The sequence below is a fragment of the Rhipicephalus microplus genome, chromosome X, assembly GCF_043290135.1.
Source record: "Rhipicephalus microplus isolate Deutch F79 chromosome X, USDA_Rmic, whole genome shotgun sequence".
NCBI classification, from domain to species: Eukaryota; Metazoa; Arthropoda; class Arachnida; order Ixodida; family Ixodidae; genus Rhipicephalus; species Rhipicephalus microplus.
In genome coordinates this window covers 399,108,777-399,252,955 of record NC_134710.1, presented here as the reverse complement: position 1 = coordinate 399,252,955, position 144,179 = coordinate 399,108,777, and the positions used below count along the sequence as shown (strand labels likewise).

The window sequence follows — 144,179 nt, the reverse complement described above, 5'->3', positions numbered from 1 at the left end:
GTTAGGAGCCATTTCTTCTGGCCTGGTCTTTCTACCTTTGTGGCTAATTATGTCGCTTCTTGTGCACTGTGTCAACGCCGGAAACGACCAACTTCTGCTCCTGCTGGATTATTACAAACCATTCCATGTCCTGATACACCTTTTGTCGTTGTCGGAATAGACCTCATCGGACCACTTCCCGTAACGCCAGCGGGCCACCGCTGGATCGTCACAGCTGTCGACCACCTCACATGATAAGCGGAGACCGCTCCTCTACGCACTAGCTCCGCCTCAGACGTTGCCACCTTCTTTTTAGAAGCCATTGTGTTCCCTCATGGTGCACCTCGCACGTTGTTGAGTGACCGGGGCAAGGCCTTCATGTCGACAATTCTTGACGAAATTCTAAAAACTTGTGGCACAGTTCATGAGACTACATCCGCTTACCACCCGCAGACAAATGGCCTGACAGAGCGATTCCACCGGACTCTAATCGACATGATATCCATGTACATCAGATGGAACCACAATAACTGAGACAAAATCTTGCCGTTCGTAGCGTTTGCACACAACACCGCTGTTCAACGAACCACCGGGTATTCACCTTTCTTCCTCGTCTATGGTCGTGCGCCGACATTAACTATTGACGCGTCATTCTTCAAGGTAACGACAAAAACGTCCATGACTACGCCAGAAAATTTCGTCTCCAGGCTCACTGACGCACGGCAATGTGCTCAACTCAACACGGAGGCCAGTCAACTAGACCGCAAGCAACGATATGACAGCTTTCGTCGAGATATCACCTTCCGTCCTGGAGATGAAGTACTACTTTGGACGCCTGTTCGTACAGCCGGATTGTGTGAAAAGTTTCAGTCACGCTTTCTTGGACCTTACGTTGTTAGTGAACGAACATCTCCTGTCAATTACCTTGTCACACCCGTCGAGGGTGCCTCGGACCGTCGTTACCGTGCATCCGAGATAGTTCACGTTTCACGCCTTAAACCTTTTGTTCGCCTTACCTTTCCCGTCTAAGTCTCGGCCGGGTCGGCCGATCAAGTGCGCGGGGAAAATAGGTGTGAGCATCACTACTCGTTCCATCTTTTCATCTGTACATACTCATCATCACCACTCCAGTTTAGGGTGTGGGGCACATACTCGAGACAATAAAGAAGAGTCTTGAGGGTACTGGACGCCATCTTACAATATATATATATATATATATATATATATATTAATATATATATATATATATATATATATATATATATATATATATATATATATATATATATATATATATATATATATATATCTTTGATGCAGTAATCTTGAATTTTTCATTTTATTTGAAATGTATATACAAGTCATACATTGCATGTGTTGATTACAAATACAGAAGGAGGTCTCAAAGTTGCAAAACTGTTAGTGAGACCTCCTAAAAAATCACTCATTAGAGTTACAACGCAATAGTAAACAGTGGTAGGGATACAAAAATGAGAGCGCATAATTGTACAGATAAGTACAATATAGCGAGAAAAGGTACACAAAACGCGCAGATAAGCACAAAAAAACTAATAAGAAATAATGTAACATTCACTCAGTATAAAAGCAAGTATTATGACGGTAAAGAAAATAAATTGAGATATATAAAATACAAATAAGCACGATGCATACAAAGATGCAGATGAGCACAAAAGAACAAAAAAATGTAATAACATACTTCGTAAATTGAAAAGCATTATGAGTTAAGTAAGAGCGAATGCAAGCTTTTTTGAAACATTACAAGAGATCTACTTTTTATCTCAAAAAGTAAAGATTTCCACAAGAATTCAGACAAAAATTTTACGGTAAATTTGCCATAATTAGTCCTGGGCCGAGTAAAAGGAAGTAGTTAGCCTTTGCAAAACGAGTATATCACACCTGAGGAGATTGAATTGAGTGTAGTAACGGAATGAGAAGTTTTTCATTGACATATTTGTAGATAAGAGTGCCGAGAAAATACTTGGCCAGCTTCTGAACTGATAAAATTTTATGTGAATGAGCAAGGATGATGCATTGGACATGAAGCTACTGAACGTTATTATTCTCAATGCTTGGTTTTGAAGATGTTGGATGGGTGATAAATGAGTGGCATACGTGCTTGTTCATGTTGAAATCCAATGGATTATAATGCTGTTAAAGAAAGCGTTGTACAGTGACAACATTATCTCAAAACGAAAAGAGGGGCGAACTTTTAATAAGATTCGAATGGCATATGCGGCTTTGCGCGTGAGCTGTAGAACATGGGAATTAAATTTTAAATGCTCGTCAAGTTTGACCCCGAGAAACATTGTACTAAATTTAAAGCGGATTTGAGAGTCACTTACGTAGACAGAGAGGTTTCTAGGTGAAATTTGATTTGGTGACAAAAATACCACAAATTATGACTTCTTACATTAATTTTTATTTTATTCTTATTGAACCATTCAATGATGTTTTTCCCGTCAGTGATTAATTTAAACAGGGTTGAGTCTACCTCTTCATGTGCAAATAATACAGTGGTGTCGTCCGCATAGAGAATGCAGGCCGAATGACAAAGGCAATGAGGAAGATCATTGATGTAAATTAAATATAAATGTTGGCCCGAGATCAAACCCTGCGGAACACCGATGTTCATGACTTTAGGGCTGGAAAAGGTACCGGAGATATATACCAACTGTTTATGATCACGCAGATAGCTACAAATCAGTTCAACTGGAATGCCAGATACAGCAATAGACCGTAATTTCTGAAATGAAATGATCTGGGAAATAGAGTCAAATGCTTTTAAAGGTCATGAAAGACATCCCCAATCACACAACCGTTCTCAATAGCAGATTTAATTTGTTCGGTTAGGAATATCATGGCAAGTTAAGTTCACTAACCGCGACTGAAACCAAACTGCTTATTAGAAAGAATATGAAACTTGTCTAAATAACTTCTTGAAAGCTTTTCGATGACTTTACTGAAAAATGAGATAATTGATATAGGTCGGTAATTAGAGAATAAACGCTTGTTGCCTTTTTTAAAGACATGTATAATTTTTGCTTTTTCAGAGCTGTTGAGAAAAGCCCAGTCTCAAATACAAGATTTATATTGTAATATAAAATATCACAGATCAAATGAGCTATCAGTTTTATGTCAGCAGCAGAGAACTTATCGTGACCAGCGCTTGTACTCCCAATACTATTGATAACGCTGAACGATTGTTCAGGTTACATTGGATAAAGAAAAATTCAATGTAGTAATCATGAGGAAGTGTATTCGAGGGATGCTGTCGACTGAGGAATAGCAATGCCGAATGAGTCATTGAAAAAGTTCACAATATTAGATGCGTTTTTGATCACACGATTTTCTGAGTGACTTAAGGTTATGTCTGAATGTACCATGGTCTTGCCAAGATAATATTTTACAGTTTTCCACTGCTTCTTAACGTCATTTCTGGCTCACTTTATTTTATCTTCGAAGTATTTTACTTTAGTTGCCTTAAGTAACATAGCTAATGTGTTTGAGTATTCTTTGTAAAGCTTTTGAAGATTGACATTGAAAGGGGACTTTTTCGTCTTTTTGTATAAATTATCTTTTTGCCGCAGACATTTCATTAGGTGACATGTTAACTACGAACTAATTGGGACAAGGTACTTTTTTCTGCTTATTACTACTGTAGAAGTGGCCATGACTCCATTTGAAATGATAGAGGAAAAATGTTGATAGGCTACTTCGGCATTTTCGCACTTTTTAACTGACAACCAATCACGCTGCTCAATGATGTTAATGAATGAAGCAGTATTTATTTTATTCTTGAAGCTTCGAGTTGTTTTAGTATTACTGAAAATACCTATGCTTGCATGAATAGGATAATTATCTGCGACAGGCAGCTGGACGACGGCTGCTTCAGGTGGACTATAAAGTTACACAAAATGTAATCTATATTAGTGCCATTACCATGAAGTGGAACACGAGTGGGTGCAGTTATGACGAACTCATAGCCATTCCACCAAAGCAGAAAATGTATTCTCAAACCTTTGCGTTGGTGTTATCAAGGAGATTGATGTTCATGTCTCCATAAATAATCACACGCTTCCCTTCCAAAGACATATTATTCAACACCTCTCTTAAAACTAGGCAAACCTCCACGACAGGTGACGAAGGCAAGCGATAGATGCAGGAAACAACTGAATCCTTACTATCTTCCGAAAAATGTGTTTCATGAATTTCGATCCACGTGGATTCACCACCAGTTATATTTAGTGTCAAGTCCAGTCGCCAGTGATAGTTAAAGCCTGATGATATAAAAATAGCTGCCCTATTATGTGCATCGTCACTTCGATGACAGTATTCAGAGGAATAGGAAGGAAAGTTGAACAGGTTCTCTTCATAATCTCTAAGCCACGTCTCACTGATGCAGATTATAGAAAACTGGTGACACAGGGCTGATAACAATGTGGTAATATTATGATATTTTTTCTTGTACTTCGAGCGTTAAAGTGAACAAACATCCTGCATGTTTCAGACATCCATGATGAGAGTTCAAACAGTGAAATATACGTTATCCTGCGATTGGACAGACGCTACAAATGCAAAAGTAAACTATATCTGGGAGATAATGGAGAGCTTCAGTTCTGATTTTATGCAAAGCACTCTGGTATCAGTAGATTTCCTTTATTTTATCTGACAGTTATCAAACCAATAAAACGCCCATTGTTTTATTTTTTTTGAGAACAAGTGCTTTAGCAAAGAGCTCCTTGTTATCCGATGAGAGGTGGTCATTAACAAAGACAGCATCAGTACCCTCCTCAGAAAACCTTTCTATGACTAAATTCTCTATATAACGAAGTATTTCTCACAATGTCAAGTCTGTAAATCACCGTGTATCAAAATCCTAGTGCAATGAAACTTGTTATGTATGTAGGGCAACGTAAATAAGTTGCAGTGTTGCCTCAGGCCAACGACGAAGGTGATTATATGAAAATTCTGCTTCTGCCCCTGTTCATAACGTTGAGTGGCTTTTATCCAATGTAACCTTAGCACTCGCGTTTGAATTTCTTTTGTTTTCAGACGTGACGATTGGCTTTGCTTTTTGCTAGTGCAGCATAAAGCCGCTGTTGTCCTTTCCCAGTTTCAAGATTACTGAATTTTACATACATCCGTATTATACAACTATTATTTTGGTGCTTCTCCAGCACAAACCGACCCCTTGGCGAATACAAGTTGCTCAACAGGTCAATTAGGTTATCAAGATTGCAGTTAGCGACCGAAATAACATTCTTACCGACCTCGATATATGGAGGTGTAACCACCTTACTCTCCGTGTTCTCGGTTCAGAAATTTGCGGTGGCAGTGGGAGAACCAATCCGTACAGTTGCCGGCAGTGAACGGCGAGCGAAGTAAGCTTATCTTTGCTACCAACAATGTTGGAACATGCGATTTTTGTCAAGCAATTTGATCTTCCAGATAATTTTTTGCTCGATCCCACTCTTAAGATCAGCAAGTCACTGTCCTTGCTGACAAAGCTGTGCGCCACGAGACTCCATATTGTACGCAGCTGCTCAAATGCTTTTCAATCGACTTGTGATCGCTCATTTGAGAATTAGACGTTTGTATTTTCCTTATTCGAAGTACAGAAGACGTTCTATCTTATTTATTCATCTAGAGAGCTGAAGTATTCGTTCCCGACACTGATATATATAGGGACAGCATTAGATGCCTTATAAAACTCCATAATTGGCAATCAGCGTCAGCGGCGTCAAATCTAGTAATGTAAAAAACATATTTACGCGATGACGTCACCATCAGACGCTATCATAACCAGATCATCATGACCAGATCGCCCAGATCACAAAATATTGTGACGTCACATCATGACGTCCTCGCATGGTATTGTTACCTGAAGAAATATAGACCGCGGTCACAGAGGCAGTGCAAAAAGATCACAGAGGTACAGAAAGCTTGCAATGTCTCCGATCGTCGAGGCAGTGCAATCCATTACCAGCCCAAATCTTTCAGAAGGGCAGGAAGAAGGGTCTGTGCATTGGATTAGGGAAAAAATAAGGTGTCTTTCGTTTTCAGCTCATATTAGGCGACTACATAATGGACCATGTGTTCTTTTCATTTGAATCAAAATGCTAGATTTGATATGTGGCGTTTAACGTCCCAAAACCACCAGATGAAGAGAGGCGCTGTAGTGGAGGGCTCCGGAAATTTTGACCACCTGGTGTACTTTGACGTGCACCCAAATCTTGGCACACGGGCCTACAATATTTCCGCCTCCATGGAAATTGTAGCCGCCGCAGCCGGGATAATCAAATTGCTAAAATGCGATATATATATATATATATATATATATATATATATATATATATATATATATATATATATATATATATATATATATATATATATATATATATATATATATATATATATATATGTAGTCAAGAGTTTGAATGCATTTGCAAGTATTCGGATTCTTCTGTATTTCCGTCATTCAGCGCGTGTTTGTTATAAAACTCAGACCGGCAATGCTCAAAGAGCGCGCCACGCCATTTCGCAGCATGTCGTACCACAACAAAGACTAGTCGGCTGCACCCTTGTGATTCCAGCATAACGAATATTCAACGTGGTTAGTTCAGATTCCAACTACGAGCGAGCGCTACATGTGCGTTTTGTTGCCTGACGCAGGTCTCAAGGGCAACCCTGCTTCAAGGGCAACCCTGTCAAGAGCAGCCCTGCCAATGATGGCAGGGCTGAATGGTCTCCACCCCACCATGGCTCAATATGGAGGACTGGATGCGAGGGACTTGTTGTTTCCACCTTATAAGGCCATGTCCGACCACACGTGCCAGATCATCGACCACCTTTCGGCATTGGACGGCGTCCTCTTCAACTCCGAACTAATCTGCGGGAAATGCCGACGCATAGCGGGCATGCATCACTGACGAGCTTGGCAGAAGAGGGCCTGTGCATACCGCACGACGCGGAGATGACGTTCAAACAAGCGGTCGCCGTCGTTCGTCGGCTGCTCTAGGTGCACTCGTGCATTCACCACGTCCACATTCACCGCGGCCTTTTCGCCACGTACGCACCGCTCATTTGCGACGCCCTCAAGTGTAACCTATTGACTAAGGTATTAAATGTATATTTCAGAGAGACCATCTTCTACCGGGGCCTCGACCTCGGCTTCGAAGCCATGCAATTTCTGTATGAATCGGAACGTTCGGAACAGCAGTGTTACTACGAATTGTCGATAATTCTTCCCGACTGCTCGTCGCCGACTACCATGGCGGTGGCCGAGTTGCAATGGAACTGTAGAATGGCCACTGCGTTCTTGGCAGCCCTGAAGGAAAAGCTCACGATCAAGAAGCTGTCGGTATATGGTTCTGCGATATGTGAAGCCGAGCACTTGGCACGACATTTGCAGTGACGCCATTACGTTTGCAGTGACGTAGCACTATATGAAATGTAATTAAAACAAACGGTGCACACACCCTGAAAAGTTGGCTTCACCCCAGTGCGCAGGTGAGAGTGTGTTGTGTTGTCGTTGTCTGGACAGCAACGAATGTCGATGAATTGACAGTTTTTCCAGACATACCCGTGCCAGATAGCTCGCCCCATTTCGCACAAAATATTTGGCCGTCGTAAACACACCCTTAGTGTATAAAAAGAAGCGTATTTGTTTTTGTTTGCTGGTTTTTAGTTTCAGCACTGCCGTATCGGTTTGGATGTTAGAGAAGCATGCTGCTTTCAGGGTTTCGTGTTCACCAATAGGGTGGCGCCGGCCGTTTGGGGTATTGGCTGGTGTCGTTTAATTGATTGATTGATTGAACGTGGGCTTTAACGTCCCAAAACCACCATATGATTATTAGAGACGGCGTAGTGGAGGACTCCACAAATTTAGACCACCTGGGGTTCTTTAACGTGCAACCAAGTTTGAGCACACGGGCCTATGACATTTCCGCCTCCATCGGAAATGCAGCCGCCGCAGCCGGGATTTGAGCCCGCGACCTGTGGGTCAGCAGCCCAGTCTGCTGCTGATGCCATTTAGAGTTCTCGGTACTGTTAAGGGTGGACAAACAGACAAACGGACAGACGGACAGACAGACAGACAGACAGACAGACAGACAGACAGACAGACAGACAGACAGACAGACCCAAATTTTTGCGTCGATGGTCCCCAATGAAGAATCGTCTTTAAAAATCATAGCATATCCACAGAATGAATGATGATGAGTGAGGCAAAGCATCCATCAGCCCGTCGGTGCTTACGTCCGTCCATTCGTTCTTGCATCCATCCGTTTGCACGACCATGCGTGCGTCCATCCATGCGTCCGTCCGTGAGTCCGTACATTCATATGTCTGTCTGTCTGATCGTGCGTCTATCTGTCCGCACGTCCGTGCGTATATCCATCCGTCCATTCGTCTGCTAGACTGTCTGTCCGTCCGTCCATGCGTTCATCTAGTGAACACTCCAAGTACCACTATCTCCCAACTCGCATCCCCTGTGGCACATAACCGCTCTAGAGCGGGTATGTGCCACCGGTGGCTACGCACTACTACATACATACAAAGGATGGACAGACCCACGCCTTAAGGATCTTCGCTCCTAAAAAACCTAATGCCAATGACACAGTGGGGCTCGAACCAGGGTCTTCTGTGTGCCAGCCCAGTATTCTATCACTGAGCAACGCCGGTGCTTGTGACTTATCAGCAAACTTACTTTAGAAACTTCCCTAGGCAGGCCTGATGTCGGGAAAGAAATTGCGTTAATATGACTTATAAAGCGTTTTAAAACAGCGAAAGAGCACCCACTGGTCGCACATCGCGAATAGCCTAACGAGTGGGCCGTCCAATGCTCCAACCCATTACAAAAGCTTGTCTTGTTCCTCTAATAAATGAGGCACATACCCACTTCAGCCATAATTCGTTATGATCGTCAGCCACTGCATGGACAATTCGGTGGACAAACAGACAAACGGACAGACGGACAGACAGACAGACAGACAGACAGACAGACAGACAGACAGACAGACCCAAATTTTTGCGTCGATGGTCCCCAATGAAGAATCGTCTTTAAAAATCATAGCATATCCACAGAATGAATGATGATGAGTGAGGCAAAGCATCCATCAGCCCGTCGGTGCTTACGTCCGTCCATTCGTTCTTGCATCCATCCGTTTGCACGACCATGCGTGCGTCCATCCATGCGTCCGTCCGTGAGTCCGTACATTCATATGTCTGTCTGTCTGATCGTGCGTCTATCTGTCCGCACGTCCGTGCGTATATCCATCCGTCCATTCGTCTGCTAGACTGTCTGTCCGTCCGTCCATGCGTTCATCTAGTGAACACTCCAAGTACCACTATCTCCCAACTCGCATCCCCTGTGGCACATAACCGCTCTAGAGCGGGTATGTGCCACCGGTGGCTACGCACTACTACATACATACAAAGGATGGACAGACCCACGCCTTAAGGATCTTCGCTCCTAAAAAACCTAATGCCAATGACACAGTGGGGCTCGAACCAGGGTCTTCTGTGTGCCAGCCCAGTATTCTATCACTGAGCAACGCCGGTGCTTGTGACTTATCAGCAAACTTACTTTAGAAACTTCCCTAGGCAGGCCTGATGTCGGGAAAGAAATTGCGTTAATATGACTTATAAAGCGTTTTAAAACAGCGAAAGAGCACCCACTGGTCGCACATCGCGAATAGCCTAACGAGTGGGCCGTCCAATGCTCCAACCCATTACAAAAGCTTGTCTTGTTCCTCTAATAAATGAGGCACATACCCACTTCAGCCATAATTCGTTATGATCGTCAGCCACTGCATGGACAATTCGCACAAAATTTCTTGCGAGTGTTTAGCGAATACCACGCTTCTCAGAAGAATGACGAAATATAGCATAGCAAATGACAGGCTACTACCCAAGATATTATTATTGCCCTAGTGGAGATCAAGCAAGTGTGATTGCAGTAGTTACCCATGACTGTTTTGAAAAGGCTCTGAAAGGTCGCTTTTCTAGCTTTCGCTGTGACTGCTGCACCTTCCGCGCAGGCCTGGCATTTTTTGGGGGGGTAAATAGAATTTTGTGAGAATATTTACGGTTGCGTGACGGACGAGTAATTGTAAGGTTGTTGTTCACAGCATTCCACCGTATTCGGACATCATTGCTACGGCCTCTGTCACTTTACGTTTAGCGTAGGATAATTGTGAGAATGTTGAAATATCAAAAACACAGTAAATACGATCACAATGACAACTGCCCCTTGATATTATTTGAATTACGTGCCTAAAACGCTAGAGGACTCCAGCTTCCGAGACACCGAAGGGACCTTCCGGTGGCTTCACAAGCGCCCTCATGGGAGAGCGAGGATGCGTCGTCCAGCCTTTTTAATGGAGGTCAGTGCTTCACCAGGTAACTATGCTGATGAGTGGGTCGGGACAACGGGCCCCTCCAAGGACGCACCATTTGGTATAAGTGGTGAATTTCAGTTTGCGTCGGACATGAAACGTTCCGAATCGACCGAGTCGTTTCAAAGGATTTCCGACTACACACAAGCCTGCCGCCCACGTAACTAGTAACTTGGTTTGCACGGTGTCTGAGAATTAATGTTCGTACACTAACAACATTACGACCACCTTCCTGTGTTCGTTCTTCAAGTCGGGGCTGTGCTGCGACAACGGTGCATGTAACATACACACTCGCGTGGGCCTCTCATATTACATCCACAAACTGTTCAAGGCAGTATGAAGGGGTAAAGCGGTAATCTTACTTTCAGTTTTATGTCTTCGAAACTGTGCTATAACTTCTCCTGAAATTTTGCGGGCTTGATAAGGAAGATAAGGGCCTTCAGTATTATAAATTTTGACCATGCAGATTTCCTTACCTTCATCTGGAATATCACCAAATTCAGACGAGCACACAAAACTCATCGTGTCCTTTTCCGAAATCCCGAAAGCGGTATGACCTCGATATTTGGAACACTTATTCATCAAAATACCTGTATTATTTCAAAAATATAAAAACAGGCTCCTATATTTATCTCACAAGAGAAAAAATATTGTCCTCGCTTGACACGCGTGCCATGAGGGACACTTTCCAAATACCATTTTTTTCTTCATTGCAACTAAGAAAGTTTTTTAAAGTTCGAAGATCGGGCTATTAGAAGAAATTTAGGTATAATCTAACGAAATTTGAGCGCGATCGATCGGATCAGTGTAAATAGGTCAGATCGGCTAGAAAAGAAACAAAGTTTGAGAAATTGTCAAAAAACTGATTTTGAGAAAAGCGCTCTTTTGTATTTAAAATCACCCGCGGAACGTGCTCACAGCAAACAGTCATAATTACATGAAATATACATTTTGGTGGAAATCGAGTGAGGAACTTTTTCTACTCTTCCAAAGCGGCGGATTCGACACCAAGTCGCAAGCACCCCGTACCCTAGAATGGTGCCAACGTGGCCGTGCCAACGGACGCAGGTGGCGTCAGTCGAGCCTCTTGTACGTAGTACTACATAGGCCATTTTAGCAAAGAGGCTGCCATTTTTTCCGCCGCTGCACGCACCGTCTAGCGTCTGCGATGTTTCGCCACCGTGTGTGTGGGGGGGGGGGGGGGATCTGCGGTGGTCTATGCAGTGTGTGCGTTTAATTTATTAACAATAAGTGCCTCAAGGGTCCATACTGGGGCCAGTATTGTTCCTGGCTTATATAAATGATGTAGTCTATATACCTCATCCCCCTGATCTTTCTATGTACACTGACGTTACCAATGTGTTCGTTACATCAGACAATTTTTATCACTTGAAGTAAGCACAAATAGCAATTTAAGTCATCTTTGGAATTGGTTAAAGCAGAATGAACGGCACTTGATCGCGAGGAAAAAAACATATGTAATATTCCGGTCTCTAAACTAACCTATCGGTATCATAACTGTCAAGTTTGAAAGAAATCGCATTGAACACGTTCAGAAACGAAAATTTCTTGGCAGTTGGTTTTAGGAGGAATTAAATTGAAACATACATGTCAATCATTTATTACCACACTTGCACGAATAAGCAGTTGTTTCTCTAGAACAATGCACTTAATTCCACTAAGGTTAAAATTAAGTATGCACAACGCGATTTTCCATTCTAAAATGACTGTGGGATGCTAGTTTGGGGAAGAACATCGCAAACAAATTACCAAAAGCTTATAATCATACTAAAGAAAATACTGCGTTGTTTCAATAAATACCAGGAAACATGCAGGACTTGTGAACTGTTTCATTATTTATCAGACATTCCATGCTCAAGGGTGGAGCAATTATATTTTTTAAATTGCTGCAGCTGATAAAAAGGACAAGTTATACGAAAAATGTTGTTCCGAAACATTACACTACCATTTGCGAGAACAAAAGAAGCGAGCACCTAAAACAAGAAGCAATTATGAAAAACAGTGTTGCGTACCAAACAACTCACGTGATAAATGCCCTAGCAAATAAATTTAACTTCAAGGCATAGAAAATCAGCCTTTAAGAAACGAACAAAAAACTTCCTACTAACCACTAGTACACAATATCAAAAGTAATAACTGGAGTTTCAGCCTCGACCAATCCTGAAACCAATCATTAACTTATATTTTGATTGTAGACAGACACATGGGTGCGTCTATGTGCACTTTGTGTTTCATGGTGTTTGAGTTTTTTTGTGAATTTCACTTGGTTATGTATCTCCACGTGTAGTACGTTTAATTTTGCAAATCTGATATGTAAACATTTTATTTTTGTTCTTGGTTGAAAATTGCATGTAAACTTGCTAGCAACTTGAATCCAATTTCTATGTAACCAATGTATTGATTTTTGTGTGTTTCTGTCTGTCCTCATATCGAAGTTAGCACGAACTGCGGAGGGACAAGGGCTTATGTCAGGCTGATTGCTTTTAGCCTTCGCCCCTGCAGTGAGCTCTGTAATGTGCTCACTGTAAACAATGTACTCTTACTTTTACTAATACACAGGCTACTGTTCTTCGCGGTACAGCGTAAAAAGACAGCAATGCTAGGTACTAGCAAGTAATAGCTAAGCTGTCAGCTTCGAAATGGTTGAAACAGAAAGAAGCGGCAACCTACGAGACCTCCTTGCAGTGATTCCGACGATAGACAGGAGATGAGCAGAATTTCAACGCATTCCTTAAGCAGCCCATGTAAATAGGTATACTTTGGTTAATAGGTTTTGTTATAGCTGGCCTTGTGATGGTTTTGGGAGTATGTACCAGCCTTGAATTTTTGGACATCTGTTAAAGCAACAGGCGAAATATAAGTAGAGATGAACGAATACGTATGGCATTGTCCAGCTGCACTTTATGTTCGCGCATAAGTGTTTACAATCAATTTTTGGTTCCTTTTGCGCAATTATTTAGGTTCAAAACAACTCTATCATCACTAACAGATCATCTGATTTACTTCAAAACGTCGCATCATGAAGTTTATGGAACAAAGCATGGTGGGTGTGTTGATTAATGTCGTAGAAGGAGTCAAAAGCTTTCGTTGTGCAGAATAACAAACGGATGTACGATGAATGAGCTTAAACTTCCTTGTAGAAACAATGCAAAAAAAATGAAAGTAAATGTCTTGCTGATCTAGAAGCACAGCATAGCGTAATTCCACTTCGGCGCTAGCAGCCGCCACTGTCGATACACCGAAAGTGCAGTCTGTTTTTGGTAACATTGCTGTTTTTGTTGTTATTTTATAAAGGCATCACGACGAGTTCACGTGTTCAGGCCAGAATATGGCTTTAATAATAGTGGGACGATTTTTCATGACAGTCAGGCTGCTGCAAAAAAAGTGTGGTTGTCATAAAACGGCCTCTGCTGTTATTGTCACAAAACTGGCAAGCTGAGAAAGGACGTGCAGGTAAAAAAAATGCCAAGGGCACGTTCCTCCTCAAAAGAACATTTATGTCATGCGGGCCTTTCTGCCTAGCAGTTTGGACAGTGCTCAGTCGATCATCTCGAAATCGCACGTGCTTAGACTTCGGTGGCCGCAGGCATTGTAACTCGTTTGCTGTTGTATATAGACCGTTTTCACTGAGAAGAGGAGCATAGCCTCAAACCGGTGCATTTTCGTCACTCTCTCTCCACCGGACGTTCCGCCACCACCGCTGGTGCTTAGGGATTGCGCTGTTTTGCACACGCGGCGCATAAAAGGTCAATGTGTTTTCTTCTTTTTCCTTATTCCTTTGATGCGCTTAAGGAGCTGTGCTACCGAAAATTGAAATATCGAACGAGAGCATGTCGACAAGCTGCCAGGGCGCTGTGGTTTGGCTGGTATAACTACCACCGACATCACTAAAGGCTGGCAGCCGAGACACGCGAGGTGCACCTTCCTTCTAAATGAATTTACTTGGGTAACAGGCCTCCATTTCAGTCAAATATTTTATTATATGCTGTGTTTGCTCTTGTGGCCGTGTCTTCATTACAGCAGTTTGTGATTGTGGTGGGGTGCTGGCACATTTCATCATGTGCAACAAAAAAGCATTGTCAAAGCTGACAGTTAATGTGACATCTTATCTTGACATTGAAGTGAAAGCTACGCAGACGAGGCTTACGCCAATTCGTGTTGCTACGTAACTAGTACACCAGCTTGCCGGTGATCTCCGTTTTGTTCGCTCGCACAGTTGACGTGTTTAGAAAATTATATACACAAAAACGTTTGAATGGCATAAACATTTCAATTGTTCAGTGTATCTTTAGTACTATATTACGAGTATAATTTTTATCAGAGAACAAACAGCGAGTTTCTGGTAGCCCCCTTAACTTCTACGTCATGGACGCCACGTTTATTTAAAAAAACGCGTTGGCTCGAAAGGATATGCCTTCTAAGGAATGAAAAAAAAAGAGAAGGTATTTTCACAAAGTTAACAATAACTGTATTTTACCTATGACTTACCGCAACTGTATGAGTTTCATAACAAATGAAGCAGTGATTATTTTTGCAACGCCGCTTCGCCGTGGTGGTCTAGTGGCTAAGGTACTCGGCTGCGGACCCGCAGGTCGTGGGATGAAATCCCGGATGTGGCGGCTGCATTTCAGATGGAGGCGGAAATGTTGTAGAACCGCGTACTCAGATTTGTGTGCACGTTAAAGAACCCCAGGTGATCAAAATTTCCGGAGCCTTCCACTACGGCGTCTCTCATAATGATATGGTGGTTTTGGGACGCTAAAGTCCACAAATCAGTCATTTTTGCAATGCTAATGACAAAATTATCAGCTAAGCGCGATCTGCTTTTTGTCGTGGTAGCAGACAGGCGCTTTCGTTATGTAACTTCCACAGCGTGTTACCTTCCGCCAGGGAGGAGTGTTCTGGTGGAGAGTTTGTCGGCCACTCTGTATCCGCCAATGGAATTCACCAGGAGGCACCGCGAGGGATCACTGGTTTTAATCTATGTACAGGTGTGTCACGGCATTTTTTCTTGTGATATATATATATATATATATATATATATATATATATATATATATATATATATATATATATATATATATATATATATATATATATATATATATATATATATATATATATATATATATATATATATATATATATATATATATATATATATATATATATATATAGAGTGTTTTCAATAAAGTGTACTCTGATAGCCAAGTAGTTCCTACGCTTGCATTATTTGACCGTGAGTACTCGGGTTCGATTGCCCACTCACTACGAAATTTTAAGGACGATAGTCTTTCTGGAATACTTCAACGCAGAAATTTTTGTCTGTCTGTCCGTCTGTCTAACGCTTCAGCCACATGCTTAAATTTTAAGCTTGTACTCAATGCCAACCTATCTAAATTTGGTACATGTTTTTGTACTGGTGAAATACCACACAAACAGCAAATATAACACACATTTGAGGCGCAGCATGAATACGACAGTGCTAGGTAGTTTGTATTTTTATAAATAAAATGCATAGATACGCAAATAAAAAGACGGCACTCTTTATTACGCTACGCTGACCATGCGATGCTATCAACGACATAGCAGTTTTTCCCTATACGCTTCGCTAAAACGGCACGGTGCTGTCACCTACCAGTAGCTAGAAATGAATTTAAAAAAAATATTCATTTCTTCACATTACTGCCTGATAACGCCTAATCTCTCGCCGCACTCAGAAATTCCGCAAAACCAAAGACTTGAAAGACAGAAACTTCCGCCCCCTGGGCCAAACCTCAGTAAGGAATCACAGGTAGCGTGGCGTCACCTACAGTTCCTGTCCTAGCATTCATGATCTATACATACTGTCTGAGATAGATCCCGACACACACGCGCCACAGTGCAGGTTCTGCGCCAGTAAAACAGCCACCCTTTACCGATGATTTGGGAATGTCCACAAAACCTCCATTTGCAACCCAGGACACAACACAACATGCAAGAGTCTGAAGGATCCCAAGGCCCAAGGGTGCAGCTCGGATCCGATGACCTAAGAGGCGCTCGTGAAACGTGTGAGCACGGCGGCCCGAGCTAATGGGATCCCCGACTTAGGATCCCACTCACCGATCTGCTCTAATAAACGGGTTATTCTTTCTATCTCTCCAGACAGGGGACTATCATTTTTTGACGTCCTTTGCAAGAAAGCATGCAAATACGCGACCAATATTTTGTTTTATTTGTCTCTTCTGTTCCTCCAACCCAAATTTATTTTCCTCTCCTACTTTGATTCCTCCAAAACGTTGGTAGGCAACGAGAGATGCCATATAAGATAGAGGCCGTTCATTGTGATGACAGTTGTTTTATTAACGCCACAAGAGGATTTCGGTGAGCTCCACTGTTAAAAACAAGAACTGAGCCAGGTGCGCGACCCTCTCGCCTTCCGAAAGAACAATTCCAGTTGTTGAATAGAAGGGGGCAATTTCATTAACTAGATACGTTTAAATCCGTTTATTTCAGACCAAAGTGACGAATCTGCCGGAGTACTTAGTGAATTGTAACCCCATCCCCCCACTTTAGAAGAAATAATCAAACGCAGAGTGTTCATTTTGGTGAAACGACAAAGACGACGAAGACGATTGAAATTCACCAATGTTTCATGTTCCCTGCTCAGATATACTCATTTTGCGATGTTTTGCTTTACTTTTTATAAAATATTTTTTCAGTCTAAAGTTACTTTCTGTTTGTTAAACCATAAGCCATTTATTTAAAGATACTGCCGCCCGGTTTTTGGCCGATCCCCTCTTTGTGGGTGTGGACCAGAATAACAAGAATCATCATCATCATCATAAGCTGAGATTCATCTCACGAGGCACAGGACTAAGCAGAAGAAGAAGAAGAAGAAGAACAAGTGATCGGTTGAGGACGGCGACGCTCCGCTTCTGGTAGGTGAGCGGAAATTTTGCTCTGTATGCAATTTGGCGGGCTCTCAACGTCACTGTATGCTTGTGTGCATTGTTTTTGATTGGTTTTAAACCATAATCCCAGTAGGATGGTCAATCTTGTTGGATTTATCGACAAGCTGGCGTAGCCATACTCCCAGAATGCCAAGGCGCAGTGATAAGTTTGCTTACCGCTTGAGCGGTCTCTTCGTTGTCCAAGTTACACAGAATGCGTTACGTCGTGTTTAACATGGCGTAGCTGCTAAAGCACGCCACTTCAGTTTATCAGATCGACTCTGTATAATTTACAGCAAGAACTTGCTTACTGATAATAAAACATCAAGGCAGCTTCTACTGGCTTTATTGTTCTCTTCTTATGCTTTTTCGCCCGTAGCTGTAACAGTATTGCAGCTATTTCTTTGAAGATTGCCTTAAATAATGAAAATTTGACATTTTTGAATAAGTGTAGAGTTATACAGCGGAAAAGACGTCAAAATACAAGTAAAGCGCTTAGGTTTTCCGGCGCATTGAGTAAACAGGCTGTTAAGGTATTAAATTATAGACCAGTGCACGTTGAAAACTAAAGGTGGTCGAGATTTCTGTAGTCCGTCACCTCGGGGTGTTTCGTAATTATTTTGTGGTCTTGAACCGCAAAAAGCAAGGATATCAAACACAGGGAGCTGAACCACTAGAACACTCGAATTCGTAGATAAAAGACTGTTTATTATTGTAAAGGGCTGGTTCATGCACGTACACGACAGTGAATATCGAAGTGCATTGCGTATAAAATGCCCCCATAGCCCTCATGCTGGTCTGTTGTTATTTTGGTTGCGCGAAACTCTGTGAATGCATGTGACAGGACCGTCCTTTCTCAGAGTATGCACAATGTAGACAATGGGCATGCCGTCTTCTGCGGACGTTCAACCGGAGCACGCCTGACTGCGGACATTGTCTTGCAGTTGTAGATCTCAGCGTTGTGTTGGCCTGAAGTGTCATATCAAATACTTCTTCCTCTGGGCCGATGATAATAATAATAATAATAATAATAATAATAGTAATAATAATAATAATAATAATAATAATAATAATAATAAATATGAAAGGTGGTTTACTATAGCAGTTAGATAATGCTTAGAAGTAAAGGTGTTCCTGCAACAATGAGGAGGTCATATTTTCACTTTCCTGAGGATGCATAAAGAGGTGACTTTACAGCCAAGCCAGGCCTGGGATAGTGTGAAAAATAGAGGCTGGTTAGGCTTGAACGTGAAGACTAAAATAAGCCGTAAATCTTCAGTAGCGGAGAATTCTTGACCACGTGGATTGCTGCGCTTCTCAAGCAGATAATTTCAGTTTTGAAGAAAAAATTCAGCCAGCTTCGCTTGGCGGGAACTTACAAAACAACGAAGCTGATGACGAGCAGTGTCGTTGAATGAAGCCGGTTGAATCAAGTGGCCATAATGTGGCATGAAGTTGTTGATAAAAGTGTGAGGAGTGGTTGATAGAAGTGTGAGGAGTGGCAGGAGATTTAGTGGGCGTAGTTCTGAGTTATGAGAGTAGACGGAGTGGTTGTAAGAGTGACGCACAAGATTTACCACCTCTCTGCAGGTAAATGCCACTACGAGCTACGACGTCAGCCGGACCCCAAGTTTTGAACACGATGAGCTTCGCTGCTATAGGTGAGCAACTTTCGCATGTCACGTGGCATAAGAGAGGCACTTGCCGCGACATTTTAAATACTGATATGAAGGCCCATGCTTGGCAAGTACAAACGTTTAATTGCGAGCAGCTGCGTGAATGTGCAAATTAGGTGGATCCAATATATCCCGTGCTCTTGATATATCGTATTGATATAGCATCGAACAGCAAGTGGGGTTCTGCTCCGTGAAGTATGCACATACGGGCATAGCTTCGGGCTGTCCAGAGGGATTCCCATGCAGCAGAGGTCTCGGCTGGACCGTCCCGTCGTGGGAGCGGCCTCCCGTGTGCTACGGTACATGCCTTCGGACTTCTATCAGTGCAGTTTTACCAAGCCGTACGAAATCATTCGCTAGTGAGATCACTTCACAATTCCAAATCACAACGTGTTTTGGAATTGTGTCGCCAAAAGCCAAGAGTTTGAATGCATTTGCAAGTATTCGTATTCTTCTGTCGCAGCATAGCTTGTAGCTTGTAGCAATTCCTCCGTTCAGTGCCTGTATTCTTATGAAACTTAGACTGGCTATGCTCAAAGAGCGCGCCACACCATTTCGCAGCCCATCGGTCGTACCACAATAATGGCTAGTCGACTGCACCATTCTTATTTCAGCATAACGAATATTCAGCGCGGTTAGTTCAGATTCCAACTACATGCGAGCACTACATGTGTCGTTTTGTTGCCTGACGCAGGTCTCAAGCGCAACCCTGCCTCAAGGGTAACCCTGTCAAGAGCAGCCCTGCCCATAATAGTACGGCTGAATGGCTTCCACCCCGCCTTGGCTCAATATGGAGGACTGGACGCGAGGGACTTGTTTTCATCTTATAAGGCCATGTCCAACCACGCGCGCCAGATTGTCAACCACCTTTCGGCAATGAACGAGGTCCTCTTCTACACCGAACTGGAACTGCGGGAACTGCCGACGCTTAGCGGGCATGCATCACTGACGAGCTTGGCAGAAGAGGGCATGTGCAAACCACACGACATTGGAGATGACGTTCAAACAAGTGGTCGCCGTCGTTCATCTGCTGCTCGAGGTTGGCTAAATAACGAGTTGGCTAAAAAAGCAGGTGCCTTCTAAGGAATGAATAAAAATGAGAATGTATATTCGCAAAGTTAACAAAAACTGTAGTTTACCTACGACTTCCCGCGACTGTTTGAAGTTCATAACAAGTGAAGCAAAAATATTTTTGCAACGCCACCCCACCACGGTGGTGTAGTGGCTAAGGTACTCGGCTGCGGACCCGCAGGTCGTGCGATCAAAACCCGGCTGTGGCGGCTGCATTTCCGATGGAGGCGGAAATGTTGTAGAACCGCGTACTCAGATTCGTGTGCACGTTAAAGAACCCCAGGTGTTCGAAATTTCCGGAGCCTTCCACTACGGCGTCTCTCATAATCATATGGTGGTTTTGGGCCGTTAAACTCAGCAAATCAGTCATTTTTGCAATGCTAATGACAAAATTATCAGCTAAGCACGATCCGTTTTTTGTCGTGGTAGCAGGCAGGCGCTTTCGTTATGTAGCTTCCACAGCGTGTTACCTTCCGCCAGGGAGCAGTGTTCTGGCGGAGAGTTTGTCGGCCACTCTGTATCCGCCATTGTAATTCACCAGGAAGCACCGTGAGCGATCACTGGTTTTAATCTATGTACAGGTGTGTCACGGCGTTTTTTCTTGTAATATATACATATTTATACATACATACATATATATATATATATATATATATATATATATATATATATATATATATACATATATACATATATATATATATATATATATATATATATATATATATATATATATATATATTTATATATATATATATATATATATATATATATATATATATATATATATATATATATATATATATATATATATATATATATATATATATATATATATATATATACGCAGGACATGATAGTGAAGGTATAAATTCGTCGAGAGTGTTTTCAATAAAGTGTACTCTGATAGCCAAGTAGTTCCTACGCTTGCATTATTTGACCGTGAGTACTCGGGTTCGAATTTCCCTTCACTATGAAATTTTAAGGACGATAGTCTTTCTGGAATACTTCAACGCAGAAATTTTTGTGTGTCTGTCCCTCTGTCTAACGATTCAGCCACCCGGAGAAAGTTTAAGCCTCTACTCAACGTCCACCTATCTAAATATGGTATCTACTTTTGTACTGGTGAAATATCACTCAAACAGCAAATATAACGCATATTTGAGACGCAGCATCAATACGTCAGAACTAGGTATTTTGTATTTTTATAATCAAAATGCATAGATACGCAATTAAAAAGACGGCACTGTTTATTATGCTACCCTGACCATGCGATGCTATCAACAACATAGTAGTTTTTCCCTATACGCTTCGCTGAAACGGAACGGTGCTGTCACCTACCACTCTCTCTGTTCTAAAAAAAATTCATTTCTCCACATTACTGCCTGATAACGCCTAATCTCTCGCCGCACTCAGAAATTCCGCAAAACCAAAGACTTGAAAGACAGAAACTTCTGCCCCCTGGGCCAAACCTCAGTAAGGAATCACAGGTAGCGTGGCGTCACCTACAGTTCCTGTCCTAGAATTCATGATCTATACATACTGTCTGAGATAGATCCCGACACACACGCGCCACAGTGCAGGTTCTGCGCCAGTAAAACAGCCACCCTTTACCGATGATTTGGGAATGTCCACAAACCCTCCATTTGCAACCCAGGACACAACACAACATGCAAGAGTCTGAAGGATCCCAAGGCCCAAGGGTGCAGCTCGGATCCGATGACCTAAGAGGCGCTCGTGAAACGTGTGAGCACGGCGGCCCGAGCTAATGGGATCCCCGACTTAGGATCCCACTCACCGATCTGCTCTAATAAACGGGTTATTCTTTCTATCTCTCCAGACAGGGGACTATCATTTTTTGACGTCCTTTGCAAGAAAGCATGCAAATACGCGACCAATATTTTGTTTTATTTGTCTCTTCTGTTCCTCCAACCCAAATCTATTTTCCTCTCCTACTTTGATTCCTCCAAAACGTTGGTAGGCAACGAGAGATGCCATATAAGATAGAGGCCGTTCATTGTGATGACAGTTGTTTTATTAACGCCACAAGAGGATTTCGGTGAGCTCCACTGTTAAAAACAAGAACTGAGCCAGGTGCGCGACCCTCTCGCCTTCCGAAAGAACAATTCCAGTTGTTGAATAGAAGGGGGCAATTTCATTAACTAGATACGTTTAAATCCGTTTATTTCAGACCAAAGTGACGAATCTGTCGGAGTACTTAGTGAATTGTTACCCCCCCCCCCCCACTTTAGAAGAAATAATCAAACGCAGAGTGTTCATTTTGCTGAAACGACAAAGACGACGAAGACGATTGAAATTCACCAATGTTTCATGTTCCCTGCTCATATATACTCATTTTTCGATGTTTTGCTTTACTTTTTATATATTATTTTTTCAGTCTTAAATTACTTTGTGTTTGTTAAACCATAAGCCATTTATTTAAAGATACTGCCGCCCAGTTTTTGGCCGATCCCCTCTTTGTGGGTGTGGACCAGAATAACAAGAATCATCATCATCATCATAAGCTGAGATTCATCTCACGAGGCACAGGACTAAGCAGAAGAAGAAGAAGAAGAAGAAGAAGAACAGGTGATCGGTTGAGGACGGCGACGCTCCGCTTCTGGTAGGTGAGCGGAAATTTTGCTCTGTATGCAATTTGGCGGGCTCTCAACGTCACTGTATGCTTGTGTGCATTGTTTTTGATTGGTTTTAAACCATAATCTCAGTAGGATGGTCAATCTTGTTGGATTGATTGACAAGCTGGCGTAGCCATACTCGCAGAATGCCAAGGCGCAGTGATAAGTTTGCTTACCGCTTGAGCGGGCTCTTCGTTGTCCAAGTTACACAGAATTCATTACGTCGTGTTTAACATGGCGTAGCTGCTAAAGCACGCCACTTCAATTTATCAGATTGACTCTGTATAATTTACAGCAAGAACTTGCTTACTGATAATAAAACATCAAGGCAGCTTCTACTGGCTTTATTGTTCTCTCCTTATGCTTTTTCGCCCGTAGCTGTAACAGTATTGCAGCTATTTCTTTGAAGATTGCCTTAAATAATGAAAATTTGACATTTTTGAATAAATTGTGAGTTGTACAGCGGGAAAGACGTCAAAATACAAGTAAAGTGCTTAGGTTTTCCGGCGCATTGAGTAAACAGGCTGTTAAGGTTTTAAATTATAGACCAGTGCACGTTGAAAACTAAAGGTGGTCGAGATTTCTGTAGTCCGTCACCTCGGGGTGTTTCGTAATTATTTTGTGGTCTTGAACCGCAAAAAGCAAGGATATCAAACACAGGGAGCTGAACCACTAGAACACTCGGATTCGTAGATAAAAGACTTTTTATTATTGTAAAGGGCTGGTTCATGCACGTACACGACAGTGAATATCAAAGTGCATTGCGTATAAAATGCCCCCATAGCCCTCATGCTGGTCTGTTGTTATTTTGGTTGCGCGAAACTCTGTGAATGCATGTAACAGGACCGTCTTTTCTCAGAGTATGCACAATGTAGACAATGGGCATGCCGTCTTCTGCGGAGTTGAACCGGAGCACGCCTGACTGCGGACATTGTCTTGCAGTTGTAGATCTCAGCGTTGTGTTGGCCTGAAGTGTCTTATCAAATAATTCTTCCTCTGGGCCGATGATAATAATAATATTAATAATATTATTATTAATAATAATAATAAACATGAAAGGTTTACTATAGCAGTTAGATAACGCTTAGAAGTAAAGGTGTTCCTGCAACGATGAGGTGGTCATATTTTCACTTTCCTGAGGACGCATAAAGTGGTGACTTTGCAGCCAAGCCAGAACGGGAATAGTGTGATAAAATAAAGGCTGGTTAGGCTTGAACGTGAAGACTAAAATAAGCCGTAAATCTTCAGTAGCGGAGGATTCTTGACTACGTGGCTTGCTGCGCTTCTCAAGAAGACAATTTCAGTTTCGAAAAAAAAAAATTCAGCCAGCTTCGCTTGGCGGGCACTTACAAAACAGTGAAGCTGATGACGAGCAATGGCGTTGAATGAAGCGGGTTGAATCAAGTGGGAATAGTGTGGCAGGATGTGGTTGATAGAAGTGTGAGGAGTGGCAGGAAATTTAGTGGGGGTAGTTCTGAATTTGGAGAGTAGACGGAGTGGTTGTAAGAGTGGCGCATAAGATTTACCCGCTCTCTGCAGGTAAATGCCACTACGAGCTACGACGTCAGCCGGACCCCAAGTTTTGAACAAGACGAGCTCCGCTGCTAGAGGTGAGCAACTTTCGTATGTCGTGGGGCATAAAAGAGGCACTTTCTGTGCCATTTAAAAACGTGATATGAAGGCCCTTGCTTGGCAAGTACAAACGCTTAATTGCGAGCAGCCGCGCGAATGTACCAATTAGGTGGATTCAATATATTATGTGCTCTCGATATATCATATTGATATACCATCCACCAGCAAGTGGGGCTCTACTGTGTGGAGTACGGACATACAGAAATATCTTTGGGCTGTCCAGAAGGATTTCCATGCAGCGGAGGTCTCGCCCGGACAGTCCCGTCGTGGGAGCGGCCTGCCGTGTGCTACGGTACACGCCTTCGGACTTCTATCAGTACAGTTTTACCAAGCCATAAGAAATCGTTCGCTAGTGAGATCGCTTCACGTTTCCAACGCACAACGTGTTTTCCGACGTCCCCTGTCAACTACAAATTATTTTTTTAATATATATATATATATATATATATATATATATATATATATATATATATATATATATATATATATATATATATATATATATATATATATATATATATATATATATATATTGTAACGAACAAATACAGTGCCGGAAGCTGAAACAGCTATTTATTAATGGCGAACTTGTGCCCGTCAACTAAATACACAAAGGTTGTGAGCTCACTGGTCAAAACTTCGTCAACTTCTCTTGCGTCTCGCCTTGAGCTGCTCCTCGAAAAACCGCCAGCGTTCCTTGTCCAGCGCGTGATGTGGTGACACCTGCAGCCAGCGTTGCATGGCGCGTTTATAGCTTGGCGCGTACCACCAGCGTTCCTTGTCCAGCGCGTGATGTGGTGACACGTGCAGCCAGCGTTGCATGGCGCGTTTATAGCTTGGCGCGTTTGGCTTGTCCGTTGGTGTGGCAGAATTCAAAGTAACAGGAAGCGGCGCAGGACTTCGGCAGGTGCCTAACAACATGCGGCATTAGTCCCCCTCCTGAAACGCATCGTCCCGATGCGTACGCTGACGTCGAACAGTTTTGTAAAGGAGTATTTATCTGATGTTTGCGCACATTTATCAGTTGTTTCGTTCAGTGCCTTTCGTAGTACGGTTTCATTCGTACTACATGTACGACTTCTGGGCGATTCCTGCGTGGGGTTGAGCACACTTGCCCTTCAGGAATTACTTCGTAGTTTAGCGTGCCTAACTGGCGAAGTACTTTGTAAGGGCCGAAATAGCGCCGCATCAGTTTTTCCGATAGGCCAGGTGCGCGTATAGGCGTCCACACCCACACTTTGTCTCCGGGGTTGTACTGTACGTCTCTCCGCTTCAGATTATAGCGACTTGCATCGTAGCGTTGTTGCAAAATGATACGATGTCTTGCCAATTGCCGCGCCTCTTCTGCCCTTTCTATGTAGTCGCTGATGTGTGGGTCACTCTCATTCGAATCGTTGACAGGTAACATCGCGTCTAAGGTCGTTGTGACCGTCCGATCATAAACAAGTTGAAATGGCGTGAAGTGTGTCGTTTCTTGTACTGCGGTATTATACGCAAATGTTGCATAAGGCAAAATACTGTCCCATGTCTGGTGCTCAACGTCCACATACATCGAGATCATGTCGGCGAGAGTTCTATTGAGCCTTTCGGTTAATCCGTTTGTTTGCGGATGGTAAGCTGTAGTCCTTCTATGATCGGTGTGGGTGAGCTTCATAACAGACTGCATCAAACGGGCAGTAAATGCTGTTCCTTTGTCAGTAATGACAACCTGTGGTGCGCCATGTCGTAGTACAATCTGAGTGACGAAAAACTGGGCTACTTCGTTCACCGTTCCTTTCGCGAGAGATGATGTCTCAGCATATCGAGTGATGTAGTCTGTTGCTACAACAATCCAGCGCTTTCCCGATGAAGAGAGAGGAAATGGACCAAGCAAATCCATTCCCACTTGCTGAAATGGCCCTTTTGGTGGCTCTATTGGTTGCAACAGACCCGCTGGTTTCGATGGTGGTATTTTACGTCTCTGGCAATCGCGGCATGACTTAACATAATGGTGCGCCGAATCCCTTAATTTCGGCCAATAATACTTCCGGCGAATTCTGGCCAAAGTGCGGCTACTACCCATATGGCCAGCCGATGGGTCGTCATGACACGCTTCTAAGATTTCTGCTCGCAGTGATGATGGTACAAAAAGCAGAAACGTCTCACCGGTGTTTACGAACCTGCGCTTGTATAGGACGTCGTTCCGGAGAACATAGGATGTCAAACCGCGGACGAAAACTTGTGGTACCTCAATTTGGTGACCCTCCAAGTATTGGATACGCGGGCGTAGTTCCGGGTCCTCTCGCTGAAGACGAGCCATCTCCGACACATTCAGAACTCCAAGAAATGGGATGTCTTGTTCTTGGTCAGATGATGGAGACTCAACAGGTGCGCGAGACAGGCAATCCGCGTCATTGTGCTTGAGACCAGACTTGTAGACCACAGTGATGTCGTGTTCCTGCAGACGCAGGCTCCATCTAGCAAGTCTTCCTGAAGGGTCCTTGATGTTTGCCAGCCAACACAATGAATGATGATCACTGATTGCTCGAAACGGTCTGCCGTAGAGGTATGGGCGAAACTTGCTGATGGCCCATATAACTGCGAGACATTCTTTCTCTGTCGCTGAGTAATTAGACTCAGCATTTGATAGAGTGCGGCTCGCGTAAGCAATGACCTTTTCTTCTCCATTCTGCCACTGAACGAGGATGGCACCGAGGCCAACGTTACTCGCGTCGGTATGTATGTCTGTATCAGCCTCTTCGTCAAAATGGGCAAGTATTGGAGGAGACTGCAAACGGCGTCGCAACTCTGAGAAAGCCGCTTCTTGTTCGTCCCGCCAAGAGAATGGTACACTTTCTTTCGTTAGCCGTGTCAAAGGCTCAGCGACCTTAGCAAAGTTTTCAACAAAGCGTCTGTATTAGGCACATAGCCCCAGGAATTGTCTGACGGCCTTTTTGTCTTCCGGTTTCGGAAAATTTTCAACTGCTGCAATCTTTTCCGGGTCTGGGCGGACGCCTTCCGCACTAACTATGTGCCCGAGGAACCGAAGCTGACGAAATCCAAAGTGACACTTTTGCGGTTTGATGGTCAGTGCTGCCACCCGAATGGCATCCAGTACTATTCTCAGTCGGTGGATGTGCTGCTCGAAGGTGGAAGAAAAAACCACTACATCGTCGAGGTAGACGAGACACGATTGCCACTTGAGTCCGGAGAGCACAGTGTCCATCATCCTCTGGAAGGTAGCGGGAGCAGAGCAAAAACCGAAAGGGAGCACTTTGAACTCGTATAGTCCGTCTGGGGTCACAAACGCCGTCTTCTCGCGATCTCGTTCGTCCACCTCGATCTGCCAATATCCACTTTTTAAGTCCAATGATGAAAAGAAGTGAGCATTGCGTAACTTATCCAAGGCATCATCGATCCGTGGAAGTGGGTAAACATCACGCTTTGTGACTTGGTTCAGCTTTCTGTAGTCAACGCAAAACCGCAGAGTGTTGTCCTTCTTTTTGACTAGCACTACCGGTGATGCCCACGGACTGTTGGATGGCTGGATTACATCATCGTTGAGCATTTCCTGCACTTGGTTCTTGATGGCTTCCCTTTCTTTTGGCGCTACTCGGTATGGGCGCTGATGCACAGGTCTCACGTGTTCTTCGACCCCGATACGGTGCTTTGCAACGGGAGTACGTCCGACTTTCGACGAGGTGGAGAAGCACTCGGCGAACTCTCTGAGGAGGTCAGCAATCTGTTGCTTCTGAGATGACGAGAGCCCTCTGTCCATGTCTGCTGACTGGAGTACGTTATCCACTGTCTCTGAAGCTTTATCAAGAGTGCAAACATCTGAGACTTGCACGTACTCATGCAGCGATGCTACGGATGTTCTCTTTGCAACATGCTGCAGCTCATTTCGAAAGTTAGTTAATAGGACATACGCACATCCATCACGAAGGCTCACCAGGCCTCTTGCCACGCATAGTCCTTTTTCTAGTAGCAGTCCGATGTTTCCGTCAGCTAATCCGTCACAGTCACGAAGAACTTCACTCCTCACAAGAACGGTCACACTGGAAAGTGGCGGCACGGTTACATCTTCGTCCGCAATGCGGAGAGGTAGAACGATTGGTTTCTCCGCATGACAGAAGGCGATGGAATTTTCCGTCGAAAACGAAACCTGGGACTCTTGCAAGTCAATGACTGCATTGTTTGTTTGCAAAAAGTCCATGCCTATAATCAGTTCCCGGAAGCACTCAGGAAGCACAATAAAGCTGCCGACATACACAAATTCTCTTATTCCTATCCTTGCGGTGCATAACCCGACGGGACTAACTAAGTGCCCTCCAGCGGTACGTATCTGAGGTCCGGTCCACTCAGTCATCACCTTCTTAAGCTTCATTGCGAGAGCATTACTGACAACGGAATAGTCTGCACCAGTGTCTATTAGCGCAACGGCCTCAACGTCGTCGATCGTGACGAATATCTCGGAGGTAACGTCGCTACTACTGCACTTGACCGTCGTTGCGTAACTGTCACCGTCCTGTCGGGCTAACAATGGAGGGTCTTCAGTTGTCAGTATATCAGCGGTCTCACCTCCAGAGGTCGCTGGCTCTAGTTTTCCCGCCGCGGGCTAGGTGAACGTGATCTTCGGAGATTTAATGACGGACGAGGACTCGGCGACCGATAGCGCATTGGTGCTGTCGAACGCGAATCCCGTTGTTGCGTGTCTTGAGGTGAATAGCGTGAAGACAAGTATTCTTCGATTTCGTAGGACCGTTCACCGTTCCGTGGGCATAGTGCATTGACTGGAAAACCACGCAGTCCCGCTCGACGATACTGGCACGCCCGGTAAAGGTGACCTGCTTCTCCGCAGTGGTAGCAAAGGGGCCGCCGGTCTACAGTGCGCCATACATCGCTCTTACGTGATCTTGCTTCCGGGATTGGTAGCGGCGTACTCGGAGAAAACGTCGGAGGCATCACAGCAGTCGCAGCCGTCCGATTCATGCGTCCGAGGTCCTGTCGTACAGCTTTCGCGTACGACAACCGAGGCGGAGGCTCCGGTTGTGCGCGCTGTAGTACCTGAGGTTGTGGTTGTAGAACCGCTTGCCGCACTTCTTCGCGCACAACGTCGGCAAGTGAAGACATCGCTGGATGAGCTTGAGTCACGTGTATAATCTGCAGTTCTTCCCTTACGACAGCCCTCACGATTTCACGCAAGAGATCAATGTTACTCGTGAGGGTTGTCGACGCCGCGCTAAAGGATGAGACGCTTACGTCGCTGTTGTATTGACGCGCGCGCTGCTGCAGGGTCTTTTCTATCATGGTCGCCTCTGATCTGAACTCAGCAAGAGAGCGCGGTGGATTACGCACCAGGCCTGCAAAAAGCTCCTTTTTCACTCCATGCATTAGGTGCCGCAACTTCTTTTCCTCAGCCACGTTCTGGTCGGCCCGGCGGAACAGTCGAGACATGTATTCAATGTACATGGCGACGCTCTCGTTGTTCCGTTGGTTTCGCGTCTGAAGAGCGGCATCTGCCTTTTTTTGCGGTCCGTGTTTGGGTACGTAGCAAGAAACTCTCTTCGAAAGTCGTCCCACGATAATAAGGACACTTCGTGGTTTTCGAACCACGTACGTGCAGAATCTTGCAGTGCCACGTAGACGTAGCGAAGTTTCCGGTCTTCGTTCCAACCGTTCACTCTGGCAACGCATTCGAAACCGTCGAGCCAGTCCTCGGAATCCTCGAAAATATCACCGTGAAATACCTCTGGTATGCGGGGCGGGTCCATGACGATATGCGATGGAAATGAAGTCGCTTGGGTGGCCATTTCAGGAGCTCCGGAACTTACGTCCTCCGCTTGTTTCGAAGAATCGAAGACGGCACCAAACTCGGGCCGCTCACCTCGTAGGCGACGACTCGTTCGTTGGTGTACGGGAGTCAACAGCGCTGGCTCCAACCTTCGGGGTTCTGGGCTATGTTCCCTATGCAGAGATGGGCTTGGAATCATACCCCGCACCTCCACCAGTTTGTAACGAACAAATACAGTGCCGGAAGCTTAAACAGCTATTCATTAATGGCGAACTTGTGCCCGTCAACTAAATACACAAAGGTTGTGAGCTCACTGGTCAAAACCTCGTCAACTTCTCTTGCGTCTCGCCTTGAGCTGCTCCTCGAAAAACCGCCAGCGTTCCTTGTCCAGCGCGTGATGTGGTGACACCTGCAGCCAGCGTTGCATGGCGCGTTTATAGCTTGGCGCGTACCGCCAGCGTTCCTTGTCCAGCGCGTGATGTGGTGACACGTGCAGCCAGCTTTGCATGGCGCGTTTATAGCTTGGCGCGTTTGGCTTGTCCGTTGGTGTGGCAGAATTCAAAGCAACAGGAAGCGGCGCAGGACTTCGGCAGGTGCCTAACAACATGCGGTAATATATATATATATATATATATATATATATATATATATATATATATATATATATATATATATATATATATATATATATATATATATATATATATATATAGTTAAACTTTGATGCAGTGAACTTGAACTTTTTATTTTATTTGAAATTGAAATACAAGTCTTACATCGCATGTGTCTATTATAAACACAGAAGGAGGTATCAAAGTTGCAAAACTGTGAGTGAGACCTCCTAAAAAAACACTCATTAGAGTTCCGACGCAATAGTAAAGAGTGGTGGGGATACAAACATTAGAGCGCATAAATCTACAGATAAGTACTATATAGCGACAAAAGATGTACGTAGTGCGCAGATAAGCATAAAGAAACTAATAATAAATGAAATAACATTCACTCAGTACAAAAAGCAAGCATTATGATGGTCAGGGAAATAAATTGAGATATATAAAATACAAATGAGCACGATGCATACAAAAATGCAGATAAGCGCAAAAGAACAAAAAAATGCAATAACACACTTTGTATATTAGTAAGCAGTATGAGTTTATAAGAACGAATGCAAGCTTTCTTGAAACCTTACAAGAGATCTATTTTTTATCTCCAAAGGTAAAGATTTCAACACGAATACAGACAAAAATTTTACGGTAAACTTGCCATAATTGGTCCTGGGCTTGGGTAAAAGGAAGTAGTTAGCCTTTGCAAAACGAGTATATCACACCTGAGGAGATTGAATTGAGTGTAGTAGAGGAATTGGAAGTTTTTCATTGACATATTTGTAGATAAGAATGCCGAGAAAATATTTGGCCAGCCTCTGAACTGATAAAACTTTATGTGAACAAGCAAGAATGATGCATTGCACATGAAGGTACTGAACGTTATTATTTTCAATGCTTGGTTCTGAAGTTTTTCGATGGGTGATAAATGAGTGGTATACGTGCTTGTTCATAGAGAAATCCAATAGATTATGTTGCTGTGAAAGAAAGCATTGTACAGTGATAAGAATACCTCAAAACGAAAAAAAGGCGAACTTTCAGCAAGATTCGAATGGCATATGCGGCTTTCCGCGTAAGCTGTAAAACATTGGAAATAAATTTGAAATGCTCGTCATGTTTCACCCTGAGAAACATTGTACTAAATGTAGAGCGGATAATAGAGTCGCTTACGTAGACAGAGAGGTTTTTAGGTATAATTTGATTTGGTGACAAAAATGCAACAAACTTTGACTTCTGAGCATTTATTTTTAGTTGACTCATAATTAACCATTCAACGATGTTTTTCAGGTCAGTGTTTAATTTAAACAGGATTGAGTCTACCTCTTCATGTGCAGGTAATACAGTGGTGTCGTCCGCATAGAGAATGCAAAGCGAATGAGCGAGGCAATGAGGAAGATCACTGATGTAAATAAAAATAAAAGTGGGCTGAAAATCGAACCCTGCGGAACACCGATGTTGATGAATTTAGGGCTGAATAAGGTACCGGAGATATATATAAAATGTTTACGATCACGCAGATAGCTACAAATCAATTCTAGTGGGATGCCAGATACTCCAATAGACGGTAATTTCTGAAATGAGATGACGTGGGAAATAGAGTCAAATGCTTTTAAAGGTCGTTAAAGACATCACCAACACAACAGTTGTCAATAGCAGATTTAATTTGGGTCGGTTAGGGATATCATGGTAAGTTCAGCTGACTAATCGGGACTGAAACCAAACTGCTTATTAGAAAGAATATGAAACTTTTCTAAATAACTTCTTAAAAGCTTTTCGATGACTTTACTGAAAAATGAGATAATTGATATGGGTAGGTAATTCGAGAATAAACGCTTGTCGCCTATTTTAAAGACGGGAATAATTTTTGCTTTTTCAGGGCTGTTGGGAAAACCCCAGTCTCAAATACAAGATTTATATTGTAATATAAAATATCACTGATCAAATGAGCTATCAGTATTAGGTCAGCAGAAGAGAACTTCTCGCAACCAGCACTTGTATTCCTAATACTATTGATAACGATGAACACTTCTTCAGGTGACATTAGATACAGAAAAATTGGATGTAGTAACCGTGAGGAAGTGTATTGATGCTGTCGACTGAGGAACATCAATGCCGAATGAGTCATTGAAAGAGTTCACAATATTAGATGGGTTTTCGATCACACGATTTTTTGAGGGAATTAAGGTTATGTATGAATGTACCGTGGTCCTGCCAAGCAAATATTTTACAGTTTTTTACTGCTCCGTAACGTCATTCCCGGCTCGCTTTATTTTATCATCGAAGTATTTTACTTTAGTGGCCTTAAGTAACATAGACAAAGTGCTTGAGTATTCTTTTTAAAGCTTTTGAAGATTGACATTGAAAGGGGACTTTTTCGTCTTTTTGTATAAATTATCATTTTTCCGCAGACATTCTATTAGGTGACATGTCAACCACGAATTATTTGGGACGAGGTACTTTTTTCTGCTTATTACTACTGTAGAAGCGGCCATGACTGTATTTGAGATGATAGAGGAAAAATGTTGATAGGCTACTTCAGCAATTTGGAACTTTTGAACTGACAACCAATCACGCTGCTCAATGATGTTAATGGATTCAGCAGTATTTAGTTTATTCTTGAATCTTCGAGTTGTTTTAATAATACTGGAAATGCCTATGCTTGCATAAATAGGATAATGGTCTGTGACAGGTAGCTCAATGACAGCTGCTTCAGGTGGACTAATGAAGTTGCACAAAATGCGATCTATATTAGTGCCATTATCATGAAGTGGAACACGAGTGGGTGCAGTTATGACGAACTTATAGTCATTCCATCGAAGCAGGAAGTGTATTCTGAGACCTTTGCGTTGGTGTTATCAAGGAGATTCATGTTCATATCTCCTAAAATAGTCACACACTTCCCTTCCCATGACATAATATTCAACACCTCTCCTAAAGCTAGGCAAACCTCCACGACAGGTGACGACGGCAAGCGATAGATGGAGGAAACAATTAAATTCTTACTGTCTTCTGAAAAACGTGGTTCATGAAGTTCGATCCACGCGGATTCGCCACCAGGAATATTTAGTGTCAAGTCCAGTCGCCTGTGATAGTGAAAGCCTGATCATATCAAAATAGCTGCTCCATTATGTGCACAACCACTTCGATGACAGTATTCAGAGGAAGAGGAAGGAAAGTTAAACAGCTTCCCTTCATATTGACGCAAGGTAAACGCAGTATTCTAACTACGCGCGCTAGTTTGTGCGCCCCCCAAGAGACCAGTGGATTGATGAAGAAACAAGAAAAGGCCGTGACAGCGCACGCCTCCTCAGGACGGGATTTTAATGAAAAAGAAGTAGTGCACTGCTCGAGGGTTTCTCGGAGATTGATCCTCTTTTGCTGATCGCCTGTTGGAAACGCCGCTACATTTTTCTTTACTTTTCGGGCACAAGTTAGCCCCAATAAACAGGTATTCGTACACCATTTGGATTGTACGTAACAGTTCTGGTGGAGGAGCCGGGTAATGATCCCAAACCCTGTTGGACTTTGAGGAAGCAGCCCGGAACCACGAGCAGTCGAACCAACTGAGCTCACGCCAGTTCATCAGCGCTCCAGCCGTCGTCTACGTGGTGAGCCGCCGGAATTTGACCCTGCCACCAGAGCCCAGAGTGTCTCGAGCTGTCTCCGGTGAGAGTACTGAAATGTCATCTCCAACCGCTGCTGCACACGTCGTTTCGTCTCCAGTCACTGCCACTCACGTCGTTGTCGACGAGCCACGGACGCCGCACCCTTTTCATGGCGATCCTCATGAAGACGCCGAGGATTGGCTGGAGGGTTTTAAGCGCGGCGCCAACTGCAACGGATGGACCGAAGAACGGAAGCTCCGCCGAGTTTATTTTGCATTGCAGGACAGCGCACGAACGTGGTTCGAAAACCATAAAGGTACCATTCGATCGTGGGATGATTTCCGACGGGAGCTACTGGCAACATACCCGAGTACAGACCGCAAGGAAAGAGCTGAAGCTGCCTAACAAGCAAGAAACCAGCGCAACAATGAAAGCGTCGCTATGTATGTGGAAGACATGTGCTGGTTATTTCGCTGGTCTAATAAAAATATGAGCGAGAACAAGAAACGTCGGCACCTGATGCGTGGGGTGAAGCAGGAGATTTTTGCTGGTTTGCTCCGATGCCCTCTGCGGAACGTCGCTGAATTTCGCACCGAGGCGACAGTGGTTGAAAAGACTCTGCAACAGCAAGCGAGGCACTACAATCGAGATGTTAACGTCGCATCTGAGGACGCGGTGTCAGCAGGCTTCGGGAATGGCATCGATGTATTACGAGAGCTCATTCAATCGGTGGTTCGAGAAGAGCTCCAGAAGCTAAACGGCAACCCCTCAACGGTCTCGTCATTTGCGGAAGTTGTTCGAGAGGAGGTGAGACAGGCAGTCCGTGAGCAGCAGCCACAAGCCCAGCCGGTTCAAGTGTCGGTTCCGGTGCAGCCCGCAGTCTCGTACGCCGAGGTGCTGAGAGGCGCACCTGTACCCCATTTCGTCGCCCCTGGACATCCTTTCGCCGCCCCTGGACCTTATTTCGCCGCAGCAAGCACGCATTTGTCGAAACCTCGATTTACGCCGTCCCCAGCTGAGACTAGGATCCGAAAAGGTGATATATGGCGCACTCCTGATCTAATTCCGCTTTGTTATCACTGGGGAAAAGCTGGCCATCTTTACCGGATGTGTGAATATCGCTGAGCTGGACTTCGGGGTTTTCCCAAAAACGCTGCCTGTCCACGAAATGGGGAGCGACCTTTTGAAAATGAGGAGTACTTGTCAACGCGTCAAGGTGCTCACTCCTCGCAGCAGCATCAGTCTCGGTCGACAGCACCACTGAGGTATTGGTCACCAAGTCCACGCCCATCTTCAAACTCTCCGAGGCAACTTCCACAAAGCCCGCTTTGGGAAAACTAGAATCGGCGACCTGGGGAGGTAAGGCCACTGCCGACGCAAGAAAACAATCTCCAAAGCCGATTTCAAAATGTGATGATGAACACGAGACTATGTGCGGAAACGGTAACGTCGCTTGTGATTGGTCGGTAATTATATACGGCTACGAAACGAATCCTTTGGTAGACACAGGCTCAGACTATTCCGTCATGAGCAGGGGACTGGCCAGAACGTTGAAAAAAAAGTGCTGACCTCTTGGATAGGACCACAAGTGCGAACCACCGGGGGACACCTTATCAATCCGGCAGGCGTGTGTCCCTCTAGAGTTGGTATACGCGGCTTCACCTACGTCGCCAGCTTCATTGTCCTGTCGGAGTGTTCAAGAGATGCAATTATCGGAATGGACTTTTTGCAGGCCAATGGCGCAGTGATAAACTTGCAGGAAACGTGCGTCTCGTTCTCGGCACAACACGCTATCGCGATATTCGAGAGTGAAAAACGATTCGATGCGCTCCAGATTGCTGGTGATGATGTAACAGTACCTGCAAGATCCATCATCGTTGTCACCGTAAAAAAGCGATGTGTACAACGAATATGAAGGAATGGCAGAAAGCAATACTGGGCTATTGATCGAGAAAGGGATCTGTGCAGCAAGAGGTATTGTACGACTGCGTGAAGGGTGTACGAGTGTCTTTTTGACAAATTTCCGAAATGAGGTGCAGCATCTTGCGAAGGGAACTGTTGTTGGTCACTTGCACGATTACGTTCCGATTACGGATTCGAATTCTTCCGAGACTGCATCACTACACCCTGACGGTATAGATTCCATACTCGCATCTATCCACTTCGAAGCAGCCCTATCACCGAACCAATAACAAAAAATCGAGAGCCTTATACGGGAGTACGCCTCATGTTTTTCCACGTCATCGAAAGTGGAAAGAACATCTATCACCAAACACCGCATCATAATCGATTAATCTGTTAGACCTATTTGCCAGCACCCGTACTGATTGTCACCCAAAGAGAGAGAAGTCATCAGAGGCCAAGTTGAAGAAATGCTCAGGGACGACGTAATTCAATCATCGGCCAGTCCATGGGCCTCACCTGTAGTACTGGTAAAGAAAAAGGACCAGACCTTGCACTTCTGCATTGACTACCGAAAATTGAGCCTCGTCACAAAGCGGGATGTCTATCCCCTTCCAAGGATCGATGACACCCTTGACAGACTACGAGACGCGAAATTATTCTCCTCTCTAGACCTCAAGAGCGGATACTGGCAGATAGAGGTGGACGAACGAGATTACGAGAAAACTACTTTCGTGACCCCAGATGGGTTATACGAGTTCAAGGTACTCCCACTTGGCCTGTGTTTCGCACCCACCACATTTCAGCGGATGATGGATACTGTGCTGTCCGGGTTAAAATGGCAGTCCTGCCTTGTTTATCTCGATGACGTCGTGATTTTTTCGGCCACCTTCGATGAGCATGTGGAACGACTACGGACTGTGCTCGAAGCGATTAGTTCAGCAGGGCTGACGATAAAACGCCAAAAGTGCCATTTTGGTTTTCATGAACTGCTTTCCCTCGGTCATGTGGTTAGCTCTGAAGGCATTCAACCTGACCCCGAAAAGACAGCAGCTATAGAAAAGTTTCCTAGACCGACGGACAAAAGGGCTGTGAGACGATTCTTAGGACTTTGTGCCTATTACAGAAGATTCATCAAAGATTTTTCAAAGATTGCGGAACCACTAGCCCGACTGATGAAAGAAGACACGCCATTCGCCTGGACAAGCGAGCAAGAAGACGCGTTCAATGAGCTACGACAGCGACTCCTAAACTACCCCGTCCTGGCACATTTCCACGAAAAAGCCGAAACAGAGATTCACACAGACGCAAGAAATTCGGGACTAGGCGCCATCCTTGTGCAGCTGCAAAACGGAGAGGAAAGAGTGGTTGCATATGCTAGTTGCACTCTTTCGAGAGGTGAAATAAATTATTTGGCGACGGAAAAAGAATGTCTGGCGGTAATATGGGCTATAGAGAAATTCCGACCGTACTTATATGGTGCAGCATTTCTAGCAGTGAGCGACCATCACTCGCTGTGCTGGCTGGCAGGCCTAAAGGACCCTTCTGGGCGACTTGCTAGATGGAGCCTCAGGTTGAAAGAATACGACATAACAGTCGTATACAAGTTGGGTCGCAAGCACAGCGATGCTAATTGCCTGTCACGCGCACCAATGGAATCTGCACCGGTGGAAGATGGAGACGACTTTCCGTTTCTTGGGGCCGTCAGAACCACAGACATGACTGAATATCGACGATCTGACGCGGAGTTGCTTAAACTGCTCAAGCATCTGGAAGGGCAACCCGTGCGTGTTTCTCGAGTTTTCGTCCGGGGATTGTCCTCGTACCTCATGCGAAACAACGTTTTATACAAGAGAAACTTCGAGCACAGCAGGGACAAATTCCTACTCGTCGTTCCTTCGGCCTTGCGACCCAAAATCCTGGAAGCCTGCCACGATGACCCAGCAGCAGGACACCTCGGAGTGAGTAGAACATTGGCTTGCATCCGCACTAAGTACTACTGGCCAAAGTTACTGGATGCTGTGCAGCATTATGTAAGGATATGTAGAGATTGCCAGAGACGCAAAACGCCTCCCTTGAAACCTGCAGAATTTCTCCAACCAATCGAACCACCTGAATCTCCGTTTGAAGAAGTAGAAATGGATCCACTTGGTCCATTTCCTACGTCATCAATGGGCAACTGATGGATAGTAGTGGCGACAGACAACTTAACCCGTTATGCCGAGACAGCTCTCTCCCCAGGGGCACGGCTATAGAAGTCGCTAACGTTTTCGTCACTAACATTGTACTACGGCATGGTGCCCCAAAGGTGGTTATCACGGATCGAGGAACTGCATTCACAGCCAATCTGACAGAGTCCATTATGAAACTTACCCACACTTGTCAAACAACGGCTTACCACCCCCAATATAATGGGCTAACCGAGCGACTAAACAGAACTGTAACCAATATCTTGTCCATTTACGTTGACTTGGAGCACCGTACGTGGGACAAGATACTGCCGTACGCCACTTTCGCTTACAATACTGCTGTGCAGGAGACTACTAAAGTGACGCCATTCTAGCTAGTCGAAGGTCGAATAGTTACCACACCATTAGATGCAATGCTGCCTGTAGGCGACAATACAGAGCATACGCCTGACATCAGCGAATTCATTCAGCGAGCCGATGAAGCACGGCAGCTGGCGTGACATCACATAAAACAACAACGAGTGGATGCAAACCGTTACAACCTTCGTCGGAGAGGAGCCGACTACGCACCAGGCGACCGAGTTTGGAATTGGACTCCCGTGCGGACGTTTGGCCTTTCCGAAAAGCTCATGCGCCGCTATTTCGGCCCTTACCGAGTCCTTCGTCGCGTCCGCTCCTTGAACTACGAGGTGTCACCGGAAGGACAAGTGAGCTCATCAAGATGCCGAAGGAGCACAGAAATCGTGCATGCAGTCAGAATGAAGCCATACTATGACAAACAATGAACATCGAACTATACACACCCGATCATGAGGAATACCTATTTCTCCAATGGAAACCACGCATTCAGACCATCTTAGCAACACTGCTTTTACGCATCGGGACGATGCGTTTTTGGAGGAGGGATAATGACGCAAGGCAAACGCAGTATTAAACTATGCGCGCTAGTTCGTGCACCCCCCAAGAGACCAGTGGCTTGTTGATGAAACAAGAAAAGTCCGTGACGGGGCGTGCCTCCTCAGGACGGGATTTTGATAAAAAAAGAAGTGGTGTACCGCTCGATGGTTTCTCGGAGATTGATCCCTTTTTGCTGATCGCCTGTTGGAAATGCCGCTAAATTTTTCTTTACTTATCGCAAGTTAGCCCTAATAAACAGTCATTCGTACACCATTTGGATTGTACGTAACAATATTCTCTAAGCCACTGTTCACTGATGCAGATGATAGAAAACTGGTGACCCATGGCTGATAACAATGTGGTAATATTATGATATTTTTTCTTGACCTTCGTGTGTTGAAGTGAACAAACGTCTTGCATGTTTAAGACAGCCATGATGAGAGTTCAAACGGTGAAATATACGTTAACCTGCGTTTGGACAGACGCTACAAATGCAAAAGTAAACTATATCTAGGAGATAATGGAGAGCTCGAGTTCTGATTTTATGCAAAACACCCTGGTATCAGTACATTTCCTTGCTTTTATCTGACAGTTATCAGTCCAAAGAAACGCCCACTGTTTCTCTTTTTTGAAAACAAGTGCTTTAGCAAAGAGCATCTTGTTATCCGACGAGAGGTGATCATTAACAAAGACAGCATCCGGGTCCTCCCCAGAAAACCCTTCTATAACTAAATTCTCTATATAACGAAGTATTTCACTTCTCACAATATCAAGTCTGTAAATCACCGTGTATTCTAATCTCAGTGCAATGAAACGTGTTATGCATATAGTACAATGTAATTAAGTTGCAGTGTGGCCTCTAGCAAATGGCGACAGTGATATTATGAAAACTCTGCTGCTGCCACTGTTCATAACTTTAAGTCGCTTTTATCCAATGTAACCATAGCACTCGTGTTTGCATTTCTTTTGTTTTCAGACGTGACTATTGGCTTTACTTTTCGCTAGTGCAGCACAAAGCTGCGGTTATCCTTTCTCAGGTTCAAGATTACTAAACTTTTTGTACGGCCTTAATATTACTTGAAGAAATATGGACCGGTCAATGAGGCAGTGCAACAAGATTGCAGAGGTACAGAAAGCTTACAGTGTCTCCGATCGTCGAGGCAGTGCAAGCCATTACCTGCACAAAGCTTTCAGAAAAGGATGAGGGAGGGTCTGTGCATAGGCTTAGGAGAAAAGAAAGTGTCTTTCGTTTTCGACTCGTAATAGGCGAATGCATATTGGAACATGTGTTTTTTTCGTTTGAATCATATTATAGAGTGCGAGATATATATACATACATATATATATATATATATATATATATATATATATATATATATATATATATATATATATATATATATATATATATATAAGGGAAAGAAGTGTATATCTAAGGGCTCGTTTTTCCGTGTTTTAACACAATATTAATGAGATCTAACAGACAGTAATGCCAAGGAATGTGCAGGGGAAGTTATTAGGACCAATGGAATGTAAATAACAAGAAAGAAGAAAGAAAAGTGGATTAAAAAATAACCAGCCGTGAGCAGGAATTGAACCTACGACCTTCAAATAACGCGTTCGATGCTCTAACCACTGAGCTATCACAGCTTTATATATATATATATATATATATATATATATATATATATATATATATATATATATATATATATATATATATATATATATATATATATATCTTAATAGGTAAAAACCGCACAGCGTAACCACGAGATTGAAGTAACCAGAAGAATAGGAATGGGGTGGAGCACATTCGGCAAGCACTCTCAAATTATGACAGGTAGATTGCCACTATCCCTCAAGAGGAAGGTATATAACAGCTGTATCTGGCCGGTACTTAGCTACGGAGCAGAAACCTGGAGAATTACTAAGAGGGTTCAGCTTAAATTGAGGACGACGCAGCGAGCAATGGAAAGAAAAATGGTAGGTGTAACCTTAAAAGACAAGAAGAGAGCAGAGTGGATTAGGGGACAAACGGGGGTTAAGGATATCATAGTTGAAATAAAGAAGAGGAAATGGGCATGGGCCGGGCATATAGCGCGTAGACAGGATAACCGCTGGTCATTAAGGGTAACTAACTGGATTCACAGAGAAGAAAAGCGGGTTAGGGGGAGACAGAAGGTTAGGTGGGCAGATGAGATCAAGAAGTTTGCGGGTATAAATTGGCAGAGGCAAGCACAGGACCGGGTAACTGGCGGAACATGGGAGAGGCCTTTGTCCTGCAGTGGACGTACTCAGGCTGATGATGATGATGATATATATATATATATATATATATATATATATATATATATATAATATATATATATATATATATGGAGCCGAGAGTTTGAATGCATTTGCAAGTATTCGGATTCTTCTGTCACAGGAGAGCTTGTAGCTTGTAGCAATTCCTCTATTCAGTGCCTGTTTTCTTATCAAACTAAAACCGGCTATGCTGAAAGAGCGCGCCACGCCATTTCGCAGCCCGTCGTACCACAACAAAGGCTAGTTGACTGCACCATTGTGATTTCAGCATAACGAATATTCAACGTGGTTAGTTCAGATTCCAACTACGAACGAGTGCTACATGTGCGTTTTGTTGCCTGACGCAGGCCTCAAGGGCAACCCTGCCTCAAGGGCAGCCCTGTCAAGAGCAGCCCTGCCAATAATGGCAGGGCTGAATGGTTTCTACCCCACCATGGCTCAATATGGAGGACTAGACGCCTGGGATTTGTTTCCACCTTATAAGGCCATGTCCGACCACGCGCGCCAGATCGTCGACCACCTTTCGGCATTGAACGAGGTTCTCTTCTGCGCCGAACTGGAACTGCGGGAACTGCCGACGCTTAGCGGGCATGCATCACTGAAGAGCTTGGCAGAAGAGGGCATGTGCAAAGCGCATGACATTGGAGATGACGTTCAAACAAGCGGTCGCCGTCGTTCATCAGCTGCTCGAAGTTGGCTAAAAAACGAGTTGGCTAAAAAAAAAATGCCCGCAGCTTCCCTCGGGGGAACACTGAGGAGGATGCGGACCATATAATTAGTTAACGGGGTGTTAAAGTGCGACTTACTTGGGTCGATGGCTAAATTGGTTAACGCGGTTGTGAAATGGGGTGTTAAATTGCGACTTACTTGGGTCGATGGCTAAATTGGTTAACGTGGTTGTAGGAGGGGGTGTTAAATGAGTGAACACGTACACACGTATGCGAAAGGGCGGCGCTGGTCGAAGGGACGTCGATCATTGTGTTTGTAGATTCGTTGGAATTCATTTCACCGCGACCTTGGACGTCGACGCGCCGTACAAACCAACCGACGAGCGGCAACTGAGCGAGCGAGCGCCGACCTTGAGTATATATACAGCACGACGGCGCATGCACTGTCAGCTGTTGAATGTTCTCGAAGCGCGACGCCACATGCGCGTCCACTGGAGAATCAGGAGAATTGTAGATGTCGAACGCGGTGTGTAGAGGAGGAAGGGTGCATAGATGGTGGAGGAGTGAAGCGCGCGCGGTGTGTAGAGGAGGAAGGGATGCACAGATGGTGGAAGAGTGGGCGACGGCGCGACGGCGCATGCGCGCGCGTCAGCTGTCGAATGTTCGAGAAGCGGTGCGGACGGCGCGGACGGCGCGGACGGCGCGGACGGCGCACTACAAGGCGCGAGTATAAGATGCTCCGCATCTAAAAGGATGTGCTTTCTAAAGGAATGAAAAAAAAATGAGAATATATTTTCGCAAAGTTACCAAAAACTGTATTTTACCTACGACTTCCCGCGACTGTTTGAGTTTCATAACAAATGAAGCAAAGAATTTTTTGCAACGCCGCCCCACCATGGTGGTCTAGTGGCTAAGGTACTCGGCTGCGGACCCGCAGGTCGCGGGATCAAATCGCGGCTGTGGCGGCTGCAATTCCGATGGAGGCGGAAATGTTGTAGAACCGCGTCCTCAGATTTGTGTGCACGTTAAAGAACCCCGGTGTTCAAAATTTCCGGAGCCTTCCACTACGGCGTCTCTCATAATCATTTGGTGGTTTTGGGACGTTAAACTCCACAAATCAGTCATTTTTGAAACGCTAATGACAAAATTATCAGCTAAGCACGATCTGTTTTCTTGTCGTAGTAGCAGGCAGGCGCTTTCGTTATATAACTTCCACAGCGTGTTACCTTCCGCCAGGGTGGAGTGTTCTGGTGGAGAGTTTGTCGGGCACTCTGTATCCGCCAATGGAATTCACCAGGAGGCACCGCGAGGGATCACTGGTTTGATTCCGAGTACAGGTGTGTCACGCCATTTTTTTCTTGTTATATATATATATATATATATATATATATATATATATATATATATATATATATATATATATATATATAAGGTATGGGATATGGCACAAAGGGAGCGTTGTCAACAAGGATAAATATATTTATTTTCCAACAGTTTCGGGACTGTTTCGGGTATATATATATATATATATATATATATATATATATATATATATATATATATATATATATATATATATATATATATATATATATATATATAAGGTATGTGATATGGCACAACGGGAGCGTTGTCAACAAGGATAAATATATTTATTTTCCAACAGTTTCGGGAGGGGTCCTCCCTTCTTCAGGGGATGAGTTATACTGAAAGGAGAACCCCTCCCGAAACTGTTGGGAAATTTATCCCTGTTGACAACGCTCCCGTTGGGCGATATCCCGTAACTTCTAGAAGACTAACTGGCCCATGAAATTATTACTCCCATTTATATATATATATATATATATATATATATATATATATATATATATATATATATATATATATATATATATATATATATATATATATATATATATATATACATACATATATATATATATGTACTCTGATAGCCAAGTAGTTCCTACGCTTGCGTTTCTTTGACCGTGAGTACTCGTGTTGGAATTCCCCTTCACTACGAAATTTTAAGGACGATAGTCTTTCTGGAATACTTCAGCGCAGAAATTTTTGTGTGTCTGTCCCTCTGTTTAACGATTCAGCCACACGGAAAGAGTTTAAGCTCGTACTCAACGTCCACCTATCTGCTTTTGTACTGGTGAAATATCACTGAAACAGCAAATATAACGCATATTTGAGGCGCAACATCAATACGTCAGTACTAGGTAGTTTGTATTTTTATAATCAAAATGCATAGACACGCAATTAAAAAGACAGCACTCTTTATTATGCTACGCTGACCATGCGATGCTATCAACAACATAGTAGTTTTTCCCTCTACGCTTCGCTGAAACGGCAAGGTGCTGTCACCTACCAGTAGCTTTCCTTTCTAAAAAATTCAATTCTTTACATTACTGCGAGATAACGCCAAATCTCACGCAGCACTCAGAAATTCCGCAACACCAAAGACCTGAAAGACAGAAACTTCCGCCCCCTGGGCCAAACCTCAGTAAGGAATCACAGGTAACGCGGCGTCACCTACAGTTCCTGTCCTAGGATTCATGATCTATACATGCCGTCTAAGATAGATCCCGACACACACGCGCCAAAGTGCAGGTTCTGCGCCAGTAAAACAGCCACCCTTTATCAGATGATTTGGGAATGTCCACACAACCTCCATTTGCAACCCAGGACACAACACAACATACAAGAGTGTGAAGGATCCCAAGGCCCATGGTGCAGCTTGGATCCGATGACCTAAGAGGCGCTGTGAAACGTGTGAGAACGGCGGCCCGAGCTATTGGGATCCCGGACTAAGATCCCACTCATCGATCTGCTCTAATCAACGGGTTTTTCTTTCTATCTCTCCAGACAGGGGACTATCATATTTTTACGTCCTTTGCAGGAAAGCATGCAAATACGCAACCAATATTTTGTTTTACTTGTCTCTTCTGTTCCTCCAACCCACTTCTATTTTCCTCTCCTCCTACTTTGATTCCTCCAAAGCGTTGCTAGGAGACAAGAGATGTCGTATTAAATAGAGGCCGATCATTGTGATGACAGTTGTTTTATTAACGCAACAAGAGGGTTTTGGTGAGCTCCACTGTTAAAAACCAAGAACTGAGCAAGGTGCGCGACACTTTCGCCTTCCGAAAGAACAATTCGAGTTGTTGAATAGAACGGGGCAATTTGATTAAGTAGATACGTTTAAGTCCGTTTTATTCAGACCAAAGTGACGAATCTGCCGGATTATTTACTGAATTGTAACCCCCCCCCCCCACCCCACTTTAGAAGAAATTATCAAACGCAGAGTGTTCATTTTGGTAAAACGACAAAGACAACGAAGAAGATTGAAATTCACCGATGTGTCATGTTCCCTGCTCAGATATACCCATTTTTCAATTTTTGGCTTTACTTTCTATGTAATATCTTTTCACTCCATAATTACTTTGTTTTTTTAAAACCATAAGTCATTAATTTAAAGATACTGCCGCCCGGTTCTTGGCCAATCCCCTCTTTGTGGGTGTGGGCCAGAATAACAAGGATCATCATCATCATCATTATCATAAACTGAGATTCTTCTCACGAGGCACCGGGCTAAGCAGAAGAAGAAGAAGAAGAAGAGGCCATCGGTCGAAGACGGCGACGCTCCGCTTCTGGTGGGTGAGCCGAAATTTTGCTCTGTATGCAATTTTGCGGGCTCTCAACGTCACTTTACGCTTGTGTGTGCATTGTTTTTTGATTGGTTTTAAACCGTAATCCCGGTAGGATGGTCAATCTTGTTGGATTGATCGACAAGCTGGCGTAGCAATACTCGCAGAATGCCGAGGCACAGTGATGAGTTTGCTTAACGCTAGAGTGGGCTCTTCGTTGTTCAAGTAACACAGAATGCGTTACGTCGGGTTTAACATGGCGTAGCTGCTCATGTGCGCCACGTCTGTTTATCGCATCGATTCTGTATAATTTACAGCAAGAACTTGCTTACTGAAAATAAAACATCGAGGCAGCTTCTACTGGCTTTATTGTTCTCTTGTTATGCTTTTTCGCCCCTAGCTGTAACAGTATTGCAGCTTTTTCTTTGAAGATTGTCTTAAATAATGAAAATTTGACGTTTTGAAATAAATGCTGAGTTACACAGCGGGAAAGACGTCAAAAGACAATTAAAGCGCTTAGGTTTTCCGGCGAATCGAGTAAACAGGCTGTTAAGATATTAAATTATAGACCAGTACACGTTAAAAACTACAGGTGGTCGAGATTTCTGTTGTCCGTCACCCGCGGTGTCTCGTAATTATTTGGTGGTCTTGAATTGCCAAAAAGCAAGGATATCAAACACAGGGAGCTGAACCACTACAACACTTGGTTCCTAACTAAAAGACTTTTTATTATTGTAAAGGGCTGGTTCATGCACGTATATGCCAGTGAATATCTAAGTGCATTGCGTATAAAATGCCCTTATAGACCTCATGCTGGTCTGTTCTAACTTTTGTTGCGCGAGACCTATGAATGCATGTACCAACACCACCTTTTCTCAGAGCATGCAAAAAATAGACAATGGGCATGCCATATTCTGCTGACGTTGAACCGGAGCACGCCTGACTGCGGACATTTGTCTTGCGGTTGTAGATCTCAGCGTTGTGTCGGCCTGAAGTTTCATATCAAATACTTCTTCCTCTGGGCCCGTGATAACAATATTACCAATAATAATAATATAATAATAATAATAATAATAATAATAGGTTGTTTAACTATAGCAGTTAGATAATGCTTAGAAGGAAAGGTGTTGCTGCAACGATGAGATGGTCATATTTTCAATTTCCTCTGGACGCATAAAGTGGTGACGTTGCAGCCAAGCCAGAACGCGAATAGTGTGATAAAGTAAAGGCTGGTTAGGCTTGAACGTGAAGACTAAACTAAGCCGGAAATCTTCAGTAGCGGAGGATTCTTGACCACGTGGTTTGCTGCGCTTCTCAAGCAGACAATTTCAGTTTTGAAGAAACAATTCAGCCAGCTTCGCTTGGCTGGCACTTACAAAACAGTGAAGCTGATGACGAGCAGTGGCGTTGAATGAAGCGGGTTGAATCAACTGGGAATAGTGTGGCATGATGTGGTTGATAGAAGTGTGAGGAGTGGCAGGAAATTTAGTGGGGGTAGTTCTGAGTTGTGAGAGTAGGCGGAGTGGTTGTAAGAGTGGCGCATAAGATTTACCCGTTCTCTGCAGGTAAATGCCACTACGAGCTACGACGTCAGCCGGACCGCAAGTTTTGAACAAGACGAGCTCTGCTGCTAGAGGTGAGCAACTTTCGCATGTGGCGGGGCATAAGAGAGGCACTTTCCGGGCCTTAAAAAACTGATATGAAGGCCCATGCTTGGCAAGTTCAAACGCTTAATTGCGAGCAGCCGCGTGAATGTGCAAATCTGGTGGATCCAATATATCACGTGCTCTCGATATATCGTATTGATATAGCATCGACCAGCAACTGGGGCTCTGCTGTGTGGAGTACGGACATACGGGCATAGCTTTGGGCTGTCCAGAGGGATTTCCATGAATCGGAGGTCTCTCCCGGACAGTCCCGTCGTGGGAGTGTCCGGGCGAGACCTCCGCTATATATATATATATATATATATATATATATATATATATATATATATATATATATATATATATATACATAGTTAAACTTTGATGCAGTAAACTTGACCTTTTTATTTTATCAAAATATAAAATACAAGTCATACATTGCTTGTGCTGATTAGAAATACAGAAGGAAGACTTAAAGTTGCAAAACTGTGAGTGAGACTTGTTAAAAAATCACTCATTAGAGTTACAACACAATAGTAAATAATGGTGGGGATACAAATATTAGAGCGCAAAAAGGTACAGATAAGTAGAATATAGCGAAAAAAGATGTACGAAATTCGCAGATAAGCAAAAAAAAACTAATTAGAAATGGAATAACATTCACTCATTGTAAAAGCAAGCATTATGACGGTAAGGAAAATAAATAGAGATATAAAACATACAAATAAGCACGATGCATACAAAAATGCAGATAAGCATAAAAGAACAAAAAAGTCTAATAACGTACTTTGTACATTAGTAAGCATTATGAATTTAGTAAGAGCGAATGCAAGCTGTTTTGAAACAATACAAGAGATCTACTTTTTATCTCCAAAAGTAAAGTTTTCAACAAGAATACAGACAAATATTTTACAGTAAATTTGTCATAATTGGTCCTGGGCTTGAGTGAAAGGAAGTAGTTAGCTTTTGCAAAACGAGTATATCACACCTGAGGAGATTTATTTGAGTGTAGTAAAGGAATGGGAAGTTTTTCATTGATATATTTGAAGATAAGAAGGACGAGAAAATACTTGGCCAGCTTCTGAACTGATAAAATTTTATGTGAACGAGCAAGGATGATGCATTGCACATGAAGCCACTGAACGTTATTATTCCCAATGCTTGGTTTTGAAGATGTTGGATTGGTGAGAAATGAGTGGCATACGTGCTTGTTCTTGTTGAAATCCAATAGATTATGTTGCTGTGAAAGAAAGCGTTGTACAGTGACAACAGTAATTTAAAACAAAAAAGGGGCGAACTTTTAGCAAGATTCGATTGTCATATGCGGCTTTCCGCGTAAGATATAGAACATGCGAATTAAATTTTAAATGCTCGTCAAGTTTGACCCCGAGAAACATTTTATAAAAGTAGAGCGGATTTGGTAGTCGCTTACGTAGACAGAGAGGTTTCAAGGTATAATTCAATTTGGTGACAATAATGCCACAAATTTTGACTTCTTAGGATTTATTTTTAGTTTATTCCTATTGAACCATTCTATCATGTTTTTCAGGTCAGTGTTTAATTTCAACAGGATTTAGTCTACCTCTTCATGTGCCGTCAATACAGTGGTGTCGTCGGCATAGAGATTGCAGGACGAATAAGCGAGGGAAGGAGGAAGATCATTGATGTAAATTAAAAATAAAAGTAGGCCCAAAATCGAACCCTGCGGAACACCGATGTTGATGAAATTATGGCTGAATAATGTACCGGACATATATACCAACTGTTGAAGATCACGCAGATAGCTACGAATCAGTTCTAGTGGGATGACTGACACACCAATAGACTGTAATTTATGAAATAAACTGACTTGGGAAATAGAGTCAAATGCATTTAAAGGTCATTAAACACATCACCAACACAACAGTTGTCAATAGCAGATTTAATTTAGTCGGTTAGAGATATCATGGCAAGTTCAGTTGACTAAAGGGGACTAAAACCAAACTGCTTATTAGAAAGAATGTCAAGTTTGTCTAAATAACTCCATAAAAGCTTTTCGATGACTTTACTGAAAATTGAGATAATTGATATGGGTTGGTAATTCGAGAATAAAGGCTTGTCGCCTATTTTAAAGGCGGGAATAATTTTTGCTTTTTCTGGGCTGTTGGGAAAACCACAGTCTGAAATACAAGTCTTATATTGTAATATAATATATCACAGATAAAATGAGCTATCAGTTTTATGTCAGCAGCAGAAAACTTATCGCGACCAGCGCTTGTATTCTAATATTATTGATAACGCTGAACACTTCTTCAGGGGACATTGGATAAAGAAAAAATTAAATGTAGTAATCGTGAGGAAGTATATTCTAAGGATGCTGTCGACTCAGGAATATCAATGCCAAATGAGTCATTGAAAGAGTTCACAATATAAGATGGGTATTCGATCACACGATTCTCTGTGTGAATTAAGGTTATGTGTGAATGTACCATAGTCCTGCCAAGCACATATTTCACAGCTTTTCACTGCTTTTTAACGTCATTTCCGGCTCGCTTTTTTTTATCTTCGTAGTATTTTACTTTAGTGGACCCTAGTAACATAGCTAATATGCTTGAGTATTCTTTAGAAAGCTTTTGAAGATTGACAATGAAAGGAGACTTTTTCGTCTTTTTTTATAAATTAACCTTATTACGCAGACTTTCTATTAGGTGACATGTCAACCACGAATTAATTGAGACAAGGTACTTTTTTCTGCTTATTACTACTGTAGAAGCGGCCATGACTGCATTTGAAGTGATAGTGGAAAAATGTTGATAGGCTACGTCGGCATTTTCGCACTTTTTAACTGACAACCAATCGCGCTCCTCAATGATGTTAATAAATGAAGTAGTAATCAGTTTATTCCTGAAGCTTCGAGTTGTTTTAATATTACTGGAAATGCCTATGCTTGCATAAATAGGATAATGGCCTGTGCATGGCACCTCGATGACGGCTGCTTCAGGTGGACTAGTGAAGTTACACAAAATGGGATCTATATTTGTGCCTTTACCATGAAGTGTAACACGAGTGGGTGCAGTTATGGCGAACTCATAATCATTCCACCGAAGCAGGAAGTGTATTTTGAAACCTTTGCGTTGGTGTTATCAAGGAGATTGATGTTCATATCTCCTAAAATAATCACACACTTCCCTTCCATTGACATAATATTCAACACCTCTCCTAAAGATAGGCAAATCTCCACGACAGGTGACGACGTCAAGCGATAGATGCAGGAAACAACAAAATTCTTACTAACTTCCGAAAAATGTGGTTCATGAAGTTCGATCCACGCGGATTCGCCACCAGGAATATTTAGTGTCAAGTCCAGTCACCTGTGATAGTGAAAGGCTGATCATATAAAATTAGCTTCTCCATTATGTGCATAGTCACTTCGATGACAGTATTCAGAGGAAGAGGAAAGGAAGTTAAACAGGTTCTCTTCATATTCTCTAAGCCACTGTTCACTGATGCAGATGATAGGAAAGTAGTGACCCATGGCTGATAACAATGTGGTAATATTATGGTATTTTTTCTTGTACTTCAAGTGTTAAAGTGAACAAATGTCCTCTTGTTTCAGACAGCCATGATAAGAGTTCAAACGGTGAAATATACGTTATCCTGTGTTTGGACAGACGCTACAAATGCAAAAGTAAAATATATCTAGGAGATAATGGAGAGCTCGAGTTCTGATTTTATGCGAAACACTCTGGTATCAGTTCATTGCCTTGCTTTTATTTGACAATTATCAAACCAAAGAAACGCCCAATGTTTCTCTTTTTTGAGAACAAGTGCTTTAGCAAAGACCAACTTGTTATCCGACGAGTGGTGATCATTAACAAAGACAGCATCCGGGCCCTCTACAGAAAACCTTCTATAACTAAATTCTCTGTATAACGTAGTCGTTCGCTTCTCCCAATGTCAAGTCTATAAATCAACATGTATTCTAATCTCAGTGCAATGAAACGTGTTATGCATATAGTACAACGTAATCAAGCAGTGCTGCCTCTGGGAAATGGCGACGGTGATAATATGGAAACTCTGCTGCAGCCATTGTTCATAATTTTGAGTCGCTTTTATCCAATGTAACCATAGCACTCGTGTTTGCATTTCTTTTGTTTCAGACGTGAGTATTGGCTTTACTTTTCGCTAAAGCAGCATAAAGTGGCGGTTATCCTTTCTCAGGTTCAAGATTTCTAAACTTTTTGTAAGGCCTTAATATTACTTGAAGAAATATGGACCGGTCAATGAGGCAGTGCAACTAGATGGCAGAGGTAAAGAAAGATGACAGTGTCTCCGATCGTCGAGGCAGTGCAAGCCATTACCTGCACAAAGCTTTCAGAAGGGGATGAGGGAGGGTCTGTGCATCGGCTTAGGAGAAAAGAAGGTGTCTTTGGATTGCGAATCGTAATAGGCGAATGCATAATGGACCACGTGTTTATTTTTCGCTTGAATCAAAATGCTAGAGTGCCAGGGAAATATCTATATATATATATATATATATATATATATATATATGGAGCTAAGTGTTTGCATGCATTTGCAAGAATTCGGAATTTTCTGTCGCAGCATAGCTTGTAGCTTGTAGCAATTCCTCCGTTCAGTGCCTGTATTCCTATGAAACTTAGACCGGCTATGCTCAAAGAGCGCGCCACACCATTTCGCAGCCCATCGGTCGTACCACAATAATGGCTAGTCGACTGCACCATTGTGATTTCAGCATAACGAATATTCAACGCGGTTAGTTCAGATTCCAACTACATGCGAGCACTACATGTGTCGTTTTGTTGCCTGACGCAGGTCTCAAGCGCAACCCTGCCTCAAGGGTAACCCTGTCAAGAGCAGCCCTGCCCATAATGGTAGGGCTGAATGGCTTCCACCCCGCCTTGGTTCAATATGGAGGACTGGACGCGAGGGACTTGTTTCCACCTTATAAGGCCACCTTATAAGGCCATGTCCAACCACGCGCGCCAGATTGTCGACCACCTTTCGGCAATGAACGAGGTCCTCTTCTACGCCGAACTGGAACTGCGAGAACTGCCGACGCTTAGCGGGCATGCATCACTGACGAGCTTGGCAGAAGAGGGCATGTGCAAAGCGCAAGACATTGGAGATGACGTTCAAACAAGTGGTCGCCGTCGTTCATCTGCTGCTCGTGGTTGGCTAAATAACGAGTTGGCTAAAAAAGCAGGTGCCTTCTAAGGAATGAAAAAAAATGAGAATATATTTTCGCAAAGTTAACAAAAACTGTATTTTACCTAGGACTTCCCGCGTCTGTTTGAAGTTCATAACAAATGAAGAAAAAATTTTTGCAACGCCGCCCCACCACGGTGGTCTAGCGGCTAAGGTTCTCGGCTGCGGACCCGCCGGTCGTGGGATCAAATCCCGGCTGTGGCGGCTGCATTTCCGATGGAGGCGGAAATGTTGTAGAACCACGTACTCAGATTTGTGTGCACGTTAAATAACCCCAGGTGTTCGAAATTTCCGGAGCCTTCCACTGCGGCGTCTCTCATAATTATATGGTGGTTTTGAGCCGTTAAACTCTGCAAATCAGTCATTTTTGCAACGCTATTGACAAAATTATCAGCTAAGCACGATCTGTTTTTTTGTCGTGGTAGCAGGCAGGCGCTTTCGTTATGTAGCTTCCACAGCGTGTTACCTTCCGCCAGGGAGGAGTGTTCTAGCGGAGAGTTTGTCGGCCACTCTGTATCCGCCAATGGAATTCACCAGGAGGCACCGTGAGCGATCACTGGTTTGAATCTATGTACAGGTGTGTCACGGCATTTTTTCTTGTGATATATATATATATATATATATATATATATATATATATATATGAATATATATATATATATATATATATATATATATATATATATATATATATATTTATATATATATATATATATATATATATATATATATTCGCAGGACATGATAGTGAAGGCATAAATTTGTCGAGAGTGTTTTCAATAAAGTGTACTCTGATAGCCAAGTAGTTCCTACGCTTGCGTTACTTTGACCGTGAGTACTCGGTTTCGAATTTCCCTTCACTACGAAATTTCAAGTTCGATAGTTCTTCTGGAATACTTCAACACAGAAACTTTTGTGTGTCTGCCCCTCTGTCTAATGATTCAGCCACCCGGAGAAAGTTTAAGCTCGTACTCAACGCCCACCTATCTAAATATGGTATCTTCTTTTGTGCTGGTGAAATATCACTGAAACAGCAAATATAACGCATATTTGAGGCGCAACATCAATACGTCAGTACTAGGTAGTTTGTATTTTTATAATCAAAATGCATAGACACGCAATTAAAAAGACGGCACTCTTTATTATGCTACGCTGACCATGCGATGCTATCAACAACATAGTAGTTTTTCCCTATACGCTTCGCTGAAACGGCAAGGTGCTGTCACCTACCAGTAGCTTTCCTTTCTAAAAAATTCAATTCTTTACATTACTGCGAGATAACGCCAAATCTCACGCAGCACTCAGAAATTCCGCAACACCAAAGACCTGAAAGACAGAAACTTCCGCCCCCTGGGCCAAACCTCAGTAAGGAATCACAGGTAACGCGGCGTCACCTACAGTTCCTGTCCTAGGATTCATGATCTATACATGCCGTCTAAGATAGATCCCGACACACACGCGCCAAAGTGCAGGTTCTGTGCCAGTAAAGCAGCCACCCTTTATCAGATGATTTGGGAATGTCCACACAACCTCCATTTGCAACCCAGGACACAACACAACATGCAAGAGTGTGAAGGATCCCAAGGCCCATGGTGCAGCTTGGATCCGATGACCTAAGAGGCGCTGTGAAACGTGTGAGAACGGCGGCCCGAGCTATTGGGATCCCGGACTAATATCCCACTCATCGATCTGCTCTAATAAACGGGTTTTTCTTTCTATCTCTCCAGACACGGGACTATCATATTTTGACGTCCTTTGCAGGAAAGCATGCAAATACGCAACCAATATTTTGTTTTATTTGTCTCTTCTGTTCCTCCAACCCACTTCTATTTTCCTCTCCTCCTACTTTGATTCCTCCAAAGCGTTGCTAGGAGACAAGAGATGTCGTATTAAATAGAGGCCGATCATTGTGATGACAGTTGTTTTATTAACGCAACAAGAGGGTTTTGGTGAGCTCCACTGTTAAAAACCAAGAACTGAGCAAGGTGCGCGGCACTTTCGCCTTCCGAAAGAACAATTCGAGTTGTTGAATAGAACGGGGCAATTTGATTAAGTAGATACGTTTAAATCCGTTTTATTCAGACCAAAGTGACGAATCTGCCGGATTATTTACTGAATTGTAACCCCCCCCCACCCCACTTTAGAAGAAATTATCAAACGCAGAGTGTTCATTTTGGTAAAACGACAAAGACGACGAAGAAGATTGAAATTCACAGATGTGTCATGTTCCCTGCTCAGATATACCCATTTTTCAATTTTTGGCTTTACTTTCTATATAATATCTTTTCACTCCATAATTACTTTGTTTTTTTAAAACCATAAGTCATTAATTTAAAGATACTGCCGCCCGGTTCTTGGCCAATCCCCTCTTTGTGGGTGTGGGCCAGAATAACAAGGATCATCATCATCATCATTATCATAAACTGAGATTCTTCTCACGAGGCACCGGGCTAAGCAGAAGAAGAAGAAGAAGAAGAAGAGGCCATCGGTCGAAGACGGCGACGCTCCGCTTCTGGTTGGTGAGCCGAAATTTTGCTCTGTATGCAATTTTGCGGGCTCTCACCGTCACTTTACGCTTGTGTGTGCATTGTTTTTTGATTGGTTTTAAACCGTAATCCCGGTAGGATGGTCAATCTTGTTGGATTGATCGACAAGCTGGCGTAGCCATACTCGCAGAATGCCGAGGCACAGTGATGAGTTTGCTTAACGCTAGAGTGGGCTCTTCGTTGTTCAAGTAACACAGAATGCGTTACGTCGGGTTTAACATGGCGTAGCTGCTCATGTGCGCCACGTCTGTTTATCGCATCGATTCTGTATAATTTACAGCAAGAACTTGCTTACTGAAAATAAAACATCGAGGCAGCTTCTACTGGCTTTATTGTTCTCTTGTTATGCTTTTTCGCCCCTAGCTGTAACAGTATTGCAGCTTTTTCTTTGAAGATTGTCTTAAATAATGAAAATTGGACGTTTTGAAATAAATGCTGAGTTACACAGCGGGAAAGACGTCAAAAGACAATTAAAGCGCTTAGGTTTTCCGGCGAATCGAGTAAACAGGCTGTTAAGATATTAAATTATAGACCAGTACACGTTAAAAACTACAGGTGGTCGAGATTTCTGTTGTCCGTCACCCGCGGTGTCTCGTAATTATTTGGTGGTCTTGAATTGCCAAAAAGCAAGGATATCAAACAATCAAACACAGGGAGCTGAACCACTACAACACTTGGTTCCTAACTAAAAGACTTTTTATTATTGTAAAGGGCTGGTTCATGCACGTACATGTCAGTGAATATCTAAGTGCATTGCGTATAAAATGCCCTTATAGCCCTCATGCTGGTCTGTTATAACTTTTGTTGCGCGAGACCTATGAATGCATGTACCAACACCACCTTTTCTCAGAGCATGCAAAAAATAGACAATGGGCATGCCATATTCTGCTGACGTTGAACCGGAGCACGCCTGACTGCGGACATTTGTCTTGCGGTTGTAGATCTCAGCGTTGTGTCGGCCTGAAGTTTCATATCAAATACTTCTTCCTCTGGGCCCGTGATAACAATATTACCAGTAATAATAATATAATAATAATAATAATAATAATAATAGGTTGTTTAACTATAGCAGTTAGATAATGCTTAGAAGGAAAGGTGTTGCTGCAACGATGAGATGGTCATATTTTCAATTTCCTCTGGACGCATAAAGTGGTGACGTTGCAGCCAAGCCAGAACGCGAATAGTGTGATAAAGTAAAGGCTGGTTAGGCTTGAACGTGAAGACTAAACTAAGCCGGAAATCTTTAGTAGCAGAGGATTCTTGACCACGTGGTTCGCTGCGCTTCTCAAGCAGACAATTTCAGTTTTGAAGAAACAATTCAGCCAGCTTCGCTTGGCTGGCACTTACAAAACAGTGAAGCTGATGACGAGCAGTGGCGTTGAAGGAAGCGGGTTGAATCAACTGGGAATAGTGTGGCATGATGTGGTTGATAGAAGTGTGAGGAGTGGCAGGAAATTTAGTGGGGGTAGTTCTGAGTTGTGAGAGTAGGCGGAGTGGTTGTAAGAGTGGCGCATAAGATTTACCCGTTCTCTGCAGGTAAATGCCACTACGAGCTACGACGTCAGCCGGACCGCAAGTTTTGAACAAGACGAGCTCTGCTGCTAGAGGTGAGCAACTTTCGCATGTGGCGGGGCATAAGAGAGGCACTTTCCGGGCCTTAAAAAACTGATATGAAGGCCCATGCTTGGCAAGTTCAAACGCTTAATTGCGAGCAGCCGCGTGAATGTGCAAATCTGGTGGATCCAATATATCACGTGCTCTCGATATATCGTATTGATATAGCATCGACCAGCAACTGGGGCTCTGCTGTGTGGAGTACGGACATACGGGCATAGCTTTGGGCTGTCCAGAGGGATTTCTATGAATCGGAGATCTCTCCCGGACAGTCCCGTCGTGGGAGTGTCCGGGCGAGACCTCCGCTATATATATATATATATATATAGTTAAACTTTGATGCAGTAAACTTTACCTTTTTATTTTATCAAAATATAAAATACAAGTCATACATTGCATGTGCTGATTAAAAATACAGAAGGAAGACTTAAAGTTGCAAAACTGTGAGTGAGACTTGTTAAAAAATCACTCATTAGAGTTACAACACAATAGTAAATAATGGTGGGGATACAAATATTAGAGCGCAAAAAGGTACAGATAAGTAGAATATAGCGAAAAAAGATGTACGAAATTCGCAGATAAGCAAAAAAAAACTAATAAGAAATGGAATAACATTCACTCATTGTAAAAGCAAGCATTATGACGGTAAGAAAAATAAATAGAGATATAAAACATACAAATAAGCACGATGCATACAAAAATGCAGATAAGCATAAAAGAACAAAAAAGTCTAATAACATACTTTGTATATTAGTAAGCATTATGAATTTAGTAAGAGCGAATGCAAGCTGTTTTGAAACAATACAAGAGATCTACTTTTTATCTCCAAAAGTAAAGTTTTCAACAAGAATACAGACAAATATTTTACAGTAAATTTGTCATAATTGGTCCTGGGCTTGAGTGAAAGGAAGTAGTTAGCTTTTGCAAAACGAGTATATCACACCTGAGGAGATTTATTTGAGTGTAGTAAAGGAATGGGAAGTTTTTCATTGATATATTTGAAGATAAGAAGGACGAGAAAATACTTGGCCAGCTTCTGAACTGATAAAATTTTATGTGAACGAGCAAGGATGATGCATTGCACATGAAGCCACTGAACGTTATTATTCCCAATGCTTGGTTTTGAAGATGTTGGATTGGTGAGAAATGAGTGGCATACGTGCTTGTTCTTGTTGAAATCCAATAGATTATGTTGCTGTGAAAGAAAGCGTTGTACAGTGACAACAGTAATTTAAAACAAAAAAGGGGCGAACTTTTAGCAAGATTCGAATGGCATATGCGGCTTTCCGCGTAAGATATAGAACATGCGAATTAAATTTTAAATGCTCGTCAAGTTTGACCCCGAGAAACATTTTATAAAAGTAGAGCGGATTTGGTAGTCGCTTACGTAGACAGAGAGGTTTCAAGGTATAATTCAATTTGGTGACAATAATGCCACAAATTTTGACTTCTTAGGATTTATTTTTAGTTTATTCCTATTGAACCATTCTATCATGTTTTTCAGGTCAGTGTTTAATTTCAACAGGATTTAGTCTACCTCTTCATGTGCCGTCAATACAGTGGTGTCGTCGGCATAGAGATTGCAGGACGAATAAGCGAGGGAAGGAGGAAGATCATTGATGTAAATTAAAAATAAAAGTAGGCCCAAAATCGAACCCTGCGGAACACCGATGTTGATGAAATTATGGCTGAATAATGTACCGGACATATATACCAACTGTTGAAGATCACGCAGATAGCTACGAATCAGTTCTAGTGGGATGACTGACACACCAATAGACTGTAATTTATGAAATAAACTGACTTGGGAAATAGAGTCAAATGCATTTAAAGGTCATTAAACACATCACCAACACAACAGTTGTCAATAGCAGATTTAATTTAGTCGGTTAGAGATATCATGGCAAGTTCAGTTGACTAAAGGGGACTAAAACCAAACTGCTTATTAGAAAGAATGTCAAGTTTGTCTAAATAACTCCATAAAAGCTTTTCGATGACTTTACTGAAAATTGAGATAATTGATATGGGTTGGTAATTCGAGAATAAAGGCTTGTCGCCTATTTTAAAGGCGGGAATAATTTTTGCTTTTTCTGGGCTGTTGGGAAAACCACAGTCTGAAATACAAGTCTTATATTGTAATATAATATATCACAGATAAAATGAGCTATCAGTTTTATGTCAGCAGCAGAAAACTTATCGCGACCAGCGCTTGTATTCTAATATTATTGATAACGCTGAACACTTCTTCAGGGGACATTGGATAAAGAAAAAATTAAATGTAGTAATCGTGAGGAAGTATATTCTAAGGATGCTGTCGACTCAGGAATATCAATGCCGAATGAGTCATTGAAAGAGTTCACAATATAAGATGGGTATTCGATCACACGATTCTCTGTGTGAATTAAGGTTATGTGTGATTGTACCATAGTCCTGCCAAGCACATATTTCACAGCTTTTCACTGCTTTTTAACGTCATTTCCGGCTCGCTTTTTTTTATCTTCGTAGTATTTTACTTTAGTGGACCCTAGTAACATAGCTAATGTGCTTGAGTATTCTTTAGAAAGCTTTTGAAGATTGACAATGAAAGGGGACTTTTTCGTCTTTTTTTATAAATTAACCTTATTACGCAGACTTTCTATTAGGTGACATGTCAACCACGAATTAATTGAGACAAGGTACTTTTTTCTGCTTATTACTACTGTAGAAGCGGCCATGACTGCATTTGAAATGATAGAGGAAAAATGTTGATAGGCTACGTCGGCATTTTCGCACTTTTTAACTGACAACCAATCACGCTCCTCAATGATGTTAATAAATGAAGTAGTAATCAGTTTATTCCTGAAGCTTCGAGTTGTTTTAATATTACTGGAAATGCCTATGCTTGCATAAATAGGATAATGGCCTGTGCATGGCACCTCGATGACGGCTGCTTCAGGTGGACTAGTGAAGTTACACAAAAGGGATCTATATTTGTGCCTTTACCATGAAGTGTAACACGAGTGGGTGCAGTTATGGCGAACTCATAATCATTCCACCGAAGCAGGAAGTGTATTTTGAAACATTTGCGTTGGTGTTATCAAGGAGATTGATGTTCATATCTCCTAAAATAATCACACGCTTCCCTTCCATTGACATAATATTCAACACCTCTCCTAAAGATAGGCAAATCTCCACGACAGGTGACGACGTCAAGCGATAGATGCAGGAAACAACAAAATTCTTACTAACTTCCGAAAAATGTGGTTCATGAAGTTCGATCCACGCGGATTCGCCACCAGGAATATTTAGTGTCAAGTCCAGTCACCTGTGATAGTGAAAGGCTGATCATATAAAATTAGCTTCTCCATTATGTGCATAGTCACTTCGATGACAGTATTCAGAGGAAGAGGAAAGGAAGTTAAACAGGTTTTCTTCATATTCTCTAAGCCACTGTTCACTGATGCAGATGATAGGAAAGTAGTGATCCATGGCTGATAACAATGTGGTAATATTATGGTATTTTTTCTTGTACTTCAAGTGTTAAAGTGAACAAATGTCCTCTTGTTTCAGACAGCCATGATAAGAGTTCAAACGGTGAAATATACGTTATCCTGTGTTTGGACAGACGCTACAAATGCAAAAGTAAAATATATCTAGGAGATAATGGAGAGCTCGAGTTCTCATTTTATGCGAAACACTCTGGTATCAGTTCATTGCCTTGCTTTTATTTGACAATTATCAAACCAAAGAAACGCCCAATGTTTCTCTTTTTTGAGAACAAGTGCTTTAGCAAAGACCAACTTGTTATCCGACGAGTGGTGATCATTAACAAAGACAGCATCCGGGCCCTCTACAGAAAACCTTTCTATAACTAAATTCTCTTTATAACGTAGTCGTTCGCTTCTCCCAATGTCAAGTCTATAAATCAACATGTATTCTAATCTCAGTGCAATGAAACGTGTTATGCATATAGTACAACGTAATCAAGCAGTGCTGCCTCTGGGAAATGGCGACGGTGATAATATGGAAACTCTGCTGCAGCCATTGTTCATAATTTTGAGTCGCTTTTATCCAATGTAACCATAGCACTCGTGTTTGCATTTCTTTTGTTTCAGACGTGAGTATTGGCTTTACTTTTCGCTAAAGCAGCATAAAGTGGCGGTTATCCTTTCTCAGGTTCAAGATTTCTAAACTTTTTGTAAGGCCTTAATATTACTTGAAGAAATATGGACCGGTCAATGAGGCAGTGCAACTAGATGGCAGAGGTAAAGAAAGATGACAGTGTCTCCGATCGTCGAGGCAGTGCAAGCCATTACCTGCACAAAGCTTTCAGAAGGGGATGAGGGAGGGTCTGTGCATCGGCTTAGGAGAAAAGAAGGTGTCTTTGGATTGCGAATCGTAATAGGCGAATGCATAATGGACCACGTGTTTATTTTTCGCTTGAATCAAAATGCTAGAGTGCCAGGGAAATATCTATATATATATATATATATATATATATATATATATATATATATATATATATATATATATATGGAGCTAAGTGTTTGCATGCATTTGCAAGAATTCGGAATCTTCTGTCGCAGCATAGCTTGTAGCTTGTAGCAATTCCTCCGTTCAGTGCCTGTATTCCTATGAAACTTAGACCGGCTATGCTCAAAGAGCGCGCCACACCATTTCGCAGCCCATCGGTCGTACCACAATAATGGCTAGTCGACTGCACCATTGTGATTTCAGCATAACGAATATTCAACGCGGTTAGTTCAGATTCCAACTACATGCGAGCACTACATGTGTCGTTTTGTTGCCTGACGCAGGTCTCAAGCGCAACCCTGCCTCAAGGGTAACCCTGTCAAGAGCAGCCCTGCCCATAATGGTAGGGCTGAATGGCTTCCACCCCGCTTTGGCTCAATATGGAGGACTGGACGCGAGGGACTTGTTTCCACCTTATAAGGCCATGTCCAACCACGCGCGCCAGATTGTCGACCACCTTTCGGCATTGAACGAGGTCCTCTTCTACGCCGAACTGGAACTGCGAGAACTGCCGACGCTTAGCGGGCATGCATCACTGACGAGCTTGGCAGAAGAGGGCATGTGCAAAGCGCAAGACATTGGAGATGACGTTCAAACAAGTGGTCGCCGTCGTTCATCTGCTGCTCGTGGTTGGCTAAATAACGAGTTGGCTAAAAAAGCAGGTGCCTTCTAAGGAATGAAAAAAAATGAGAATATATTTTCGCAAAGTTAACAAAAACTGTATTTTACCTAGGACTTCCCGCGTCTGTTTGAAGTTCATAACAAATGAAGAAAAAATTTTTGCAACGCCGCCCCACCACGGTGGTCTAGCGGCTAAGGTTCTAGGCTGCGGACCCGCCGGTCGTGGGATCAAATCCCGGCTGTGGCGGCTGCATTTCCGATGGAGGCGGAAATGTTGTAGAACCACGTACTCAGATTTGTGTGCACGTTAAAGAACCCCAGGTGTTCGAAATTTCCGGAGCCTTCCACTGCGGCGTCTCTCATAATTGTATGGTGGTTTTGAGCCGTTAAACTCTGCAAATCAGTCATTTTTGCAACGCTATTGACAAAATTATCAGCTAAGCACGATCTGTTTTTTTGTCGTGGTAGCAGGGAGGCGCTTTCGTTATGTAGCTTCCACAGCGTGTTACCTTCCGCCAGGGAGGAGTGTTCTAGCGGAGAGTTTGTCGGCCACTCTGTATCCGCCAATGGAATTCACCAGGAGGCACCGTGAGCGATCACTGGTTTGAATCTATGTACAGGTGTGTCACGGCATTTTTTCTTGTGATATATATATATATAAGAATAAATAAATATATATATATATGTGTATATATATATATATATATATATATATATATATATATATATATATATATATATATATATATATATATATATATATATATTCGCAGGACATGATAGTGAAGGCATAAATTTGTCGAGAGTGTTTTCAATAAAGTGTACTCTGATAGCCAAGTAGTTCCTACGCTTGCGTTACTTTGACCGTGAGTACTCGGTTTCGAATTTCCCTTCACTACGAAATTTCAAGGCCGATAGTTCTTCTGGAATACTTCAACACAGAAATTTTTGTGTGTCTGTCTCTCTGTCTAACGATTCAGCTACCCGGAGAAAGTTTAAGCTCGTACTCAACGCCCACCTATCTAAATATGGTATCTGCTTTTGTGCTGGTGAAATATCACTGAAACAGCAAATATAACGCATATTTGAGACGCAGCATCAATACGTCAGAACTAGGTATTTTGTATTTTTATAATCAAAATGCATAGATACGCAATTCAAAAGACGGCACTCTTTATTATGCTACGCTGACCATGCGATGCTATCAACAACATAGCAGTTTTTTCCTATATGCTTCGCTGAAACGGCATGATGCTGTCACCTACCAGTAGCTATCCGTTCTAAAAAAAATTTCATTTCTTCACATTACTGCCAGATAACGCCAAATCTCACGCAGCACTCAGAAACTCCGCAACAACAAAGACTTGAAAAACAGAAACTTCCGCCCCCTGGGGCAAACCTCAGTAATGAATCACAGGTAGCGCGGCGTCACCTACAGTTCCTGTCCTATAGGATTCATGATCTATACATACTGTCTAAGATAGTTCCCGAAACACACGCGCCACAAAGCAGGTTCTGCGCCAGTAAAACAGCCACCCTTTACCAAATGATTTGGGAATGTCCACACAACCTCCATTTGCAACCCAGGACGCAACACAACATGCAAGAGTCTGAAGCATCCCAAGGCCCAAGGGTCCAGCTCGGATCCGATGACCTAAGAGGCGCTGTGAAACGTGTGAGGACGGCGGCCTGAGCCAATGGGATCCACGACTAAGGATCCCACTCACCGATCTGCTCTAATGAATGGGTTATTCTTTCTATCTCTACAGACCGGAGACTATCGTATTTCGACGTCCTTTGAAGGAAAGCGTGCAAATACGCGGCCAATAATTCGTTTTATTTGTCTCCTGTTTTTCTCAAACCCACTTCTCTTTTCCTCTCCTCCTACTTTGATTTCTCCAAAGCGTTGCTGGGAGACGAGAGATGTCATATAATATAGAGGCCGTTCATTGTGATGACAGTTGTTTTATTAACGCAACAAGAGGGTTTTGGTAAACTCTACTGTTAAAAAACCAAGAACTGAGCCGGGTGCGCGACACTCTCGCCTTCCGAAAGATTAATTCGAGTTGTTGAATAGAAGGGGGCAATTTCATTAACAAGATACGTTTAAATCCGTTTATTTCAGACCAAAGTGACGAATCTGCCGGAGTACTTAGTGAATTGTTACCCCCCCCCCACTTTAGAAGAAATAATCAAACGCAGAGTGTTCATTTTGGTGAAACGACAAAGACGACGAAGACAATTGAAATTCACCGATGTTTCATGTTCCCTGGTCAGATAAACTCATTATTTGATTTTTGGCTTTATTTTTTACATAATAATTTATCAGTCCAAAATTACTTTGTGTTTGTAAAACCATAAGCGATTTAATTAAAGATCCTGCCGCCCGGTTTTTGGCTGATACCTCTTTGTGGGTGTGGGCCAGAATAACAAGGATCATCATCATCATCATCACCATAAGCTGAGATTCTTCTCACGAGGCACCGGACTAAGCAGAAGAAGAAGAAGAAAAATAACAGGCCATCGGTTGAGGACGGCGACGCTCCGCTTCTGGTAGGTGAGTGGAAATTTATGCTCTGTATGCAATTTGGCGGGCTCTCAACGTCACTGTATGCTTGTGTGTGCATTGTTTTTGATTGGCTTGAAACGATAATCCCGGTGGGACTGTCAATATTGTTGGATTGATCGACTAGCTGGCGTAGCCATACTCGCAGAATGCCGAGGTGCAGTGATAAGTTTGCTTACCGCTTGAGCGGGCTCTTCGTTGTCCAAGTAACACAGAATGCGTTACGTCGTGTTTAACATGGCGTAGCTGCTAAAACACGCCACTTCTGTTTATAGGATGAACTCTGTGTAATTTACAGCAAGAACTTGCTTACTGATAACTTAACATCGAGGCAGCTTCTTCTGGCTTTATTGTTCTCTCCTTATGCTTTTTCGCCCATTGCTGTAACAGTATTGCATCTATTTCTTTGAAGATTGTCTTGAATAATGAAATTTGACATTTCGAAAAAAAATGCTGATTTTTACAGCGGAAAAGACGTCAAAAGACAAGTAAAGCGCTTAGGTTTTCCGGTGTATTGAATAAACAGGCTGTTAAGGTATTAAATTTTAGAGCAGTGCACGTTGAAAACTACAGGCGGCCGAGATTTCTGTAGTCCGTCACCTCGGGGTGTTTCGTAATTATTTGGTGGTCTTGAAACGCCAAAAATCAAGGATATCAAACACAGGGAGCTGAACCACTACAACACTTGGTTCCTAACTAAAAGACTTTTTATTATTGTAAAGGGCTGGTTCATGCACGTACATGCCAGTGAATATCTAAGTGCATTGCGTATAAAATGCCCTTATAGCCCTCATGCTGGTCTGTTATAACTTTTGTTGCGCGAGACCTATGAATGCATGTACCAACACCACCTTTTCTCAGAGCATGCAAAAAATAGACAATGGGCATGCCATATTCTGCTGACGTTGAACCGGAGCACGCCTGACTGCGGACATTTGTCTTGCGGTTGTAGATCTCAGCGTTGTGTCGGCCTGAAGTTTCATATCAAATACTTCTTCCTCTGGGCCCGTGATAACAATATTACCAATAATAATAATATAATAATAATAATAATAATAATAGGTTGTTTAACTATAGCAGTTAGATAATGCTTAGAAGGAAAGGTGTTGCTGCAACGATGAGATGGTCATATTTTCAATTTCCTCTGGACGCATAAAGTGGTGACGTTGCAGCCAAGCCAGAACGCGAATAGTGTGATAAAGTAAAGGCTGGTTAGGCTTGAACGTGAAGACTAAACTAAGCCGGAAATCTTCAGTAGCGGAGGATTCTTGACCACGTGGTTTGCTGCGCTTCTCAAGCAGACAATTTCAGTTTTGAAGAAACAATTCAGCCAGCTTCGCTTGGCTGGCACTTACAAAACAGTGAAGCTGATGACGAGCAGTGGCGTTGAATGAAGCGGGTTGAATCAACTGGGAATAGTGTGGCATGATGTGGTTGATAGAAGTGTGAGGAGTGGCAGGAAATTTAGTGGGGGTAGTTCTGAGTTGTGAGAGTAGGCGGAGTGGTTGTAAGAGTGGCGCATAAGATTTACCCGTTCTCTGCAGGTAAATGCCACTACGAGCTACGACGTCAGCCGGACCGCAAGTTTTGAACAAGACGAGCTCTGCTGCTAGAGGTGAGCAACTTTCGCATGTGGCGGGGCATAAGAGAGGCACTTTCCGGGCCTTAAAAAACTGATATGAAGGCCCATGCTTGGCAAGTTCAAACGCTTAATTGCGAGCAGCCGCGTGAATGTGCAAATCTGGTGGATCCAATATATCACGTGCTCTCGATATATCATATTGATATACCATCCACCAGCAAGTGGGGCTCTACTGTGTGGAGTACGGACATACAGAAATATCTTTGGGCTGTCCAGAGGGATTTCCATGCAGCGGAGGTCTCGCCCGGACAGTCCCGTCGTGGGAGCGGCCTGCCGTGTGCTACGGTACACGTCTTCGGACTTCTATCAGTACAGTTTTACCAAGCCATACGAAATCATTCGCTAGTGAGATCGCTTCACGTTTCCAACGCACAACGTGTTTTCCGACGTCCCCTGCCAACTACAAATTATTTTTTTCAATATGTATATATATATATATATATATATATATATATATATATATATATATATATATATATATATATATATATATATATATATATATAGGTAAACTTTTATGCAGTGAACTTGAACTTCTTGTTTTATTTGAATTTGAAGTACAAGTCATACATTGCAAGTGTCTATTATAAACGCAGAAGGAGGTCTCAAAGTTGCAAAACTGTGAGTGAGACCTCCTAAAAAAATCACTCATTAGAGTTACAACGCAATAGTAAAGAGTGGTGGGGATACAAAAATTAGAGCGCATAAATCTACAAATAAGTACAATATAGCGACAAAAGATGTACGTAGTGCGCAGATAAGCACAAAGAAAGTAATAAAAAATGAAATAACATTCACTCAGTACAAAAAGCAAGCATTATGATGGTCAGGGAAATAAATTGAGATATATAAAATACAAATGAGCACGATGCATACAAAAATGCAGATAAGCGCAAAAGAACAAAAAAATGCAATAACATACCTTGTATATTAGTAAGCAGTATGAGTTTATAAGAGCGAATGCAAGCTTTCTTGAAACCTTACAAGAGATCTACTTTTTATCTTCAAAGGTAAAGATTTCAACACGAATACAGACAAAAAGTTTACGGTAAATTTGCCATAATTGGTCCTGGGCTTGGGTAAAAGGAAGTAGTTAGCCTTTGCAAAACGAGTATATCCCACCTGAGGAAATTGAATTGAGTGTAGTAGAGGAATGGGAAGTTTTCCATTGACATGTTTGTAGATAAGAAGACCGAGAATATACTTGGCCAGCTTCTGAACTGATAAAATTTTATGTGAACAAGCAAGGATGATGCATTGCACATGAAGCCACTGAACGTTATTATTCTCAATGCTTGATTTTGAAGATGTTGGATCGGTGATAAATGAGTGGCATACGTGCTTGTTCTTGTTGAAATCCAACAGATTATACCGCTGTGCATGAAAGCGTCTTACAGTAACAACAATACTTCGAAACAAAAAAAGGGGCGAACTTTTAGCAAGATTCGAATGGAATATGCGGCTTTCCGCGTAAGATGTAGAACATGCGAATTAAATTTTAAATACTCGTCAAGTTTGACCGCGAGAAACATTGTTATAAAAGTAGAGCGGATTTGGTAGTCGCTTACGTAGACAGAGAGGTTTGTAGGTATAATTCGATTTGGGGACAATAACGCCACAAATTTTGACTTCTTAGGATTTATCTTTAGTTTATTCCTAGTGAACCATTGAATCATGTTTTTCACGTCAGTGTTTTATTTCAACAGGATTTAGTCTACCTCTTCATGTGCCGTCAATACAGTGGTGTCGTCTGCATAGAGATTGCAGGACGAATGAGCGAGGGAAGGAGGAAGATCATTGATGTAAATTAAAAATAAAAGTAGGCCCAAAATTGAACCCTGCGGAACACCGATGTTGATGAATTTAGGGCTGAACAATGTACCGGGCATATATACCAACTGTTGAAGATCACGCAGATAGCTACGAATCAGTTCTAGTGGGATGACTGACACACCAATAGACTGTAATTTATGAAATAAAATGACGTGGGAAATAGCGTCAAGTGCTTTTAAAGGTCATGAAAGACATCAGCAACACAACCGTTGTCAATAGTAGATTTAATTTTGGTTGGTTAGGGATATCATGGCAAGTTCAGTTGACTAATCGGGACTAAAACCAAACTGCTTATTAGAAAGAATGTGAAACTTGTCTAAATAACTCTATATAAGTTTTCCGATGACTTTATTGAAAAATGAGATAATTGATATGGGTCGGTAATTCGAGAATAAACGCTTGTCGCCTATTTTAAAGACGGGAATATTTTTTGCTTTTTCAGGGCTGTTGGGAAAACCACAGTCCGAAATACAAGATTTATATTGTAATATAATATATCACAGATCAAATGAGCTATCAGTTTTATGTCTACAGCAGAAAACTTATCGCGACCGGCGCTTGTATTCCAATACCATTGATAACGCTGAACACTTCTTCAGGTGACATTGGTTAAAGAAAAAATGAATGTGGTAATCGTGAGGAAGTATATTCAAGGGATGCTGTCGACTGAGAAATATCAATGCCGAATGAGTCATTGAAAGAGTTCACAATATTAGATGGGTTTTCGATCACACAATTTTCTGTGTGAATTAGGATTATGTCTGAATGTACCATAATCCTGCCAAGCATATATTTTACAGCTTTTCACTGCTTTTTAACGTCATTTCCGGCTCGCTTTATTTTATCTTCGAAGTATTTTACTTTGGTGGACTTAAGTAACATAGCTAATGTGCTTGATTATTCTTTATAAAGTTTTTGAAGATCGACAATGAAAGGCGACTTTTTTGTGTTTTTGTATAAATTAACCTTTTTCCGCAGACTTTCTCTTAGGTGACATGTCAACCACAAATAATTGAGACAAGGTACTTTTTTCTGCTTAATACTACTGTAGAAGCGGCCATGACTGCATTTGAAATGATAGAGGAAAAATGTTGATAGGATACGTCGGCATTTTCACACTTTTTAACTGACAACCAGTCACGCTGCTCAATGATGTTATTGAATGAAGCAGTAATCAGTTTAATCCTGAAGCTTCGAGTTGTTTTAATATTACTGGAAATGCCTATGCCTGCATAAATAGGATAATGGTCTGTGCATGGCTCCTCGATGACGGCTGCTTCAGGTAGACTAGTGAAGTTACACAAAACGTGATCTATGTTAGTGTCTTTACCATGAAGTGGAACACGAGTGGGTGCAGTTATGGCGAACTCATCGTCATTCCACCGAAGCAAGAAGTGTATTCTGAAACCTTTGCGTTGGTGTTATCAAGGAGATTGATGTTCATATCTCCTAAATTAATCACACGCTTCCCTTCCATTGCCATAATATTGAACACCTCTCCTAAAGCTAGGCGAATCTCCACGACAGGTGACGACGGCAAGCGATAGATGCAACAAACAACAAAACTCTTACTATCTTCCGAAAAATGTGGTTCATGAAGTTCGATCCACGCGGATTCGCCACCAGGAATATTTAGTGTCAAGTCCAGTCGCCTGTGATAGTGAAAGCCTGATCTTATAAAAATAGCTTCTCCATTATGTGCATAGTCACTTCGATGACAGTATTCAGAGGAAGAGGAAAGATAGTTAAACAGGTTCGTTTCATATTCTCTAAGTTACTGTTCACTGATTCAGATGATAGAAAAGTAGTGACCCATGGCTGATAACAATGTGGTAATATTATGGTATATTTTCTTGTACTTCGAGCGTTAAAGTGAAAAAACGTCCTGCATGTTTCATACAGCCATTTTGAGAGTTTAAACGGTGAAATATACGTTATCCTGCTTTGGAGAGACGCTACAAATGCAAAAGTAAACTATATCTAGGAGATAATGGAGAGCTCGACTTCTGATTTTATGCAAAGCACCCTGGTATCAGTACATTTCCTTGCTTTTATCTGACAGTTATCAGTCCAAAGAAAAACGCCCACTGTTTCTCTTTTTTGAGAACAAGTGCTTTAGCAAAGAGCATCTTGTTATCTGACGATTGGTGATCATTAACAAAGACAGCATCCGGGCCCTCCCCAGAAAATCTTTCTATAACTAAATTCTCTATATAACGAAGTATTTTTCTTCTCACAATGTCAAGTCTGTAAATCACCGTGTATTCTAATCTCAGTGCAATTTAACGTGTTATGTATATGGTACAACGTAATGAAGTTACAGTGCTGCCTCTGGCAATTGGCGACGGTGATAATAGGAAAACTCTGCTGCTGCCACTGTTCATAGTTTTGAGACGATTTTATCCAATGTAACCATAGCACTCGTGTTTGCATTTCTTTTGTTTTCAGAAGTGACTATTGGCTTTACTGTTCACTAGTGCAGCATAAAGCGGCGGTTATCTTTTCTCAGGTTCAAGATTACTAAATTTTTTGTACGGCCGTATCATTCAACTATTATTTCGGTGCTTCTCTTGCACAAAGGGAACACTTTGCGAATACAAGTTGCTCAACAGGTCCAATAAATTTATCGATATTTCGGTTAGCGACCGAAATGACATTCTTACCGACCTCGGTATATGAAGGTTAAACCACCATACTCTTCGTGCACTCGGTTCAGAAATTTGCGGCGGCAGTGGAAGAACTAATCTGTACAGTAGCCGGCGGCACACTGCGAGATAAGTGAGCTTGTTTTTGCTATCAACAGTTTCAGAACATTCGAAGTTTCTCCTGCAAGTTGATCTTCCAGATAATGTTTTTCTCGATCCCGCTCTTAATATCAGCAGGTCACTGTCCTTGCTTACAAAGCTGTGAGCTACAAGACAGCATATTTTGCGTGGCTGTTCACGTGTTTTTTAATCAATTCGTGATCGCTAATTTGAGAGTGAGACGTTTACATCTTCCTTATTCGGAGCACAGAAGGCGTTATATCTCCCATATCCATCTAGAGAGCTGAAGTATTTGTTACCAACACTTATAATTGAAAGGACAGCCTTAGATGTCGCATAATACGCCATAATTGACAATCAGCGTGAGCGGCGTTGACGCTAGTAATGTAAAAAAATCATTTTTACTCGATGAATTCACTGACGTAATCGTTCAACGTCAGCAGAAGATGGCATGCTCATTGTCTATTTTTTGCATGCTCTGAGAAAAGACGGTCCTGTCACATGCATTGACAGAGTTTCGCGCAGCCAAAATAAAAACAGACACGCATGAGGGCTAAGGGGGGTGGGGGCATTTGATACGCAATGCACTTCGATAGGCGCTGTCGTGTACGTGCATGAACCAGCCCTTCACAAAAATAAAAAGTCTTTTAGTTAGGAATCCGAGTGTTCTAGTGGTTCAGCCCCCTGTGTTTGATATCCTTGCTTTTTGGCGTTTCAAGACCACCAAATAAATATTTTGGGATCTGAGACGCCATAATGACGTCTCAGATTACAAAATATTTTGAGGCTTCAATATAACATCATTGCATGCTATTGTTACTTGAAGAAATATGGACCAGTCACAGCGGCAGTGCAAAAAGATGACAGAGGTGCAGAAAGTATATATATATATATATATATATATATATATATATATATATATATATATATATATATATATATATATATATATATATATATATACATATATATATGGAGCCAAGAGTTTGAATGCATTTGCAATTATTCGGATTCTTCTGTCGCAGCATAGCTTGTAGCTTGTACCAATTCCTCCGTTCAGTGCCTGTATTCTTATGAAACTAAGACCGGCTATGCTCAAGGAGCGCGCCACGCCATTTTGCAGCCCATCGTACCACAACAAAAGCTAGTCGGTTGCACCAATGTGATTTCAGGCTAACGAATATTCAACGCGGTTAGTTCAGATTCCAACTACGAGCGAGCGCTACATGTGCGTTTTTTTGCCTGACGCAGGTCTCAAGCGTAACCCTGCCTCACGGGCCACTCTGTCAAGAGCAGCCCTGCCAATGATGGCAGGGCTGAATGGTTTCTGCCCCACCATGGCTCAATTTGGAGAACTGGACACGAGGGACTTGTTTCCACCTGATAAGGCCTTGTCCGACCACACGTGCGAGATCGTCGACCACCTTTCGGCATTGAACGAGGTCCTCTTCTACGCCGAATTAGAACTGTGGGAAATGCCGACGCTTAGTGGGCATGCATCACTGACGAGCTTAGCAGAAGGGGGCCTGTGTATACCGCACGACGCGGAGATGACGTTCAAACAAGCGGTCGCCGTCGTTCGTCGGTTGCTCGAGGTGCACTCGTGCATTCACCACGTCCACATTCACCGCGACCTTTTCGCCACGCACGCACAACTCATTCGCGATGCCCTCAAATGCAACCTGTTGACTAAGGTTTTAAATGTCAGTTTCAGAAGGACCATTTTCAACCGCGGCCTCGACCCCGGCTTCGAAGCCGTAGAACTTCTCTATGAATCAGAACGTTCGGAACAGCAGTGTTACTGCGAACGGTCGATAATTCTCCACGACTGCTCGTCGCTGACTACCATGGATGTGACCGAGTGGCAAATGAAGTGCAGAATGGGCACTGCGTTCTTGGCAGTCCTGAAAGAAAAGCTCACGATCAAGGGGCTGTCGATATATGGTTCTGCGATATGCGAAGCCGAGCTTTTGGCACGGTACCTCAGCGAGAGCTTGTCTATGACCACGCTCAGCGTAACGGAAGATGACGCCAGCAAGTGGAACTGCTTCAGCTGGAGAGCCGAAGGTCTCCTAGTCAACAATAAGATTAAGATTGGTCGCACATACAACGTTCATATCCACCAAGATGACACCATGCTCGTAGCACGGCTCTTTGCTGAAAACGAAACAGTACGGCTCTTCAACGCGGCGTTTTTACCACAAGCTTTGTCTTTTACACCGAGCGCAAGCTACTGCTTCTGGCTCACGTCCTTGTCCAACGATGAGACGCTGGAGCAATTGGGCCTTCCATTCTCCATCTGGAGCTGGCTGCAGTGATTAGACTTATTTTCGGCCTTTGCGAAGAAACAGAGCCTGAAAAAGATGACGGTCGCCTTTCATGCGACTGATAATTGCTACCTGCCAGCGTTGTGCGTGTCTCTCCAAGAAAGCGGAGCCGAAGACAAGGTTTCATGTGAAACCGACTTCGTCTACAAAAACATGAATTCGATTCACTCAAGGATATTATCGGACGTGGACTTGTTCTGCTTGAGCAACATTGTGGGACTGCTTTCACACGTGTTGCTGGCTTGTGCTCATCTCACGTTCATTCACTTCTGTCTCCGGATGGGACACGTGTACCTCGCCCAGTTCATTGCCACGTACGTCAAAGCCACCTCGTCGCTTCGGAGACTGCGACACTTCTGTACACAGACAAAGACAATCCGCTGCAAGGTATGAACACCGCTCGGGCGATGATAGTTAGGTCGTTCACTCGCAACTCGAGCGTAAGAGAGCTGGGACTACACGTAGACTTCGACTGCAACCACAGCGATGACAAAGACGATGTGACCAGCGCGACCATGCAGGACCACATTGACTGTCTCGCCCACGCCATCGGGATAAGTCGGAACATGCGAAGGTGGCACTTCCAGGAGGAACATTTGTCCAAGACGGCCGCCTTCTTTCGACGCTTGTCTGAGGACGTCGCAGATAACTTCAACCTCGTACAGATCGTCAGCGGAGTGCTGGACCAAAACTGGCTATGGACTATCGCATCGACCGGGACAAAGCGAGCAGAAACAGCGGCCTGGTGACGGTTGTCGTGCAGTTGCCCAGAGGACGTTCGGTGGACAGGTGAGCTTACTTCCCGATCTTATGAGTGTAGTTCAAGGCATGATCACTGCTGTGTTCCAAGCACCCCGGTGTCACGAGTGAGCCTCCGAACCCGCGAAGGACAGGATGCTGAAACTGCTTCCAGATGTTGACTCCTCTCCTTCCCCCGCTCGGCGCAAACGAGCCACCGTCGTTTCCCCCGCCAGTTCGGCCGCCGCCTCCATCCGAATAGGAATAAACTTGTTTAAACCGTTCGAGGCTGTCTGAGCTTTTTGGAATACCGCGACGAACGCGTACGTCTATGGGCCGACGACAACTCCGGACATAACAGTGGCGACGAGGAAGTAAATTTGGACCAACGCTACGCAACGATATTGACAAGCTACAAGCTATGGCTACGCACGGGCTCCCAAATTGGCTACCCGAATTCAGCGGTTCATCATGGTCATCGTGGTTTGGACGCCTGCAATTTTACTTCGAGGCTAACAACATCACTGATGCAGCAATGAAGAGGGCCAACCTGCTAACGCGGTGTGGGGAGCAGACATACGACACAGTCTGTGCCCTGATTCAGCCACGCACTCCACCAGCCGTTGACTACGACGACATCGTAGCAGCGCTACAAGAGCACTATGACCCAAGGCCATCGGAGGTCTACTGTCGAGCCCGCTTCCAACGGCGAGACCAGCTGGAAGGCGAAAAAGTGGCCGAATACGTAGCGGCTCTCAAAAAGCTCGCTGCTGACTGCAATTTCGGGACGTTGACCGCGACAACTGCAGCTACTGCGCAGGAGGGAGGATCGACTGCCACACCTGCTAACACCACTATGCTCCCCTTGGACGTTATGTTGCGTGACCGTTTTGTGAGCGGACTGCGTGACGCAGGCCTACAACAACGCCTGTTCGCGGAGATGGGTCTCACCTTCTCCAAAGCCTACGACATCGCCCAACGAGCGGAGAGCGCCGGTCGGGCGGAGAGCGACGGAACGTCGAGCCGGTGAATCACACCAGTCAGCAGTCAGGTCATTCCCCGTCTAAGGCGAAATCAAGCAGAAAGACACAGCGCTGTTGGCGATGCGACGACATGCACGATCCCCAGGTATGTCGATACAAGACAGCGACCCGCAATTTTTGCCAAAAACTGGGACACATTAAAAAGGCATGCATCTCGAAGCGCAAACAGCTCGGACCGAAGACTTCTGTGCAACGGAACAACAATGTCGACGCACAGGAGGGCCAGACGCAAGATACAAGCCGAACAGCACTAACATCATCGGCACTATATGACTTAAACGCCGTTGTGAACCTCGGAACGAGACCGAAGATTACAACTGAAATTATGGTACACCAGCACCCTTTCAGGTTTGAGGTGGATTCCGGAGCAGCATGTACGCTCATCAGCGAGGACACTTTTCACGCTACTTGGCGTGAGAACGCGCCAGCTCTCCAGCAAGACGACACGCAGCTGAGAACGTGGTCCGGACATTCCCTTCCACTGCTGGGCTGTGCCAACGTAGACATGTACTACAACGGGCAGACCCATCAGCTCCCCTTGCTAGTCGTCCGCGGTTCTGGATCAAGCCTTTTAGGACGAAATTGGTTCTCCCCCCTTGGAGTGGTCATTGGCGGAGTTCACCACACACCCAGTTATCCGTCAGTGGAGCAGCTTCAAGATAAGTACAAAGCAGTTTTCTTCGAAGAAATACCAGGGAACAACGGACCTCCAGTCACACTCAAGCTGCGGGAGGATGCGACGCCGAAATTTTTGAAAGCTAGGTCGGTGCCTTTCGCCCTACGAACGTCAGTCGAGAATGAGCTTGACCGACTGCAGGAACAAGGGATCATCGAACCGACGCACACATTCGGAATGGGCTACACCACTCGTTGTCGTCCGAAAGAAGAATGGTATTCTACGCCTCTGCGGAGACTACCGGAGCACTGTCAACCTGGCGACAAAAGCATCTTCCTACCCACTGACGACACCGGAAGAGGTTTTTAGCACGCTTCGAGGTGGAAAAATCTTCAGCACCTTGGACTTGACACAAGCCTACCAGCAGCTGAAGGTGAGCGAATCAACGTCTGAACTGCTCACGATAAACACTATTAAGGGTCTTTACAAAGTTAAAAGGCTACCATTCGGAATATCTGCAGCGCCAGCAATCTTCCAGAAATTTAGGGAGTCTACACTTAGCGGGATCCCAGGTGTTTGCGTCTACTTGGACGATGTTATTGTCGGTGGCGCCTCCAATGAAGATGTTGTGTTCCAAGCACCCCTGTGTCACGAGCGAGCCACCGAACCCGCGAAGGACCGGATGCTGAAACTGCTTCCAGATGTTGGCTCCTCCCCTTCCCCCGCTCGGCGCAAACGAGCCACCGTCGTTTCCCCCGGCAGTTCGGCCACACGCCGCCACCTTAATCAGCTATGCCGTTCAGGTAATTTGCCAAGGGAATCTTCCATTCAAGCAGCCACCTCGACGCAAGCTTCTTTTCACTTAGCCTGGCATCTCGCACCAGATGAATCGGCGCCGCCGCCCGCCGGCCCTGAACACAAGAGAAACGACACCCAGCGAGCGGAGGCTTCTCTTCCTAGTGCGTCCAGAGTGTCCACGCGCCCACGGCGGCCCCCAGATCGCTTCCAAGCGACAATCTAAGGAAGGAGATGATGTGTTCCAAGCACCTCTGTGTCACGAGCGAGCCTCCGAACCCGCGAAGGACCGGATGCTGAAACTGCTTCCAGATGTTGACTCCTCCCCTTCCCCCGCTCGGCGCAAACGAGCCAGCGTCGTTTCCCCCGGCAGTTCGGCCGCCGCCTCCATCCGAATAGGAATAAACTTGTTTTAACCATTCGAGGCTGTATGAGCTTTTTGGACTACCACGACCAACGCGTACGTCCATGGGCCGACGACAACTCCGGACATAACAATCACTAAATGAATAAGCGCTGAAAATCGGTGAGCACACATAAAAGAGAGCGTACGAGGGACTAGTGCTACTAACACTTGTTTATTTTCGTCCCACTCATTGAGTTGAATTACACTGTCATAGCGTTTCGCATGCTCTACGTGGAAATTCAAACGCAAAGCAAAAAGAGACAGAAAATGCGTCTTTGATAACGCCTGCCATAGAGCACCAACCGTGCACCTAAACTTGGAGTGTCTGACGAAAGTAAACAGAACTCTTTTTGTGTTATCGTTTATTTTCTGCCCTTTTTCTTCTTATAAAGCCCCCACGGGCTCCTGTTGGAGTATTGTGTGAAGGGGGGATTACAGAATGCATAATCACATTCGTTGAAGCATCAAAACATAATTATACGTGTTAGAGTAGAGAAAACAGTAAATAACTTTATTTAATTGTTAGCGAGAGCAATCGGGACATGAAGCTAATAAACAAAATTCGGAAATGCTCATTTGTAGGCGTACATAACATATTACATTTACAAATTACAATAGCTAGTGAAGAGGATTATACATTATTTAGTGGAAGGTTGAAGCCACTAGTGATGAAAAAAATCATAGTATTTTCGTAATGAAACAATACAGGATCATCAATGTTGACAACATTGTGGGGAAGGCCATTTCATATTTGAATTGCTACCAGAAACTGGCCTGCGCTTCCAGTTTCGGTTTCACTGGCGCAAACATTGAATATCTGTGCGCAGCCGACATTTGGCTAAAGCAAAAGGTATTATTTTAGACCACTTGTCTGCGCCTAAATTACAAGGCTATTGTTTGTCACTTTGATTTAGCGATTCTTTATTTGGCCTAGCTCAAAACTGTTCGTGCGAATTGAGGTCATGGCTATATTTTTATTTCGACTAAGTTATGATAGAAAGAGATGCAGGTAGTCATAATGCACTACGCTTCGATTCAATGCGCTTGTTGTTTTTTTACAAGCGGTCAATCTGTACATCAATCAAAGAGACAGGAGACAGTGTCCGCAATGTTTTATCTTAACGCAATTAAGGTATAGGCTGAGAATATTTAAAAAATGCGAAAGGAGAAAAGCATCACACAACAATGCTCTGCTCTATACTGTGTACATTGCACAATGTTAACGTCTTACTGTCGCATCCAGCCACAAGATCTTTTTTAGTGAAAGTCGCTGTCGTCATAAGCTTCAGAAAAAGATTACGACTGCGTGAGTAAAGACACCACGTAAGAAACATAAAAACACGCCCCACACCAAGCGTAACGTTTGCAGGCATGTTTGTTTCTTACATTGTGTCTTATTGGCACAGTTATATTCTTTTTCTGAGTCAATGATCCAACTAGCCCGACAACATGTAAGTCCACAAGCATCGCTTGCCCCACTGCGGTGGTCTAGTGGCTAAGGTGCTTGGCTGTTGATCCGCAGGTCGCGGGGTCGAATCACGGTAGCGGCTGCTGAGTTTTTCAATGAGCGGAAAATACTGTAAGCACGCGTGCTCAGATTTGGATGCACGTTAAAGAACCCCAGGTGGTCTAAATTTCCGGAGCCCTCCACAACGGCGTCTCTCATAATCATATGGTGCTTTTGGGACGTTAAACCCCACGAAACGTTCAATCAACAAGCTTCGCTTTAAAACATCATTCACCTGCTGTCTCACAAACGAAAACACCGAAGCAGCCGACGTCGACGAAACCTTCCCGCAGTCATGCCTGGGCTTGTCGCATGCTCGTATGGCGGGTACTCGAATCGGCGGGAATGGTAGATGCTGTTTATAGTGGTGTGGCTAACAAAAATAACTACGTATGGTGTATGAAATTCTTTTTATGTATAAAGAACATGCCAAATATAGACGTATAGTTTCCTATTTTGTTAAAAAGCATTCCTTTGAATTGATAAAAACATCGTTTTTCGCACTTGCGTCCTATGGCGTTTGGTGAGAGCACTACTTTGTTACGTATACGTGACGTACTTCCTGTGGCCAGACTTCACCGAGTGTCCGTTCTTAACTTTTCTTTCTCTATGGTAATGCCGATGAGTTGCGTTAGTGCGTCTAAAATGCGTCTGAAAGTACGGTTATTGTGCAAACGGCAAAAGTACGTATCTTCTGAATGAGAGTTGTTTCGTGCTTACCTGATACTATTCTGTGAAAGAGGCACAACAAGGCGATCTTTCTGTAGAAATTTAAGCCAGACAACGTAGCGATGATTTATTGTGTGTGATACTGGAATGTCGGCTGTAATCTTCAGCAACGAAACGCTAGGCGCGGCTTTGTACACGTTCAAAGGCGTCGCTGAGTTAGGCCTGAATAGTTGACCAAACTGATGAGGCGAACTGAGTTGAGGACGAACGAAGGTTAGATATGCGAGTGATTTGGTCGATGTTACAGAATCATGAAGGTTACGCTTGAGGTAGCCAAGAGCGCAGAAGGGCTGCACTGAAACTTTGTCAATATGCATGGACCATGATAGTGAGAGTGAAAGATGCACACTTAGGTATTTTTTATAAGATAATGCAAGTTTCACAAGGCAGTTATTAAAAGTATAAGTAAAGAGAGAGTATTCTTTTTATGTGGGAGTGAAGGTGACCTTGCATTTATCTGTATCAAGCGTCATTTGACAGCGTGAGCACCAATTAAATATGAGATCTAGGTCTTCCTGAAGAGCGAGGTGATCTGATGATGAAGTTGTCGTGCATTAAATGATGCAATCATCTGAAAACGTCGTATGTTAGAAGAGATACGCGATGACAGGTCATTGATGTAAAGTAAAAACAATAACATTAGACCCAAAACATTACCCTGAGGGACGTCAGAGGTTTCTTCGGTTATAAAATACAAAAAGAAATTGGTAACAGTACACTACTCATGGAATGAAGGAAAGTTTCGGAACCAGGATAAAGTCAAGGAGTCTAGATTTATTGACGACAGTTTAGACATTATGCGACAATGAGGAACACGATCAAGAGGTTTGAAGAAGTCAATGGATGTCCAGTCTATGTCAAGGTGAATGAATCATTGGCGAATTAAATGTGTTGTGTCCCATGAAAACCCTCTTCTGAATCCATGTTGGTTACGATAAAAAAATTCTTAGCTTCAAAGTGCTGACCAATGTTGGATGCAATGACATCTACTAGCACGTTACATGGGACACTAGTTATAGATATAGGGCGATAATACTAACATCATATTTGTTGCTGGATTTAAATAGAGGTATGATTTTGGCAATTTTCTATTCATGTGGTATCTCGACCGTATACTGATTAATTGAAGATGTGGGTAAGTATTACTCTAGAAGATGTAAAGGTCCGTTTAAGAATTTTAGTATTAATAACATTGACTCTCGCGTGCGTTGGTATTTTCATGTTGTTAATGAGTGCTGAACTTCCAGCGGTAGGGACGACGATGGTGTTCATGTAGTACGTGTAATCAAGTTCTTCTGCAGGTGGAATGTTGGAATGGTCTTCCTTTACATACATACCCAGGAATTCGGGACACCGCTTTTAGTTCACCGGTTTACACACCACGTGGCGAACAGACCTACTACTTTCAAAACTGGCGCGATAACGTATGACACGCGGTAGACGAAGTGGCCAAACATTAAAAAAAAAAACAGTTTGATGTCGATTATCGCGACCAAGAGCGAACCGTGATCACTAACTGAGAAGCGCACGTTGTAGGACTAGCGGTCGGTTGGTTGCTCGATTGTGAATGAAGTTGATATTTAATGAACTTTTGCGCAAAATTAACTTGGCTGTGCTTGAAAAAGTCTTATTTTTAAAGGGAGTGCTGTCTTTCTTGTCATCGGTTTCAATATATTTCGTCTGGTTGTATAGTCGGCGGCCCAGGTTCCTCGAAGAAAGTAAGGACTTCCTTTCGTCGCTGCTCTTTTTATATTCTACAAAAGAAAATTTCAAGAAAATATCAGCCTATTCGATGGCGATGACTCTTTATGAATATGCAGAAACAAGCCCCAGGTTTCTAATATTTGTTAGCGTCACATAGCAAGTGATTTTTTTTTGTGCTATAGCGGGAAGGCAACTTGCCGTGCCATGTTCTCTGCCAGTGACAATCTCTTTGAGAGCTCGGAAAAAAAAGCAGAAGATGAACAAAATAATTTAAAAATGAAATCGCTTTATTATCTTTCAAGTGCGAGCATTTTAAGTAGGACGCTTTAATTTAAATAGCGTTTTTTATGTTTCTAGAGAACATAAAAGTCATCTGAAGTAGTGTATTTCATTACGTGCGTGACGTGCTTTACAGCTCGTCTTCCCCTTTTAGCCAACTGTTCGTGGAAGTGTAATGAAATTAATAAAATTCGTTTCAACATGACCGTAATGTGCAACCGTCCGCTGCTACCAAATATGCGACCGTCGGCTGCGGTGATTGAGTGGTCACAATCCTCGGGTACTGACCCAAAAGCAGTGTGTTCGACCCCGGCCGCGGAGGTCACTTTTCGATAGAGACAAAATGGTGGAAGCGCGTACATATACTGTGCGATGTCAGTGCATGCTAAAAAGCACCAGATGACAGAAATTTACGAAGCCCTCCATGATAGCGACCCTCATAATTATGTCATGGTTTCGGGGTGTAAAACCTTGGATGATATTTGGATGTAAACAACCGCAAAACACACCTCTTTCTTTCAATGGCTATGCAGTCTGCACATTGATTGATATGTGGGGTTTAACTTCTCAAAACCATCATATGATTATGAGAGACGCTGTAATAAAAGGCTCTGGGAAATTCGATGTGTTCTGCACAGCGGCATCAGGTCTTCGTTCAAGACTCGGCTATTTCGGCCACTTTTACTAAGAACGAAGAATGGGCATAAGCAAGTATGAAGATATATGCTCGTCGGGCTTACATGCTGCTACTGGTGCAATTGTTTTTTTGTATGCCTAGCTCAAAAATAGTGTCGTGAGATTTTTTTTATGCGTAATGTTTCTTAAAAGGTACTTTAACCTATTGACAATATAGTGTTAAAGATCCCGTTTCGCAGATGTCGGCGTCGTTGGTGTTGAGCGAAAAATCTTGTGCACGACGGAAAATTTCAGAAAAAATGCAAATAAAACAGAAGCTTTGAACATTCGAGGGAAGATTGAGCCCCCATTGTTTGCGTTGTGAGTGAGTGTTCTACCACACTGTCTCGCGTCCGCTTCTTAACATAGTGAGAATAACTTCCTCTGCTTGGAAACCTGCGCTTCGCAATGAAATAGGAAATATAGCACTGATAATTCATGGTAAAGGCATACATTGCTATCGGGCGTCAGAACGCGCACCTGGCTAATCCCAAGATCTATTCACGTGTTTTGCTGGACCCACTGACAGTTTTTTTTTTCATTTATTCACTCGCTCTGAACATGGTGATTATCATATAGGCTTCGTGGTTTAAGGGACTTTCCACGTGCTTTCCGCACAGCCGCAACGCACGTACCGGGACCCCTACCGCACGCAAGCGGGGGACAAATAAGACCACGGCGACGCTCTTTCACCCTCCGCAGCGTCGCCTATTGGCTTATTTGTCCCCCGCTTGCGTGCGATATGGGGTCTCGGCACGTGCGTTGCGGCTGTGCTGGAAGCGCGTTAAACGACCCTAAAGCCTGTCACCCACTCCAAAAGACACACATGTTACCACGCCTATTCCCTTAAGGCCACGTAGTGGGTGCATAGCTTGTTCGAAAAAATTTCGTACACTAAGTGTTTGATACATGCACTAGAGACAAGATATCGCTATCGCGTTATACTTTTAATGACGAAGCTTAAGGATTCCCTAATTTCTCGTTATTGCTTGCTTGACACGCTTATCGGTGAGTTTTCAAAGCAGCCACTTATTATGCAATTCATTGCATTACGCTGGTGCCATTCTATGCTTCTTACGCTGGTGCCATTCTACGCAACATTACACGCGTTAAGAGGCCTCCTCACAGTATATTACAATATCATAGTTTTTTTTCAAACAGTTGCAAACAGTGGCATGGCTGTGCTGTAGAAAAGACGCCTGTCTTTTGTGCAGAAGTAGGGGCTTAATTCATGCACCAGCTAAATAAAAATATTATTCATTAATTTGCATCTATCTCGACATACCCCGAAATCAGCTCCGGCACCGCATTTTCATAACAGATCACTCTTTTTCCAGTACATTTAGCCACCAATAAATTATCACGTGATGCTCTAAAAACGCGAAGTTGGTGTAATAACTAAGTACTGCATGCATCTTTACCGTTAGTAACACCTATAATAACACTATACTCACTTTGTCAAAGAAAATGTGTGGCTTACATAGTAATACCATCAGTAATATCAAAGTTATTATGATTATTAATATTATTATTATTATTATTAATAACAGTAATAGTGTTATTAATAACAAATTATTTGTTCTCATATAAACATTGTATTGCTGCTGTTGTTGCTGTTCAAAAGTTTATAGTTGTCATGGCGTAGGGTTTGGCCGGTAGCTTGCGCAACGACTCTAATAAACGGATCTTTCAAGCGAACGAGCAGCCCCCTACAATTCGCGGTATATAGACCGACCTGTCATGCCACAGTAGATGATGACCCTCTATAGTGTTCGTTTCTCCTCACTTCATTATTATTAATATTTGACAAATCTGACAGTGACGCAATTGAGCGAGTTCAGAAAAAAATTATCAACATTTACAACCGTCGCTTTGCTACAAATGCATTCCTCTGGATCTCGTTCTAACACGGCTAGATTATTATCATTGCCACCACTTCACTGCCGACAAAATAGCGCTGACCTCTTATTTCTTTACAAACTAGTTCACGGTATGATATCCTGCCTTTCGGTTCTCCGGTAAATTTTCCCATTCCGCGTAAGTTAACCAGAAAAATCGACCATTTGATGTACCTGCCAACTTCTTCGAACACTATACTGCTCACAGAATGCTAAGTCTATATAATGTTAATTTTCATGACTTTGATGGTTTCCACAGTCCACTGTCATTGTTTTATTTCAGCTTTGCACAGTCATGAGATAAGTAGATTGTTCCCCTACCTGTTTTTCAGGAAGTCTTCCACATAGTTGTGTATATTCCTCTTCATTTTTCACTGCCATTCCATGATTCTCGCCTTGTCTCTAATTCTCCCCATTTCGCACTGATTTCTTTTTGTCTGTGCGTGTTCGCACTCTTTATTTGATTTTTTTGTTTACTGTATTTTATTCTTTATTATTTTATTTTTGCGTGCACCCACCTAAGAACCTGAAAGCTGTTCGTGGGCACGTTAAATAGGTTATTAATACTAATATTGTTGTTGTATTAGTATTATTAATGCGAATTGGACTCATTATTAAACAGTTTTATTGCTCTTATATTATTGCAACTGGATCTCCTGGTTAAGTATATGATAGGGTTTGCACAAAAATACGTAGTCTGCAACACTCTTGTACTTGTATTAGAAGGGCTAAGCAGAAACGTAGTCACAGCTGGCTGTCTCCAGATATTTTTGAAGCAATTTCCGCCAGAGATTTGCTTTAGAAATGGCCTAAACGCTCCCCAGGTAATACAGAACTCGGTATCAACTACAGAATCGCAAGGAATGAAGTGGTTGCCTTCACCCGATCGGCAAAACGAGGATATTTTCACTATCAGTTTCAGTTATCTGCCAAAAATACGGCGTGGATGTGGCTACCGATAAACCACCTTCGTGCTAAATGAAGTAGCGACGCTAAACCTACTGATGCGTTTACTGGTGATCCTGCACATACAGCCGATATATTTATACACCAGTTTGCAAAAGTGTCTGGTGGGATATTATCAGCACCAGCAGGCCACTCTGGTTTAAATAAATTATTACCTGCCTCTGCCCTCCTCCCTACTTTATGAAAAGGCGAACTTGTTTGAATAGTTTCTGGTTTCAAACGACAGAAACCAACAGGTACTGATGATATCTCTGTATTTTTGCGGCAGCGGAAGTTGGACGCATTTGCTTTTTATCTTTCGTGGATTCTTGGAGACAGCTTCTCTGCCACCAGATTTAGAAACAGCATTTGTAAAGCCCCTTTATAAAGGCGGACCCAAAGGTAGTGTTCACAGTTATCTACCTTTATCAGTTTTGTCTATCTCATTCCAAATAGTTGAGAAATTCTTATTGAAATGCATGTCTTCGTTTCTAGAAAAAATTTCGCTCATTTTAAATCACCAGTTTGGTTTTGTCGCATGTTGAGGTACCATTATTCTACTTGAAAAATTTTCCTATGAACTGCATTATGCTTTAGAATATAATATGTTTTCCTATGCTTTTTGGGATGTCTCGAAAGTATTTGACACCGAAAACCATTTTATCTTGCCTGAAAAATATACTTTCTTGGCTTCAGAGGTCCTTTCTATGACTTTCTTGAAGATTATCTTTCTGACCGCTTCCAGGTAGTTCGAATAGACAATTGGCTGCCATTCAGCAATATGCTTCCATTGAAAGCTGATGCACCACAGGGATTCATTTTATCATCTCTTTTATTTTATTCATAAACGATTTTACTACTGGTGTTACAAAATGTCTCGTATTTCATTATGCAGACGACACTCTTCTTTTAACCAAATACGTCTGCTACAATAAAGCGTTGTCACTACTACAAGGCAGTGTTCATAAGGCTGCGTCATGGTTCGCTAATAATTGCTTAGTGATCATTCAGAAAAAAACTAATTTGCTTAAATTTTTTTTCTTACTGGGCTCTACGATAGTGACTGTCTTGGTATGATCATTTGGCTTACATATGTGGCAGAGTACGAAAAACTTTTTGATTACTTTTAAATATTGGATAAATTGTGGCGACAAATAGTAAAGTGACCTTTGTTCTTGCTCTTGCGTACAGTGTCCTTCATTATGGAATAACATTGTTTGCTTTTTGTTCTTCTCGATGGCAGTGTATGGTTGGTAACATTTTGAATAAAACATGTTCAAATATATTGTTTTCAATCGTACTTTAACAGACAATGCAAGTTTATTTTCTTTACTACGCCTGCCATCTTTCTAAGCGTCATTTATTCAAACCGTGGTATTGCGGCATTTCTGGAACTCTGAGTTCAAAGTAAAGGGCATTGCCCTTCGTTTATTCAGAAAGCCTTTCCGCTTTTCTGTACCATTCGTCAAAACACGATATGGAAAATCTATTAGAAAGGTTTACGTTTATTCCGTTTTTAATGACCTTCCCGACATTGTTTTTTCTGTAACAACTAAACGCAATTTACGAAATGCCTTAAAATCACTTTAATGCTGAACAATTATCGCGTGAATTTTTTCCTAACCTCTTTCATGCCAGGTATAATTTGTTGAAATACTCTTCAATCCTCATCTCAACATTCTGCTGTTTAGGTTGTATTGCTTCCGTTGATTTATTTGTATTATATTGTGTTTAAGTGTAGTTTGAAAGAGTTACATGTATTATTTCCCTGATCATTTTACGTAACAAGCTCTTCAATATGTATGTCATCTCAAGTTTGCCAGTACACCAGGTCTAGTCATCCAAGCCACCGCCTGGCTTCGCTAGGCCTTTTATCTGTGTCTTACTCCAGAGGATAATAATAATATTATTATTATTATTATTATTATTATTATTATTATTATTATTATTATTATTATTATTATTATTATTATTATTATTATTATTATTATTATTATTATTATTATACGAAACACAAACAATTAGTAGTCTTAGCAAAGGCGTCACTAATGTGAACGAGGAATGTTACTATAGGTATTTTACACTAGCCCACGTTTTGGAGCAGCACATGCATTCATCGGTGGCAGAGTACTAGCGAAAATAAGCCTCTCCCAGGGACCAGAATTTGACATACATACAAATAAATAAACAATATGAATATTTCGCTTGAACGGAGTTATAACCTTAGACTTCGCACTGAAAACACGTGTTCTACACTGTTTCGATAAAAAGAACTATAATATTGTTTTGTAGTACGAGGAGCCTTCATCACACATGTAATATTGCGCTGCGCCGCGGTAGTCTAGTGGCTAATGTACTAGGCTGCTGAACCGCACGTCGAGGGATCGAACGCCGGCCGCGGCGGCTGCATTTCCGACGGAGGCGGAAATGCTGTAGGCCCGTGTGCTCAAATTTAGGTGTACGAAATTTCTGGAGCACTCCACTACGGCATTCTCATAACCATATAACGGTTTAGGGACGTTAAACCCCACATATCCATCTCTGTAATATTGCGTGGCAGACGTGTAAAATCGCACAATCGCCATACATTCAAATTACATGATTAGTTGCTTTGAAGGCCTACCGATTCACAAGTGCGCAAAAATAAGTAATGATCATTTTCAGCAACATCATCAACAAAGTGTGCTGCTACGCATTTACGCGTGTAACCTTCAGGGTCTCAGAAAAAAATTATGCCCTAGTGAGCCTTTTGCATGGTGTTCTTACAAAATGCGTTGTCGGAGAGTTTAAAACAGCGCATGTTACGCGCAAAGGCGTACTTTTCCTAGCGGCAGGTTGGATGTGTCCGCCGAGAAAATAAGCGAATCAAGCGACGGAGAAGGCGAGGCGAACGAAGCTTGATTGCGCTAACGCGTTCTCTTCGTGAAGGGGAAGATCAGGCGCGTTTAAAGTTGTTTACTTGGTTTATGGCGTGCTAAATAGGAGCCCATCTATCGTTGTACTCCTGCGTCAAGAAATTTCACCTTCAATAGGAAGCTCTCGTTTACATCTCGTGGCTGACGTGATGTGCCCAATACGTGTGTTGTCCTGTAAAAATTCTACAAATTAACAAGCTATATTTATACAGGATTTAGCGGAACAAGGCATCATCTCGCCTGTCTTTCTTCACGATGGGAATAAGTGCCTTAAATATTTTCTGTAAGACTGAGGACTAATACACAATGATGTCAGGTAAAGTATAGGGAATGTGTGTATGTTAATTCGAATGTAAATGTGTACACAGTAAAAATTTTTACACCCAGAAGGGTGTAAATGAGCTTGTCCCATGGACGACACCCTAAGGGTGTTAATTCAGCACCTTCCAAAAAGGGTGCTTTACCATGCACCCTTAGAATAGGGTGTACATGTAAAAAAACTGTAGGGTGTTAAAAAAACACCCTTAAGAAAGGGTGCCTTCGATGTCCATCACTTTTTTAGCACCCTCTGAGGAGGGTGCGAGAAGGGTGCACAAGGGTGTTGAGTGCCCATGGCAGGGGTGGCGAATACTGCCACCAACAGATATCAGCATGCACTGATTAAACACTACTTGAAGAAAGTGGTCCTGATTATCGATGGCGCACCACCTGTCGAGCTCCATTCATTGCGTGTGGGCAAAAATATAAACGCGTACAATCGTGTATGAACTTGTGCTGGATCTATATATACTTCAGTGTATATGCATAATGTGCGTTACAGAAAATGAAGCCTTGCTGCCCTTGCATATTGCGTTTATTTAATAGGCAAATAAAACATAAACTTTTCTTCTGCCACACAACTTTTTCACCAGATATACGTTCATGTATACGTACACTACACATGCAACACCTCAAATGTTTATTATATCATTTCAGTTTCACTTTATTGACAATTCTTTGTAACATACAATTACACTGGTTTCAGTTTAGTATACTGCTTCAAGTACATAGAGACTACAAATGAAATACACGCTAATATATCTCTATAATTCTTTCAAGTATCTACAATCCCAGTGGTTTCCAGTTTAATACTCCTTCGTGTACACAATCGGTTAATAGGAATGAAATACAGGCAAATATATACTTATGATTATTTCAAATATATACAATCACCATGATTTCACTATATACGCCTTCATGTACACAATCGTTCCCAAGAAGTGATGCACACAAAAATATATATGGATAGTGTTTTCAAATGTATACAATCACAGTGGTTTAAGCTTTGTATTCCTGGATGTATAACAATTGGTTATGAGAAATGATGTACATGCAATCATATACGGGTTTTCGCACATATAACTTTAGCGAATACTAAAGAAACCAATACAATGATCAGAAACACAATATGCTAAAAACGAACAAAAAACTGAGTCAGGACACACAAAAAACAAAAGAGGTAATGCATAATTATGGCTAATGACACAGCTGGGTCACTTTATGCCAAATGTCCCAGCCATTTTGGCAACCATCTCAAATGTATTCGAAAAACTCGTGCTGCATTGAAAATAGTGAACTTCTGGAATATTTAGGAGAGGAAAAATATTTGGTCACGTGGCTGCCTTCTGAACTTTCTGGAATGCCGTCTAGGTGTTGTATGTGAAAAATTTTATTTTAAAAGCACCGCTCCTTCTTTCCATACGAAACTCCATCTACGTGTTACGTAACAAGAGCTTAATTTGGGAGAGTTGGTTCATCGTGGTTGTGTGCTAGTCACAGCGCGACAACTTTAGGAAGAGACAGAAAGGACAGGAAAGAGCACAGACTGTCAACTGAATTTAATGAATGTGCTACGAGCGCTTTTATACGGAGTACAAGAACCGTGTTCATGCGCGACGACACGTGTGAGCACTACAAAATCATTTTAACTGTGAAAAGAATACTCCCTCTCGGAAAGGATAAGTGAACGTGTAGTGATGCACTGATCATTGGTTTACCTGATAAAAAATATTTCTACAAACGTTAAATTGGCATTAAGCAAACCTATTCTTGTGACAAATGGGGCAAAATTGACTATTCCTGTTGCTGTTTAGTACACACACTTTTGAAAGCTTGCAAGGGGTGGAAAACAACACGCTAATATCATATCTGCTGACTAATTTTCTAGTTGTGAGACACGTGATGTGGTATAACATGCAAAGGTTTTGGTCATTGTTTTTTATTGGTCCTGTCTTCTTTAACTTTACTTTCTGCAGGAGGGTTTTGCAAACGGGTGTGAAGATTCTGTTGGGATACCCAGCATCTTTTAGTCTTTTAATCTGGTTTTTAAGCCTGACCTCACCCTTGTGCTAACATGACTTCTGAAGGGTGGCCTGAATACATGTGGTATCAATTCCTCTTTCTATTAATTTTGAATGCCCACTATCAAAAGGCAGAACATTCTTAGCACTCCTGGGCTGATAGCACCAGCCAATACCCCAACAGCATCATCACACTTGTTTGCGAAACCTTCCTGCAGAAAGTAAAGTTAAAGGAAACAGGACCAAAAGAAAAAGAGAATGACCAATCACCTTTGCATGTCAGATGGTACTACGTACATAAGGTGTCTCACAATTTTAGGAAAAGAGCCAGCAGATATGACATTGTTGTTTTCGACCTCTTGCAAGCTTTCAAAAGTGCATGTACTTACAGCAACAGGAATAGTCAATCTTGCACCATTCGTCACTAGAATAGGTTTACTGAATGCCCATCTAATGTGTATGAGATACCGCTAACACGTGGAAAAGTAAACATAGGACAAACTGGGCAATGCTTCAATTATCAAGCAAGACAGCATGCTTCAAATGTTAAGAAGGGCTATAGTAATCTCATGACCGGACACCGTAAAGAATGTAAGTGTAGTCCTAGGTTTCATAAAACACGGTTTTTGAAAAAAAGCAAGCAGAAAAATGAGAGATTTTAGAACTCTTTATCAGGAAGGCCAAGGATCAATGCATAAGTACATCTTCACTTATCTTTTCCGAAAAAGAGTATTCTTTTCTCGGTTAAAATTATTTTGTCATGGTCACACATGTGCTGTTGCAGATGAGCCCTGGTCTTGTGCTCAGTATAAAAACGCTCGTAGCACCTTCAATAAAATTCAGTTTACAGCGCTCTTTCCTGTCCTTTTTGCGATAAGATTTTTATTACAGAAAAGAATTTCATTTTCTTACAGTTTAGGTATAATGATGAGTTTTCATTGTATCACAACATGGAGCAAATTGCATCTCAGTACGGACAAAAATCACGATTTTGTGAAATTCGTGATATTTTCTCGTATATTTCAGCAGCCTGAGAGATATAAAGATATTTTTTCCTCAGAATATACCTTCTTTGGAGTAAGTATTCACTGCTCAGATATTCATACAAAGTGCAATATTGCAATAAAAAATGCAAACATAACACATTTTGGCTTTATTCTTGGAAGCGAATGTGGCAAAAAAATTGCACTATTATTATTGAGATTCAAATACCTTACAGAAGCACATTTACTTAACAGGTAGACCGAATCTGCTTTAGAAAAAATAAGCGGTAGTTTTAAAACAAAATTTTCTACAAACAGCACACAGACGGCATTATGCCAGGAAGTTATAAGCCAGCCACATGAACAAAACTTTTTTTCTCGCTGAAGTATTCTAGCAGTTCACTGTTTTCAACGCAGTAAGTCAGCACTTTTTTTTTCAAATACAATTCAGATGGTCGCCAAAGTGGCTGGGACGTTTGGCATGGAATGGTCCAGCTATATTTAGGCAAAATAACTTACACAAATAACAATATTTGTTCATCTACCATGAACACACTAGAAAAAGTTGTTCAGGCATTGTGACACTAAATTTTTCAGCGTCATACTGCCTGAACAACTTCTTTGATAAACTCCAAACTCACGCCGAGAAAAAGCCGCTCAATCACGGTGGTTGTTAAAGGCCTTGCGGCCGTAGACAATGTTGAAAATAAAAAAAAATCAACTCATCAGTGCTGTCACTCCTTCCTTCTTCGTCATTACTGACACGGAAGATTTTTCGGTTATCCATGTGGAGGTTCAGGAAGTAGGCTTGCTCTAGGCTGGGTCCAGGGTAGACTAGGCAGGACGTCAGCGGCACCCTCTCATCCTGTAATAAGAGCAAATATGACTTCTCATAAAAAATTTTCGTGCTGTTCTGGCAGCACCATATATGAAGAATGTGTAGTGTGTATCCTTCGAAATGGCGTGTAATTGACATTACACTGAACTCGAAGCATACAACCCATACATTCCAATAATTTCGTATGATAAAGATAAGAGTTTTCCAGCATACAGCGAATTCCCGAAATGAGGTGAAGTGTAAGACTACAGCTCAAAAATGGCACTTACGAAAGCCTGAACTCACTTAAGAATCAAATTCCTTCTAGGGTAGTGAGCCAGTGTGAAAAACAATTCTTAAAGTACAACGTTTAGAACATGTAGCATTAATCAAAACGCACAAGAAACTTACCTCTTCATGTACAAACAGTGAAGACATCTCTGCTTTCTCTTTTACATGAGAACAAATGATCTTGGGCGTGGCACTAGCGAAGAGGTCTGCAAAAAAAAAGTAAAAGATTTACTTACTTAAATCACGCCTCTAACAATCTGAGGAACTGTTACAAGTCACCAATCAGTGCAATTCTGACTGCCTCTATAAGGGCATCAAAAATGAACAATTTTCTCGTTCTTTCTACTCTCACAAGACGCTCCGTCAATGGAATCTAATCCAAATTTGACGCTGTGCTTCCTATTTGCCTGCTTTCTAGACGTAGGGCTGCGAACATGTGTTTTGTTCACCTAATCTAGCACAGAAATTCGTCATCTATAATTCAATCATCTTAATTCATTGTAATTTGATAAGAGATACGATAGCTCGTCCAGTTTTTAAAGAGTTGCGGGCCTGCAATAGGCACTGCCTTGCACGTATGAAAATACTTCTTTTAAAAAAATTCAAAGCTTGCTTTCAGAAAAAGCGTCTGGCATATTTCGACAACCAAGCCCATCCTCTGATGGCAATCAGGGGCACGCTATTAGCGATTATTGACTACGAAATTTACTAACGTAACCCGTGCCTAAATACTCAGTAAAACACAATCACGCAAGTAAGAGCGCTCGAACGACACCAACGCGCGCGGACGCCGACTACGTTGCAGCAGCCATGACTTATGCTAGAGAAACCGCACATAGCTGAAACAGTCTCGTATACTCTCTCGATTCTGTTATAACGCCGAACATTATCGCAGATGAAAGCGAAGCACGAAAACAGCAAACAGAAACGAGGGAAAACAACGCACGGCGATGGCCACAACAACGCGCCTTTGGAAGTCTGCTAGATCTTTCCCTGTTGCTGGTGGCACTTGTCCTAAATAGCTTAAAAGACCGAGGCGCACGTGGTGGGAGCATCGCGGCATATCAGCACCTCCAACTATACCGTCTTTAAGCAAAAAAAAAAGCCATTTCGTACAGTGCGCCTCTGAACATAATTTTTGCTTTTTCTTTCTTTTTTTTGCGCTTACACCTACAGAAGCACGTTGCACATTTGAGTATTAATAGAAATGTTATTACGATGTAGCCCAAAGCACATCTTAAAACAATATCAATCACTTTGTGCAGCGTAGAGACAATGTGCGATCAGCAACTAATCCCGCCCTTGTTAAGTGATCACATCCCTCACTGTATGAGTGATGCAGGCACTTACACAACATCGCGCATAGCAGTGTGAACTCGTTAAGTCCCACGTTTAATCGGGCATCTGCAACAGGCCCGCGAACGCATGCTGTTGTAAATGGCTGGCAGCCTACTTCGGCAGAGCTGCTGCAGGCGCCCAGCTAGCGCTGTATGATTACTACCTAGGAAAACAGTACACTCACCGTTAACAGGCCCACGTTGTCCGTGTCCGCCACTCCATGAATATTCCTTAATCCGAGCGTCACTTCGAACACGGTGTCATGCGTGACCACCATTGAATATGCGCCTGTTCGCTAGAACACACACAGCGACCAAGACCCCCGACCAACGCAACACATTTGAAAGACTGATGAGACAGAGAGGGCAACACTGAGAGAGAGAAGGAGGAGGCACTGACGGCGGCGTGGCGGCGCCGCAGCTGTCGACGCAGGTGTTCGGTGACGCAACTCTTCGCTTATCTACGCCGCCGTTGTGAGAGCAACGCTGGCCGGGTTGAGCGGGGGGGGGGGGGGGAGCGGCAAACCCGCCAAGACGGCGTCGAAAGGCAAACGCTATGGCGCATACGGCGGAGGGCCGTTCAACGCGGAATGACTCCTTGTAAACGGCCACTCTCCTTCCAGCCAGTCGCACAGCGACGCAGGTTATTTACCAGCCTCGGGTTCTTTGAGTATTTTGACGGAATGCGATTGCAGTGGGCGAAAAATAGTGAAGCAAAACTTGCGCAAAACAAAGTGCACCATGGAATGGCCAGAAACAATAATTATTTCGTCCTCGGTGGCATTAGCGGGAGAGCATCGCTACACCTTTTTTCAGAGAAATTTCTTTTTGCATTGTCTGTGTCAGGCGATTCCGCGTATGGTGCCGCAAACACTGAATGCGTAGTCGAAGCTGGAACAAATTAATCCGCAGTAGCGGATGTTTAGAAGGCTTGTCATGCACCACGAAACGTGCCGAGGTTGTTATAACAAACTTTTTGCTGACCACATGATCAGCACATAATTCCATATGGTTGCCCAATGAGCTAGCTAAGCACCTGTAGCAAAGGCAGTGCACGTTCTTGTTAAACGTTGTTAATATAAACGATGGTTGTGCATAAGTGCAGTGACAGCTTTCCGTGGGAATTGGTCATAACCCACGTTTTCGAGCGTAGAAGCGCCTCAACGGAGCTAATCAGTTACCACAGCAAGTTCGTAAGCAATGATGAGGTACGAAAATGTGCAGCTGTTTTCCATGTACTGAATAGTTAGTGTACAGTGCCTTGACCACCGCCATTTCTTAAGCCACTTCCCATATAGACTCCCAGTCTGAACAGGTGTGGGACCTTAAACACTAAGAAGCAGTGCCCACCCCCCCCGCACACACACACAAAATTTGAGGGCGCACGGGCTGATGCACACGCATACTTATTCACAGGCGCACACACATACACGTATACACACATACGGCAACACACACACGCGACCGTAAACGCACGCATGCATGGGCGTACACATGTGCACAGGCACGCTTAACACAAGCACGGACTCGCACATACACGCGCACGCACACATGCACGGGTGTACACACAATCGCGCTTACACGCGAACACATGCGCAGGCTCACGCACACACACCCATACTCGGGCGAACATTATGTTCCTGTATATAATCCACAGCAAACATGTAGCTTATAACCAACGCTAAGGTGAGCTTTCGTAACGTGGATTGCAGTTAATTGCCATTATAGATGAAACGCGATTTGCTTCTGCTGGCATTCTGCTGTATTCGGAGAGCACCTTCACACATTCTAAGTCAATTAGGCCGTCATTTAACGCAAGGTCCACATACTCGTGCAGTAGCTACGCTGCTCGGCCGCCAATCCGAAGGTCGCGGGTTCGATGCCGGCCGTGGCAGTCGAATTCTGATGGAGGCGAAAAGGTAGACACTGCGCGATATCAGCGCCCATTAAAGAACACCAAATGGTCAAAATCTCTAGAGCTTTCCACTACGACGACCCTCATAATCATATCGAGGTTTTTGAGACGTAAAATACCAAATATTATAATTATGTGTTCTTCTTATGCTGCATATTCCATCTGATGAATAGTCACCTACACCCTTCTCAGGCACAAAAGCACCCTTAGAGCCTGTTTTAGGGTGCTATCGAGGCAAGCACCCAAACAAATGGGTGCTTTTTTTTCAATCGACCATTTATGGGTGTTGAAGGGTGTTGCAAAGGGTGCTTTCTCGTAAAAGCACCCTTTTTACACCCTTTTGGGTGTAAAAATTTTTACTGTGTAGAAAGAAAAGTTCACGAAAGGTAACTTGCCGCCGGCAGAGAGCGAACCAGAGACCTTCGCATTACGCCTCCGGTGCTCTACCAACTGAGCTGTAAAGTGGCGGTGATCACCCGTCTGTTTTATGCAACATAAATGTGCATTTGAACCCGGGAGCGTTAGTCAGTGCCGACTAACGTTCCCGGGTTTAACCCAGAGATAAGCACCAACTTGAGCACTGCATCCCTGAGTTGATGTCTGCGGTCGACGCGTTCGCAGACTTCATTGCGGCATCGATGGCAAAAAAGCACCAGACCACCTAGGATAAGAAAAATTTCTACCTGTTGGACCGGAGTTCCCTCCAAAGCATCAAAAATTCTAGGTTTGTCACCAATCTTTCATCTCGTCTAATCACTGATCGGGAAACTTCTGGTCTGGCAAAGGGACACGGCTATAACATATCAATGACGCCCCGTCTACCGAAACTTACCGCGGCTGTAAAGGAAGCCGTCCTGAGCGTGATGCCGGGCGCCAGAGAAGAAATTGGAATCCTTTCGAAATTACCGTTACAAAGGAAAAGGAACTTGACCGCAGAGGCCAACCAGGCACTTCGGGAACTCCGATGGGAACGGAGCATTGTCATCATGCCCACTGACAAGGGCAATTCGACGGTGGTGTTGGACAGCGGACACTACGATCGGAAGATTTTAGCTCCTTTAGAAGGGGACGCATACACGCCGATAAGAAAGGACACAACAAAGCAAACCCGGACACAGCTAAACAAGCTACTTGCGGAAATTTTCAAGCATCACCCGGATCTCAGAACACTTTACCTACGACTAATCTGCCGTAACGGAACCGCACCGAGTTTCTATGGACTACCGAAAATTCACAAGCCTGACATCCCCCTCCGACCAATTGTAGACTTCACTTTCTCTCCATGGTGAGCCCTTTCAAATTTTTTACACCGAATCTTCGCCCCTTAACTCGGAAGACATCAACTCATGTCCGTGACTCCAGTCACTCCGTGCATCTAGCGTCAGATGTGAGCATCGACGATGACGAGAGCCTGGTCTCGTTTGACGTCATTTCATTGGTCACCAATGTGCCAGTGCCCTTAGCTGTCTCCTCTGCCCGTGCTGCGCTTGCAGGTGACGCAAGTCTGAGTGAAGAGACTCCTTTGGCACTTGAAGAACTTTGTCGTCTACTGAAATTCTGCCCGTTTAGTACGTACATCTCCCACAAAAGAACTATATTCAGGCAGAACAGTGGAACCGTGATGGGAGCTTCCATCTTCGTCACGATGGCAAACCTGACCAAGGCGTACATAGAAGAAAAAACGCTCAGCTCCTTCTCGCCGCGACCCAAGCTTTTTCTTCGCTATATGAACGATTGCTTTTGCGCCACGAAGACGTCTGAAATTGAAAACTTCAGGCAGCATTTCGGTTCTGTGCACCCAGCCTTACAATTCTGGGCCGAATGGGAAAGCGACTGCTTCCTACCCTTTCTCGACGTCCAGTTGGCAAGAAAGCGCCACGGCCTGCAGTTATCCGTTCACAAGGAGCCAACGCACACCAGCCGCTACCTTCATTTTGATTCTTCCCACCACGCCAGGCCCGAGGCCTCGGTTTTCACCACGCTACTCCAGAGAACTAAGAACTTACTCTCCAACGACACAGAGCGAGAGAGAGAAGAGGCCCTCGTAAATTCGAACCACAGAACAAAGGGATACCCTAAAAACTGCATTTGAGCCGCTACCCGCCACGCACAGCAGTAGAGGATACGAAAACCCCAATCAGCATTAATTGGCAGCCCTCCGAAACGCGTATCATTCCCGTACGTTCTGAGAACCAGCGAGATGTTGGCGCGGATCTTCAAAAAGGAAAGGGTTCGCATTGCGTACGTGCTTCCGTGTACGCTAGGCTGCTTCCTCCTCCACTCGAAAGACCGGCCAACAATGAACAGGACCCCCGGTGTCGTTTACAATATCCTGTGCGCCGACTGCCCTTTTTCGTTTATCGGCGAGACGAAAAACGGACGGGAACAACTCAAGCAACAAATTTCGAAGCAACGACCATCTTTGAAAGGGAGGTGAACTAGAGGAGAAGGTTATTACTTGAGTTGTGGCATATACAGCAGACAGCCCAAAGCATCAACCGCTCTCTCGGATCCCTTCCGCCAGAGTATACACATGGACTGTGCCCTACGGCAAAACGAGAGAAAGAGAGAGAGTCATAACCCGTCCCGCGAGTGCTTTGAAGATGCTGCTGCTACGTTGTCCGGCAGTTTCCCCTGAGGAATCAACCAAGTCAATTTCGAAACGTCGGGTTTCTTCAAAAACTTTTGCTTGGAGATTAAATCATCTCCCAGCTTTCATACCCAACCAGACAGACTTCTGTCGAATGTTAACATTCGAGATCTAGTATGTTCTCTTGACGTGTGGCTTGATTAGCGAGCTGCGTAAGTGCGACGTCAAAAGTCAGGTCAATGAAATCGTGAGTGCTACTTTACCATGACGTTGGGGTCCATCCCGTCATAGTCGGGTTAATTGAAATCACCAAAGATCAGAGACAAAGGAATCGTACTTGCCCGGTAGCGACTGAAAATAGCGCTAAGAAACGAGGACACAACAAGAGGACACACAGCACAGGCGCTATTTCAGCGCCTGTGCTGTGTGTCCTCTTGTTGTGTCCTCGTTTCTTAGCGCTATTTTCAGTCGTCACAATGCACCAACAAGCCCAAATTTCGACAGTGTTGAACTTTATTGCCCGGTAGCATGTAGCATACCCCGAAGAGTGACCTATAAGAAAGGGAGGTAATTCAGATCCACAGAATTACTAATGGACTGCTGATACCAACACGAAAACTAGAAGTATGCTTTTCGATCACGATGAGCACGCCCCCGCCTCCCATTAAGCCGCGGTATTTCCGGTATATGACATATATATACTCGTCGGAGTCATTGAGCACTTCTGTGTTAATACTGCCGCTATGAATCGAGGTTTCAGCTAGGAGTAGAAGCTCGCAGTCACTTTATCTAAATAGGAGCTCAATCACACGCGCTTTGGAATCAAGCTTCGTGCGTTTGTAAATGATACTGATAGTTTAAATGCTATGGCCCGTGACACGATAGGCCGGTTAGGTGATGGTAAATTCGAGCTTCGTGATAGCTATTGCGTTAGTGATCTTACTGTATCTGATTCTGCGTACACCGTTTGGTCAATTAAAATTTTGTCTGCAGTGAGCTTGCAAGTTGTATTTTTTGATTTAGCAAATACTAGGAGCTTTATTCTAGCGACACGTGTTTAAAGCGAAAAGTTTTCCCGTATGGTGAATGCACTGTCTTTTAGCTTAAAACCTTTTTTTCAATCACAAGATGTTTATCTAGTGATCATGGATAGCCAACTATAACCCAACAATCTGTTCTAATAAAGTTCAAGGCATGATTTGACAAAATATATGTAATGCTGGTGCCTCAATACAGACTGATTTGAACCTAATCGTTCGAGACAGAATGACGGCGCGTCCTGTGCACCCTTCGCTTCGGCGAATGTCTTCATTTTGCTGTGATCAGGTGCAGTGGCGTAGCCAGGGGGTGGTACACCTTGCCCATGCCTCACCCTTCAGAATTTTAAATTTCACCGTGGTGCAGAAAGCGCAAAAGGGCAATTTGCTTTCTCGGCCTCAACTTTGCAGTTCAGAAGGTGCTACTCAGGGCTGGGCAGATACTTTGAAATTATATTGCATATTGATACAAGATATTCAAGCCAAAATAATTGGGGATATACAAGATACTAACGTGCAAAAAAAAACTCCGATACGATACTTCGTCATTGTATCTCAACATATTTCGATACATTCGCAAATGTGTTGTTATATAGACCCCTATTGTGTAGTATCGTACGCCTATGCACAAAACAAGTATGTTTTGAAGTTTCCTAAATGCGGCCAATTTTTTTTAGTGTTTCATCGTATGCCAAAAAATGATTTTTCTAGATCAACCTTAAATTGGCTTACTTCCGATTGACTGATTGATTGATTGATTTGATTTGTGGAGTTTAACGTCCCAAAACCACCATATGATTATGAGAAACGCCGTATTGGAGGGCTTCGGAAATTTAAACCACCTGGGGTTCTTTAACGCGCACCCAAATCTGAGCACACTGGCCTACAACAAGCTTACTTCCGATGAATAGGGCAGCTCTGCAGACACTTCGTTGACGCCGGTTCCTGATGAGAGATGCTGGTGAGCATGCCGACCAGCCGGTAGGCTGCCATCTCACCACACAGGCTTCGATAAGAGGCCTTCACACGATGGCGCGAATATCGGTGTGCGGTGTTACTTTGTCCATAAACAACCATTTTGTAGTACCCAATCACCGGTGCACCGAAGCAACAATGGTGGTAGTGGCATTATTTTTGGTAGCGACATTATATATATATATATATATATATATATATATATATATATATATATATATATATATATATATATATATATATATAAGGGAAAGGAGTGTATATCTAAGGGTCCGTGTTTTAACACAATAATAATGAGATATAACAGACAGTAATGCAAAAGAATGTACAGGGGAAGTTATTAGAACCAATGGAATGTAAATAAGAAGAAAGAAAAGTGGATGAAAAAATAACCAGCCGTGAGCAGGAATCAAACCTACGACCTTCGAATAACGCTTTCCATGCTCTAACCACCGAGCTACCACAGCGGTCTTCCCTCCATCCACTTTTCTGGGTTTATATGTGAATTTAGAAGTAGGAGTGACAGTCAGCGCCATCTATAGGCCAAGCAACGAGTGTGAAAACAGTCTTTTATGCGCATGTTTGGCGTCACGTAGCACGTGATCTTATTATGAGCGGGCAGCTGATTAATAGTCCGTCGTATACAACCTAATGACACCAAGTCTGCCAGTACGAGACCCTCGTTCAATGAAATAAGGGAAAAAAGTGTATACCTAAGGGCTCGTTTTTCCGCGTTTTAACACAATATTAATGAGATATAACAGACAGTAATGCCAAGGAATGTACAGGGGAAGTTATTAGAACCAATGGAATGTAAATAGGACGAAAGAAAAGTGGATAAAAAAACAACCAGCCGTGAGTGGGAATCGAACCTACGACCTCCGAATAACGCGTTCGATGCTCTAACCACTGAGCTACCACAGCAGCCTATCCTCCATCCACTTTTTTGGGTTTTATATGTGAATTTAGAAGTAGGAGTGACAGTCAGCGCCATCTATAAGCCAAACAACGAGTGTGAAAACACTCTTATGCGCATGTTTGGCGTCACGTAGCACGTGAACTTATTATGAGCGGGCAGCTGATTAATTGTCCCTCTTTATACAACCTAAACACACCAAGTCTGCCAGTACAAGGCCCTCGTTCAATGAAATAAGGGAAAGAAGTGTATACCTAAGGGCTCGTTTTTCCGTGTTTTAACACAATATTATTGAGATATAACAGACAGTAATGCCAAGGAATGTACAGGGGAAGTTATCAGAACCAATGAAATGTAAATAAGAAGAAAGAAAAGTGGATGAAAAAATAACCAGCCCTGAGCAGGAATCGAACCTACGACCTTCGAATAACGCGTTCGATGCTGGACCTTCGAATAACGGCTGGTTATAAAGGCCAGACAATGATGTGTGGAAAACGTCCATTATTTTCCTAAATTCTATGGCTGCTAACTAGTGCACAGAGTGCTGTTTTGAAGTAGGAGCATGAATAGCTTTCAAACGGCTGCTGCAGTATACGATACCGGCTAAGTCTTGATATTCTATGTGCGCGTTCGCGTATATGTCCTCGTCTGTCATTCGTTCATGCATCTATGTATGTTGCTGTGATGTGTACTTGTCATGGTAATGAAGTAATCAGTGGCCCCTAATTATACTACGCGGACAATTACACTTCGCTTATTCTCCTATATACACTTCAGTAATTGAATTATCTTTATGTGGCAACGCACATGCACATATTAATGCCCAATAACAAAAAAATGGTAATGAAATAAATATTCAAGTCAGCACTATTCCCGAGCTATTTTGCAAACTAGCAAGTGTCACTATTCAGCATAATAATACCTTCAATTACTAGGAGGTCAGTGCTTCTTGTGACAAGTAAACGGTTAGTATTTACTTGGATGTAAAACAGCAAATGTATACAGACAAAGACAGAAGAAGAAACGACGAGGCGCTGAACTAACAACTAAATTTTATAATAAGGAGCACACACTGATATAAGGCTGAGGACCTAGTCACATAGCACACCATGGCGACTGCGCAGCTGAGAAAACAGGGTACAAAGAAGAATATAATCCCGAAAAATTCAAACATGCGTCCACATTCAAGAAAAAAGAAAAAGAAATACTGATCACACCAACTTGCAAAAACACTCGTGACAGTCGAAAATATAACAATCACTTTAACCTGACAGCACTGAACTCAGGTATCCAACATCCTTTTCACCAAGTGCCAAGGGCGGTTTGCTCACGCATCTCCCCCCTCCCTTTTTTTTCTGCAAAAAAAAGCCTCCATCACCTCTCTTGTATATTTGTCCTGATGGTCGAACGAACAAGTGCTTTTGTCCCCCAACGACTGACAGCCACACTACCTGCGATGTGCTGGCAAGTGCAGACCACCAAAAGTAAAGAGGCAAAGTGCTCTCTTAGTCTAACATTAACGCACCGCCCCGTTTGTCCTATAAAAACCCTCCCGCATGCCAAAACAGCATATACACAACACATGACTTACATTCAACAGATCTATTCTTTCTCTTTTCCGGACAGAACAAGCAGGTCTTGTGAGAAACCAAATTTTTATGCACACGGGAGCAAGTAGAGGACAACTTTTTGGGAGCTGACATCACAACACGTACCCCATACCGATAGGCCACGTTCTTCAAGCTATGAGAAAACATGCATGTAGGGGACCACTACCGTTGTCTTTTTTCGTTGCGCATGTGCCCTGTTTCCCTACGCGATTCATTTACGCCTTTGACCCGCTTGGTTAGTTTTTGACAGCCCCTTCAAATTTCCGTATCAGGGTAGCCCGCCGACTTCAAACTTTCAACTTGGCTTGGGAAACTTTCTTTTAACCCATGCGTGCAAGTTCTTTAGAGTTCAGCTCGTAGCGTGGCATAAACAAGGCCGAACTTGACTATCTTAGAGTAGTCTGAGGTAAATGGCAAGGTATACCCTATACGGATCGGGGCTTGTACAGCCAACACAAATGTTTCTTTTGAAAGTGCAGTCCACTATCTAGAAACTAAAGCTCTTTTTTTTTCGTTAACTCGTAGGTGAACGTAAGCCCATGGTCAAGCATGAACCACCAACTTGTCCAACTTTCGCTTCTAGTGATTAGCATTTAGTTAGTTAGGATCGGGAGGATGAGTAAACAGGCCCTTTTTGTAAGAGTGCATGTTTAAACGAATGTATTATATTGTTCAAGCTTGCATGCACTAATGCTAAGATGACGACTCAGCCAATCGTCGCGTAGGCATTCGAGGAGGCGCCGCCTTTGTTACGTGGGATCGCCTGCTTTGGCTGGCTACCCAAACCAATGCTTTAAAAAGTGTAATACATCTACCTGTACGCTTAATATTGTAGAGCAGATCATCGCACACACAGTTCACACAGCACACAGTTGATTGTGTACGAATGTGTGCTGCGCTCATCTACAGACCTTTGCGAAAGAGTTTCAGGCAAAGGCGCCCTTGTGTGGGTAGAGGAAACAGTATTTCTGAAGAAGGGGAGGGGGTAATATGCAGCGAGACTGCGCGCAAGCTGGTATACGAAAGGTTGCAGTAATCGAATGCATCGTGTCGGTTCAATAAGGATCACAACGTAAAGGAGCACTTTTTCTAACATGCATTAGATTCGCTGGCGGGGGCAGGGAATAAAAACGCATGGGTTATGTGCGTATGCCACCACCGTATAGTTCCGCAAGACGGATGCCATATCATAGAGCCATGGTTAGGCTAAAAGTAAAGGAAAACTTCACAGCAACACCGTCTCTGTAAGAACAGTTATATAGTAGGTGCGTTGCTTATACATGTGTCATGCCTGTAATCAGCCAAGCCTTTTTAAGCTACCATTTTATTAGTGAATGCAAGGGTCTGACTTACTAATGCTTTAAGTTTGGAAAGCAGCACGTCGACGAAAATATGCTATATTTTGGAAATATACGTAATTCCATTCCCCTTTATTTCCGGGGTCTTGAAAATGTGAAATAATTCAGGATTCCATTGATATATATATATATATATATATATATATATATATATATATATATATATATATATATATATATATAGAGAGAGAGAGAGAGAGAGAGAGAGAGAAAGAGAGAGAGAGATATGCCGGGGTCGTGGAGGGGGATTCACAACCCCCCGAACTGCTTCAGAAACAGTGTATAGACATGGACACGAGCACACTACAAACGCACGCACGAAAACTTCCATCACCACATGGCTCGACTAGATTGGTGCCGAAGGCGAAGAAGAACAGGGTCTGCTGGTTGTACGAGCGGTTGAAATGCTCGGTCTTTCGTGGTTAAAAATAACAGTCTGCTACTACTATGGCATAAAGTATAATTGAACATTCCCCCCCTCTCCCAGAAGAAAATGCGCGAGAGAGCGCGCATGATTTCTCTCATACTGCTCTCTCCCACCGAAAGGAATGCTCATGTCTCATCACCTGACCTCTCGAGCGAAGTCGGGTGGAAAAAACAACATTATGTCACTGCCCTTAGTTTTAGTGGGGTGGCTTAGTTGCACTAATGCCAGTCTGAGAAGAGGAGTTCAATCATTGATTAATGTTGTGAATTTTAGATACAGGATTCGTTATCGACAGTAACGAAAATACAGATACACATACTTGTCTTGCGAGATGTATCGCAACACACACACACACACACACACACACACACACACACACACGCACACACACAGTAGATTGTACCAGAGCGCGTGCGCGAATGGTACATACAGGTTTTTTATCTCCAGCAAGAGTCGCAGGGCCTCCAAGGCACACGCCACGCGCTCGCCATCTCGGAGGCCATAAAGAGTCTCACAATGCCTCACAGATAGCAGCACATTATCTAGCGTTTGATGTTTGCTTAATCAACGCCTCTGGAAAGGCATGATATGCTTTCCGCTTAGAGCTGTTTGAAAGTTCCTTTGTGTTTTTAGCGGCGATGACAGCACTATACGGGCGTTTTTCGATGCAGTTAAAGGCCTCCCAAAAGCGCCTACAAATCGCCGAATGGGCTCGTTTTCATCGTGACACCTGTCACACAAAATGCGTTAAAGGGCAGGGAGACTCTTTTTCAACTACTCATGGAATGAATCCACTAGAAGAGCGTATTACCTCACGAATTCAACGCGGCAAAAAGTTTAAGAATCCTTCTAGCGCGAGTGGAGTTACAAAGGTTCGTCGCATGCGGCAATTGCGTTATCTCTGCTGTCATCGCGACGAAAGCGATGGAAGCTGAGCAGGGAGGGGTGGCAGGGGGTTACTCGAGCCTCGTGACCTTGAGCGCTTTTTTTTTTCGAATGCGCGGTCTCACGTGCACACGTAGACAAGTAACAGCCTCCAGCGGCGATCTCTGTAACTTGCTTTTTCGCTCACGGACGATTTTTCGCTCACAACCAACGGGGCCGACGCTAACGGCTGGATATCTGCAACACGAGCTCTCTAATGATATTGCGTTAAAAGGACCGTATTAGGCATCCGCGGGTTCATGTGGTGAGCAGGTGGGTAATAGAGGGTGACTGGATGTCTTGACCCAATCTTCTCGGCTCGGCTTTATAGATATGTGACTTTACGTAAGCTGGCAGCGAAAATGCGCTCTGACTACTGTTCAAGCCATCGATTACCGACGTGTGACCGCAGAACAGCCGTGCGTCACCCGTGCACTTTTCCTTGCGTCGCGTACTCGGCAAACGAATGCGTTGTACTAGCGACTACCCAAAGCGACGTAGGCTTTGCCCACGTCGTGCAGTTAGTGGTTTCTGTACCCAACACCCTTTATTTACCTTACACTGCTACTCCAAGCATAAGCGCAGACACGTCTGATTCTACTGCTGGCATGAACGGTAGACTTGCAGGAAGTGTTAAGGACGAAGACAGTACGGTGACCTGTAGATGATGACATAAACTATGCTTCGCTCTTGCAGCCACTACGCCTAGCCTTGGAAATCGTTTGGCGTCATGCTGGAGTGCTCGAAGTGATTGCACAGCAGCTATTACCGAGTGCGACAGATGCTTTCGTAACTCGAAGGGGTCTGAGGAGCACGCAAGGCCTCCACGACTTCATGCGTCTCGCTCGTGTAGTGCAGGCAAGCGTCCTGTGAAATCCATGCCGGGATAGTCACCATCAGCAGGACAACATCAACGAGAACTGCTAGAGGCTGGTCTGCCGCTAAGTAATGCTTGACGACGTCACAGAGTCCACGTTCATCTTTCAGCGATATGCTGTGAGGAGCTATCGATGTTCCCATATAGGACGTTTATTTACTCTGCAGTGTTATTTTTACCACGGTCACGTGGTCTCCTCGGATGAATGCCTTGCCTTTTTGCGACGTTTTAACAAATAATAGCTTGATGGGGTCGCCGTGGAGGTGCCGATTACTACATTTACTTATTGCTGCCCAGAGGTCCTTTTGGTATCACTGAGGTGAGAGGTTATCTCTGTCAATGTGCACTTGGAATAGAAACAGACAATTCGTTATAAATTATGTTGTATGCGGAACAGTCATGTTAGTCACGTATGTGTAATGTGACAGAATAAAGAATAAAATGCAGCAACACACAGCAGTATTACGAGCGCAAGACTTAGCACATCAGAATTAACGCAAGCGCAATGAATAAAATAGGGCTAGTACAATTCATCAATTAAGGAGCGATGGTATCGGTTAACAAAGGAGGCGCCGGTGGGAGTTATATCCCTCCCTCGCACTGAACCACATTGTTGACATTCAAACTTCGATCTCAATGATGACTTAAAAAATTTGGCAGTAGCCGCACATTGTGTAAATTTGTTTCAAGTGAAACAGAAAGTGGGGAGCTGTGCGGCACTCTTTTAGGCTTTGAGTGAAATGTCACGAGTTTATTGTACCTGTTATTTTCAATAAAATAAATAGTTTCATAAACATCGTGTGCTTACCAGGCATGCTGACTACACTGACATATAATGTCAAACTTATGGCCTCATATATTGTCTGCACTCATGTCAATGTCAGTTTTTTATTCATTAATAGGCTACAATATTGGCTAGACTATACTGTAGCTCTATAGGAGTGGTGTATAGAACTCCCACATGCCACCGGACTGCAGGTAAGAAGTTTAGTCTCGCAAAGAGCTAGGACAGTGACATGTTTAGAACGGCAAAAAATGTTGCCATTGAGAAAATGGCCCTTTTTATATCCCATATATGCATCACTGCTCGGAAGGAATTTGTCGTATTCGAAAAACATATCGACACCTATTTCAATCGACTAAAATCTGCGCTGAACAGTTTTTGTTATGCAGTTGTTTAAAGCACAAGATGACTGCATGCGGTGCCTCCAGAAAAAAAAAGAACCAGACAGGTCTGCTGTTACGGGTGACAGAGTGGGGCCAGTAACAGACGCAGAACAGCTTTATTTTGCAGATAACGAAGTATATTGTAACAAACTCTATTGTAACGAAATATATTGTATTCCGTAAGAAGCCTGTAGTTAACAGCACACAAGAACGTCAGACTAGACCGACCACTGTAAATGCGACTTTATCGTCTTTTCCTCAAATTTGTCTTCGTCCTTTTTTTAAAAACAGCACATACAAACCTGCAAGCATCAACAGAAACAATACTAGCAGAACTCTTACTAGTGGCATTACCCCACTTCCCAGAGGGCGTCATCCCGATGGCACACGATAATTACGAGGAAAGAAAAATACACCAATAATAACCAATACACACGGCTTCCGAAAAAAAGGAGTCATCCTGGTGACTCAATCATCATTAGGGGCTGTGAAACTGTAATACAGCTTGAGCCTTTGTACGTGGACGACCTTGACGTTACGACGTCGAATATCAAAAGGTGTTGTGAGAGGCTCAATGAGGTAGTTGACCGGGGAAGTCTTTTCGAGAACCTGGCGTGTGATGCGGCAATGACAGCCACGCGAGGGTATTGGGCAGAAAAGCGAAAGTCGATTGTAGATTGCATCGTAGAGTGCTTTCCGGTGGTTCTCTTCAACTCTTTGCCTATGACGTAACAGGAGATGGTGAATGACGTTTGACAGGTGTAGGCACCGCACTTCTTTCACGTCTCACTCAATTTTGAGCTACTGTCTTTGCACGGGTCTTTGTAGTCGGGTAGACTGTCGTAAGATCGCAGGAGTTAGGGCAACCTCCTCCGCTGGAAGAGCTGTGAACGGCGTTTAAATAACGGTGACGGTTTCAATACATGATGGAGTCGCCAGGTGTTACCGCTCCTGTTGTGCCTTCTGCTCAACGATGCGAGAACTGGGTGGCACTGAATCGAGTGTCTACCTTTGAAGTCCGGGCTGACATAGGCACCCGCGGCCAAATATGGTACAAGTAGCGTCGGGTTGGCCCAGCCGGTGTGTCAACTTTTACGATTCTTACACCTTCGGTGTCTTTGAGGATGCCTGAACATCCCCTCCAACATTGTCCAAAGTTGCACACCCACATCAAGTCTCTGGAGTGGAATCTGGAAGGATTAGAATGACTCCAAGATATAGATGGTACACAAGTATCAAAGCGTGTACGAACTTGGTAATTAGGCAGCAGTTCCGAAGGTCACTTGCCCTACGGTAAGGGAGCGCGTCAGTAGCCTAGCAATACCCAAGCTAATTTTACTTCGAGATCGTTCACAATTGCATGCTTGTGATGGTCGTCCTTTGTCGTGAACTGCGCACTCCGCAAGACCGTTAGACGGTGGGTGGTGAGGGGTACACCGCTGATGCGTTATGATGTGTGTCATGAACCGCGAAACTGCTGACTTGGAAACTGAGTACCACTATTGGACGCTACTGTATGCGGCAAACCAAATTTCGCTAATAATTCGCCAAGCCGTGTGATTGCATCTTTGGTGGTTGCCGACCTCACCGGAAGTGACTCGAACCACTTTGTGTGCGGGTCGACGACTATTAGCAGCATGCGCTTCTCTATTAGCCCAGAAGCCGTGATCACCTCATCCCTGCTTCTTGCCAACTGAAAGGCTCCTGGCAACGCACTTGTACACATAAGATGCATGAACGTGCGAGATTTTTAATCTCACCATCCAAACTCGGCAGGTAAAACAGCGTCCGAGGCACTCTTTTCATCACAGATGCTCCCTGGTGTGACCAATCTTGAACTCATCTTGATCTTGAACATCTGTTGCCTGAAGGCTGCGGCTGCGTAGGATCACGAGTTTCTTTGAGGCCACATGTAGCCATACGCAGCCACCTATTTTGATGACTTTGCTGTTGAATAAGTATGCCTGAACAATTTGGGATGGTTGGGCATTTGAAACAGCCACTCGTTGTGTGATTCCCACATTTTCACGCCTGATTTTATGCTTCTGTCCCGCAATATGATATACCTGACGAAGCCTCCTCCCAAAACCTTACATTCATTTTTTTTAAATCAATGACGTGGCTACGAAGTAGCACACCTGCTTTCCACACAGGCCTGGGTTCGATTCTCACTCAAACCAAATATTTCGCTATTTATTTTATTTGCCTGTTTCTTCATTTTTCGTTCATAAACAACGATACCGACAACAAAATTTCTACGAAACGAGCTCTTTAATGGTATTGCATTATTACATAGCCTACCTAGAAGAATACTGTTTCATTTCAACTAGCACTACTTCAAATAACAGACGAAGTTTCGTTCTGGTTTCTTCTTTCGAACTTGGGACACATGCTCTCCTCTCGCTTGTTTCGTCGGTGCACTCTAGCAAATCACATATCGTATCTGTGGTTGACGCTCACGTGGTAATAGTGGGAAATGCATATGTAGGCATCATTTAAAGGCGTAGTGCTTCATCATAACAGCGGAAACTTGATAAACAAGAACACTTGTTTCCAAGTCGATAGATGAGTGCACTTGAATGGTTGCGTGGCAGCACTGTCCAAACAACTTACCTCTTGAGGCGGTATCCAGATCCAGCTTTTCGGAACACGAGTGATTTAGTTCCCCTGAATGATATCACATGGCGTATCAACCTTCAAGAATTTAAAAGTCCCACCATGACGTGAGCAGTCACGTACATTAAATAAAATATAATCAAAAGAACAATGTGCACACCCTGAAATGTTAGCTCCACCTCAGTGCACAGATCAGAGTCGGGTGTGTTGTGGTTTTCTCGGCAGGAACAAATGGCAATGTATTGACAGTTTTTCTAGACATACCAGTGCCAGACAGCTCACCTCATTTCGCACGACATATGTGGCGATAAAAGCAGTGAAGAGGAAACTTGGGGTAGGCAGAAATCGGATGTATGCGCTAAGGGACAAAGAAGGTAAAATAACTACCAATATGAATAGGATAGTTAAAATAGCGGAGGAGTTTTACAGAGACCTGTGCAGTAGCCAGGAAAACCCCGAACTTAATACTATAAGAACTAACAGTAACCCAGATTACACCCCACCAGTAATGCTAGAAAAACTCAGAAAAGCCTTGGAGGGCATGCAAAGAGGTAAAGCTGCATGTAAGTACCAGGTAACATCAGATCTCCTGAAAGATGGAGGACAAATGGTGTTAAAGAAACTAGCCACCCTGTTTACGAGGTGCCTCCTGACGAGAAGAGTACCAGAGTTTTGGAAGAATGGTAACATCATCTTCATACAAAAGAAAGGATATGAAAAGAAGTTGAAGAATTACAGACCGATCAGGTTGCTCTCCGTGGTACACAAGCTATTTACAAAGGTAATTGCTAACTGGGTTGAGAAAACATTATAATTCAATCAACCAAAGGAACAAGCAGGATTTCGAACAGGCTACTAGCAATCGACCACATTCATACTATTAATCAGGTAATAGCGAAATGCTCAGAATATAGCCAACCACTATACATAGCTTTGATAGATTACGAGAAGGCATTTGATTCAGTAGAAATATCAGCAGTCATGCAGACACTGCGGCATCAGGGCGTCGATGAAATATATATAAAAATCTTGGAAGAAATCTACAGGGGATCAACTGCTACCATATTGCTTCGTAAAGAAAGCAACAGAATACCAATTAAGAAGGGTGTAAGGCAGGGGAATACAATCTCCCCAACGCTATTTACTGCGTGTTTACAGGAGGTTTTCATAGGCCTGGAATGGGAACAGTTAGGGGTAAGAGTTAATAGAGAATACCTTAGTAACCTGCACTTCGCCGATGACAATGCATTGCTGAGTAACTCGGGAGATGAATTGCAACTCATGATTTTGAAGTTGGACAAGGAGAGCACAAAGGTGGGTGTTAAAATTAGTCTGCAGAAAACAAAAGTGATGTAGAACAACCTCGGAAGGGAGCAGCGCTTCAAGATAGGTAAATGCGCAGTTGAAGTTGTAAAAGACTCTGTCTGTTTAGGGCAGGTAATAACCGCGTAGCCGAACCACGAGATTGAAGCAACTAGAACTATAAGAATGGGGTGGAGCACATTTGGCAAGCACTCTCAAATCATGGCAGTTAGATTGCCACTATCCCCTAAGAGGAAGGTACATAACAGCTGCATCTTGTTGGTACTTAGCTATGGAGCAGAAAACTGGAGACTTACTAAGATGGTTCAGCTTAAATTGAGGACGACGCAGCGAGCAGTGGAAAGAAAAATGGTAATTGTTACCTTAAGAGACAAGAAGAGAGCATAGTGGATTAGTGAACAAATGGGGGTTAAGGATATCATAGTTGAAATAAAAAGAGGAAATGGACATGGGCCGGGCATATAGCGCGTATACAGGATAATTGCTGGTCATTTGGGCAACTAACTGGATTTCCAGAGAAGGCAAGCGGGTTAGGGGAGGCAGAAGGTTAGGTGGGGAAATGAGATTAAGTTTGCGGGTATAAATTGGCCGCAGCAAGCACAGGACCAAGTTGACTGGCGGAACATGGGAGAGGCCTTTGCCCTGCAGTGGACGTAGTGAGGCTGCTGTGGCTGCTGCTGCTGCTGATTATTATTATTATTATTATTATTATTATTATTATTATTATTATTATTATTACTATTATTATTATTATTATTATTATTATTATTATTATTATTATTATTATTATTATTATTATTATTATTATTATTATTATTATTATTATTATTATTATTATTATTATTATTATTATTATTATTATTATTATTATTATTATTATTATTATTGCCACGTTCCATTTCCCAAGTTTTCGTTATCGTCCCAAAACACCACACGATTCTCAGCGCAAACCGCGCCTGCAGTTTTCCCGAAGGTTCCGGACTGTAGTAGATCATTTCGATAAGATCACGCCCACTGTGCGAACGGTACAGATTGTTCTGGAACCTACACCACCGCCAACGATAACGCTAGAACATTCGACGGCAAGAGTATAAATGCCGACGCGCTTCGCCGCTTGTCAGTTGTTGATCGAAGGCCGACGCTCCGTTCGCCGCTATCAGTCCGAGACTGCTATCTGTGCGAGACTGCTGCTGTAATTGGACTTTCCTTTTACCGGGCACAGGTTCGCCCAAATAAACAGTTAAATTCCAACAAGAAGTCTCCTGTCTTCGGCCACGTCATGACCCCGTGATATCTGGTAGAGGTGCTGCTTCGTTCATGTACCGGACGCCCCCGTCAAGCCGTGAACCCAGCCCACGTCGCGGAGAACACACCGACGCCAACCAGGAGCAGCGAACAAGCCGCCGACAGCAAGAGCTACCACCGGAGTACGGGCCTCTAGAAGACAAGGCGCGGAAGACCAAGGCCATGACCGCGACTGCAGCGACAATGACAACCGCAGCATCCCAGCCCACGATGGTCATGCATCAACCCAGGGAACCACCAATTTTCCATGGGTCATCGTTCGAAGACCCTGAGTCCTGGCTAGAAACATACGACCGTGTGGCCGCCCTCAACCATTGGGACCATGACGAAAAGCTGCGTCGTGTGTTCTTCTATTTGGAAGACACCGCAAGGACCTGGCTCGAAAATCGGTAGTCCACGCTCCGAACGTGGGATATTTTTTGCGGCGCATTCCTACAAACGTTCGCGAGCGTCGCTCGCGAAGAGAGGGCCGCTGCTTTATTAGAGACCCGGGTTCAGCTACCAAATGAAAATGTCGCCATTTTCACAGAAGAAATGACCCGACTATTCCGTCACGCTGACCCACCCATGCCTGAGGAGAAAAAAGTCCGTTTCCTCATGCGAGGGTTCATACAGGAGCTCTTCGCGGGACTGATGAGAAACCCACCGAAAACCGTCCAAGAATTTGCAGCCGAAGCGACCACTATCGAAAAGACCCTGGACATGCGCACCAGACAGTATAATCGTCGCCTGACTGCAGACTGCGCTGCTGCCCAAGCCAGTAACTCCGGAGATCTGCGTGAAACAATCCGAGCGATCGTGCGGGAAGAGCTGCGCAAGCTGTTGCCTTTGGTGCAGCCTCAAGTGGATTCAATCGCCGACATTGTGCGAGAAGAAGTTCGGCAATCACTTGCCCACGCATCGCTGCCCGAGTTCCCCACGCACCGCTGCCCGAGCCGGAAGCTATGAGCTACGCCGCTGCACTGCGCCACAACGCTCCTCCCCGTCCACGCCAAAACGCCGCCCCATCGCACTTCCGTTGACAGACGCCACCGCCGCCACCACCCCCACCAACGTCATACCGTTCGCCAGCGGCCCAGCGCAGTGCACCAAGGAAGACTGACGTCTGGCGCACCCCTGACCATCGCCCGCTCTGCTACCACTGCGGCGAGGCCGGACACTTACCGCCGTTGCCAGTACCGACAGATGGGACTGCGTGGCTTCGCCGTCAATGCACCGCGTCCACAGCCAGGAGAACGACCACGTGACATCGCCGACTACCTGACAGGAACTCGGTGGACACAACGAAGCCCTTCGCGTTCGCCGTCGCCCAGCCGCCACACATCACCGCCCCACCGGCAGTACTCTGGCCCAACGCGGGGCCGGTCTCCTAGCCCGTATCCGGGAAACTAAGGGCAGCAACCGGTGGAGGTGCGGTTGCTGTGCGACGAACTACCGAAGATCCTCCGACGACGACGACGCCGCGACGGAGCTTTCCGAACACAACGCCAACCAGGCAAAGCCCTGACGGCGAAAACTCACTTACCGAAGGTGGCCTGACGACGCAACATGGAAGCAGCGGAACAAGCCGACGCAGCCGTGACCCGACGCCACGCCCTAACTGTAATGCGAGACGGCGAACTAGCGACCTCGACGTTCTTATCGACGGCCACAGTGTGACCGCTCTCGTCGACACTGGAGCCGACTATTCTGTCATCAGTGGGTCGTTCGCCGCGAAGTTAAAGAAAGTTAGGACAGCTTGGAAAGGCCCTGAAATCCGCACAGCCGGAGGCCATCTCGTAACGCCTGCAGGAATCTGCACAGCGAGAGTCACCATTAACGGCCGTATTTATCCTACAGAATTCGTAGTCCTACAGCGTTGCTCGAGAGATGTCATCCTTGGCATGGACTTCTTATGCCTCCATGGTGCTGTCATCAACCTAAAAACGAAGTCGATAACGTTATCCACAGAAGGAGCACTACCACCGCGCACGCCGTCAGGACACCATGCCTTGAACGTGCTGGAAGAACAAGTCACCATTCCTCCTCGCTCAAGCGTCATTATTTCAGTCGGCGCTCCTAAATCACCTGACTTGGAAGGCGTCGTTGAAGGCAGTCAGCATCTGTTGGTCACCCGAAATATTTGCGTCGCAAGAGGAATTGCAGAGCTGCAGGGAGGAAAAGCAACGGTTATGCTCACGAATTCCAGCAATGAGTACAAACATGTGAACAAAGGAAAAACGGTCATATACATCGAAGAAATTGTCGAAGCCACCAGTGCATTCGCATTCGCCGATTTTGCGGAACGTGCTCAGAGGAACCAAGCCCCTCCCATAGCTTTCGACGTCAATCCAAGACTTCCGAACGATAAGCACGAACAGCTCAAGGCCCTGCTTCTGCAATACGAAGATTGCTTTTCGTCGTCATCAAAAATTCGGCAGACCCCAATCACGAAACATCGCATCATAACCGAAGAAAATGCGAGACCACTCCGTCAGAGTCCGTACAGGGTTTCGACGCGAGAACGTGAGGCCATGAAAAGACAGGTTGATGAAATGCTGCGTGATGACATTATCCAGCCGTCCAAGAGTCCATGGGCATCCCCCATGGTGTTAGTGAAGAAAAAGGATGGGACTCTACGTTTCTGCGTCGATTATCGCCGCCTGAACAAAATCACAAGAAAGGACGTGTATCTACTCCCACGAATAGACGACGCACTTGATCGGCTCCATAACGCCAAGTACTTTTCGTCAATGGACCTCAAGACTGGCTATTGGCAAATCGAAGTCGACGAAAGAGACCGAGAGAAGACGGCATTTATAACACCGGACGGCCTCTTCGAGTTTAAGGTGATGCCCTTCGGCCTTTGCTCAGCGCCTGCAACTTTTCAACGCGTTATGGATACAGTACTGGCAGGATTGAAGTGGCAGACTTGCCTTGTGTACTTGGACGACGTCGTCGTGTTTTCCTCGAGTTTCGACGAGCATCTTCGGCGCCTTGAAGCTGTACTTCAAGCCATCAAGACTTCCGGGCTCACACTGAAGCCAGAAAAGTGCAGATTTGCGTATGAGGAGCTCTTGTTTCTGGGGCACGTTATCAGCAAGTCTGGAGTTCGTCCCGATCCACGGAAAACAGCCGCCATCGCCGACTTCCCGCCACCCACTGACAAGAAAGCCGTGCGCCGATTTCTGGGCCTGTGCGCCTATTATAGGCGATTCGTGAAAAACTTCGCCCGCATTGCCGATCCTCTTACTAACCTTACCAAGGCCGACGTGGAGTTCAAGTGGGAAACGCCACAGGAACACGCTTTCTAGGAGCTTAAACATCGCCTCCAGACGCCTCCGTTACTTGCCCATTTCGACGAGTTCGCCGAGACAGAAATACATACTGACGCAAGCAGCGTAGGTCTCGGCGCCGTTCTTGTGCAGAGGACTGACGGACTTGAAAGGGTTATTAGTTACGCCAGCCAATCGCTATCCAAAGCAGAAGCAAATTATTCCACAACAGAAAAGGAGTGCCTCGCCATCATCTGGGCTACGTCGAAATTTCGCCCCTACCTCTACGGCAGGCCCTTCAAAGTTGTGAGCGACCACCACGCCTTGTGTTGGCTAGCCACCTTGAAGGACCCTTCTGGTCGCCTCGCACGATGGAGCCTGAGACTTCAAAAATATGACATTACTGACATTTACAAGTCCGGCAAAAAACACTCCGACGCCGACTGTCTCTTTCGTGCGCCTGTCGACCAACCGCTACCCGACGACCCGGATGACGACTACTTCTTGGGAACGATAACTACCGACGACTTCGCTAAACGACAGCGGGCCGACCCGGAACTTAAGGCCCTAATAGAATACCTCGAAGGCAGGACCGCCGAAGTCCCGAAGGTATTCAAGCGCGCACTTGCGTCCTTCTTTCTACGAAACGGTCTTCTACAAAAGAAAAACTTTTCACCGCTTCGAGCTAAGTACCTCCTTGTGGTGCCTTCAGCTCTGCGACCAGAACTCCTGCAGGCCCTGCACGACGATCCGACGGCAGGGCACCTCGGTGTTTCTCGCACGCTCGCGAGGATACAAGAAAGGTACTAATGGCCACGTCTTACCACCGACGTCACTCGTTATGTGAGGACATGCCGGGAGTGTCAGCGACGCAAGACACCGCCGACAAGGCCAGCGGGACTTCTGCAGCCAATTGATCCACCTTGCCGACCTTTCCAGCAGATTGGTATGGACCTACTAGGGCCGTTCCCGACGTCGGCTTTCGCAAACAAGTGGATCGTGGTAGCTACCGACTACCTCACCCGCTACGCCGAGACAAAAGCCTTGCCAAAAGGCAGTGCATCCGAGGTAGCTAAGTTCTTCGTCGAAAATATCGTCCTACGTCATGGCGCCCCGGAGGTCCTTATCACCGACAGAGGAACGGCATTCACTGCCGACTTAACTCAAGCGATCTTGGCATACAGCCAAACAAACCACCGCCGGACGACAGCGTACCACCCACAGACCAACGGCCTCACCGAGCGGCTTAACAAGACGATCGCCGACATGCTGTCAATGTACGTCGATGTCGAACACAAGACGTGGGACGCCATTCTTCCTTATGTGACCTTCGCATACAACACGGCGGTGCAGGAGACGACGCAGATATCTCCATACAAATTGGTCTACGGAAGGAGCCCGGCAACGACGCTCGATGCCATGTTACCCAACGTCAGCGACGAAGAAAGCCTCGATGTGAGCGAGTACCTTCAACGTGCCGAAGAAGCCCGACAACTTGCGCGTCTCCGTATCAAGAATCAACAGACGATAGACAGCCACAGTTACAACCTTCGACGACGCTTCGTGGAATACCAGCCCGGTGAACGTGTTTGGGTGTGGACGCCGATACGCCGACGTGGACTAAGTGAAAAGCTTCTGCGACGCTACTTCGGACCGTACAGAGTGGTTCGACGTCTCGGCCCACTTGATTACGAGGTTGTCCCCGACGGAATCACGAACTCTCGTCGACGCCGATCGCGACCTGAAGTCGTGCATGTCGCGCGCCTCAAGCCGTTTCATGCGCGTTAACAAACTGAAACAGTGTTTTTTTGTATTATTGTTTCATCGTAATTTATTGTACTTTCTTGCATTATTATTGTACCTTCATCTTTAGTTAAAGCATCGGGACGATGCCTTTTTTCAGAGGGGGGCAATGCCACGTTCCATTTCCCAAGTTTTCGTTATCGTCTCAAAACACCACACGATTCTCAGCGCAAACCGCGCCTGCAGTTTTCCAGAAGGTTCCGGACTGTAGTAGATCATTTCGATAAGATCACGCCCACTGTGCGAACGGTACAGATTGTTCTGGAACCTACACCACCGCCAACGATAACGCTAGAACATTCGACGGCAAGAGTATAAATGCCGACGCGCTTCGCCGCTTGTCAGTTGTTGATCGAAGGCCGACGCTCCGTTCGCCGCTATCAGTCCGAGACTGCTATCTGTGCGAGACTGCTGCTGTAATTGGACTTTCCTTTTACCGGGCACAGGTTCGCCCAAATAAACAGTTAAATTCCATCAAGAAGTCTCCTGTCTTCGGCCACGTCACGACCCCGTGACAATATGTGGCCATCGTGGATACACCCTTAGTGTATATAAAAAAGCGTGTTTGTTTTTCTTTTGTATTTAGTTTCTGCGCTGCGCCGTATCGGTGTGGATATGAAAGAAGCATGCTGCTTTCAGCCTTTTGTGTTCGCTGAGCGTCAAGCATTATAATTGGGTACAAACTGGACATTGCGGTTGTATAATACCCATTTTTTGTGTGTACGCTACTTAGGTGAATCTCGCTTGCTCCTTGCATAACGTCGAAGTGAAATTGGATAACATTGAGAACTCTGAAAATGAGTATGAAAAGTCATATAAAAATATGAATTTTTTTGTTTTCATTTTGCAGTAGAATGTGGCTATCACCTACAGCTTGGCGCTGTCGAAGCGGCTGTGGCTTGAACTTACGCACGCAGTCAAGCTTGCTTTCACACCACGCCATGATCTTGGTGTCTCACGGACATTTTCGCTCGCGGTTAAGGCTGGTACGGATCAATTTTGTACTCGAGGCCGCAACGGATCGAGGCTAGACACTCCTTTTCTAACATTTCGACGTGCACACAGTTCACTGTGTGTGCGCCGAAATGTTACAAAAATGTTAAACCAACTCGTCAAGCTTTCCACACTACTACTAGATTCCCCTGTTAAAACCAAATTTATGTACACGTTAAAGAACTGCCGGTGGTTGAAAGCTTCCGGAGCCCTGCGTATCCAGCATCCGTTATAACCAGGCCGTTATTTCGACGCGCTACACGCCAAATGTCATTATTACTGTAAGGACCACCACAGCACGTGAATGTGCTAATCGACACTGTCACGTGAGAGTGAAATTAACGTTTTATTAACGTTTCGGCGGGTGGGGGGGGGGGGGGGGGTAAGCCTTCGTCAGCATGGATGTACTACATGTTACCGCCTCTATATGTGGGTAAGTAGATGTACGCTAAGCGCACTGCACCACAACCCAATATATGCGCATCAAGAACAAATTTGCGGTGCATGGTGTACAGAACACTCCATGGAGGGTAAAGCACAACAGCAATAAGAAATAAATCGCGTTAGACAAGGACTCATGCATAAGGCGTCCGCGCCCCGTGTCAGAAATTCTGAAGAAACGTTACAACATAAGGGCCCAAAGCGAGCGCCCCCAAAAAAGCTTCAGAGCCTCCCAGCCTTGTATCAGTGTTGTAAGACTTGGCAGGACATTCTAACGTCCTCCGAATTTCGTATAATAATTATATTCCATCCACTGGTTCCCACAAGTATTGCAATCTTTAACGCAAGGCATGCAATCGGATGAATACCACTGCGGATAAAAGCACCACTTATGATTTCAGCTTGACAATTTGTAGTGAGTTTTCTTCTGAGACAGATCATGTAGTTTATATGCTTAAGTGCTCCATTTTCAAGTCACTGTAAATCGGTCAAACTAACAATGCGTTGCTGTACCGGTTCAATATTCATAACAAGCACGTGCACTCTATGCTTTATTAGCCGATATCTAGACACGTTCCCACCATTGGGCATACCTTCAAAATAATCAGAACGATAATAATGAAAGTAGAATTCACTTGTCATTATAAGCATGAACTGTGCGAGTAATTTTTATTTCACATGTTGAAAGCGGTTTCTGGGAGCCTAAACGAAAACGCTGTAAAGTTTTCCACCATACTTGCTTATTTTAGCAACCATTCCCGGATTCTTTCACAAAAGTATTCTTTTTTGTTGTCATTTTTGTCTTATTTCATTCGGAGAGTGCAATCCTTTGCTTTGCACGTTGGCACGGCACCGATAAATCTAATAAGTGCTATGTCTAAAATATCTCATTGCCTAGATGCGCGGTTTCTTTGTGTCCACCACGTGCCTATAATGTCTTTTCGATGTGCATAGAGTCTGATTGCGGTGCACTGCACCCTATAGTTCACATCTTCCCACAACTACATGCAGGATGCTTTAGCTAAAATTGCCAAGTAATGAAAAAAAGTTACACATAAGCACTACACGTATCCGATAAGCGCGGTATGCTTCTTAGCCATATAGTACATGTCGGAATATTTTTGGAGTTGGCCGAGCTACGCAATTAAAAATGTCTAATGAACATTGTAACAGTACATCTAGAGAAAAATCTGCAGTTCAAAATATGTGGCGCTTAAACATAAATGATAAAACTTTCATTCTCCGGGAAGACAACTGCACTGCCTAATTTTCGCAGCCTCGGTTTAAAAAAGTTCGCGAAAATGAAACATTATCACACCCCTGCCTCCAAAAGCGCTGCGTTTTTAATGTCTTCGAATTTGGGTTCAAGGTATGATCGATAACTGTTAACGAAAGAACGTCACTTGAAGAGGCTAACTCTGACAAATAAAGACGTTAAGCGAATGGAGAATTGTTTCAATATAAAAAAAAGAAAAAAACATTGATGAAAAAGCGGCTGCCATGTACGAATATAATGCAAGACCGCAGGCAGAATGCGACGCAGTGCGGGCATTTTTTCCGTTCCTTTCCAGCGATCAGCGTGCATCAAAACATTGCTTGCAAACTTGAAGAAAACAAGCAATGCACGCTTTATTTGTTCATTAGTTTGATGAACCATCATTGGGTTCGGCTCAAGAACACTATGTGGGGGGCAGTATAAGGGAGCTTCGAACACTAGGCTTATTGAATCTATAGGCAGAACTTTAACACGAAAAGCACTTGTTAGTGTTGAATTATTTTTCTCGTCTTTTTTTCATTCACACTGTTGTATATTATTCCTTACATATGGGCTACCTGTTCCGGGTAAGTTAGCAGTAAAGACGACATGCGTGTGTCCATCCCTGAACTTAGCCTCTTAGGAATTGCTCTTTGAACGGCGTAAAGTGCTATTGTGGTAACTGAAATAGTGTGTCATAGGTTAATATTTTCGATGGAAATATGCTCACCAGGATATCACCACAGTGGAGCAGCAGTTATGGAGCTTGGCTGCTGGCCCTAACATTGCAGGTTAGATCCCGGCCGGGCCAGTTGCATTTCGATGGAGGTGAAATGGTAGCGGGCCGTGAATTGTCCCATGCTAGTGCACGTTCATAAACACCAGATGGTCAAAACTTCTGGAGCCCTCCACTATGGTGTCTTTCATAATCATCTCGTGGTTTTAGACCGTAAAACTCCAGATATTAGGCTGATCAGGAAAGCAGAGTATACTGAAAACAGCACCTACAAACAGTGTCGTTTCACCTCAAAAAATACAAAAATAGTCCTGAAATTTTGCATGCCTCTCGATTGTATTATCAACGCACTCCCGTCACTTCCACTCAAGAAAGGCAAGCATCTTATCAGCCTGCCATATTTTGTTTGTTTTATAGGAAAGTTGCCAGCGCCGAGAATTTAAGGAACGAAACGCAAGCCAGCAGCAAAGTAGCTGATGGAATATATTTGTTGTTGCTATGGCAACTACGTGCAGCGGCGTTTTGTCACGTTTCCGCGTCTGCTTGGCTATGCCGTTTCGCCGTCTGTTCCGCGTGCATCGGTTTTCGCCGCCGTCTTCGTGCACCTTTGCCGCAGTCACCGAGCAAGAGGGCGAGGGTATTCATACATTTCATATGCATGCTCGTGCGATCGTTTTTTATATGTGCGTGTATATACTTAGAAAACTTAAAAATTTTGAAAAGAGTTCAAACACCCCCTCCTCCACCTACTCGATTGCTGGCTAGTGAGGAGTACATCGCAGTAGCGCACCATCTCTGACGCCTAAAAGCGGCAATTCTACGTTTGCGTACACCTTTACTGACACAGTGTTTTCTGTAGCAATCGATGTCGCCATAGGTTCTACATTTTTGTCAATAAAATTGTCATGTGTTGTCTGTCCTATGTGCGAATATGCAATTGTCTTTTTCGGTACCCTCCGGAAATGTCGTAGGCCCGTGTGCGCAGATTTGGGTGCACGTTAAAGAACCCCAGGTGGTCAAAATTTCCGGAGCCCTCCACTACGGCGTCTCTCATAATCATATGGTGGTTTTGGGACGCTAAACTCCATATATATATTTTGGTACCCTCGCAAAGTACAGGAAACGTGGAAAGGAAATGAGCCTGTTCGCCGAGGCAGCTCGTATCGCAGTGATCCTACGAAATATCCCCGCTTCACTTCTTTTATTGTAAGCAATTGTTTGTAACTTGGCTCTACTTTACAGAAACGATGCTTTTATACCTGCAGGTAATCTTTTTCATTTCGCCGTAGGCGTGTTTACAGTGAAATGAGAGTATTAGTGTAACTTCCTCGAGAGTGATCGGAGAACGATGAATTTTGAAAATGCTTCAGTGGCGCCCGCTTTTCGACCCACTTCTGCTACGATGTGGCTGGATATGTTGACATTGTCGCGACCCCACATCCAATCACACAACGGAGCGTTGAATAGATCTTTAAAAAAAGAGATTTTGTTGTTTGTTTGTTTTTTACAGTGTGCATTTGGGCTGCAATACGTAGGACAACAACAGCGTTTGTCCTCGATGTGTCCTACGTTTTAATCAGGGCTCCTTGCCTTCCGATAAATCAGAAAAAAAAATTGTTAAACTCTCGCCTGTAAAAAGTTTCCCAATTCTATTTTATCCATCAACTCTCATTTCAACGTGATAGCGTTAAAGCGCTCGTTTCACCAAAATTCTGGCGTCGGTCTCGTCTCCGTCGTCATTGGTTGTGACTCTCGAGCGAAAAATCATCACCTTACGTGGCACCGAGAAATTGAGAGTGGTCAAACAAAAAAATAACAAAAAACCTGGGTTAGAGTTGGGATAAAACCCGCATTGTTTGCGTGGCAAGCGGATGTTCTACTACACGGCCAAGCGTCTGCTTTAGAGTGTATTGAAATAGCTTCGTAACGCTTGGAAATCCAGTGAAAGGCACACGTGCTTTAGAAACACACGCATCCTCTGTACATGCTTCACAATGCAACATGAAATATTGCAGTAATAATGCGTGGTACAGTATAGCTTACTGTTAAAGGAAACACTCGAATGCGCACTATCAATATTCCTGACTCTTTAAGAGCAAGTGGATTAAGAAACAATCTTGATGCAAGCATATTCTGTAAAAAATGAGTCGGAACTTTCAAACACCAGAAGCCTTATGTATATTTAAGCCGCTATGATTCCGTAAGATGACAAAATCTAAACATGCTGCTCACGCAGGTGTTCCCTTTAATAGAGGACCATGGCAATCATGTGCGAGAACACGTGAATATTCCAAAGAATTCATGGTTTAAAGCCGGTAACCCCCTGATAAATGCACAAGCGCTACTGCACCTCTTTTCTTAAGGCGATGTAAAGGGTGCATAGCTGGTTCGAAGAGGTTGCATGCTATATATAAGTGTTTGAAGTACGCACTAGGAACAGAAGATCGCTAGCACGTTGAACTCCTATAGGCGAAGCTTTAATGTGCCCTAATTTTTAAGGACTATTATAACATCGCTCTAATTTTAGCAAATGAGCATAATCTCATAGGTCATTGATGCGTCGGCCGCAACGGCGTAGGCAGGTTTTTCAGGGGAGGTGGGGAAGGGGGGGCACATCCTTGATATGGGCTTTTTTCGATGAGTATGCCATAGCGAAGACAATAAATTTCGGAAGGGGGGGGGGGGGGGGGCTCACGGGCCTGGTCTAGTGCTGCGACATGGCTACGTCATCGGTGAACCCGTTTAGCTAACATGAGCTTTACCTTTCTTTCGCTGTGATTTTACGGCATTTGACTGATGGATCTCTTGGACTCTTTCGAATCAACTGTCCGGTGGCATGCATGATGCCAAGTACTGAAAAACTATATCAGAAATACAAAACAAAAACAATAGGAAGGGGAAGATGGAAGCTTGCGATGCACCATCCGTAAACAGAAGTTGTGTCGAGACATGTCTTCCTCAAGGCTAGCACAGAACTGGTTTCTTTAGCGCAAGCGTGTCCACGCTTCGTACCCTCTCCTCGATACAGAAAAAACTATATGAAGTTATTGCAAAAGACATTGCGCTGACAGACCTTTTTATGAAAGAACTGCCCCATTTTCATCACCATCGACGAGTCACCAGAAATTTTCGCATGAACGTCAGTGACAGTTTGTGCAACCATCTTTGACGAGGAGCTTCCGAAATATCACTTGGCATGTTGATAAACCCCCTTTTTTAGAGACCAGGAATCACCACTCGAAAAGACTGCGCTTCCATCAGTGCGAACAAGCTCGTAAAATATTCTGGCATTGATTGCATGTGTACACTTGCGTATATTGCCGCAAGCTTTAAGATTCGCAAACGGACAAAGATAGATGTTCTCTATTCGAGTATTTCAACGTAATCATAAATACAGCTTTCACGAACATCGGCGTTTAGTCTGCCTGTCTGCTACCCCGTGCCACGTGAACTTAACCTTTTTGAATCTCGCGCGTAGAAAAAAGTTGTGTCACGGCAAGAATAAAAAACTTGAAACATGCCAAGTTTGTATATTACACGCATCCGCATGAAACAGAACGATGAAGCATGAGGAAATGATGGCAGAAATTAATGGCAAACTACGAGCGACAGAAAGTCAAATTACCATGCTGAAAAAACAATTAAGCGATCAAGAAAGAACCATTAGGAAAATAACAAAAGAAGTTAAGCAGCTGCATGACAAGAGCGTGAACTCGGAAAATAAGAGCCGGAGAAACTGCCTTGTTTTTTATGCGATCAGTGATTCTGAATTAGAAACGTGGCAACAGTCTGAGCTATTGCTTAAAAACATCTGCAAAGAAAACTCGAGTTTAGAATCGCAGTCAGCGGAAAGAGTACATTGTATAGGTCGCCATAATGCATCTAGAAACAGGATTATAACCGAGAACTTTGCCTTCTACAAAGAAAAGTCCCGTGTTCTTTCTGAAGCGAAGAAATTCCAGGGAATGGCGTACAGTGTCGAGCAAGACTATGCGCCTGAATCAAGATATATGCGGAAAATACTTTGTGAATATCTCAAAAGTAACAACAATAATGAAAAACAATGCCCTAGGTTGAAGTTTTATAAGTTAATTTTGGATGGTAAAACATATTGGTGGGGCAAATAAAAGTAAAAAAGTCATTAAAATTGTAAAAAAAATGAACATTGACAAGAAAAAGGGGGCGTCAAATTCAACATCTGATGTTGAATTTGTTGAAGTGTTGTAAATAAAGATGATGAACTCGCGGCTCTTATCGATTCCGTGAAAGCTGATCTAACATTCGAAACTGAATCATGGCTGGACCCTTCGATTAGAGATAACGAAGTGTTTCCGAGCAACTTTGCTGCTTATCGAAACGATGGATCCCGCACAGGCCGGGGCGTTTTTCTTTTAGTCCGTCGCTCTTTAATTTCATCTGAATCAGATATAGGTCATGAAGAAATAGAATCGGTGTGGTGCAAAGTTACTATGCGAGACAATTTCTCGTTGATAGCAGGTACTCTCTATTGGTCTCTGAACTTGCCCGTAATGGCGTTAAAACTTTCATGAAGTTGTTTTAAACGCTTCTTGTCACACGTTCGTTTTAGCGGGAGACTTTAACTTGTCTGACTTATCTTCGTGTGATAGAACCTGTGAGATGACAATGTGGGAAATGTTATGATGGTATGATATGTAGAATTTAACGTCTCAAACCGCCATATCATTATGAGAGACGCCGTAATGAAGGGCTCCGGAAATTTTGACCACCTGGGGTTCTTCAACGTGCACCCAAATCTGAGCACACGGGCCTACACGGGGAGAATTTTGAACCTTGAGATAAAGCATAATATAGATTCTTAAGGGCTAATCCAATGTATTGCTGCTCCAACACGAGGCAATAATACATTGGACCTTGTTTTTTGCAACTCGCCAAATACGGCGAATTCGATAAATGTCGTACCAGGAATAAGAAAACACCATGTTGTCGTTGCCATTGCCCAAACGAAAAATAGAAAACTAACGAAACAGGAGACAAGAACGATGTACCTATATGAAAGAGGTGACTACGCTTGCATATCAACGAAGCTTCTCGATTATCTGTCACTTTTTGAATGTGTCTTAGATGATGTGACGTACAAGAGTTATGGGAGAAGTTTAGACAAAAAATGAAACAGCTTACTGAAACCTACATTTCCAGTATCGAAAGCGGTATACTTAAAAAGCAAAATAAACCATGGGTGACTGTGAGTATCTTAAGCATAGTAAGAAAAACAAGGCGCATAAACTTGAAATATAAAATGACTAAACGCCATCCTCCCTTTGATAGCTTGAAGGATGGCGCGACACGAGAGTTCAAGCCTAATATAATGGAGGCTCAGCGGCACTATTTGCAAAAACTCGGAAACAAAATAAAAAAAATCTTTCAAAGGCGTTCAGGTAGTATGTAGAAGGCTATTGAGCAGACAACTCGAGAATTATTGTAATTGTCTTCAATAATGAGGAGTTATTAGACGACACTGAGAAAGCTACCTGTTTAAACAACTATTTCCTTTCCGTATACTTGCCGAAATATAGTTCTAGTGCTTCGCAATTGCAGAAGTTCCGTGCCGGAAATGTAATCAGTAGAATTAGGTATAAATAGAATCAGGGCATTACTCAACAAACTTACAGATAGTAAGGCAATCGGAGCGGACGGAATTTCACCTCGAGTCTTAAAGCAGTGTGCTGAGTCCATTTCTCTTTACCTGCACGTAATGTACTCAAAGCCTTTTTCCTCTGGTGCCCTTCCAGATGACTGGAAAATTGCGCATACAGTTCTTATGCATAAAAGTGTATCCCAGCCAGACGTAACCATCTATAGATCTATTTCACCCACGTATATACCCCGCAATTTAATACAGCATATCCTGTACAATTTATCGGCAAACAACTTGCTGGCGTCTCAACATGCATGGGTTTCGTAAAGGCTTATCTTGTACAACGCAATTGAATTTTACTATGACATAATATCTGAGTTAGAAAATAGCGGACAAATCGATTGCCTTTTCCTGGACTCCCAAAAAGCTTTCGACACTGATTGATTGATTTGATTGATTTGTGGGTTTTAACGTCCCAAAACTACGATTTGATTATGAGAGACACCGTAGTGAAGGGATCCGGAAATTTTGACCACCTGGGGTTCTTTAACGTGCACCCAAATCTGAGCACACGGGCCTACAACATTTCCGCCTCCATCGGAAATGCAGCCGCCGCAGCCGGGATTAGAACCCGCGCCCTGCGGGTCAGCAGCCGAGTACCTTAGCCACTAGACCACAGCGGCGGGGCAAGCTTTCGACACTGTACCGCACTATTTTCTTTAAAGTAAGCTTGCAGCGTTAAACATACAATGTAAAGTTATGGTGAGGATAGAAAATTACCTTTCAGGCAGCCAACAGTGTGGAGTATTAAATGGCAAGAATCGGGCTTTGTAAACATGTCTTCAGGGGGGCCACAGTGCTCAGTCCTAGGGTCACTTTAAATTTTAATATATATAAATGACATTTGCTCAGGAATTGATACTAATATACGGCTGTTTGCAGATGACTGTGTCTTGTACAGGAAACTTAGAAATGAGAGTGATGTCGGCCTGCTTCAAAGCGACTTATCAACAATGGTGTTCAAGGTGGAAAATGACATTAAATGACAATAATTGAATTCATGTTACTTTCACGCGTAAAAAAACCAAGTTAGCTTCAGAGTATGTAATCTGAAATAGTATAGTAAAAAAATGCATTACAATTATTTACGGGAAACTTTTTCATCCGTCTGTTGATGGAATGCACACGTTGATTCAGTTGTTGCGAAGGCCACCAAGTCACTGAATTTTACAAAGTGCAGCCTGAGACATGCACCGGGTGTTTAAAATCAACGGTGATTTCAACACACAATCGACATATGCTTGAATATGCTTGTGCCGTGTGGGACACCTCGCAAAGCACACAAGTGCCAAACTTGAAACAATACAAAATATAGCTGCAAGGTTTGTCCTAAGTCTGTACTCTAGAAATGACAGTTGCACCAATATAAAAAATCAGTTAAAATGGGCATTGCTCTCATCGCGTCGAAAGAAACTACTGCTGAAACCTTTGTATGAAATATTTAATTGTGAAACCGGCCTTCGAAAAGAAAATTATCTTCACAGTCCTCATTATATTTCTTCGCGAAATGATGATTGTTTCAAAATTATAGAGTACCGTATCAGATCTAATTTGTATGCAAATTCATTTTTTGAACGAGGGTCTCGTACTGGCAGACTTGGTGTGTTTAGGTTGCATAAGAGGGACAATTATTCAGCGGCCCGCTCATAATAAGTTCACGTGCTACGTGACGCCAAACATGCGAATAAGAGTGTTTTAACACTCGCCGTTTGGCTTATAGATGGCGCTGACTGTCACTCCTACTTCTAAATTCACATATAAAGCCAAAAAAGTAGATGGAGAGAAGGCCGCTGTGGTAGCTCAGTGGTTAGAGCACGGAACGCGTTATTCGAAGGTCGTAGGTTCGATTCCTGCTCACAGCTGGTAATTTCTTCATCCACTTTTCCTTCTTCTTTCTTCTCATTTACATTCCGTTGGTTCTATTAACTTCCCCAGTACATTCCTTGGCATTACTGTCTGTTAGATCTCATTAATATTGTGTTAAAACACGGAAAAACGAGCCCTTAGGTATACACTTCTTTCCCATATTTCATTGAACGAGGGTCTCGTACTGGCAGACTTGGTGTGTTTAGGTTGTATAAGAGGGACAATTAATCAGCTGCCCGCTCATAATAAGTTCACGTGCTACGTGACGCCAAACATGCGAATAAGAGTGTTTTCACACTCGTCGTTTGGCTTATAGATGGCGCTGACTGTCACTCCTACTTCTAAATTCGCATATAAAGCCAAAAAAGTGGATTGAGAGAAGGCCGCTGTGGTAGCTCAGTGGTTAGAGCATCGAACGCGTTATTCGAAGATCGTAGGTTTGATTCCTGCTCACAGCTGGTAATTTTTTCCTCCACTTTTCTTTCTTCTTTCTTCTTATTTACATTCCATTGGTTCTAATAACTTCCCTTGTACATTCTTTGGTGCGGCGGCTGCATTTCCGATGGAAGCGGAAATGTTGTAGGCCCGTGTGCTCAGATTTGGGTGCACGTTAAAGAACCCCAGGTGGTCTAAATTTCCGGAGCCCTCCACTACGGCGTCTCTCATAATCATATAGTGGTTTTGGGACGTTAAACCCCACATATCAATCAATGTACATTCTTTGGCTTTACTGTCTGTTAGATCTCATTAATATTGTGTTAAAACATAGAAAAACAAGCGCTTAGGTATACACTTCTTTCCCATATATATATATATATATATATATATATATATATATATATATATATATATATATATATATATATATAGCGTGTGTGTTGTTGGAATCTCGGTGCTAAATCGACTTTACAACTGACCCATATCTATATGATATAGAGAAATGTATTTCAGATAGCAATGTTAGAAATTGGAAAATTGGAAACCTAGCCTCTTATGTGTGTGTTTTGTGCCCTATCCGGAGTCAATATCGACAAGATGACCCTGATGCCATATTATGTAATCAGTCGCCATAACCCGTTTATGTGGAACATCAAACGGAAGACCTTGAGCTATATTAGCAGACCATAAAATGTCATTCTAGCTTGCCGCTTCAATGAAACCCACAGTAAAGTCTATGTTCGGAACCATGTTGTTTCTCGATGTAGTGGGTAAAACATAAACGTATACATCTATTCTGGTGTAACTCCCCTGGTAAGGTATCCAATACGCCCAGTCAGGGATCTCGAAGGTACGCTAACGAGAAACGTCCACTTGATGTGGAATGAGCAGAGGCATTGAAAAGTGTATGTAGTTTTGGTTGAGTGTGAAAGGTAAGTTAACAAAGGTGATAAAGCGGAGGTCGAATTTCCCTTATATACTCAATGTATCTCACCCCAGACTCTGTGCTGAATGAATGCCATCACGAATCTGATGGCTCATAGCGAATTAAAGCGCCGTCACACGTCACCACGCGTGCAATTGGCCGCTACTTGGTCGTGGTGCACTGAAGTCACTGCTTTAATGATTTCCTCGATCGATGTGGTTGCAAACATTGAACCTCGTAGCGAAGATCTCAACATGGATGCCGGAGTGTATTTCAGTCAGTCTTCATTGATCCCCCGTGCACTCGCAGCGGCAACAGCCCTTTCTGCAAATGAACCCCGGCTCTTTCGTCTACGGCATACGCGAGGTGTTTGACTGCCAAGTACTGTTTATGTACACGCGTATTTATTCTTTCGTTTTCATCAATGGCGTTTTCGTTTTGTAGAACTCGAGCAGAGGCGCCCTGCTGTGGAGAGAATCGCGGCAGAGCAGTGATAGCAGAGCCATGCATAGCTGTTCAATCCGCCCCTGGAGTGCTGCACGCATCCGAAGAGCAGGTGGGAGGGTATCAGTGAGAATAAATGTAACATAAGTTCAAAACAATCGAAGCATCATAATTCGCGGTGGTACAGTGCTAGAGAACGTGTGCATTCCGACACAGAATCACTACGGCGCTGACTCATATAAACGATCTCTACATCACTGGAGCGAGACAACACCTGCGGATGCTGTTATTGCCAACAAGCTCACCGACAGAAGCAAGAGAACAAAACAACAAAAGAAATGTGCAAGATATCAAGATGACTAACTCTTGGCAAAGAACGCCTGGACTGGGTTTGTGATCATTAGAAGAAACTTGAACCGATGTTGGTACTATGGGCATGAAATATGGAACGCGAAAAGTGGCAAGCACTATAGCAACGGTCTAGTGTGTGCCGTGCAGTCATCGCCGTGGAAATATGCAGTGATGCGAAATAGGACGTATGCGCACCTATCAGTGTTGGTGACTGGAGGGCACGCAGTATACGAGTTTTGGAATTTAGCGCTGTTCACACCTATTTTGAAGTCAATATTACATATTCTTTAGCTTATCATAATTTTTTTCTTTTGTTAAAACCAAGTTCACAGCAATGATGGAATGGATGTGATAGCAATAGGGTATTTCGCCATTGCCATTCCACTTTCTGTATTACTTTAGTGCTATTATTCACGAGGCCCACCACTGAAGACATAGTGCAGTAGTCTACGTATGCTCCGATATAATGATCACGTGATACAAGCATTTCCGACAAGGTGACTTAGCCGGTGGCCTAGGAACGCAAATGTTAATTCGGTGAGGGACAGTGAGTTCCCACGTTACACCTTCTAATCTACATGAAGACGCAAACACATCGAAGCCTTCTCAAAAATTACTCGAGTACATCATTTCCCATAGTCAAACACCTTCTGTGCATGCTGATCGGGATTAGTGCCGCAAAAAAAGTACCGGTACACAGAGGAAAATGAGTACAGCTGACACAATTCGATGGAACAAAGCAGTATGCGAACGCCCCGCCACAGTGGCCTACTGGTTATGGCACTCGATTGCTAACCCGCAGGTTGCCGGATCAAATGCTAGCGGCAGCGGTCACACGTTCAATGGATACGAAAATGTTTGAGACCCGTGTACTTAGATTTAGGTCTCGATAAAAAATTCTAGGTGGTCGAAATTTTCGGAGCCCTTCACTATGACACATTTCATAATCATATAACGGTTTCGGGACGTTCAACCCCAGTTAATATTGTTTTTATGTGAAGAAGTGTCCAAATCCACAAAATATAACATTCAAAAATTGCAGAAAGGCCCGTACTTTGCTTTTTCATTTCATCCTTTCACCCTGCGTCGGCCCACAAAAGCTCGTCGTAAGCGTAGAGACTGACATGTCTGATGAGTTGCTAAAGAGCTTCTCGATCGCAACTCTTCAGCAACAAGACCGTGGATAGCGGCCTTCCTTTCCAATCTTGATTGATTGATTGATTGATTGATTGATTGATTGATTGATTGATTGATTGATTGATTGATTGAAATGTAGGGTTTCACGCCCCAAAACCACCATAGGGCTATGAGTGACGCCGTAGTGGAGGGCTCCGGAAATTTTGACTACCTGGTGTTCTTTAACGTACGCCCAAATCTGAGCACACGGGCCTACAGCATTTTTGCCTCCATCGAAAAAGCAGGCGCCGCATCCGGGATTCGATCTCGTTACGTGTGAGTCAGCAGCCGAGTACCTTAGGCACTAGACCACCGCGGCGAGCCTCGTTTCCAATTTTCACTATGGATATATACGTGCTGAAGAACCAAAGTGGTTTCGGCTGAACAAGACGAAAACGATCATTTCAAGTGATAAGTTCAGTGGTGATGCTAGAAAGAGGATAGAAAGGTTCAACCTCTCACCGTGCCGATATCATTAGATTTGTCCATGCGTATATATGCACACACATACAAAGAGATGCCAGACCAAAAATAAAGCGAAGACAGAACACCAAAAGGAAGGTTTTGTCTACGATTATGAACACGTACACGTTCGTGATCAAAATCGTGCTTATGTGAAAACAGGCTCACATCTACCTATTTATCTTATCAATTTGCATGGGCCCAAATATGAGCAAAGAGCTATGGGCTGTTTGCTTATATGAGCCTTCACAATCTTCCTCGAGCCCCAGGCTCCCAGAAGATTGTGTTTCGTTAGCTGGAAGAAAGGAGCCGTATTTAATTAGTAAAATGAGTCTCTAGCCTCGTGGATGGTACCAATGAGAAGAAAGTGAGGAAAGGAGTGTTGCAAAAGCGTCGTGGCATGCCTCCATGATTTTGAACTAGTAAGGGTGACCTTTCCACGGGACGCGGGCCGCTACAGTATTCCATTTGTGTGCTCAGGAAGCCCCCGAACACACGTTGGGCGGGCTCAGCTCGGCACCCCCATCCAATTTGCACCGCGGGCAATTGTGACCCACCCTAGTTATGCCACAAAGTACACGCATCTAAATCTACGTAGTCTGACATTCTCGCCTACTTCGAATTTCGAGAGCCACGGTCAGGATCCTACCTGCTTCTTTCTAATCGGCAGCTGAGGACAGTAACCACTGACAAAATTCTGTGAAAAAAGAAGTAAAAAAAAGAAGTGGAAATATTTTTTTTGGGGGGGGTGGGGATTCCCCACGCCACGCGCGAGCTACCAGCTTGTTCGCTAAACCAACTCGGCCATGACGCCAGTCGGGTGAGAGGCTATAAGATTTGTCTTAACAAGTTATGGTCCTAGACTTGAGTCGACGATGTGACTGTGTTGCGAAAAACCGCATTTTTTAACGTAGTTTTCGTCACGCATAGACATGATTGTGAGCTCAAATCAAAGCTTAGTCATCGTACTACTTATATCTACCAAAAATTTGCTGGTTTCTGCTTTAGCTTTATTTTGTACGGTTCTATTTTTGTCCCGGTAAACAAGCTGTGATTTCGGTGGCTGCCATAGAGCCCCATTTAGTACACTTTATTCGTCGGGAGAACAGAATTGGAAGCTCCGACGTTAACAATGCTGCGTTTGTGAAGTGCAGTACAGCTACTAGAACTTGTCCCTTTAGGAACTTTTCGAATTTCCGCTTCTGAAATTTTTTATCGTCATAAAATGACCCCATCCCATTGAAAAAGCGCGAGTTTCCAGCCGTGGCTGCTAGGAGCGCTGATCGGTCAGTGTCCTTGGAAGCTGGATATGCGATCGGTATCTTATGAGCACTTATCTCCTGCGCAGCAAACGCCATGTCATGATAGTGTGTCCACGCTCAGACGAGTAAGGCAAGCGGCCTAAATCCATCGCATAAAACTATACCCACCCAAGGTGACCACCGCTTTTCACTGCTGTCAACAGAGCGTAGTTGTTCTCATTGTGACCTAATTCCGTCGGCGAAAACTCTCAGAGTGTGCCGTGCCCAATATAGTGTTGAGGAATTATGTCCCATCTATTCGGATGTTTTGCTCAGATTTCGCGTGTGGCGCGTATAGGTAATAGCATCCTGGAACATGTTCAATGACATGACATGACGCTACACTGTAAACAGAAATAAGCCGAGATGGGAGTAAATGACCTTGTCCTCTAGCGCACGCCCCGATGGGAGTTTTAAAAACACCGTCCGGAGAAAGTAAAAATTTACTCCCATCAGTAGGGGGTTTTCGCATGGTGCCAGGGGGGTTTTTATTTACATTCATTGGGGAACTTTTTCAGGTCAGTATGGGAGTAAATTTTTTGCATTGATTGAGAAGAAAAATTACGTCAGCAGCCGTACCATGCGCAAGCATTACTTTAATTACATTACATTTATTGCGCACAACAATGATTACAGTACACAAACATTATCACAACGTTCACGTAATATCACAACGCTCGCACTCACCACAGCTTGCCACAAGCAGTACACACCTACCATATAGTCAACGGGTATATATAGGCACCACATTCTTACCTCCCATGTAGCCCTGGTGAAAGCCTGTTTTCGCTAATATTTAAGCAATAAATACGCACGGCGTAAGTATGAACTTGCGGTGGTCTGATGTAAGCACTTCAACACACATGCCTTTTATCCTAAGCCTGCCTAATATTCAATAATTTTTCTGCTATAGCGAAAAAAATTTATCAGTTGACCCTCTGTCGTACGGGCTGAATTTGCATTAGCAGTACTGTATGTGGACCCGTAAAATGCACTGAATCATACACAAAGTGCGCGCGGCCTTGAATGAACACATTTAAGAGGCACATTCAGCAGCTCCAGCGATGAAGCGAGGTAGGCCGCCGCTACCGCATTCGACGACTAGGCCTCACTCACGAGTACGGCACGGTGATTCGATGAATGAGAGCTGGCGATCACAAAATGCTTGCTGATGTGCAGTTTACGTCTTGTTGTTTTTTCCATGCACAGAAATAGGTGTCCGCTATCCACGCAGTTTAAGCTACGGAGCGATAGACTTAAACGAATGAGACGGTTCGCAGTTGCTGTTCCCGTTGCTCGCATGCAGTGCATGTATAGCTCGCAAAGCTCGCCACGGCGGCCGGTGCGCAGTGTGAGCTCGATACGATGCCGGCTTGATACCGACGCCATAGCGAGGCCTTTCTACCGCTTAGATGTTGCAGCCGGTGAAATACCGGTGACACGCCGAGAACTCACCATCGGCGGAGACGGGGCGAGCGCGTCGCCGGCGCAACTCTCACACCGGTTGCTGACCAGCCTAGCGTATTCGAGCGAAACCTACTTAGAACCGCTTCGAAGTTTTACGGTGCAATCGCTGACGATCGTACTCCGCCTCGTTTGACGCTCGCCTTGCAGTTAGTCATTGACAGCTGTGGTCGCAAGGCACAGAAGAGTGTTTTACATCCCAGCAGACTTCATTTTTTGTGAAACACATTCTTTGCCTCGCCGGTGTTTGGTGCTAGCTCGTAGCGCTTGCCGCGGTTGCCGGCGCGCAGTGCGAGCTCGATACGATGCCGGCTTGATACCGACGGCATAGCGAGGCCTTCTTACCACTTAGATGTTACAGTCGGTGAAATACCAGTGGCACTCCGAGAAGCCACTATCGGCGGAGACGGGGCGAGCGCGTTGCCGGCGCAACTCTCAGACCGGTTGCTGGCCAGCCTGCCGTAGTCGAGCGAAGCCTACTTCAGATCGCTTCGAAGTTTTTGACGGTGAAACTCCAGGAGCAGCTGCTGACGATCGTAACAGCTTACTTTTGCTACCATTAATTTATTCTTCGAAGTTTTTTGTTACTCCGTTCTTTGAAGCTCGGCATTCACGGCATTTCGTTGAGGAATCGGACCGATGTGCAGCGTGGTTTAACGGTGCGAAATAAATTGAAATGTTCACAGTAAATACCAACCGGTCATTGCTGTTCTTCGCTGCACTTATAATTTCGTTGCCTGTTGACAGATGCTTACACGGTTAGCCACACAAAGCACATATGTTTCACACCGACGTGCAAACATATGCCCGTGCACACACACTCACGCACACACACACTCACGCACACACGCACACACGCACACACCACACACACACACGCACGCTTACACACACACACACACACACACACACACACACACACACACACACAAACACACACGTCACGCCCAAAGAGGGTTTTTAAAGCTTTACAAACTCCCTATAGGTTACAAACTCCCTATAAAGGTTGCAAACTCCCTATAAGGGTTACAAACTCCCTATAGGGAGTTTGTAACCACGTGACCTGAAACTTCCTGGGGAGTTTAACAAGGTCATGTCGTTCTTAAACTCTGTGATTCAGCAGGGGGCGTTTTACGATGACATGTGCCGAGTTCACTCCCTACCAGGGAGTAAATAATTGGAGCAGGGGAGTTTTGAGGGCTCAAGTGATGGAGAAACTCCCATCTCGGCTAAATTTTGCTTACAGTGTAGAATGCACGATGGCGCATGCGTCGAAACAGGCACGTTTCACGGAAGGTTAGATCATAGACTGCATTGCGTAATATCGATCACTGCCTGTAAGTGTTATTTCCTTCACAGGTTAAAGGTTCCCAGATAAGTCAATCGTCACCGATTTGATTGCAGTATAGTTCGCACGCATCACCGGGTGACAAAGTATGAACAGTTATAAGAAGAAATTAAACACTGTTACCGCTCACCTGCAATAATAGAGGGAACATTTTTTTTGTTCAAAACGCAATAATTGTTACGTTTGGCCCGGCGATTCGTCTGAGCAGACACCATTGTGCATAAGCCGGTCTACTGGGGGGGGGGGGGGGGGGGGGGCTCTCAGCCTTTTCGGTGCCCAGTCTACCAGACGCTGTTGGAAATTTCGGCAATTACCCAGACCACGGGGCAAGCAAAGGCGAGTTCCTGACTTTCAAATGCGGACCCTTTCATCGTCCCTTCGAGCAGCAGCGGTGCCTGATGACCTCGGCGACTCATCTAGCGAGGGGAAAGCTGTTGTCACCGGCGCCAGAGCTGACGGGGGAGCGGCGCTCTTTTAATCCTCAATCAAGTAGCCGCCCGGTCGGCTGCCTATGCTCCTCAGGCATTGTCCCTGCTAGCCGGAGGATGAGACGTCGTGTCACCACGACGCCGTTAACCGTTCGAAAGAGGACAACAAAGACAGCATCATTCTTGGAAGAGACCGTGGCGGTCGCCGCAAATCGCCCCGCTATATAAGCGAACAAATCGGCGGACCCTTTGATGTATGCTCTCAGGAGCTTGGTACCTCTCGACTAGCGACACACACACGACGAGGAAAACCCCACTGGAGCCACCTTGCAGTGCAGTGATCACGACTCAATATTAGAAGTTCACGTGCACTGTGCATGCTCGTCCCCCTCACGTGATGTGTGTGTGTTTGGTGTTCCACTTGGAGAGGAGGGGCCCGACAGGGCTTAAAACGACGCCGCAGAGTGCTGGACGTCGCTCTGAACCATGTAACGTTTCAACCACCACGCTCGTGTTTTGTGAAACCACTAACCTTTCTTTGCTGTAAATAAGTGTAAACAGTGTCATAAACTTGTTTGTTTTCGTATCATCTTCTTGTCAGCGTTCGTTTCCTCCACCCGGTTACACCACGCTACCACAAGAGGCCGGGTAGACCCCCATTCGCAACAACTGGTGGTAGCGGTGGGATGCCATCAGCGACCTTCCTCTTCCGACCTTTAACAACTGGTGGCAGCGGTAGGATGCCATCAGCAACTTCCCCCTTCAACTTTAAGATAATGTACAGTCAAGTATGGCATTCTAATACGTATAAGGGACGGGACATGGTGAAGGCGGGAAAAACCAGCCGGGGGTGTTCATGTGATTGCTGTCGCAATAAAAAAAAGAACTATGATGGCAGACTAAGTACGTCTGTATTGAGAGCTGATGGGGCATGAATGCCGCAAACAGTGCAGCAAACCAGTATCTTCACCGGTCGACGATGTATGACGGTCTGAGTGGACCTACTACGTCTCCCCGTATATTACTAAAGGCGGGTGCTGCGAGGCATATATAACACCAAACTAGCGGCTCTGAGTAACGCGACGCCTTTTTTTTTTCTCCCCTGTCCGGCCCACACCCATGCCAGAAGAAAGATGAAACCAAAGCGAAAAAAAGAAAGTAGGGGAAATAGAAAAAGTCGAGACACCAATCTCTCTCTCTCTCTCGCTCTCCTGCATCTTGGGCCATCGACGGCATGCACGTTATATCCGTTGCTTCAGCGACAGCGTGTACGATTCGGCCGCCATAGGAGCCGCGGCAGTAGCGGTGCGGAAGCCACTTTCCGCGTTTGCACTAAGCAAACACATTTTATCGCAGCTATCACGCACGTCTGTGTGCGCACCCTTACAGATATGTGCGATGACCGTTCTACGTCGTTTCTTTTTGGCTCGTATGCGTGGGACTCTTGCGGCACTGCCACCCACCCCCATCACTTTTCTTTTTCTTGCGCTTGCAGCGACTACTTCTTGCGCACATATTTTTGTCTTTGTGTAAGTACGCGTTCTTCCCCTTCTTTTTATGAGCCATCGCTTGTAGAAGGATGGCGTCCATCCTACCTTTGGACGAAAGCGGTCCGTAGGCTCGTGTTTGTTCTGGGGTGGTCCCTGTGGTGCACCTTGGGCACCCGCAAGGCTGAGTGCTTTCACGATTGCATAGCTCCTCGTAAAAGAGACCGAAAACGATAAAGCTCCCTTTTCAACAATGGGCATTTGTTTCTTCATTTTCTTTTTTTTCTCTCTTCGAAGCCTTGAATGGTCATTAGATTGGTGTGTTAGCTCACTCCCGCTGGGTTGGTACTCGGGATACAAATATTCCGGAGAAGGAGCCGAATTATTTATTCTTTGGTATGTATCACAGTGATTCAGTGAATGTAACGTTCTCGCTGCTGAATGCAGCTGGCTTGGACATGGGCTTAAGTTACCAGCCATCGATAGACGCTTTTAGATTGTTTTGGAATCCGAAAACGCTCATGGTTGCGTGCTGCTTTGTTAACAATCATTGCTAAGCATTTTCTCTTTTTTGAATTCATTATACTTATTGGAATCCATATTTTAACGATTATGTTTGGTGCATATTCCTGCAGCTATTCACACCGTTATTTTCTAATTTATTTATTGTTTTTTTTTCTCGGTGAGCATGCATTTCAGCCTTTTAGCCGATTGAACGGAACTGATGTATTCGAATTCCTGCTGCGGCGGTTGCATTTTCAATGGACGCGGAAATGCTGTAGGCCCGTGTGCTCAGATTTGGGTGCACGTTAAAGAACCCCAGGTGGTCGAAATATCCGGGACCCTCCACTACGGCGTCTCTCATAATCATATGGTGGCTTTGGGACGTTAAACCCCACATATCAATCAATCGAACTGGTGTAAAATAACAGGCATAAAATATCACTCTTATCAAAAAAGCATGAAGAGTACAAGCGAATGCGATGCTGAGTTTGCGCAGCAACCACATATTTGACTAAAATTTTTGCTACTCAGGACGTCCTCTCACCTATCTTGTGAGCCTTTCTTTTTCCTTCCTGATAAGAAGTGAGATATAGATGCGCAGAACCATGTGACGTGGAAAAATAAAAAAAAGTCGACGCACAAGTGCACACGCGGAGAGACCGACTAAGCCTTGGCGACTCTGTTTTACGTTGCCTGCCGTGCCAAAAAAAGAAAAAGAAACTAAAGCGCGGTCCAGCAAGCCGTCCTGCGAATGATTAGTTAATTGTAGCAGCATGCTCTATTTAAGAGGCCAATGACGAGTGTCACCAAGCACTTCATTAGTTCTCTCTGTGTTCGGTAGTTTCTACTCACAAACTGCCAATTTTAATTTTACTACCTCTTCCCAAATTTTCCGTGCAAATTCAATATCAGTTCATTCACTGTGTTACGTACTTTTATTCCACCAATCTTCCAGCCTCCTTTCTCTGGTCACTACCGCAGATTCATTTATATACGCAGAGCTGTCTTCGAGGCCTATTACATCAAGCAGACTTACTGCGTCCTTGCTCACTGGATGAATATATCGCGTGATTCAATGTGCCAAATTTGGGATGAAATGCCTTAGCAAACCAACATCACATCCTCTGGGAATGCGAGGGCCTTCTCCCACCCAGAAAGATTCTGTCAGCTCCCTCCGAAGCAACATGAGAGACCTTCACATGGTCCTTCGATAAAGGACTTCAAAAAGCAGTCATCGTCGCAGACAAGCAGCCAGCTGCAAACCCATAAACTTTCATGAAGTAAAGGTTCACCTCTTCCTCGGCATTTCATTCCATTTTAATTGCACGTTTGCCACATAATAGATGAGAAGCAGCTCAATTAGCAGCCTGTGTAATGCTGTCCCTCATTCCGTACCGCACTCCCCTAGCCGCAGGACTGGGGCGGTGCCAAGTAGGTGACGCCTTCTCTCGCAGCGCGCGCGTCTTGACGTCACTCTCTCCATAGACTGTCGCCACTCGCCGTGTGTTAACTCTCTCGCTTTCCCCTCTCCCCGCTTGCAACGCTCCAGCCCACTCCCCACGAGGGCATCATCTTACCCGCGCCACCTCTCTCCATCATTAGGTGAGAAAAAGCCGCGAGCTGGCGGGTCCACGCACTGCACGCGCCTTGAGAATATCCCGGCTGCACAGCGAGATTAGAGAGTAATAGCTGAGCCTCCCAGCGAGCCAGCGGGCCCAGCGAACGAGCGAAGACACCAACAGAGCATGGGCGGCACACAGTGAGAACCAGTGTTTTTTACGGAACGAGCAACACACACGCTCATATCGGCGCAATGGATCAGCGGTTGACAGGACAGGTGAACTACGCATGTGCAGTCCGCCATGAAATCCAGCAGGTTTACGGAGCGAGCCACTAACCCGCTCAATTTGTCTCTTCAGCGAAGCGTGAGCAGCGGACGAGCGTGCGAGCGTATTCAGGACGGTAGCCCATACACTGTAAACAAATATATACCCAGCACCTCCCTGAAATTCTTTCCAGACGAAGTAAGTACATTCGTAAAATACTCCGGAGTTACCACATGAAAGCTCCGAATAGCCGGAGTGAAAAACCCACGAAAAATGCTCTTGAGGTTCCACGTAATCAGTCCGGCCAGCCGGAGGAAAATGCCAGTAAAAAGTATTCCGGCGGCGCCACGCAATTGCTCCGGTCGGCCGGAGTGAAATATCTTTTCAAAGTACTCCGGTTACGGTACGCAATTCCTCCGGCAAGCCGGAGCAAAAATTTTTCTCCGGAAGTTCGGAGTAAAAAGTGCTCTGAATAGGGGGGACGCTTAAGGAGAAGCGTTTTACTCCGACCTTGGAGTACTTTTTTCAGTGTACAATCAAGAACCAATGGGCAGCCCCCATCATAAGGGGCAGCGATACTTTGCCGTCTACACCCCCAAGTGGGGAGCAACCTCGGCTACGAGTAAAAAGGCCCTAATGATGTTTCACGACACTGTGGAACCTAGCTATCTTAAGAAAAGTGACAGCAGCAAAACCGTTTGACGACGACATAAAGTGGATTGAAGCAATGGAAAATTTGAAAGATATGATCAGCGGGCCACACTGAGAGGCCTGAGTACACATATCACGTAGACGCGTGATATGTGTACGTGAACCGCCTCACTGAATCAACTTATTTGCCTAAATTTGCAGGAATAAGAGGCCTCCAAAGCATGGATTTACAGTTGTTGACTATGCGTCACACGCACGAGTTTGAGCTGCGGCAGAAGGTGCTTGAGATTGAAAAAAGACAAGTAGCCACTAGCGAGAGGCGGCTTGATCTGGAGGAGTGCAAGCTGGCACTTGCTGAAAGACAACACGAATTGAAATGAAAGGCAACATGAAGGAACACTTGGACTTGTTTAAGAGTGTAGAGTGGGCAATCAAAAAACTTAGTAATGAAATAGGTGACTTAGCAAGAATATTTCCGGGAAAATACATGGATAAAAAAAAGTGTCGGTAGGTTACAGACTTTCTTGCTTCAATAGGCAATCACAAAAATTAACGGGTGTTTAAGCACACTTCCAAGCATGGTGGTTCTAGGTCAATGGAGTGCGAGACCTCTGCACCATATAGGCAAGCGTGACAGTTTGCCAGCAATGCACTCGCTTTATACATCCTTTCTACATCCTGACTAAAAATGTTTTGTTTTTATCTACAAAAAAGCCCAGCAATATTGCCGGATCCACAATATACAGCCTTCCTCACGCTGCTCATTGCCTTGTTAAAGGGGCATTGCTCTCGCGTTAGTGATGCGCAACCGTAAGGTTTCAGCAGTAGTGGCCGCAGTGGGTAAGTGGGATCCTCGTTAAGGCAACTCTGCGCTCGCAACCTAGCAGTCGCGCCTAGAAACGGTGCTAACAGGGTCAACCTTGAAAGGATATATGTTGCCACGTTAGGCGCTTTGAGAAGGCGCCACATATAGTTCCTTCATTTTCGCCATACCACAAGCGTGAACCTAAAAAAGAAAGAAATCGATATCCAGGGACTACTGCAGTGCGCCGAAATGCGTGGCATTGGGGTGAAAACAAGGCGACGCATCGTTCTCCCACTTCTCGGAGAATGTAGACAACGCGCGACTGAGAATGGTGCAAAAAAGAAACCTACACGTATTTAAGAATGTGACGCACACTACAGTAGTTCATGCCAATTGATTCGCTTGCAATGACATAATTATCCTTGGTGAGTACACCATTATTTAGCGCATGTGCATTATTATAAACATTCGGGCTTCGCTAAGCGCCCAATGCATAGTCGCGTTCGTATAAGCAAGCGTTCACGATATTTGCTTTACGTGTATGACTGTATTTCTTGCATATGCTTGTTAGCTGTAATCCTTCCCCCGGGAAATATATATATATATATATATATATATATATATATATATATATATATATATATATATATATATATATGTGTGTGTGTGTGTGTGTGTGTGTGTGTGTGTGTGTGTGTGTGTGTGTGTGTGTGTGTGTGTGTGTGAAGAGAAGAGACAACTTAGCGATTGTCTTACTCTATAAAACGAGCGAGTAAACAGGGTGTTTCAATCGTCATCTATATTGCGTTCCATCCTTGCGCTATCGCTCCGCGCCCGTATACTCCGGGCACGATCGACATGCCCATTATCAGGGTTACATTGTATTCTCGATAGGAAAGTGGCCAGCGCCGAGTTTTCAAGAAAGGAAGCGCACGCAAGCCTGATGACGAATATTGTTGTGGGACAAAAAGACATCCTTTTTACTCGATATTTCTTTAGAGTGTAGTTTTATTTTCAACGGTTTCGACCAGTGGACCGGTCTTCGTCAGGGTTTTTTTAATAAGTGCGACGCTATGCAAACATGCCACATCGATATGGTGGGGCAAGAAAGACACGGGAGAGAGTGACAAATTAGTAATGTTTTACAGTATTGACATATGCTGTGGCAAACAGTTCTCGTCTCACTGGCTGGAGCTAGCAAAAAATAGAAGGTTGAGATAGGCCTCGTTTAGAGTGGGGCCCGTGTCGTATGATTGGGCAAAACATAAATTTTAGAGACAGCAGAAGCCAAATAAACCAACGAAAATTCAAAGGAGTACAAAAAAAAGAAAAGAAAGAAGCAAGGAAGGAGAGAGAAAGAAAGAAGAGGGAGATAGTGTGGCTTACCCGACGCACCATTGAAGGTATTGGAGGGATATTGTTGGTGAGCTTGGGTGGCAGGCAGTTACCTGTAGCGAAAGGGGTGACTCTGGCAGAGAGAGGCCCCGATGCGGCCCCTTCTGTTGTCATTTAGGAAAAGTGGGGAAACAGGTGTTTCGCTGAGACCAACCACACTGACACGTTTCATAAGTGTGGTGGGGGGCGGTAGATTTCGGGGCAAAGATGGTGAAAGCACACAAGGCCGGTTGAAAAGTACAGGCTAAATTTTGGGCCAAAAGGCACATGTTGTTAAAGGCCAACTTTAAAGGCGATTTTTTGACCATGTCAAGGTTATGGTGTTTCTATGTTCCTGAGACACTCTTGTCACGAGTCCAATAGCTGAAATGCTCAGAAAATTTGAAAATAATTTTAATAAGCTAAACTCTGCAATACCGAAACCGAAACCCAACCGAGCGCCCTGTCTGCGTATGACGAGTTATTCGGTAGAGCCGGAGGCCGTGTGCTAGTTCCGCTGGTGCGGAATATGAAACTGTGAAAGCCAGTCCAGCGAAGCACCAGCCAAACACCACATAGGAAGGGAAAAAGCATTCTCGTGCTATACCCGTGTCAAACACCACCACCGTCGCCTTGTGGAAAGCACAATATACACAGTTGTAGCGATGCCGTAGACTGCGTCACTTCCGTTGACATGGCAAATATGACGTCACACAGACAGTGTTGCCAATAATTCTGACAAGTAAGGTGAGATTTCAAAGCAATCTTTCAAATTTATTTGCGAACGATGAGTGCATCACTTAAACCAGTGATTTAGCCTAAAGGACGAAAGTGCGCAAAGGAACATACCCAGTGAAATTCATTGA

The 144,179-nt window shown here is 43.8% G+C and overlaps 1 long non-coding RNA gene across 1 annotated transcript; it reads right to left on the bottom strand.

Annotated features, from left to right (window-relative positions):
- Positions 1 to 91,432: 91,432 nt before the first annotated feature.
- Positions 91,433 to 93,588, bottom strand: LOC142777360 (uncharacterized). Its single transcript, XR_012888049.1, has 3 exons — positions 93,450 to 93,588; positions 92,048 to 92,133; positions 91,433 to 91,684 (listed from the first exon to the last, which is right to left on the bottom strand). It is a non-coding gene; the product is annotated as an uncharacterized LOC142777360 (long non-coding RNA).
- Positions 93,589 to 144,179: the final 50,591 nt, after the last annotated feature.